The 132398-nt window shown below is 51.4% G+C and overlaps 5 protein-coding genes across 28 annotated transcripts; 4 read left to right on the top strand and 1 right to left on the bottom strand.

The window, feature by feature from the left end:
- Positions 1 to 19518: 19518 nt before the first annotated feature.
- CCDC9 (coiled-coil domain containing 9) lies at positions 19519 to 31579 on the top strand. Of its 6 annotated transcripts, none has more exons than XM_032613988.1 (15): positions 19519 to 19608; positions 21317 to 21390; positions 21545 to 21649; positions 23213 to 23314; positions 23494 to 23742; positions 25210 to 25293; positions 25382 to 25555; positions 26150 to 26331; positions 28003 to 28049; positions 28165 to 28297; positions 28726 to 28816; positions 28903 to 29320; positions 29658 to 29750; positions 30816 to 30865; positions 31426 to 31579. In XM_032613988.1, the coding sequence occupies exons 2-15, from the start codon at positions 21388 to 21390 to the stop codon at positions 31441 to 31443; spliced, it is 1749 nt and encodes a 582-aa protein (XP_032469879.1). In that variant the 5' UTR covers positions 19519 to 19608; positions 21317 to 21387; the 3' UTR covers positions 31444 to 31579. The 6 variants fall into 6 exon arrangements, with proteins under 6 accessions (XP_032469879.1, XP_032469882.1, XP_032469883.1 ...); XM_032613989.1 differs by lacking the exon at positions 19519 to 19608 and adding an exon at positions 20473 to 20642; XM_032613990.1 differs by lacking the exon at positions 19519 to 19608 and adding an exon at positions 20683 to 21057.
- A 44-nt stretch (positions 31580 to 31623) lies between these two features.
- Positions 31624 to 33260, top strand: INAFM1 (InaF motif containing 1). The gene has a single exon (XM_032613994.1). It carries the CDS (start codon positions 32484 to 32486, stop codon positions 33012 to 33014), a length of 531 nt encoding a protein of 176 aa, XP_032469885.1. The 5' UTR covers positions 31624 to 32483; the 3' UTR covers positions 33015 to 33260.
- Positions 33261 to 49649: 16389 nt separating this feature from the next.
- Positions 49650 to 75204, top strand: LOC116744381 (C5a anaphylatoxin chemotactic receptor 2-like). Of its 9 annotated transcripts, none has more exons than XM_032614005.1 (3): positions 49650 to 49802; positions 59047 to 59166; positions 73982 to 75204. In XM_032614005.1, exons 1-3 carry the CDS (start codon positions 49800 to 49802, stop codon positions 75008 to 75010), a joined length of 1152 nt encoding a protein of 383 aa, XP_032469896.1. In that variant the 5' UTR covers positions 49650 to 49799; the 3' UTR covers positions 75011 to 75204. The 9 variants fall into 9 exon arrangements, 7 of the variants coding, with proteins under 7 accessions (XP_032469896.1, XP_032469897.1, XP_032469903.1 ...); XR_004347030.1 differs by lacking the exon at positions 73982 to 75204 and adding an exon at positions 60847 to 61238 and having other exon boundaries at positions 49655 to 49802; positions 59047 to 60175; XR_004347031.1 differs by lacking the exon at positions 73982 to 75204 and adding an exon at positions 59994 to 61231 and having other exon boundaries at positions 49663 to 49802.
- Positions 75205 to 77634: 2430 nt separating this feature from the next.
- DHX34 (DExH-box helicase 34) lies at positions 77635 to 105341 on the top strand. Of its 3 annotated transcripts, none has more exons than XM_032614002.1 (17): positions 77638 to 77757; positions 80556 to 81538; positions 83955 to 84266; positions 85743 to 85997; positions 88904 to 89006; positions 89961 to 90178; positions 93639 to 93813; positions 95156 to 95349; positions 96065 to 96166; positions 97972 to 98214; positions 98475 to 98648; positions 99008 to 99125; positions 100332 to 100438; positions 102745 to 103026; positions 103815 to 103991; positions 104207 to 104345; positions 105076 to 105341. In XM_032614002.1, exons 2-17 carry the CDS (start codon positions 80834 to 80836, stop codon positions 105207 to 105209), a joined length of 3438 nt encoding a protein of 1145 aa, XP_032469893.1. In that variant the 5' UTR covers positions 77638 to 77757; positions 80556 to 80833; the 3' UTR covers positions 105210 to 105341. The 3 variants fall into 3 exon arrangements, with proteins under 3 accessions (XP_032469895.1, XP_032469893.1, XP_032469894.1); XM_032614003.1 differs by lacking the exon at positions 77638 to 77757 and adding an exon at positions 77808 to 79172; XM_032614004.1 differs by lacking the exons at positions 103815 to 103991; positions 104207 to 104345; positions 105076 to 105341 and having other exon boundaries at positions 77635 to 77757; positions 101466 to 102798.
- A 10471-nt stretch (positions 105342 to 115812) lies between these two features.
- On the bottom strand, positions 115813 to 129243 carry MEIS3 (Meis homeobox 3). 9 transcript variants are annotated; one of them, XM_032614018.1, is made up of 13 exons: positions 128140 to 128986; positions 126193 to 126374; positions 125813 to 125972; positions 125666 to 125716; positions 124366 to 124416; positions 124037 to 124135; positions 121105 to 121216; positions 120772 to 120920; positions 119769 to 119845; positions 119471 to 119529; positions 119281 to 119364; positions 118858 to 118927; positions 115813 to 116282 (listed from the first exon to the last, which is right to left on the bottom strand). In XM_032614018.1, exons 1-12 carry the CDS (start codon positions 128149 to 128151, stop codon positions 118878 to 118880), a joined length of 1086 nt encoding a protein of 361 aa, XP_032469909.1. In that variant the 5' UTR covers positions 128152 to 128986; the 3' UTR covers positions 115813 to 116282; positions 118858 to 118877. The 9 variants fall into 9 exon arrangements, 8 of the variants coding, with proteins under 8 accessions (XP_032469909.1, XP_032469907.1, XP_032469904.1 ...); XM_032614016.1 differs by having other exon boundaries at positions 119281 to 119367; positions 124013 to 124135; positions 128140 to 128985; XM_032614013.1 differs by having other exon boundaries at positions 119281 to 119367; positions 124013 to 124186; positions 128140 to 128984.
- Positions 129244 to 132398: the final 3155 nt, after the last annotated feature.

Here is a 132398-nt window from a genome sequence, read left to right as displayed (position 1 = left end):
CACAGACACAGATCAAGTCAGACATAAACTCCCCCCATCAACAGACAGTCACAAAGTCACACCTGTGACAGGTTCCTGCTAACTGGCCCACTGATGGGATACTCCAGAAGCGTGCACATCTGACCACACTCGCCACGAGTCTGGTGGGGGAACCAGGGCTATGAGAAAGCCCCGGGCACCTGGCACGGGACATGCCCGGGCAGTCCCTGCAGTGACTCTCACCCGGGTTTTCTGCCTTTCAGTTCCCTTTCCTTTCTCAGTTTCCCATTGTCACTCCTTCCCCCACTCTGATGTGGTCACTAGGTGGTGTCCTGCCCCCCCCACAAAGACTCTGGGGTTCTGTCTCCCCTGCACCTTCCATTTCCTCTATGTCACACCGCAAACCAAACTGTGTCATCACAGGGCAAGTGGCCTCTGAGTGCCCAGCTCTGGGCTAGCCGAGAAGGGGTGCCAGACCCCAGCAAAGGTGGGCATATCCAGGTTCTCAAATTTGGTTCCCTCCAGGGCCAGAGCTTTCGACTTCTCAAGAGCAGAAAATGCAGATCTCAAGGGTAATGTCCCTACTTTAAATATTGAGGACTAATTCAGCCTCCTTCTCTCCTTCCCTTTCCTTCCCTCATTCATTCATCTCCCCTTCCTTCCTTTCCTCCAGTGTTTTTTTTTAATCTTTTAAAATATTTATTTTAATTTTTTTGGCTGTGCTGCCCAGCTTGTAGGATCTTAGTTCCCTAACTAAGGGATTGAACCTGAGTCCTCGGCAGTGAAAGTGCAGAGCCCTAACCACTGGACCACTGGGGAATTCCCCGTCCGGTGTTTTTCAAACTGTGGGTCATGACCCACACGAGCAAACCATGGACTGTGAAATCACTTGTGTGGATCTTATTCTGTTTTATTGAAGTTTATTGAGATATATTTACATGCCATAAAATTCATTCTTTTTAGGTGTATAGTTTTGTGAGCTGGGACAAACGTACGCTACTGTACATCACCACAGTTGAGATTTGGACCATTTCTATCACCCCCTAAAACTTCCCTTGTGCCTCGTTATAGTCAGTCCCTTTTACCTGCAACTGTAGCAGCTCTTGACCAGACTTAAAAAAAAAAACAGAATATAATTTTAAAAAATTATGAAGTCAGAGGAAATATTGTTTCCTGAAAATTTTATGCATAGTGGATACATACCAAGCCACAAAGAAAATGGATGTATTGCTGACTGTAGGTTGAAGTTAACGGTGCTTGAGGGATGCTGCTTTAGACATTTATTAAATGAGATCATTCATGGAAGTCACTGAATACAGTGTCTTACACGTATAAGTGCCTAATAAATGTTGGCTACTATCACTAGTATAACTAATTATTGTCAGTGTTTGCTCTGTGCCTGGCAGCGATCATGTTGGGAGAGAGGCTCGCAGACCAGCCTGTACCCCTTACTCCCCTTACTCACTGATCAGTGCCCTAAAGCTGCCTAGTCTAGGACTGGGCACCAGGAGGCCAGATGTGCTGGAATGTTCTTCTGAGAAGAAAATGAGTGTGAAGGAATCTGGCTTGGTGGGTAGGAGTGGGAGAGGAGAGGGCCAAGAATCTACCAGGCCATAAGCATTGGCACCAGTCAAGATCCTCCCCACTGTGTAGTCCAGATCCTGTTCCAAATTCTGGCATCCTCTCACCCCCAGACCAGGGATCTCAAACTCAAGAGCCAATATGAAATAAATGAGAGAAGTGAGTCCAGTGTAAGACAACAGGGCATGGTGGGGACTGTGGCTAAGGAGAGAAAGTGTGTTTCTCCTAGAGACATACAAAGTCAAAATTAAAAACTATATTGGGACTGGCTGAAGGGCTGCCTTTTTGAGACCCCCTACCCTAGGGGCCCAAGGAAGGAGAAGCCCCAGCCTCTGTCTTCCAGACTAAATTCCCCTCCACACCTACACCAGCAGGTCTCCTGAGGGACCAAGGGACTCCCTCCTCTAAGTTCCTGGAGGAGCATTCTGGGCCTCCAACCCTGCCTCTGGTCTCTGTTCCCCTGGAAAGGGACCGAGAGGCTCTGAAGATCTGAGGGGCCAGCAATACCTCTGATAGAGGATTAGAAACAGAGGCGAATAGAGGTACAAACAGAGAAGGAGTCAGATGAGGGGAATGGAGGGAGTCAGAAAGAGAGAGGGAGAGACCAGATGGAGAGAAAATGAGAGGGGTCAGGGATGGAGGGATGGCTTGGCTGAGGTTGGAGGTTGTTTTTTTGGTTGTTTCTGTTTTTGTTGTTGTTTTGTTGTTGTTTGGGGCTGCTGGCATGCAGGATCTTAGTTCCCTGACCAGGGATTGAACCCCGGCCCCCTGCAGAGGAAGCACGAAGTCCTAACCACTGGACCGCCAGGGAAGCCCCTAGAGCAGTTTCTTAATCTCTTCTCTACTGACATTTGAGGCCGGATGATTCCTTGTTGTCCTGTGCTTTGTAGGATGTTCATTAGTCACCCTGACCTCTACCCACTAGATGCCAGTAGCAACCCCTCCCTCTGTGACAATCCAAAATGTCTCCAAACACTGCCAGATGTGCCCTGGGGGAGGCAAAATCAACCCAGGTTGAGAACCATTGGCTAAAAGAAATCCGTCAGGGTCACCATAACTGTGGCTCAACCCCCCCCCCCCCACCCAAAGGCTACACAAAAACTCACCCAAGAGCCGGAGCTCTGGGGACTTGAGGGCCTGACCTAGAATCCCCAGCTCGGCCACCTTCTGGCTGTGTGACATTGGGCAAGTTGTCACGTCTCTGTGCCTCAATTTCCTCACCTGTGAGTTGGGACAGCACAGGTCCCTACCTCATAGGATTGTGCAGAGTAAGAAGGTCAGTAAAAATCGGGCTTCCCTGGTGGCGCAGTGGTTGAGAGTCCGCCTGCCGATGCAGGGGACACGGGTTCGTGCCCCGGTCCGGGAAGATCCCACATGCCGCGGAGTGGCTGGGCCCGTGAGCCATGGCCGCTGAGCCTGCGCGTCCGGAGCCTGTGCTCCGCAACGGGAGAGGCCACAAGAGTGAGAGGCCCGCGTACTGCAAAAATAAATAAATAAATAAATTAAATAAAGCACTGGGGCCTCCGTGGGTCCTTAATACACGTTACCCATCATTACTACTACCAGTGTGGGGGGGCTATTGACTCTCTGAGAATCCAAACAAGGTCTTCAAGCTAAGACCCTCAGGTTGGGGCAGGGGTTTCAAACCGCGCCCGCAGGCCAGCCACTAAGGTGTTTCTCCAGGCCGGCACAGTTTCTCATTCTGAATTAATGCCTGTCAAAGGGACATTCAACACAGTGAAGAGATAGAGCCTCCAGACTTCGGAGCCAGGCTGCCTGGGTTCAAATGATGAACGCGAGGAAGTAGCTTCCTCTCTCTGAGCCTCAGTTTCCACACGTGTACAAAGGGGATCACCGTAGGACCCCCAAATGAAACGTGAAGATTAAATGAGTTCCTATTTGTAACGCACGTAGAAGAGTGCCCGGCAGCAGCTGGCTCCATGTGAAGTCCCGCTTAAAGAAAATAAATGTCCCAGCTAGTTTACTGCAGACCCATAACCTTCCCTAACATCTTGAATGCCGTTCCGGGGAAGTAGATTTCTCAGCACGGGAGAGGGAGTTGGGAAGGACTTAACTTTTCACTGCAGGCTCTGAGTCCTGGTTTTCCGCGGTGGGGAGGGGGCCTCCTGGGTCCCCTCAGTGCAGCCGGCCTCCCAGGCCCGGAGGCTGGACGGGAGCCTGGTGGGGGCTGGGCGGGGGCGCCGGTGTCTGCGGGGTCCGAGCGGCCGGCGCGTGTGAAGGTTACCGCTCCCTGGCGGGGCGGGGGCCGCGCGCTGTTGCTGGGGTCTGCGGGGCCTGCCTGCGCCCGCGCCCCCCCTCCTTCCCGGCCAGCCAGTGAGCGGTACCCGCCGCCGTTGCCAGGGGAAACTCGCCGCCCCGTTACCCAGCAACAAGCCTGGCCCAACCAGGCGCGAGGACCCCCCAGGCCCCGCCCGCCGCTGCCCACCGCGTGCCCAATGCCAGGCGGGCAGAGCCGGCCCGGCTCCCGGAGACGGCGAGCGCGCTCATTGGCCGCCGCAGCGCCCGCCCGCCCGCCCGGATCTGGGGGAGCCCTCGGCGCAGGGGGCGGGGAGCCGGGCCCCGGGGAGCTGCCAGGCTCACTGCCTGCAAGCCTGCGGCCGGCTGGGGTGAGGCCCGGACTGGGCACTGTCCCCCCTCCCCCGCCGCCCTCCTCCCCCGCCCCATACTCGCACTCTGGGGCGAGGATGGGCACTTGGGGTGGGCTGGAAAGAGAGGCTGCGCCTCCCATCCCTCCCCAGCAAGGTACGCTAGAGATGGCCTTGTGAAAACAGAGAGCAAGTGTTCCCCTCCCAGAAGGAGTCCTGGGCATCCTGACCTCGTGAAGACAGGGGCTGGTTGTCCACACAACACGCCCCCCACTACGCGCCCCAAACAGGATTCAGGCACCGTGACTTTTAAAAACAGGGGCTGAGGATCCCCCACCAGAAAAGGACTCAGGCGTCCTGAGCCCATAAAAATAGGGGTTCCCCCCTCCCCAAAGGACTCAGGGTGCCCTGTCCTGTGACAACAGAGATATGAACCACCTCCCCCAAGGGGAATGCTAGTTTCCCAGTCCCTGGAAAGAAGGGTTGAGGATGCCCCCAGAAGGGCACCCAAGCAGGTCTGATTCTGGGAAAGTTAGAACTAAGCACTCCACCCCCACAGGAAACAGGGGCTCAAGGCTTTGGGCCCCAAAGCATAATATGCCTCAGAGCCCCTGGGCATCCTGGTCCCTCACCATATTGATACTGGAAGACCCCACACATACACTAGTTACCAGACCCTCAGGTGTCCAGTTCATCCGGAGGACCACCTGCCCAGCCTTAAGGTGTAGGCTGCCAGCTCCCCTCCCCTCCGAGTCATTTCCCCCAGGGTCTAGCTTGTTGATCTCCCAGGAAGCAGGCATCTGAGCCCACAGCCATTCCCTCTCCTCCCTGGTACTCAACCTACACCCCTCCCCTTGACCACGCACATGGCAAGGACCCAGGAGTCTAAGCCCCCAGTGTCTCAGACCCCCCATCCAGACACCTGGCGAGGTGACCCAGCCCCTCACCGTGGTGCAGGGGGCCCATTCCCCGTCCTGGGGCCCTGGGATGCCCAAGACCCTAGATCTGGTAGATCCAGTCTCCCAGTGCCTTTAGTTGGCCACCAGGGATCCAGGACTGGGAGCCTCCAGCCTCAAGGGGTCCTGATGTGAGCGCCCAGGCCACTCCAGAGAGGCTCAGATTCCTCAGTCCCCACCCCCGGGAGACCCAGGCAGCGGAGCCCCCAGCTCCAGACCCTGGTTGAATCCAGGTGCGGCCTGCCCCTACCCTGATACCTGGGGGGGGGGGGGGGGGGCGGAGTCGAGGATTACTCAGCCTCCAGAATGAGGCGATGACATCATCCTTGGGGGGGTTTGACTAACGGCCGCGCTGGGGGGGGGGGGGCGGGGAAGTTTACCCGGTAACAGCGGCTGCCTCATGGCCCTGCCCCCCCCACCCCCCGGAAGGGCCGGGAGAGGGAGGCATAAGCACACACACACAAGCACACACACACACACACACGCCCACTCAGCATCCCCCCCTTCCCCCTGCAGCATCCCACATCACACACATCTTACTGGGGCAAGGGCAGGGATGAATGTGTGCGTGTTTGTGTGACTGTATGTGTGCTGGAGAGCTCTCTAAGTCTGCTGGGCCAGTGTGCTGTGTGTCAGGGGGTTGACTTATGAGAGTTGTGGTTGTGTCAGGGTGTGGTGTGTGGTTGTGTCAGTTGATTGTGTCAGTGGGATGATGTGTGTCAGCATTTGTCCCATGGGATGGCTGACTATGTGATTGTGTGTCAGTGTGCTAATGTATGATAGCTGGGCATGCTGTGTGTGAGTGTGATGGTGTATCTGTGTGTTAGTGTCCATGTGCTGTTTTGTGCAACGTGCTTGTGTGCATGGGTGAGATGATGTGTGTCCATGTGATTGTGTGACAGGGTTGGAATGATGTGTGTTAGCAGAAATGTTTGTGGACATGCTGTGTCTTACTGTTGTGTTAGTGTGGTTGTATGTATCACTGTAACACCGTGTGTCAATGTGGTTGTGTCACTATGATTGTGTCTGGACAATGCTGTGTATAGTGGGATTGTGTGTGTAAAACTGTCATTGTATCTCAAATGTTGTGTGTCTGTGTGTTACTGAGAGTATGTGCGTCTGTGCAGTGCTATGTGTCCTTGTGAGTGTGTGTGTCATTGTAATTGTGTGTCACTGTGATTGTGTTTGTCAGTGTGATGTTGTGTGTCCATGGGACTGTATGTTAATGAGATTGTATTTGTCTGTGCAATGTGTGTCACTGTGATTGAGTGAGCCATTGTTGTGATTGTGTGTCACCGTGATAGTGTGTGTGTCAGGACCAACTGGCTGTGGAATTATGAGGTGTCACTGATATTGTGTGTCTTAGGGATTAAGTCATGGAGATTGCATGGGTCTGGGCGACACTGGGTGTCATTGTGGTTGCGTGTTAGGGTAATGCTGTGTGTCATTGTGACTGTAGGTCTGGGCAGTGCTGTGTGTCCTGGAACAACGTCTGTGTCCCCGAGATTTTGTGTGTTTGTGTGATGCTGTGTGTCTCTGCGTGTTCCTGGGACTGCGTATGACACTGTGTGTGTCACTGTGATTGTGTGTGTGTGAGGTGATGCTGCGTGTCCCTGGGACAGTGTGTGTGAGCCACTGTGATTGTGTGGCAGCGTGCTTCGCTGGGTGTCGGGGGAAGGTGCATCTCCAGGCCTCCTGCCCGAGAACAGCGACGCTGCTCTCTGATTGGCTGCGGCCTCGCCAGTGAGAAGCTTCCGAATCCTGCGGTAACTTGGTAACTCGGTAACTCGGCCGCCGCCGCCGCCGCCGCCGCTGCTGGGATGCGGGGGGTGGGAGGAGAGGGGCCCCGCCCATATCCCACAGGGCCCGACCCTGCAGGCGACCCTAACCCCGTGTGCCCCTCCCGGATCCCCCTCACCCCACCGGCTCCCCAACCTCACTCCGTCTCTACATCCCTGACTCCTTCTCCCTCACCTCTGCCTCTCGGCTTCTGCTTCCCCATCTCTGCCACTCGCTAGCACTCTCTCTCCGCCTCTTACCCCTGTTTGTCTCTCCCTATCTCTGTGTCCCTGCGTTTCTCTTTCTCTCCCCCTCTTTTTTTTTTTTTTTTTTTTTTTTTTCGGTATATGGGCCTCTCGCTGTTGTGGCCTCTCCCGTTGCGGAGCACAGGCTCCGGATGCGCAGGCTCAGTGGCCATGGCTCACGGGCCCAGCCGCTCCGCGGCATGTGGGATCTTCCCGGATCGGGATACGAACCCGTGTCCCCTGCATCGGCAGGCGGACTCCCAACCACTGCGCCACCAGGGAAGCCCTCTCTCCCCATCTTTGTGTCTTTCTGCTTCTTGGCTCTGTCTCCCTCCCTTCCCCGTCCCCTCTCTCTCCCATTCCCACAGCCAGGCTCAGAATTCACTTTTCATTCCGCGGAGACAGCCAGGGGACCATTCGCTACTTCACCCTCACCCCTCCCCGCACGCCCAGGCTTCTGCCAGCAGGCCTCACGCAGGTCAGACTTCAGGAAGGACTTCCCGCCCTGGTTCAGCAGCGGAGTTTTATCGCTAGGGCCAGGCGGAGCCCCGGAGGCCCCGTGGCTTCCGGAGGCGCCCGGGCGGGATGAGCTCACTGCAAGTTGGCTTGGATTTCATCAGCTTCCTCTGCCGGAGTTGCCCCCGCTCCTCGTCCCGCGCGGGCCGTGCGGACGAATCCGCCGGGAGCCTGCTGCCGCCCAGTGGCTAAAGGAGGAAGCGCAGGCGCCGCGTAAAAATCCCACCTCTCCAGTTCACGATGTCACCAGCTCACGAGCGCTGCAAATATGAACCTATTTCACCCTCACGACAACCCCATGAGATAGAGATTATTTTAAATCCCATTTACAACTGGGAAACTGAGGTCAGAAACTTGAGGTCGGCCGTCTGAGGTCTCACTGCTGATGAATGGAGCCCTTTGGAGGCTGGAAGGTCTGGAAGGAAGTGAGCAAGGCGCGGGGGAGGTGAAGTCCGATACAGGATTAGATCGTGGTGAGGACTTTACTTTTTACTCTGAGTCAGGTGGGAGCCACTGGAGAGTTCTGAGCAGAAGAGGGGACGTGAGCTGACCTAGTTCTTAAGGCGCCCCCTGGCGGTCAAGTGGGAAACAGGTTGTGGACAGAGAGAGCTGCGAGCCCAGGGAGGAGATTTTTTTTTTTTTTTTTTTTTTTTGCGCTATGCGGGCCTCTCACTGTTTGCGGAGCACAGGCTCCGGACGCGCAGGCTCAGCAGCCATGGCTCACGGGCCAGCCACTCCGCGGCATGTGGGATCTTCCCGGACCGGGGCACGAACCCGTGTCCCCTGCATCGGCAGGCGGACTCTCAACCACTGCGCCACCAGGGAAGCCCCAGGGAGGAGATTTTAATAACATAGGTTGAGGTGCTGGAGACTGGACCAGAGTGGATACTGTGGGGTCAGGTTGAACGTGGAGCCGATGGGATTGGCTGAGGCATTGGGTGCAGATGTGTGGGAAAGAGAGGAGTTTAGGGGGTTCCCGTTTTGGCCTGAGCAGCTGGAAGGATAAAAGGGTCAGGGTGATAATGATAATAATAATAATGGCAATTCTCACATTCTGTGCACCTATGTGCCAAGCTCTGTGCCAACTCACTGCTTTACACACCTGACGTCGTTAAATCCTTAGGACCACCCTGAGAGGCCAGAGCTGGAGGTGGGTGATGTAGGATTCTGAATGTACTGAGATTTTATTTTGCAAGTAGAGTCTACATGATTTGCTCAGTAACTATGTGTGGCTTTGATGGATAATAACAATAATAACCTACAAATAGAGTGTGTGTCTGGCATGTTCTCCGTGCTTTAACTATATCATCTTATTTAATCTTCACAGCCTGCCATGATTAGCAGAATTTTACACAGGGGGAAACCGAGGCAAGAAAGATTAAGTCCCTTGCCTAAGTACAGTGCAATTAATAATTACAATAATTTATTATAGACGTGGTAGAATGGGCTCCAGGAGTCAGAAGGACCTCTCTGGGTTCAAATCCCGGCGGCTGGGTATGTATAGCTGATTCACTTTGTTTATGGAGCGGAAAACTAGCGCACCATTGTGAAGCAATTATACTCCAATAAAGATTAAAAAAAAAAAAATCCCGGCTGGACATGCTTGGACAGCTTACAGGGACGCTGGGCTTTGGTATCCCACTTTGTAAAATGGAGATTGCAAGAGTACAGTTGGCATTGGGCTTTTTTTTTTTTTTTTTTTTTTTGCGGTACGCGGGCCTCTCACTGTTGTGGCCTCTCCTGTTGCGGAGCACAGGCTCCGGACACGCAGGCTCAGCGGCCATGGCTTACGGGCCTAGCCGCTCCGCGGCATGTGGGATCTTCCCGGACGGGGCACGAACCCGTGTCCCCTGCATCGGCAGGCAGACTCTCAACCACTGCGCCACCAGGGAAGCCCGGCACTGGGCTTTTGTGATGAGTTCATGAAGAACAAAAGTGAACCCCAGAAGTAGAAAATGCTCTTTAAATGTTAGTACAGACTCTCTTTAAGGGCTGGGGCTACTGAGATAGGCAGGACCTGAACACAATCATGATAAAACAAATATTCAGTCAGTCACTTCAGAGGGCCTACAAGGTTTGAGTCTTGTGATGACTCCTCCAGGCAGGACCCTCTGATTGCCCCCCCTGTCTCCCCAGGCTCATAGGAGCTCATCTTGTCTGCACCTCAGCCTGCACTGCTTGTGTCAGGGAATGTGTCGCCATTTGCCTCCTATTGGGCCTGGCTGGGCCTGCCTCAGCCTCCCTTTCTGTCTTACAGCTGGGGGAATGGAGCCACCATATTCCCTTTCTCCACCTGGGAACATGCCTGTATTCACCTAGCTTGCCCCCATGTTTCACTTCGGTCTCTGCTGAAATGTCACCTCCTCAGAGAAGGCTTCTAGGACCACCTCTGTCCCCTCACTCTGCCTAATTTTGCTCCACAGCTCTCCTTTTATATATTCAATTTGTTTAGCTACTTACTGTCTGTTTCCTTTTGTTGAAAGTGAGCTCCATGGCGGCAGGGACATGCCTCCAGCATAGCTGTACCTTCTAATCCCCATTTCAGAGAGTGAAAAACCAGACCAAGTTTCTGCAAAGCAGGTTTCATGGTTCAAGGACTATTTGTTGAATGAATGCGTCTGGGGTCTAAAGCGGCAGGGAGTGCACTACACCGCCCCCTGGTGGCGAGTGGGAAACTCGCACCGCGAAAGTCGCCTGCACGGCTAGCAAATTTCGTACAGATTTTCAGGTAGCCCTATATTACCAATGTACTAATGCTAGAACTGAACTCCATTTCACATTAAACACAAAGTATTGTTTACGATTACTTTGTGAACTTCCAAATTTACTTTTAAAATACTTTAAAACGTTGTTTCAGCTGAGGCATAACTTCCATACTTTTGTAAGACCCAGAAATCCCAATTTAAAGCTCCATGTAATCACTGCTTACCTGGGCTGAGGGCGTGGGGCGGGGGGTGGTGGTCTAAGAAACAGACATTACAAGCTCCCTAGGACCTTCCCTCAGACCCCCTTCTAGTCACTATTCCCCTGGATAATCATTATCCTGGATGCTAACAGCAGAGATTAGTTTTGCCTTTTCTAGAACTTCATACAAATGGAACCATGCAGTATGTTGCTCCTTTGTGTCTGTTTGGCATTTGTCACTCAGCCCCATGTTTGTGAGATTCATCGTGTCTTTGTGCACAGTTAGAGACCGTCGTTCATTTTCATCTTTGTATAATTTTCCTTGATGTGAAGACACCACAGTATGACTATCCACTCTGCTGCTGAAAGGCATTTGACTTGTTTCTCCAGTTTGGGGTTGGATTAGTTTTGCTTAGAGCTGCCATAAGAAAGTAGCACACAGGGGCTTCCCTGGTGGCCAGTGGTTTGAGAATCTGCCTGCCAATGCAGGGGACACGGGTTTTGAGCCCTGGTCTGGGAAGATCCCACCATGCCGCGGAGCAGCCTGCCCTGTGAGGCCACAATTACTGAGCCTGCGTGTCTGGAGCCTGTGCTCTGCAACAAGAGAGGCTGCAGTAGTGAGAGGCCCGCACACACCACAACTAGAGAGAGCCCTCACACAGAAACGAAGAGCCAACACAGCCATAAATAAATAAATAAAAATTAAAAAAAAAAAAAGCCAAATCCCTTTAAAAAAAAAAGAAAGAAAGAAAGTAGCACATACTGGATGGCCTAAACAACAGATATTTATTTTCTCATAGTTTCTGGAGGCCAGAAGTCTTAGATCAAGGTATCGGTGGGGTTGGTTTTCTTCTGAGAACCTCTCTCATTGGCTTGTAGATGGCCACCTTCTCTCTGTGTCTTCCATGGTCTTCCCTCTGTGTGTGTGTGTCCTAATCTTTTCTTATAAGGACACCAGTCATCCTGGACTAGGGCCCATCCTAATGACCTCATTGTCACTTACAGAGTACAGGAACTTAGTTCCCAGACCAGGGATCGAACCCGTGCCCTCTACAGTAGAAGCATGGAGTCTTAACCACTGGACCCCCCAGGGAAGTTCCAAAGGGCCTATATCTAAATGAGGTCAACATTCTGGGGTCCTGGGGGGGCGGTTAGCACTTCAACATGTATTGATACATTTTTAGGGGCACACAAACCAGTCCCCGTAAGAGGGACTATTATGATAAATCTGCTATGAATGTTCTTATACATGGCATGTCTTTTGGGAACACGTGTATGCAACGCTGTTGGGTAAATCCCTTGGAGTGGATCTGCTCGCTCATAGGTTATGTGTGTGCGCTGTGGTTGTAGTAGAACTTGCCCCAGCGGTACGTCACAGTGATTGGAGCATTTTACCTGCTCCACTCCAGCAGGAGTTGGGAGTTCCAGTGCTCCAAGTCCTTGTCAGCATTTGACATTGTCGGGCCTTTTTAATCTGAGCCATTCTGTTGTTGGTAAACGCAAGGTATTATTTGCATAGTAAAGTAATATTTGCATGGTTTTTCATATAGCCTGAACTTCCCAGGGATGCAACTACTTCTTTCAAGGGAAAATTGTACCTTGTTTGTTTCAGAAATCTGTCCCCGGTTCATGTCACCACTGCAATCCCACTTCTGCTATCAAAGTCACATCAAAAGTGTCTCACCAAAAAAAAAAAAAAAGTGTCTCACCACAGCATCTTGTGTCAGGCTTGTTGTCCCAGCTGCTGCATCCAAAGCTGAGTTTACACACACACACACACACTTAGCCGTTTCTTAAAATCTCAAATATAGAAAGGTTGTTGACAATATTCCGCTGGTGATTTTTCAAATTCTTTTATACTCAAACCCACTCATTATAAGTAGGTGAAAGCATTTGGCTCTCTCTTTATGTTTTTCAGTGTAGTTGGACTAATGCATCTTTACATACTGATTTAACATAAATTACTTTCCTTTAATTTCTCCTTTATATTGCAGTTAGGTTATTAAATTGATTTGAAAAAAAATGATTATGTAGGGACTTCCCTGGTGGTCCCGTGGGTAAGACTCCACGCTCCCAATACAGGGGGCCCGGGTTTGATCCCTGGTCAGGGAACTAGATCCCACATGCCACAACTAAGAGTTCCCATGCTGCAACTAAAGATCCCACATGCTGCAACTAAAGATCCCATACGCTGCAAGCTAAGACCAGTGCAGCCAAATAAATAAATATTTAAATAAATATTTAAAAATGATTATGTAGGTAGGACACTCTTATCTATGCATCTCATTTCAGGAGAGGAAAAGGCGTGTTGTGAAAATAGTGTTTGTCCTAAAAGGTGTTTGGGATCCCCTGGGGTTGGGACGTGTTGGTCTAATTGGTTTGGGAGACTGAGAAGGCTCTGTGAGAACCAGGTTGCTTTGGTTATTCAACATGTATTGAGACCTACTGTGTTCGTGGCCCTGTGCTGGACAGTGCTGGGGACACAGCAGTAACAGAGACAACTCCAGCCCTTCCCCTACATGGCTCGGAGGCCAGTGGGGGATACAGAACTGTCCCTGGGACAGTGAGGACCCTGAATGGGCAGAGCTGGATGTGGGGATCCAGAGACAGCCTAGAGGGGCATCTGACCTGGCCTGAGGTCTAGGAGGGCTTCCTGGAGGAGGTGACATTTGAGCTGAGCCTGAAAGGATGAGGAAGACTTAACCAGAGGAAGAGGCTATGAAGGGTGTTCCAAGCAGGAGGAATGACTTATGCCAAGGCCCAGGTGAGGGAGAGCGTGTTGTTTTCAAGGAACTGAAAATATCGTTCAGTGTGGCTAGTGCAGGATTTCTCATTGTCAGCTCTGTTGACATTTGGGGCTGGATGAGTCTTTGCTGTGGGGGCTGTTCTGCAGATTCCTGGCCTCAACACAATAGATGCCAGTAGGACCCTTTCCCTAATCCACCCTAATCCAAGATAATCTCAGCTCGAGATCCTTGCTTTAACCACATTGGCAAAGACCCTCATTTCAAACAAGGTCACAGTTGGAGGTTCTAGTTGTGACAATCAAAAATGTCTCCAGGGACTTCCCTGGTGGCACAGGGGTTAAGAATCCGCCTGTCAATGAAGGGGACATGGATTCGAGCCCTGGTCCGGGAAGATGGCCCATGCCGCGGAGCAACTACGCCTGTGTGCCACAACTACTGGGCCTGCGAGCCACAACTACTGAGCCCACATGCCACAACTACTGAAACCCGCACACCTAGAGCCCATGCTCCGCAACAAGAGAAGACACCGCAACGAGAAGCCCACGCATCGCAATGAAGAGTAGCTCCCGCTCACCACAACTAGAGAAAGCCTGCGTGCAGCAACAAAGACCCAACGCAGCCAAAATTAAATAAATAAATAAAATATAAATAAATTTTTAAAAATATTTAAAAAAATGTCTCCAGACATTGCCAAATGTCTCCTGGGGGGGCAAACTCATCCCTGTTGAGAACTAGGGGCTGAGAATGGGCAGTGTGAGGAGGGGAGAAAGGGAAAGATGTGGCTGGAAGGGTCAGCAGAGGGATGGGCATCAGCTAGTCAGGGACACTTCCTGTCTGAGGGACACTATGGAGGACTGGGCCACGTGGAGGCTGGCAAGCCCTGGGGACTGGGTTCAATTTTTTTTTTAAGTACAATTAACTTTTTATTTATTTATTTTAAAATATTTATTTATTTGGTTGCACTGGGTCTTAGTTGTGGCAGGTGGGCTTCTTAGTTGTGGCATGCGAACTCTTAGTTGCGGCATGCATGTGGGATCTAGTTCCTTGACCAGGGATCAAACCTGGGCCCCCTGCATTGGGAGCGTGGAGCCTCATCCACTGTGCCACCAGGGAAGTCCCTGGGTTCAAACTGTGACCCTGCCGCTGTAGTGGTTGAATTGTGGCCCCCAAGATATGTCCACCCAAAACCTCAAAATGTGACCTTATTGGGAATAAGGTCTTTGCAGATGTAGTGTAAGTAAGGATCTCGAGTTGAGATCATTCTAGATTAGGGCGGGCCCTAAATCCAGTGACAGATGTCCTTATAAGAGACAGAAAAGGAGAAGACACAGAGTCACAGAGAGGAAGCCCTGGGGAAGGTTGAGGCAGAGGCTGGAGTGATGCATCTACAAGCCAAGGGATGCGAAGAGTTGCCAGCAGCCTCCAGAAGCTGGGAGAGAGGCAGGGCCTCCAGAAGGAACCAACCCAGCTGACACCTTGATTTCAGACTCCTGGCCTCCAGAAGTGTGAAAGAATACATTTCTGCTATTCTGAGTCACACAGTTTATGGTCATTTGTTATTGGACATCAACCCAGCCACTTAGCAGCTGTGACACCTTGCACAGAGAAGCCTCACTGAGCCTGTTTTTTCTCTCTGTAATGTGAGTATAAACAAAGGCACTTACGTTTTAGGACTGTGATGCAAATGAAAAAAGTGTCCCTTTAACCAATAAATTAGCAAACATTCATGTCATGTTCAGAGGCAATCAGCTGGTATTATGTGGTCAAGGGTCTTTCGAGTAACAGTAATATAATAGTGGCAGTTAAATGCACCTCCTGTGTCCCTGGCACTGTTTTAAGTGCCTCTTGCTGCTGTCAAACAACACACGTTTATTCTCCTACTGCTTTGGGAGTCAGAGGTGCAAAATCAATTTCACTGGGCCAAAATCAAGGTGGCAGCAGGACCACACTCCCTCGGGCGGCTTGAGGGGAAAATCAGTTTACTAACTTTTTCAAACTGCTTTTTCAGGGACTTCCCTGTTGGTCCAGTGCGTAGGACTCTGTGCTCCCAATGCAGGCGGCCCGGGTTCGATCCCTGGTCAGGGAACTAGATCCCGCATGCCATGCTGCAACTAAAGACCCGGCACAGCCTAAATAAATAAATAAAGATTAAAAAACAAAAACAGCAACCAAAATATATACATATACACAACTGAATCACTTTGCTGTACACATGAAACTGACACAACATTGTAAATCAACTATACTTCATTTAAAAAATTAAAAAAGGACTTCCCTGGTGGCGCAGTGGTTGAGAGTCCGCCTGCCGATGCAGGGGACACGGGTTCATACCCTGGTCCGGGAAGATCCCACATGCCTCGGAGCGGCTGGGCCCATGAGCCATGGCCGCTGAGCCTGCGCGTCCGGAGCCTGTGCTCCACAACGGGAGGGGCCACAACAGTGAAAGCCCCGCGTACCGCAAAATAAATAAATAAAAATTTAAAAAATTAAAAAAATAAAATGGGAGTGAGAATGATGAGCTGGCTGGGAGGGGCAAGGGCATCGGGACCACTGGAGCCTGAGCTCCAGGAAGGGGTCCCATCAGTAGTAGCTTAGCTGACCTTTGGGTTATTCTTGCTGGGCCTCTGCATTCTCCTTTGTAAAGTGGAGATGATAAGGAACTCCCTGAGTTGCTCAGAGAGTTCCGGTGAAAATGCTGAGTGCCCCAAGGAGGGATTCTCAAGGTCCAGCTCACTCTTCATCACACCTTCTGATCCCCAATAGACATACTGAAAAGTGTTCAGTTTCACTTTTTAATCAGAGAGCGGCAACTCAAACTACACTTGAGACACACCCTTTGGCCATCATATTGGCAAAGATCAAAGAATGAGAAACGCAATGTCAGCGAGGCTGCGGGGGAGCACGCACTCCTGTGCTGCCTGGGGAAGTGGAAGTGGGCACACCGTCTTTCCCGAGCTGCCACCATCAGAGGTGGCTTTCCTGCAAAATGGAGGAAGCCTAAGCTCTGGGCCCCTCATTTCCATGGCTTCGTCCAACACCCTGGGAGGTGCCCTTGCAATCTTGCACTCTTTTTTTTTTTTTTCCTGGGCTGCGCCAGCCGTGGCTTACAGAATCTTAGTTCCCCGACCAGGGATCGAACCAAGGCCCAGCAGTGAAAGCGCCAAGCCCTAACCACTGGACCGCCAGCAAATTCCCTACTCTTTTTCTTCAAGAGGGTTTCCAATTTGGTATAAACTTCAGGCTCTACGCATCCTGGGCCCGCCTCTGTTCTTTTTTTGTGTGTGTGGTACGCGGGCCTCTCACTATTGTGGCCTCTCCCGTCGCGGAGCACAGGCTCCAGACGCGCAGGCTCGGCGGCCATGGCTCACGGGCGCAGCCGCTTCGCGGCATGTGGGATCTTCCTGGACCGGGGCACGAACCCATGTCCCCTGCATCGGCAGGCGGACTGTCAACCACTGCGCCACCAGGGAAGCCCCTTTTTTTTTTTTTTTTTTTTTTTTTTTTTTTGGCCGCGTTGGGTCTTCGTTGCTGCGCGCAGGCCTTCTCTAGTTGCAGCGAGCAGGGGCTACTCTTCATTGCGGTGTGTGGGCTTCTCACTGTGGTGGCTTCTCTTGTTGTGGAGCACGTGCTCTAGAGCGCAGGGGCTTCAGTAGTTGCAGCACGTGGGCTCAGTAATTGCGGCACGTGGGCTCAGTAGATGTGGCACACAGGCTTAGTTGCTCCGAGGCGTGTGAAATCTTCCTGGACCAGGGATTGAACCCGTGTCCCCGGATTCTTAACCACTGCGCCACCAGGGAAGTCTCCTGGCTTCAGAGTGTTAATCATGACATTGTGAGTCCTTTTTTTTTTTTAAAGTCCATATGATTTAAATTTATTTATTTATTTATTTATGGCTGTGTTGGTTCTTCGTTTCTGTGCGAGGGCTTTCTCTAGTTGTGGCAAGCGGGGGCCACTCTTCATCGCAGTGCGCGGGCCTCTCACTATCACGGCCTCTCTTGTTGCGGAGCACAGGCTCCAGACGTGCAGGCTCAGTAACTGTGGCTCACGGGCCCAGTTGCTCCGCAGCATGTGGGATCTTCCCAGTCCAGGGCTTGAACCCGTGTCCCCTGCATTGGCAGGCAGATTCTCAACCACTGCGCCACTAGGGAAGCCCCTGTGAGTCCTTTTTGAGCAAGGTCACAGATCATATACTTGTAAAGATATGTGCCTATAGAAATTCAATGTGAGGACTTCCCTGGTGGTCCAGTGGTTAAGACTCCATGCTCCCAATGCAGGGGGCCCAAGTTCAATCCCTGGTCAGGGAACTATATCTCGCATGCCACAACTAAGAGCCTGCATGCCATAACTAAAGATCCTACACGTGGCAATGAAGATCCTGCATGCTGCAACTAAGACCTGGTGCAACTAACTAATTAACTAACTAAATAAATATTTTTTAGAAAAAGAAATTCAATACGGCATTGTTGGCAACCTCCCCAATTGGAAACAACTCGAAGGTCCACGAGACCAGTTGGGCCAAATTATGGCTCATCTCTGGGATGGAACATCACATGGCAGTTTAAAAGGTGGCCAACCATCCATTGTTAAGTTCAAGGTATAGAATTTCAGTGCACTACACATACTTTTTGTTTATAAAAAAGGAAGAAAATAGTAGTAATAAAGATTCACTCAGGGAATTCACCGGTGGTCCAGTGGTTAGGGCTCTGTGTTCTCACTGCCAAGGGCCTGGGCTCGATCCCTGGTCGGGGAACTAAAATCCCACAAGCCACACAGTGCGGCCAAAAAAAAAGTTTCACTAAACAAATAGGTTTTGAGAGCTTCTTATGTATAAGGTACAGTTGGAGGCACTGGGGACATAAAACAGACAATATAGTGGAGGAGACAGACAGTGAACAAGAGAAGTGAGTGAAACATGGTAGTTTAGAGGGTAAACAGTAACATGGGGGAATAAAATTGGAAGAGGAAAGGATGAGAGATTTCGAAATTGTCAATTGGGTGGTTTCAAGGAAGGCCCTGAAGTGGAAGTGACATTTGAATAAAGAGCTGAAGCGAGGGTGTCCTGAATTTGGCAGGTATTTGGGGAATTTTATATTTATTTATTTATTTATTTATTTCTGTGGCCGCACCACATGGCTTGTGGGATCTTAGTTCCCTGACCAGGGATTGAACCTGGACCCCAGCAGTGAAAGTGCCAAGTCCTAACCACTGGACTGCCAGGGAATTCCTGGGGAATTTTAAGAGAATTAAGTTGTATGTGTAGAGAAGGTCTCTGAAAGGCTGTTAACCGTAACCACATAAGGGGCAAAGTACTCCCCCTTTTCATGCTTTAAATCACAAAATGAAATTATCAGCAACCTCAGGGAATCTGGTCTGCCCTCTTATAAGTGTCATCACCTCCTGTAAGGGTGTTCCATAACATTTAGCATCACTTATAAAAACAGGTTAATTATGTCTAAGTTTTGATTAATGCACGTAACCCTCTGGACTCTGTAGCCAAATTCAGCAGGTCCCTTCTGAGCGTCTTTCAGTTCCTAGAATGCACCAAGCTCACTCACCACAGGGCCTTTGCACGGGCTGTGTGCCCTCTGCCTGGACAGCCACCCCCTCTCACCCACCCTCAGCCTCTCCCCAGTCCTTGTTGCAAGACATCGCCCACATTTCTGATTTCTGTTATTTCACGTGTACTTGAGCCTTCCCTCACGAGGACAGGGATAGGGTCTGCCTTTTCATCACCTTAACACGCTTCACCTCCCCACCCCCCAGCACACAGCCTGTCACTCAACTCTGATTTAGAGGACGAAGAAACGATTCTTTCCGTTGAAAATTTTAAGCTCCCACAACTAACTGTAAGGTTTCATTGGCAGGAGGGTGGGGCATCCCCCATCCACCCCCAGCACAAGCTGCCAGGTCAGGCTTCCAGGAGTCATTGCCCAGTGCCTGGCATCTATTTATTGGAACCAGAAAAGAGGAAAAGCAGATAGAGGCCAGAGAGAGAGGATGGTGTCTCCTTTCCGTGGAAGAAGGTAATTCAGGCATAAAGCAGTAACACAAGCTTCCAGAACACCTTTGAACCCTCTTGCGGACCGGCTCAACTCACCCCCTCCTTCACCCGGGGGTGGGGTGGGGGGCGCGGCGCCTTTAAGGCTCCCGGAAACGGCCGGCAAGACCGGAAGTGACCCGCTTTAGTGCACCTCTTCACGTGGTGCGGGGGGGAAGTGACGCGCGCGGCCCGGGAGCTGCGGACGCGGAGGCCGACGGAGCCGGAGTCACGGACGCCGCGGGGTCTCCGGGACAGGTGACCGGGGGAGGGGGCCGGGAGCGCGCCCGGAGAGGGCGGGGCCTGACGCCCCACGTACAGGGAGCGGGTGCGGGCACGGGCGGGGTAGCGAGCAGCCCGCGGGGGCGGGGTCAGAGTACTCTGCGGGGGGCGGGGACTGGACGCCCACATGGGAAGCTGGAGGGGTACTGGAGGGGCGGGACGTCGGTGGGTGGGCAGGGCCGGTGTGGGCCGGGCTGAGGGCGAGTCCGGAGCGTGGTTGGGCTGCTGGGGCGGGGCCGAAAAGTAGTGCTTGGGCTGGGAGCGGGGCCAAGTGTTACCCGGAGAGCTAGGGGCGGGGCCGGGACTCTGGCCGAAAACTCTGGGGGCGGGGCCAGAAAGTTTTGCCTGCCCTGGAAGTGGGTTCTTGAAGTCAGGGGCGGATCCAGGGGCTGACCCAGGGGCTGACCCGAGGGTGAGGGCGGGGCCAAAAGAGATGCCGGGGAGCTGGGGACGGGGCCAGAGTGCTGGCAGAGAATGCTGGGGGTGGAGCCAGAAAGTTTTGCGGGAGCCCGAGGCGCGGCCAGAGTGTGGTGAAGAAGCTAGCCGTTGATCCAGAACCTGGGGTGCCGGGGGGCGGGGTCAGATTTTGACTCGACTAGGCGGGGGCGGAGCCAGGGGCGTGACCAGAAGGTTGGAAGGGCGAATTGGAGGCGGGGCCAGGGTGTGGCTGGCGAGCCGGGGGCGGGGCCGGTGTAATAACGCGAGAAGGAGGGGCGGGTTTAGGCTGTTGCCTGGGGATCTAGAGGGCGGGGCCAGAGGATTGGCTGGGAAAGTCGGAAGCCGGGGGTGGGGGGATTAATGACGCGAGCATATGGGCGGGGCCATAGGTTTGGCGGGAAAGGCGGGGCCAGAAAGTTTGCCCTGGCCCGGGGCGGGCCTGTGGCGTTCTCTACCGGGTGGAGACTGAAGCTTTTACCTAGAAAGCCGCGGGCGGGCGGAGAAGTTTTGTCCGCGCTAGGGCGGGTACAGTTTCCCCTGGGACGTCAAGCCAGACCCAGGAAGTCTCTCCAGTGGGTACCGGGCCTGTTGGCGGAATCTTTGTGGGAGTGTGGGGAGGCAGCGGCACCTTTCTTAGGATGCTGCGGGTGGAGCTAGAACATTCCTGAGTGTAGGGGCAGCAAATAGGAGTGGGGTTCGAACTGTATTGACTGTGGGGTTATAAGACATTTGTGAAACTCCTGGGAAAGAGGCATATGTAGACTGCTAACGGGGATGTGGGCGGCACCGGAATGGGCACAGGGAGTTGGGCCTAGAACTTTCTTGTGCAGGTTGGGGCAGAGGCTCTACCTAAAGCTCTCCTGGGATGGAGGCCCAGGTTTAAACTCCCAGCACAGAGGTGTGGAGACTGACCTAGAATTTTCGTTTTGAAGGGAGCAGTATGGGATGTTTTCCTAAGTGGTGGGGCGGGACCAGAACTTTTCCAAGGTGGGTGTGATTACATTGTTTTTATGGGAAATGGGTGGGTCCAAAACGTTTCGGAGAGGACTGAGTCTAAACATTTCCAGGTAAGGGGCGGACTAGCACTTCAAGAAGGTGTGGGAGTGAGGGCTAACATTACCTTGGAGTGCAGGTGTTTGTGTGCGCGCGTGTAGTGTGTGCGTTAGAGGAGCCCCCGTCATGGGAGAGGAGGAGACAGATTGGGTAGAGTCATTGGCCTTAGTCCTTCTGTTCCCTCTGACCTCAGGAACCCCGAGTGCTGTGTCCAGATTCTGCAGGGAAGGTTTGCTGGGACCCTGGTCCCATCCTGCCAGCGGAATGGTGAGAAGGAAAGTGGGGTCTCTGGGATCTGAGCTTTGGGGCAGGGGCCTTGGGAGGAGGGGACCCAGGTTCCTGACTCTCAGACAGCAGATTGAATGGCACTGGGGTGGGTGTAGGTTTTCCTCACTGTCTCTGAACTGTCTACCCCTCTCAGTCGGCCACACTGGATCTGAAATCGAAGGAGGAGAAGGATGCTGAGCTAGATAAGAGGATCGAGGCTCTTCGGCGGAAGAATGAGGCCCTCATCCGGCGCTACCAGGTGCCCTAGCCCCGCCCTGGGAGACCCCATCCCCTCTCCTCCCCGCAGTGAGTTTCCCTCACCTCTCCCTTCCTTAAAACCTTTTCATGACTTTTCATCACTCTCGGGATAAAAGCCAAAGGCCTTAGCCTGGGATCCCTTCTTTCATTCCATCATTCATTCATTCATTTGTTCACAAGTATTCTCCAGTGTCTTCACTGCACCAGGCCCACTGCTGAGTGGTGCTGGGGAAGCAGCAGTGATGGAGATGGCCCTGGTCCCCGGGCCTCACAGGCCAGTAGGGATCCAGCTGTGGCTTCAGTCAGTGATGACAGAGTGGGCAAGGCTGGGATGGAGGAGTTCAGGGTTCTGTGGGAGCCCAGAGGGGGCTCTTCACCCAGGCGGGGGGATACTAAGGGGGCTTCCTGGAGGAGGGGATTCTGAGACCTAAAAGGTGAGTAGACCATTAGTCGAAAAGGAAAGCATAACACGTTTCGCACAGAGGGAACAGTTTGTGCAAAAACTTGGAGCTTAAAGTGGGAGGGTCAGTTGGGGGATATTGACCTGGAGTGATCAGCTGGGGCCAGGCCATACAGGGCCCAGAACACAAGCAGGCTAAGAGTTTGGACTTTTTCCTAAGGACACTGTGGAGCCCTGGAGGGCTCTGAGGGGGAGTGGGGCCAGGTCAGAATGCCTTTTTAGGAAGACTCCTCTGGCTTCTGTGTGGTGGGTGGAAGGAGGGGATACTGGAGACAAGGAGGAAGCTGGGGCAGGGACTCCAGTGGGGGATGTGGAGAAGAGGTGCCCGGCCTGGGACAGGGCTTTTGGGAGGGACTCAGTGACTGACGGGCCGTGGTGGAGTTAGAGAGGAGAGAGGGTCCAGGACGAGGCCCAGGCCCCTGTCACAGGTGACAGAGTAGGTGGTGGGGCTGTCCCTGAGATGGGATGAGGAGTGGGTTTCACTTATTCATTCTTCATGCGTTCGTTCATTTAAAACAAAAACAAAACCATACTGAGCCTCTGTTGTGTGCCAGGCAGTGTTCTAGGCTCGGGGTATACATCAGTGAACAAAACAGGCAGACGATTAGCAAAATACACATAACGCGGGGTAGTGATGGGTCAGGGAAGGCCTTCCTGAGAAGAGGACTTTTGAGCGGAGACCTGAAGGAGGTGAGGGACTGGAGGATCTCTGGGGGAAGAGTGTTCCCGTGGGAGGGAACAGCGGGTGAAAAAGACCCTGAGGCAGGTTTGAGCCTCGTAGGTTCCAGGAACAGTGAGGAAGTCAGAGTGAGGGGAGAGAGCCGGAGGTGAGTTCATGGTGGTAACGAGACCAGACTCTGTAGGGCCCTGTCGGCTGTGGGGAGGCCTTTGGCTCTGACTCAGAGATGGGTACACAGGAGGGTTCTGAGCAGGGGAACAGCCTGGTGGAGTTTGAGGGAAGATGCTGAAGTGACCAGCTTTCTTGCCTAGAGCTCCAGAGAGAGGTCTGGGCTGGGACAGACTTGGGAGAAGTTCAGGGGGCTGTGGGAATCCAGCTGGTACAGAGGACCCCTGACACTCCCTATCTCTGTTGTTTGCTCCTAGGAGATTGAGGAGGACCGTAAAAAAGCTGAACTCGAGGGAGTAGCGGTGACAGCTCCCCGGAAGGGCCGCTCAGTGGAGAAGGAGAATGTGACAATGGAAATGGTGAGCTCCACGCCGGGGTGGGGACTCGTGAGTACAGGGCGGGGGCGATTGAGAACTAAAGGCCTTCCCAGCTGCCCCAGACCTGTGGGAGCCTTGATCCTGGCAGCTGCCCTCTGGGCCTGGGATGTCCCCGTCTCCCTGCCCCAGTGACTGTACTTTCCCCCCTCCCCCCTTTCCAGGAGAAGAACCTGGGTCCCTCCCGGAGGTCTCCTGGGACCCCTCGGCCCCCAGGGGCCAGCAAGGGAGGCCGGATCCCCCCTCAGCATGGAGGCCGGGCAGGCATGGGCCGGGCATCCCGCAGCTGGGAAGACAGTCCCGGGGAGCAGCCTCGAGGAGGAGCTGGGGGCCGCGGCCGGAGGGGTCGGGCCAGGGGGTCCCCTCATCTCTCTGGAACTGGAGATGCCTCAACTGCCAACCGCAAATCCAAGGTGGGAGCCGAGCAGGGGCTGGAGTCCTCTGGCGAGGCTCCACGTTGTCCTGTTTCTGTTCCTGCTCTCAATGTCCTGTTTCTGTTCCTGCTCTCAAACTGATTGTCTCCTTCATCCATCTTTGTCTGCTTCTTTTTCGGCTCCTCTCTTCAGCTCTTTTTCATCTCTTCCCTCCCTCCCTCCCTCCCTCCCTCCCTCCTTCCCTCCTCCAGGCCAGTGCTTGTAGGTACTCTCCCTGTCTCTTTCTATCTCTCCTGTTTCGCTCTCTGTCTGCTGTGTGCTTGCCCACCTGCCTTTCCTTGCCCGTCTCTTTTTTCTCTTTCTGGTGCCGTCTGGTGGGTTCTGTCCAGTAGCGCACGCGCGCACGCTTTCTCTTGCATGTGTGCGTACGCACGTGCTCTCTGTCACTCCCTGGATTTGTTGGTGGGAAACAGTGATGTTCTTACTGTAACTGCTCCCAGTGCCCCACCACACAGGTTAGCAGAATGGGAGGCTGTCTGGCGTGGTGGCTGAGGGGTCAGCCTTCTTCTGTTAGTTCCCTGTCCTTGGGCAGCTCACTTCCCCTCTGAGAACTTCCTGGTTCTCACTCTTAAACGGGAATGAAAATCAGGTTTAAAGGTTATTGTAAGCATCGTGTGACATCAGACATTGAAACTCTCAGAGTAAGTGCTCAGTGAGTGTTACTTAAGGATGGTTATTACTTGTAGGTGCTAAGCTGTTGTAACTGAAAGACCCCAAAATGCCATGGCTTCAGTCAAATGGTTCATTTCTCTCTTGTATGCTGAGTCCTGGAAATGCCGCGTGCTCATCTAAAATTCTGTTACCTTGGAAGGAGAGGAGAATGGATTGTGGGGGTCACCTGGCCATGTGCCGAGTTATTACTGTGGCATTGTTACCGTGCCAGCCATAGTGTGCTGGGGTTCCCACCCCTCTCCCAGGTTCAGAGTTTTGCTAGAAAGATTCACAGCTAAGATTTATTACAGGGAAAGAATACAAAATAAAATCAGCAAAGGGAAAGAAGGGCCCATGGGCTGAAATCTGAAGGATACCAGGTGCCAGCTTCCAAGAGTCCTCGCCCAGTGGAGCCACATGGGCTGCACTTCATTCTTCCAGCATTGACAATACGTGTCAGAGGTCATCGACTGGGGACTCATTAGGGACCTAGTGCCCAGGCTTTTTATCCGGGGCTGGTCATGTAGGTGCCCTCTGCCTAGTACACGCACAAATTCCAGACCCAAGCGGAAAGCAGGCGGTCAGCACACGCTGTATTTGCACAAACAGTCGAGGTACGTTGAGCCCCTTTATCGGTTGACGGGGGACACACTGAGAGCCAATGCCCAGCTGCCAGCCAGGGGCTGCCATGCACGCAGGCCTAAGAAGAGAGCCTCAGAAGGTGACGGACGCTCGGGTTGAGTGGTTCTTTCTGACGCCCTGTGTCTCTCTTTGTCCCCTCCCTCCCCCACCAAGGAGTGGGAGGAGCGGCGCAAGCAGAACATTGAGAAGATGAATGAAGAGATGGAGAAGATTGCAGAGTACGAGCGCAACCAGCGGGTCAGTGCCTCGGGCGCCCCCTGGCGGTGGGGCGGAGCCGCCCGCCCCCGGGAGCCCACCAACACCCCCCACCTCCGTGTACCCGCAGGAAGGTGTGCTGGAGCCCAACCCAGTGCGGAACTTCCTGGACGACCCCCGGCGACGCAGCGGGCCCCTGGAGGAGCCTGAGCGGGACCGTCGGGAAGGCAGTCGCCGGCACGGGCGCAACTGGGGGGGCTCCGACTTCGAGCGGGTGCGTTGCGGCCTCGAGCAGGAGCGGCAGGTGCGTGCCGGCAGCCAGGGCTCCCAGGGCCACGACATTCCTTCCGGCAGCCAGTCTCTGGGTTCAGGGGTGGGGTGTGTGTGGAGGGCCGGATGCGGCGCAGGAGACACAGAGTAGGGAGAGGCCGCAGCCCTGCACTCAGGCTTCGCCCCGCCCCCCCCACCCCGCCCAGTGATTGTCGGTTCTTGAGCCAGCACCACACTGCTTTCCTTCTGAAGCTTTCTGTGTGTTTTGGCGATGTTTTCTCATTACTAACGTTAGTGATATTTACTGGGCGGGGCCAGGCACTGTTTTGGGTGCTGGGACTAAATCAGTGACCATGTAATAAGATGTCAGGTAATGGCAAATGTAGAGAAGAAAACTCCAGCCCAGCTGGGTCAGGGGACAGAGGAGAGAGGGATGCTACTAAGAGACAGAGACCTGGGATGGCCTCTCTGAGAAGGTGCCACATGGGCAGATGTGGCTTTGATCTTCTCCACGTGTGACCTGGAGCCGGTGGCTCTACCCCCTTCCCCCAGCTTAGAGGGCCTGGGGGAGGGGGTGTGGCAGGGGAGGGTTGTAGCTGGGTCCTGACTGCCTGTCTGCTGGGGGCAGGGCCGCCGGGCCGGCCTGGGTGGCGCTGGGGACATGACGCTCTCCATGACGGGCCGGGAGCGGTCCGAGTACCTGCGCTGGAAGCAGGAGCGGGAGAAGATCGACCAGGAGCGGCTGCAGCGGCACCGCAAGCCCACCGGCCAGTGGCGGAGGGAATGGGATGCTGAGAAGACTGATGGCATGTGAGTCTCTGCCCTGCCTGTTCTGTTTGGCTTCTCGACCTCGGCCCTGACTTCTGACTCCTTTGCCTGTCTCTGGTTTCTCACCCTGTGTATCAGTTAGCAGTTGCTAGGTGATGCTGCGTAACCACCACCAAATCTCAGGGACACATGAAAGCATTTCTTTCTCACGTGTTCACAGGTCTCCTGGGTTGGGCTGATCCAGGCTGGACTTGAAGCTGTGGGTCTACCTGGGTGTGCCTTCCCTTCGGGCTCCCTGGGGACGTGCTGGCCATGGCACTGGCAGATGTGCAGGCGGGAGAGTGGACACACTTCCATATTGTGTTAGCCAGCAGACCCTGCATTGCTGTGGCAGGAACTTAAACTCTGCCCACTCTAGTGGGTGGTACTGCAGTGGCTACATGGCCAAGGGCACAGATGTGAATTCTCACACAGGGAGGGCATGAAGAGTTACTTATAGTGATTACAGCTCTGCATCCTCTCTTCATCCCTCTAACCTGTTCCCCACCAACCCAAACTCCTTATCCCGGTGGCATTATTATCCTCAGGTCTGACTCTGTGCCCTTTCGGGTCCCAGGAAACATCCCGTTAGTCAAACTTAAAGCAAAGCCATCATCCACAGGAGCCCTGACTTCCATAGCGAAGACAGAGAGGTTCTGGAAGAGCCGCCCAACGGCAGTCTTACGGTCAACAGCTGTAGTTTTTACATCATCCTGTATCCTCTGCCGTGGCGCTGGCTGAAGAAAGAGGATCTTGTCTGTGTGCCTGGCGGTCAGAGCATTTATTTTTGGATTGTGAGCTAAGCCTGTGCCAGCGTGAGAAATGTTTTGCACAGATACTGTAGCTGATCTTTCTAAGGTGTAGACAGGTGGGGCTTTGGGGGAGATGTTCTCAGGGTTAACACTGAGAAAATAATTGTTTTCCTCTTACGTCCTCAAAGCAGCCGGCAGTAAGTCTCACTACTGCACATGTGCAGTGATTTCATGAGCAAACATTTATTGAGTCCCTCCTGTGTGTCTTGGAAGGTTCTAGGTGATGGGGATATAGCTGTGAGGAAAATGCTTCTGTCTTCATGGAACTTAGAGTCCAGTGGGAAAGATGGGCAATGAATAGAGCTCATGTCAGATGCTGAAGAATAATGAAGCAGAGTATGGAGAGGGTTGGAGGCTGCTGTTCTGGACTTAGATAATATATGTAATAATATGTGATTAGGAAGTTTAGGAAAGCCTCCAGACTGAGGGCTGAAGGAGGTTAGGGAGTGAGTCGCTGAGAGATCTGAGGAAGAGCAAAGGCCCTGAGGCAGGAGCTCCATGTGGTAGGAGAACTTGCTTAGCTGGGGAGGTGAGAAAGAGTGATAGGAAATGAGGCCGGACAGGGAGCTGGGGATCATGTACTTTCCAAATTTTTGTTCACGGGCGGGCAGGCTTTCAAATACTGAATTTTTTTCTTCTGTATTTGTCACTACGATGTCAAATTTGCCCCTTGTCTTTCACCTGGTCCTGTCCTCGTTTTAGTCAGTGACATTCCTCACCTCTGCCCGCTTCTGGTTGACCACCTTGCCGTCTATGATCTTGATTTCTGACCCTGGCCCCCATCTCTCCCCCTAATCTCTTCCCACCCTCCTGTTCTCCCTGTGCCCCCAGCTGCCTGCTCACCCCCTTTCTCTTTCCCCAGGTTCAAGGATGGCCCAGCCGTGGCCCTGGAACCATCCCACCGCTACGGTGAGTGGGAGTCCTTGGCTGGGGTGAGGCAGCTGGCTGGGCAGGGGCCAGGGGAGGGGTGGGCGTGGTTTGTGCCATGCCCTCCACCCCCAACTTCCCCTGGGTTTTGTTGCAGATGACCAGGCCTGGGCCCGGCCTCCCAAGCCCCCCACTTTCAGGGAATTCCTATCCCAGCACAAAACTGAGGTCAGCCGTAGAAAGAGGAAGAGCGGCCGACCTCAGGCCAAGGCAGCCCCCCGTGCCTACAGGTGGGGGCACCCCTTCCCCTTGCACATGCACAACCCCAGCGGGGCTGTGTGGCTCTACCCCTGCCCATTCTCTGGCTTGTGTGTGGGAGGGTGTGTCTTTCTGTCCTGTCTTGGCCCTGCCTGCCTCGGGCACTCGTCTCCCTGTGGGTCAGGAACTTGGTTTTGGGGGTGTTGGGGCCTGGCTCTCCACTTTGCCCTCATCTGTCCTCTCCTCCCCTCCCATCCGGGTCCTCTTCTGCCACTTGGCCCTCCTCCACCTGTCCATCCCTGACGGGCACGCCCACCATTTCCTCCTCCTGGGTGCTCCAGCGTGCCAGCTCCCCCCACCCAGCTGAATGTTGCAGCTCTGTCTCTGGGGGGTGGCGCTGGGGGTGGGGAGCCCTTCCTCTTTCCACCTGGGCTTCACCCCATTCCTCTGTTCCCTCCAGTGACCACGATGACCGCTGGGAGACGCAGGAGGCAGTGTCTGCAGCCCCTGAGCCCACCCAGCCCTCTACCCCTGAGGAGGCGCCCATGCAGGTAGGGTGGCGTGTCATCTCTGGCAGGTGGTGTGAGAATGCCCAGGGCCCACACCCTCTCCCCGACCTGCCGTGTGTTTCTCACAGCCGCCCGAGAGCCCGGCCCCTGCCCATCAGCCTCCCGAGGACGAGGACGAGGGTGAGGAGGGCGAGGGCCGGGAGGGCGAGGGTGACGACGGGGAGGCCGAGGAGTGGGAAGACATGAGTGAGGATGCGGAGGAGGAGGAGGAGGAGGTCGAGGAAGAAGAAGAGGCTGATGAGGAGGGAGAAGAACCAGCCCGGGACCACCGGCCCCACGAGCCTGAGCCCAGTGGGAGCCCCAGCGGGGAACGTGGCGACGAAGAGCCCGCCAGGCCGGAGGAGCCCCTGCCACTCCCCCAGGCCCCTGCCACGCCTTCCAGCCCCTTCTCGCCCACCGGGGGCCACCAGCCTGTGTCCGACTGGGGTGAAGAGATGGAGCTGAATTCTCCCCGGACCGCCCATCCGGCTGACGCCCTCTCTCCGGGTGAGGCCTGGCCTTTCGGAAATGCGTGAAGCTGGCTGCTTGTGTGTGTGCTTGAGGGGTACATGGGGGACCCTCAGGCTCAGCCCCAGGACCCCGTGTGTCCCACCGCCCTGGTGGCTAGGGAGGATGGGCCATGCCTGCCTCTGGAATGCCCACCCCCAGATCCTGCCCTACTGCGAGCTATTCAGAGTGTCCTCTCCAATAAAGAGTTCACTTTCTCCAATGACCCTCCCCACGTGTGTCCTTGAACCCCCTTCTCACTCCCCAAGGGCCTTCTGTCTTGGGTGGGGGGATACTTGGAGGGGAAGGGGCTTGACTGGGCCTCCTCCTCCTCCAGGAGGTGACCAGCCAGCCCCTGCCTCCTTGAAGAGTGGGCCCAGCCTCCCAAGAACCCAGAAAGCTGAAGAGGAGGGGTCTGAGACAGCTCCAGGTGGGGGAGCGGCTGTGTGGTGGCCTTCCTTCTGCTTCCTCTTGGGCTGAGGGGAAGAGGGTTTGGGGGGAGTAGAACGGGGTGGAGTGGGTCTCCACCATGGGTGTGGGGAGCAGCTGGACGGGGGCGGGGGTGAGGGGGGGTGGGATTACGCTGCTGGGAAAGGTGGGCGTGAAGGGGGTGGGGCTAAAGGAAGGACTTCCCCCCGGGCCGAGCCGCTAGGAATTGAGTGTGTATGGGGTTTGCGGGTGAGAAGGTGGAGCCAGGATGGGATTAGGATTTAGAGACCCATCCCAGGGGTTCTGGAAAGTAATCTAAAAATAAGGGGGTGGGCTAGGTTCAGGGGGAGGAGCTAAGGGCAGGGTTAGAAATTTAAGTAGGTCAAAAATAAGAATGGGGAGGGGCAGAGTAATAGATTTAGCTGTGGGCGGGATTAGAGTTTTGAGGTGTAAATTAGTAAATTGGGGTAAATTAGAATAGAAATAGGTAAAATAGTGGGGTAAAAAAATTGGGGTAAAATAGAATGTTGGGGCCAGCGGACCTGGAGCCAGAGGCCAACCCTGTCTCCACCTCCAGCACGTGGAAGCCAGATTGTGAACCACGGACCTCCCCCAGGAGTGGGATTAGGATTTCGGGGTAGAGCCAAGGAAGGTCTGGTTAGGACTCAGGAGGTGGGCAAGGGAAGTGAAGGGTAGGTCCTGTGGGGCAGGCGTGATAGAGGTTGGCTTAGGCCCGTGGTGGGGTGGGCCCGCGATCCGAGAGGACGGAGTTTATGGTGGTGGCTGAGGCCGGGGTGCCCAAGCGCTTTGCCTTTGGGTCACGTGACTGCGATCTCGTTATATCAGATTATGTATTCGATTGTAAACAGGGTACTGCTGGGGTGGGTGTTGCTGCGTGGGTCCACTCCGAGGATTAAAGGAGTCTGAGACTCGTAAACCGCTTAACGCGGGGTGGGCGGCAGCCAGGCTCAGTGGGGCAGAGGGGCGGGGCTAGAGCGTCCCGGGTCCGGCGGTAGGGGTGCAGGGGTTACTGCTGCCCTCCAGTGACCACCCCTTCTCTTTCCAGAGGCGGACCCTGAGGGCCAGGAGACGGCGGAGATCACCGACTTCCAGAGGGTGCGTTTCTGCAAAGTGGTGGCGGCCGCTTCGCCACCGGGGGCCGCCCGCTGACCGCGCCCGCTGACAGTGGCCTCTGCGCTCTGCACTAACCTGCTGCCTCGCTCCTCTGTCCTCTGCTTCCGCTACACTCCAGCCAGGAGAGGGTTAAATGTAAGGGGGGAGGAGCCAGGGATAGTGAACCGGGTTGGGCCAGGGCTGTAGTCCAGTCTCACAAATGGGGGGCGCTGTGGCACCGGGGTGGCTGAGACGCCCCCGAGTTACCGCCTTATGGAGGCCATGGGGGTCTAGGTGCCAGTTTCCGGGCCGTTTTCCGCCTCCAGGAGCTTACATCTGGGGCATGGCGAATAGCCGGTGACTCCTGAAGGACTTGATTTCCTCGGCCGCCAGCCCGGTCCCTATTAAACGCAGTGCTTCCGCTAACCTTTGAACTGTGTTGCTGGCGGGGGCAGGCTGGGTTGCTGACCTTGGCGGGCTTTTTCGTGGCCGAAGAGGCGGGAGGAAGGGGGTCTTTCTTCCTCCACCCCCCCTGAAACGTCTTCCCTCCCCCCCTCCCACAGGCCTCCCCGAACTCCTGAAGACGCTGCTGGGAGGGGACTGAAGCTTCCCCGCCTTGATGGGGAGGGGGAGGCAGGAGGGGCTTAGTCTGGATCTCCGGGCTGTGCTGTCTCGTCCCCGGAGCCCACTCTGGACCCCATGGTTTTAGAGGGGGAGAAATTGAGGGTGGTGGGGGAGGAGATGGGGAGGGGCGTGATTGGTGTGTGGGGCGGATCTGGAGCTTCGGGTTGTGAGCTTAGACCTCAGGACACAAAGTATGGAGGAGGCACGTCCCGTGAGGGGGCGTGGTTAGGGTGACTGGGTGGGGCCAGAATTCTGGTGTATGAGACGGAGGATGTTAGGATGTGGGATGGAACCACGAGAGCAGGTTTAGATGGGAATCCCTTATGCCGGTGTGGGGCGCAGACAGCGGCGGAGGGCGTGGTTTAGAATGGGGTGCGCAAACTAGTGGAGAAAGGAGGTGGAGCCTGGGCCGAAGATGGGTGAGGGTAAGGGGAGAAGAGGGTGGGATCGAAAGTTGGGGTAGAGTTTAGCTTGGAGAAACGCAAGTTACAACTGGGGCGGCACTGCGGCTAAGGAAGGGCGGGACTTAAAAGGCCTGAGCTTGGCAAGGGAGTGGTGGACCTAGATGCCTGGAAGGAGTCCGAGTTCCGAAAGGGGACAGGGTTAGGGCGCAGGGAGGAGGACAGAAAAGGGAGAGCGGAGCTAAGCGCCGGTAAAGGTATAACATCTGCCTGGCCAGCCTGGCGGGTGTCGGCTGAGCCGAGACTTAACGTTTGAGAAAAATCGAGGTATTGCGTGCTTGGGGCGGGCCCAGAGCCAGGTGGGGGCGGGGTCAGAACGCTGTGGTTAAGCCTTAGGTTGATGATGGTTGGCCGGAGGCTGAGGAGGGGGCGGGCTTACAACGTGGAGGGAGCCCACCCGCGCGGGGGCGTGACCACGCTGGCGTGGGCGGGGTTGGACGAGGGAGTGTTAGAGCGCAAAGGCGGTCCTCGGAGGGGGCGGTCCCAAGGGGCGGGTCCTGTGTGGGCTGTGGCGCTGGGCCGAGTGGGCTGCGGGGATGCGGGGCACGAGCTGCGTGGGTGGCGGCGGCGAGAGCCCGGGTGGCGCGGGGCTGAGCGAAGGCCCGCGGGGCCGCTGGCTGCGCCTGGCTCCTGTCTGCGCCTACTTTCTCTGCGTGTCGTTGGCTGCCGTGCTGCTCGCTGTCTATTACGGTCTCATCTGGGTTCCCACGCGGCCCCCTGCGGCCCCGGCCGGCCCGCCGCCCAGCGCGCAGTCCTCTCCCTGCGGCGCCCGCGCGGGTGCTCTCCCTGCCTCGGTGCCCGCCGCTGCCTCAGTCTCTTGTCTCCTGGGAGCCCCTGGCGGGCCGCGACCCCACCTCGAGCTGCCGCACAGCCGCCGCCGCCGCCGCCACAGCGACCCCAGCCGCCGCCCGAGCCGCCAGACGCCGGGGGAGACGCCGGAGGCCGCGGGGGGCGAGGACCCGGGTAACCCTCCTTTTCACCCAAGATGGACCGCCGGCCCTCGAGAGCCCGGCGTCCTCGCCGCGGATGCGCCGTTCCCGGATTGGGGTCTGGCTCCCTCTTCATGACATCGTGTAGCGTCTCCGGAGCCGTCATCCTGAAGAATGGGGGGCGAAGAGGGGCTGGCTCTGGGCCTCGCCCCTCGCAGCTTCTCCACCGTCAGGCCGGTCCTCCACCATCTGGCCGACCGCATACTGATATTTGCCTCCTGACCCTCCCTCTTTAGGATTCTGAGTACAGTCTTCAGCCCGCCCCCCTTCTCCCTGAATCTCCGTATCCATCTTCCACCTGCAATAAACTCAGACCCAGCTGCCTCGTGCTGTGTTTGTCGTGTTGTCTACAGAGGTGCCGCCCCTCTCAAGTTTGTGAGGGCAAGTCCTTCCTGGCATCTGATCTTCGTTTCTCTCCCTAGGTGGGCTGTGTGGGTTCTCCCCTTCCCTTGGGGGGCCCTTTTCTTCTTCCATTGGTATCATGTATTTTCTGGGTTGGGGTGAGAAGAGGCTTGTCGGCAACAGGGTAGTTGAAGGTCAGGCAGTGTGAAGGACTTCGCAGTTTTTTGCATGCTTGGGGCAGACGTCAAGTTCCTCTGGAGGGGAGCAAAGGGTCCGGCCTCCTGTTACAGCACAGGAGATGAGAGATGGGATGATCTCAGCAAGAGCTGGGTTTCTGGGAGCTGTGATTCGTATAATTATAATGTCGGCGACAGAGGCTAAGTCACCTGGAGATGTAAGGGTGCTGCTGGGAGAGAATGAGGCCTTCTTCCTGGGATCTGAGAGATGAGCATGGACAGGGGTGGTGGTAGAGCTTCTCTGCCCCTCTGGAAATCACAGAGGAAGTTATCAAAGCATGCTGCTGCCTTTGAAGATTAGTGCAACCTCTCTGGTCTGCAATGCTGCTTGCAAACCAAGGTAGAGAAACTCCAGTCCTGCTAAAAGAGTCAGAGGTGGTCGAGTCCATTTTCCCATCCCGACTACTAAGGCCTAGCTCTGGGCAGGGCGTTGGACCCTACAAGCAGGAAGTGGTTTCCTGTCCAACTACCTCCCTTGAACTGGAGACTTCCCCAGGATGGTGAAGCTGAGCCTCTTTCCTAGACTGGGACATCTGTGGATATGTACCTGGCTAGGAATGTCAGTCCGTTTACCTCCTCTGCTTCCTCTACCCCTCCAGCACCATTTCCCAGAGGGTGTCTCCAGAGTGAATGGAACTCAGGCAGCCAGCACCTTTTTCCAGTTAGCGTAGATGGTGGTTAGGGGCACTCACCTTGGGCCAAGACACCCAGTTTCAAATCCTAGCTCTTCCTGTCACTAGCTGTGTGACTTTGGGCCGGTAACTCAGCCTCTTTGGTCCTGTAAAATGAAGATGATCATAGTATTTATCTCATGAAGTTTTCTCTGCGGATTAAAGAAGCTGGTGACTTGAAGCCCACAGAACAGTATATGTTCTTTCTCTCCACCCACCTCTGTCCCTTGGGGTTTTAAAAACCACAGCTTGGATCTCAAGGAATATCCAGTCAGCCCAGAGCCCTGGACACCAGCCAATGGTGAGTTAGAGGGAGGGACTCCATCTCTGTTCCCACTGGCCCCCTTCTCTCTAGTTCTCAACTCACTTCTCCCAACCTGTTTTCCTGCTCTCTTGGTTTCTCGTCTGTGTGTCTCCCTCACCGCTGTCTCCTCTTCCCCTTTTCTCTCTGTCTCTCAATCTTTGTGTGTCTCTGTCTCTCTGTCTGATGTCTGTCAATATTATCTCTGTTTCTATCCCTGACTCTGTTCTGACTCGCTCGCCTCAGCTCTCTCTATTTCATCCCGCTTCCTCACTTTTCTCCCCCCCATCTTGATCCAACCCCCCCCTCTCATTTTTCCCCTAGTTCAGCCTCCCTCACTCCCCTGTCTCCTCACCCCCCTCTTTTGTGTGTTTCTCTTCCCTTCTCTCTTCCTGTTTTTCGCAGGCTCTCTTTTGGTCGCTGTCTCTTGATCTTTCATTTAACAAATATTTATGCAGCACTTACTATGTGCCAGGCCTTATTTTAAGCACTGGGGACACAGCAGGGAACAAAACAGGCAGAAATTTCTGCTCTCAATGGAGCTGACATATCAGTGAAGAGACAGACAAGAAATATAGATGAATAACTTAAGTATATGTTATTACTATCAGGTAGTAATAAGCACAAAGGAGAAAAATAATCAGGACATAGGGGATAGGGAGTGATGAAGTTGCTGGTTACTGGCTAGAAGCCTAAGAGAAGTGAGGGCAGGACATGCAGATCTTGGGAGAAGAGTGCTCCAGGAATCAGGAACAGCAAGTGCAAAGGCCCTGAGGCTGAAGGTGCTTGGCTTGTTCAAGGAACAGCAAAGAGGTCAGTGTGGCTGGAGCAGAGTGAATGAGAGGGAGGGCAGGAGAAGGTTGGGGGAGAGAGAATGGGGGTAATTTGTGCAGGGCCCCATGGGACAGGGTGAGGACTTTTACTTTGATTGAGGTGGGGAAGTGGGAGGCTTCTGAGCCTGACATAGGTGTTAACAGGACCCTCCGACTGCCACGTGGGGAATGAACTGCAGGGAACGGGGGTGCAAGCTGGGAGCCCAGTAGGGAGACTACAGCCGTGATTCAGGTGACGGATTATAGCGGCTAGACCAGGGTGGTGATGGAGAGGCAAGGAGAGGTGGGTGGTCAAATTTGTGTGTATGAAATACCCATGGCATATAAGTTACTATTTTAATCATTCTGAAGTGGACAGTCACCACCATCCATCAGTCTGACAGCTGTGAAAGGAGAGAGGGAAAGAAGGACTGGGTCAGAGGAGCCTTTGGCTGTACGTCTGTGGGGTGGGGGTGGGGTGTGTGTGTCTATGGGGCGGTCTTTGAGCAAAGGTTGCCCATCAGAGGACTCCTGGGTGGGGCTGCAGTGGGCTGGCACTAGTACCCACTGTGTTCTCTCATTGGGAGCTGCCCAAGGGAGGCGCGGCCTTGGCACCAATGAGGTGGGGCTGTCAGACAGCTGTACTGTCAGCAGCAGGATCTCTTAAAGGGAGATCTGAGCAGCGCCATTCCATGGCCACCACAGGGATCTGTTTCTAGTTCTTTCTGGCCTCATCCCCAAGCGGCTTCACCTGGTGCCCACAGATCCAGGAACCTGTGAGCTCCTCATTCCCATCCTAAAGAGAGAAGGAGGCCTAGTTCCCTACTGATGAGCCAAAAGGCTTGTCTTCAGTCTGATTGGATCAGCTTGGGTCACATGACAACCCCGGAACCAATGCCTGTGCCGGGAGGGTTAGACCAATCAGGACCTACTGCTGGATCTGGCCAAAGCCGGCAGACTTGACAAATCCTCAGCCAAACTGCAAGGACTGGGGCTACCAGGAGGGGGCGCTAAAGAGTCGCAGTGCTCCAGGATCCTGCCGTCCTCCCCCACGTCCAAGTTGAAGTCGAAAATTTACAACAATCAGAGCAGGAGTATGGGTAGATGACGTGTGAAAGGCCTGCCGATAGAATCCCCTATCCCTTATCCGTAATTCCGAATTCCAAAAAGCTCTGACAAACAAAAAAAGAGTTTCTTCAGGGGGTCATTTTGGCCCAGTCTCACATGGCGGCAAGTCAGCTAATATGCGTTCTTAACACTATTTATCTCCGTCGGTGTGAATTTTCACACATTTTGCTGCAAATATATTAACATGTCTGATGGAGCAGGGTCTGCTTCAATCCCCTGGGAGCGTTACATAATATATGGCATTCGCTCAGAATTACCTTTCTAAAATTGGAACAGTTCTGAGTTCTGAAACGCATCTGTCCCCAAAGACTTCAGCTAAGGGATTGTGGACCTCTAATTGGGCACGCTGCCAAACCTAGATTCATCTTAATTATTTGTTCAACATTTATTTAATGGCTTTGGGAAGAAACTCATTTTCCATTACGATCTTTTTTTAAAAATAGAGAATGACGTTCATTTACTAAATCCGTTTTGTTAACGATATGCTATTTTAGTGTGTGTGTGTGTCTGTGCATGGGAAAGTGTGTCTGTGTATGACTGTGTGAGTGTGTCCATGTGTGAAGCTGTGTCTGTATGTGTGTGAAAGTATTTCTGTGTGTGTACATATGGGGGTCTGTGGAGAGATGGTGCGTGTGAGTGTGTGTTTGATCTTGTCTGCGTGTCTGTGACTGTGTGTGTTTGTGAGCATCTAGTTATGTCTGTATGTAATTTTGTGTGTGTGCGTGTGACCGTGGATCTCCGTGTGAATGTCTGTGTGTATGTGTGTGAATGTGCAGGAGAGGAGACATGGTGCACGGTTTAAAGTTAATATGCTGAAATAAAATCCTCATTTCTCGCGACCATCTCTGCTTCTGTCTTAGAATTTCAGCGAACTCCACAAAATGACTCAAATTTTGCGCTGTCAAGCAATACCTTGTACTTCCACTAGAGGTCGCCTGTCCACCTGGACCAGAAGAAACTAATTCCTGGGAGTTTGTAGATCCTTGCAGAGAAGTGCCAGGGACAGCTAGCTCAGGCTTGCCTCAGCTGCACATAGAGCAGCAGTTCTCAAACTTACTGGTCTCAGGATTCTTTTACACCCTTAAAAATTCTTGAGAACCCAAAGAGTTTTTTTGTATGTGTGTTATATTTATCGATATTTAAGCATTAAGGGGCTTCCCTGGTGGTCCAGTGCGTAAGACTCTGCACTCCCAATGCAGGGGGCCAGGGTCCGATCCCTGGTCGGGGAACTAGAGCCTGCATGCGTGCTGCAACTAAAAGCCCGCATGCCTCAATGAAGATCCCGCATGTCGCAACTAAGACCTGACACAGCCTAAATAAATATTTTAAAAATATATATTTAAGTATTAAGATTGAGAAGTTAAAAATTATTTAGTAAGTCATTTAAAAATAACCATGATAAATCCATTGCGTTTCTGCAACGGTTGTATTGTGGTAAAATGTACATAACATAAAATTTACCATTTTAACCATTTTTAAGTATACAGTTGAGGGCTTCCCTGGTGGCACAGTGGTTAAGAATCCGCCTGCCAATGCAGGGGATATGGGTTCGAGTCCTGGTCCAGGAAGATCCCACATGCCCTGGAGCAACTAAGCCTGTGAGCCACAACTACTGAGCCCACATGCTGCAACTACTGAAGCCCGCGCGCCTAGAGCCCGTGCTCCACAACAAGAGAAACCACTGCAATGAGAAGCCCGCGCACCGCAATGAAGAGTAGCCCCCGCTCACTGCAACTAGAGAAAGCCCACATGCAGCAACGAAGACCCAACGCAACCAAAAATAAATAAATAAAATAAATAAATTTTTTTAAATGTATACAGTTCAGAGGCATTACGTAAATTCACATTGTTGTGCAAGCATTATGACCACTCATTTCCAGCATTTCTTTTTATCTTCCCAAACTGAAACTCTACTCACTAAACAATAATTCCTCATCACCCCCACACCAGGTAATCTCTATTCTACTTTAGGTCTCTATGAATTTGCCTATTCTATGTACCTCATGTAAATGGAATCATACAGCATCTGTGCTTTTGTGCCTGTCTCATTTCACTTAGCATCATGTTTTCAAAGTGTATTCATGTTGTAGCATGTGTCAGAATTTCCTTCCTTTTTAAGATTGAGTAATATTTCATTGCACACAGATACCCCATTTTGTTTATTCATGTGTTGATGGACATTTTGAAATATTGCATTTAAACATAAATAACATTTTAAATGAGAAATGCTATATTTTCCAAAATAAAAAAATTTAATGAGAAGAATGGCATTATTTTACATTTCTGAGAATAAGTAATGTCCAGTTCAAGAGAAGACAACTGGATTTTCAGAGTTGCTTTTTCGCTTGATCTGTTGCAATACCACAAGTCATCTGGCCTCTGGAAAATTCTGGGTGAAGTCCAGCCAAGTCATGGGAAATCCTGAGAGTGGGCTTTTCCAGCCTGTTAACCATCAACCGCACTACCCTGAAACTTATGTGGTTGTAAAACCGTCTTTAGCCTTCCATGTCATCTGCATTTAACATTCGGTCTGGGTACAATTACTTATGATTTTGCCAGTGTCATCTTGCTATGTGGTCCATGGATCACAAATAAAATAAAAATAATCTGGTGGTCATACAGTCACACTGCAACTATGTAATGATGATGAGTCTGTGGATATACTGCTGGTAATGTATCAATTCACTATAGTTGGGTAACAAACAATCAAAACCTGTGTGTGATGTACACATATTGTAACCAAAAGTGTGGTCCAGCTGCTCACAGCTCAAAAGCCAATAAAGAGGCAAGGTTGGTGGCAAGGAAAGTTTTCTTTACTTTGGTTGCCGGCAACCAGTGGTGGGGCGGGGAGGGTGGACACATGTTCAAAGGCTGACTTCCTCCCCCCGCCGCCCCGACAATCAGAGGGCAAGTGCTTTTATAGACGGAGGGAGGGGGCTCCATGCAGAAACAACACAATCAGCTCTGACAGTCGTCTTGAAATTGGTCATTGGTGGTCTGACCAGCATCATCTTGATTGTTAAGTACGGTTAATCTTCAGTGCCAGGGTCGGTTTGTTCCCATTTCCTTGAGGCCAGTTCTCAGAATTGTGGCAGCTTATGTCATGGCTACACTCTGTCATCATGTAGTTAACTTCTTCCACTGGCTGGGGTTTTCAGTATCAGACAGCTCACAGGATAGGCTCGGAACATTATCTATAGCCCTTGAGAAGGAACTAAAGGTCCTTGACTATGTTTAATGACTAAACTAGTATTATTATTTAGTCTTGTTGGACTGATTTCCTCTGTTTCTTCATTTTCTCACTTCTCCGATTAAAATTATTCCTTGGCTAACATTTTTCCACAGACGAAAGGCAGGTGGAGGACATGCAGAGGGGGAGGGACCTTAGGGTCTTGCTCCGTTTCAATATGAACATTTATTTAGCTCATGCTGAGAGTCACCTAGCTGACTGTGGCTGGATAGCTCTACTCATCTTGGCTGGGCCATCCCATATGTCTGAGGTCGTCTGGGGCATGATTTTTTTTTTTTTGGGGGGGGGCGTGATTGATTGGGGCTGGGCATGGCGGGCTGCCTCGCTGATCTTGACTGGGCTGCCTCAGGTGTTTGTGGATGGGCTGATCTTGGCTGGCCTTGGCTGGTGCATTCAATGCTTGGGACCAGCGGTCTATCCCAGGATGTCTCATGTTGATGGCAGAGGTGTGAACTTAACTATACAGGTACATGTCAAGCCTCTGTTTGTGTTCTATCATACTATTGGCCAAACAAGTCACATGGCCAAGCCCAATATAAAGGGATGGAAGTATTATACCTTCCTTCCAAGGAGATGAGGTGGATGGAGTGAAGACTTCTGAAGAGTAATCCAATCTGCTACAGGTGGTCATGTCCCAGCCTAGGCCACCATGGCGGGGGGGAGGAGGGGGGTGGGGAAAGGGCCTGGACGTTGTGTTCAAACCTGAACCTGAGAACCAAAGTATGAGCATCCAGTAAGGGCGATACGAATGGCATGGATATTAATATTTTGCCTCAGAGTGGTTAAATAGTAATTTGCAGAGCAGTGAGTGTGTGTGTTGGGGGGATGAGTGGGTGGGAAGATGAAAATCCAGGCCATCTGACTCTGAACTGTTTCATTTCACTGTTTATTTTGCTTCTTAGCCCAAACCATATGGAGAGCCCACGTGCAGACACTCTGGTTTAAAATCCTGGCTGTGCTCCCACTTGACAGCCAGAATCAACTGTCAGTCATGTGAGTAAGCCCCCTGGGACATCCAGCCAGCCAAGCCTTCAGACGAGTACAGCCCCAGCCAGCATCCGACTGGCCAAGGGAAAATTAAAAATATGGTCAAGCGTGGACTAGTTCTTAGAATTTGCAGGCTGAAGTGGTACATATTCCTTCTTCTCATGTTTCACTGGGCAGGGAAAGTCACACGGCCCCGCCAAACCTCCAATAGGTGGAACCCTACCATGTGCCCAGGAGAGCCACAGTATTTGAGACCGTCTCTAAGGACTGTCACAAATGGGTTGTTTCCTGCTCTGAAACACGAGTCCCACATTCTGCAGATCCTCTGTGAAAGACACCATTTTTGACTAGAAATTGGGCTTGCTTTCTCTTTATAACAGAATAGAATCACCATTGCCCACTAGTGTCACAAGTAAAAAGTGGCCACAAATCTCCCCACTTACGCCCTTTGCATTTGACTTTGTAGCTCCTCCTTTCAAGGGGTAACATCAGTTTCCCCACTCCTTGAATTTGGGCTAGCCTTGACCAATAGAATGTGGCAGATGTGATGTTGTGTTAGTTCTGAGTCTAGGTCTTGAGAGTCTTTGTGTCTTCCGTTTCCTTCCTTGGAAAGTTTCCACTGCCATGGGAATAAGCCTGGGCTAACCTGCTGGAGGATGAGAGCCTGCACCAAGAAGACCACAGGCACCCATCCAACTCCCGGAAACAGGGCCACCTACCCAACCCACAGCTGACTTCAGATGCATGGGTTAGGTCATCCAAGACCAAAAGAACCATTCAGCTGACCCATGGATCTATGAGCAACAAGAAAAGTTATTGTTTTAAACCATTAATATTGGGAGATATTTGTTACATAGCTGTCTTTGTCCATTTGGGCTTCTGTAACAAATTACCATAGACTGGGTGGCTTAAACAACAAATATTTATTTCTTATAGTTCTGGAAGCTGGGAAGTCCAGGTTCAAGATGCCAACAGATTCTGTGTCTGGTGAGAGATCACTCCCTGGTTTGTAGACAGTTGCCTTCTTGCTGTGTCCTCACATGGCAGAAAGAGTCAGAGAGCTCTCTGGGGTCTCTTTTATAAAGGCACTAATCCTATTCATGAGAGCTCCACTCTCATCACCTAATCACCCCAAAGGCCCTACCTCCTAATTCCATCACATTCGGGATTATGTTTCAACATACGAATTTTGGAGGGGACAAAAACATTCAGTCTGTAACAAGAGCCGTAGTTCACTGATACACCACGGGTTCTTCATTTCTTCTCTTAGTGTGACAATAAAGGTCTTGGAACATTTTAACACTTTGTCAGCCAGTCCTCTTTCAGAGCATTGCTCAGAGGATGAGAAATCTTTTTGTTGTCTGTCCCCACTGCCCAGGAAGCCTGGGGCTCAGGACTGTGGATGATTTCCACTTTCTGGCAGAGGATGGGAGCAATGATGGTAAACACCTAGGAAGTGCTTGGCACTGAGTTGGATAGGGAACAAGGAGAGAGTGTTTCTTGTTATCTATTCTGTTTTCTGATGTCCTAAAATTCCCACTTTACTGTGATAAAAATAATCAAAGTGTGGTTTTCGTCAAGAGAGAAGAGGCAGCTCTAATTCTGGCTGTCAAATTGATAGACAGAAACAGCAGATGTTGTAAGGAAATGGAGAAGAGGGAGAGACAGGAAAAATGAGACAAGGAAAGACCTGGGAGATGGATAATATGTGGGTTTGGGAAATGGAAATGGAGATTGAGATAGAGACCAAACGGAGATGAAGTCGCTGGAATTCTGAGAGGTGTAAACTGAGAAACACCTAGACAGGTGTGTTGGGGGTCTCCAAGACTACTCTCAGGTTTAGAGACTTACTAGAAGGGCTCGCAGAACTCAGAGAGGCTGTCATAATCATGTTTATGGTATATTACAGTAAAAGCCTAGAGATTAAAATCGGCAAAGGTAAAAGGTGCACAGGGCAGAATCCAGGAGAGACCAGGCACAAGCTTCCAGTGGTCTCTCCCAGTGGAGTCATAGGACAGTACCTATTTCTTTCCAGTACGTCATGTGATGACACACATGGAGTACTACCAATCAGGTAGCTCACCTGAGCCTCCGTGTCCAGGGTTTTCATTGGGGGTCAGTCACATAGGCATGAAGAACCCAGGGACCATTATTCTGTCTACCACACTGTACAATGGAAAGTTAGAAAGAAAAAGATATAAACTCCTGGTACCTGCAATGACATGATGAAACTCCAGAGCATTTTACTGAGTGAAAGAAGCCGGGTCAAAAAAAAAAAAATCTTCATACTGTACGTTTCCATCAGTATGAAGTTCTAGAAAATATAAAGTAATGTATAGTGACAGGAAGATCAGTGGTTTCCTGAAAATGAAAGTGGAGGGAGCGAGAGATAGATTACAAAAAGCCACAGAGAAATTTCTGGGTATTATGGAAATGTTAGTTAAATTGATTGTAGTGATGGTGTCACATACATATTTCTTTTTAAAAATAATTTCTTTATTTAATTTATTTATTTTTGGCGGCATTGTGTCTTTGTTGCTGCGTGCGGGCTTTCTCTAGTTGCGGTGAGTGGGCGCTACTCTTCATTGCGGTGCGCAGGCTTCTCGTTGCAGTGGCTTCTTTTGTTGCGGAGCACGGGCTCTAGGTTCGTGGGCTCGGTAGTTGTGGTGCACGGGCTTTGTTGCCCCGCGGCATGTGGGATCTTCCTGGACCAGGGCTCGAACCTATGTCCCCTGCGTTGGCAGGTGAATTCATAACCACTGCGCCACCAGGGAAGCCCCAGCACTTTGTATCTTAATCTGTTCAGCTTATTGTGAAATGCTTAGAACAGCCCCTGGTACCAGGCAATGGCTTGATGAGCGTTGGCTATTACTATTATTATTATTGCTGGTGGTGGTGTTTTCCGCCAGCGTTTGACAGGCCCTCTCCTTGATGCATCCTTCAGAGTTTTCCTCCCAGTCTCCCCGTGGTGCTTACTGCCACCTCCTGTGTCTCAAATTCCACAGTGCCGAAAGTTCTGGTGAGCCCGTCTAGCCAGGATCAGAAGCCTGTGTGGACCTGCTGCTGTTAATTCACATCCTGCCTCAGAAGCCACTGTGCCCACAGCTGAGAGCTTTGGCATGGATTGCTAACATCTGAATGGCTCTGGGCTTCCTGTGGCTGCTGGCAGGCTGGTGGCTGACCACAGCTATACCTCCTTGGGGTGTGGTGGCTGCAGCCCCCTACTCAGTCCTGCCCCTCCACATGGGGTCAGCTCTGAATTATCCTAGGGACTTGAGGTCACAAAACCACGAGTCTATATGCCACTTGGTCACAATCCTTTTCTGCTTTCCCTTTCCGTTGTGTAAATTTTAAGCCTCTCGGGGCTACTTTAAAAAAAAAACAACCTGGGACTTCCCTGGTGGTCCAGTGGGTAAGACTCCGTGCTCGCAACGCAGGGGGCCTGGGGTTCGATCCCTGATCGGGGAACTAGATCTCGCACGCGTGCTGCAAACTAAGAGTTCTCATGCCGTAACTAAGACCCGGCGCAGCCAAAATAATAAATGTTAAAAGAAAAAACCTTTCATTGAAATATAAGACACAGACAGAAAAGTTCACAAAACTTTTCTGTCTTCTTAAAGGGGCAGCTTAAGGAATTTTCACAGTTGAATGTCTCTGTGGGACCAACAACCTGATCAAGAAAAAGAATGTTTCTAGCCCCCAGATTCCTCTCTGCTCCAGTGCCCCTTACCATTTCTACCCCTCGAAAATAACCTCTATCCTGGATTATGACACCAAAGCCTGGTTTTGTCTGCTGTTGACCTCATGTAAACAGAATTATACAGTATGTACACATCAGTGTCTGGCTTCTTTCATGCAACAGAATCACTCTGAGATTCAGCCATGTTGTTTGTTGCATGTATTAGTTTTCTACTTTTCTTTTCTTTTCTTTTCTTTTGGCCACCCTGTGTGGCATGCAGGATCTTAGTTCCCTGACCAGGGATCGAATCCGCACGCCCTGCATTGGGAGCATGAAGTCTTAACCACTGGAATGCCAGGGAAGTCCCCTAGTTTTGTTTTATTTTTATTTATTTTTTTTTTGCGGTACGCGGGCCTCTCACTGCCGTGGCCTCTCCCGTTGCGGAGCACAGGCTCCGGACGCGCAGGCTCAGCGGCCATGGCTCACGGGCCCAGCCGCTCCGCGGCATGTGAGATCTTCCCGGACCGGGGCACGAACCCGTGTCCCCTGCATCGGCAGGCGGACTCCCAACCACTGCGCCACCAGGGAAGCCCTTTTCCTAGGTTTTTTAAATATTAGTTTTTGTATTCTTCTCTGCTGCTATATAGTATTCCGTTGTATGAATGTACAATGTATTTATCCATTCTACAGCTGATTGGATACTTTTAGATTGGATTCCAGTTGTTGGTTATTATGAATAAAGCTTCTATGAACACTCTAGTACATTATTTTGCTGGACACATGTTGGGTTCTCTATCAGGTAAATACCTAGTAGTGGGATTGCTGGGTCATAGGTTAGGTGTGTATTTAGTTTCAGTAGATGCCATGTTTCTTAAATTAAAGCAGCCCTTCCTGATGCTGATCTGACTTCTGTCCTCTGGATGTATTTTCCCATTTGCCCACTGGAATAGAGTTTTAACAGGACACAGGAACATCCAGCTCAAGACCAGGTTTTTCAGCCTCCCTTGCAGTGGTCAGGTGACCATGTTTCAGGCAATGGGCTGTGAATGGGAGGCCAAGGGTACCACTTCTGAGTCTCATCCTTAGAAGGTTTGGGCATCTGTGCCCCATCCTCTTTTTTCCCTTCCTGCTCAGATGAGGTGAGAGCCAGCACAGCCACCTTAGACCCCACAGTGGAAGCCATGAGTTACACTGGTTTGTGAGAGAGAAATGAACTTAAGGGGAATAGTCAGAGATGGGTCCCCTGGTCAAATTGTGTGTGTGCCCTGGCATGAAGCGCTGTCTGGAAAGGGCACCTCTTTATACTTCACAAAGGTTTTGGCTGGGCTAATGGTGGCTCCAGAAGAGCGCTATCCTATAGAAATATATATTTTAAATTTATTTATTTTATTTATTTATTTTTGGCTGTGTTGGGTCTTCGTTGCTGTGCTTCAGCTTTCTGTACTTGCGGCGAGCGGGGGCTACTCTTCGTTGCGGTGCGCGGGCTTCTCATGGCAGTGGCTTCTCTTTGTTGCAGAGCACGGGTTCTACGCGTGCAGGCTTCAGTAGTTGTGGTGCGCGGGCTCAGTAGTCGTGGCTCACGGTCTCTAGAGTGCAGGCTCAGTAGATGTGGCGCACGGGCTTAGGTGATCCGCGGCATGTGGGATCTTCCTGGACTAGGGATCGAACCCATTTCCCCTTCATTGGCAGGCGGATTCTTAACCACTGCGCCACCAGGGAAGTCCCTATCCTATAGAAATATAACGTAAGCCATAAATGCAAGCCTCATAGGTAATGTTAATTTTTCAAGTGGCTGTGTTAGAAAAGAAACAAATGAAATAATAACATTTAATAATATAATTGTACTTTAGATTAATATCAACAATATAAACATATATTAATATATTATAGTCATAGTAAGATGTTAATATTATGTAGTTATATTGTAACATATAATGATGTTTTAAAATTTTTTTAATTATTTAAAAAATTTTTATTGGGGCTTCCCTGGTGGCGCAGTGGTTGAGAGTCCGCCTGACGATGCAGGGGACACGGGTTCGTGCCTCGGTCCGGGAAGATCCCACATGCTGTGGAGCGGCTGGCCCGTGAGCCATGGCCGCTGACCCTGCACGTCCGGAGCCTGTGCTCCGCAACGGGAGAGGCCACAGCAGTGAGAGGTCTGCGTACCGCAAAAAAAAAAAAAAAAAAAGATATTGGAGTGTAGTTGATTTACAATGTTGTGTTAGTTTCAGGTGTACAGCAAAGTGAATCAGTTATACATATACATCTATCCACTATTTTTTAGATTCTTTTCCCATATAGGTCATTACAGAGTACTGAGTAGAGTTCCCTGTGCTGTACAGTAAGTTCCCATTAGTTATCTATTTTATATAATGATCTTTAATATGTAACAATAACAATAATATATAGTTGACCCTTGAACAACATGGCTTTGAACTGGGCAGATCCACTTACATGCAGGTTTTTTCCCAATAGATATAGTACCTGTACTTTCATTTTACAGATTTTTAAATTAACTAAGTGTGTGGAAAAGTTTGTGTTCGATTAGAGATCACAATATGTGGAATCAAAAGAACTAGAGTTTGAGTCCTGATTCTATCCAAACTGTTTCCACTTCCTGCCCTTGGGTGAGTCATTTATCAATTCCTTTTTGTTTTTGAGGCAGAGAGAGCAGTACTAGGATTTTCGACCACATGGGGGTCAGTGCCCCTAACCTCCTCGGGCGTCAACTGTAATTAATAATATATTATACTTAACACAATTTCTCCAAAATTTTATTATTTGAACATGTAATACAATATAAAAATTGTTGAGATGTTTTACAATCTTTTTTTTTTTTTCCAGTAAGTCTTGGAAATCTGGTGTGTGTGTTATACTCAGGGAGGGCACATCTCAAGTTGGACTCACCACATTTCAGTTACTCAGTAGCTGCATGTGGCTGGTGCTGCTGTATTGAGCCGCCCAGGTCGGGTCTTGAGGAAGAGGATGAAGAGACACCAGCATAAATGTTGCTAATACTGAGAACGATGTATGTACCCCCTCTGCCCTGCAAGTCCATTTCTAGAGAGTTATCTGCAATGAGTCCTCGTACACAGGCACCAGGATGTATGTGCAAGGGTGCTTATTGTGATATGGACAAAAATATTGGAAACAACCTAAAGTTCCACCAACATGGAAGTGATCAAATAAACAGGTTTCAAACTAACAGTGGACTTACAATGCTGTTACAAAAACACGAGGTGCTTAAATGTACTTACAAAAACATTGTTCTGAAAAAATAGTGAGAAAAACACATTACTGGAACAATTGATGAAATGTGAATGAAGATGGTGCCTTATATAAGGTGTTGTATCACATTTCCTTTCTGCTTTTACTATCCCAGCCACTTCCCTTTAAATTTGAAATTACATCAACATAAAAAGTTATAAGAATTATTCTGAGAGGCAGTTCATAACTTCGCTAAAGGTCCAGGGCATAGAAAATGTTAAGAACTCAAGATTTGAAGGCAATGCACAACTTTGGTCCAAAAATCTTAAAAAAATCAAGCGGGTGTGACCTTGCCTCCTGAGTCTCCCACAGCTCAGGGACCCTCTTTTTTAATTTTTTTAATTAATTAAGTTTTGGCTGCATTGGGTCTTCGTTGCTGCGTCCCGGTTTTCTCTACTTGGGGGTGAGCAGGGGCTATTCTTTGTTGTGGTTCGTGGGCTTCTCGTTGCGGTGGCTTATCTTTGTTGCGAAGCACAGGCTCTAGGCGCGTGGGCTCAGTAGTTGTGGCGCTCAGGCTTAGTCACTCCGCGGCATGTGGGATCTTCCCGGACCACGGCTGGAACCTGTGTGCCCTGCATTGGCAGGCGGATTCTTAACCACTGCGCTACCAGGGAAGTGCCTCAGACGCCCTCTTGAGGTCAGGGTTGGTATAACAACCACGCATTCCTACCAGCACCAAATCGCCACAACTAGACCTTCAAAATCCTCCCCGAGTCACGTCCACAACACATGGCTTCATTTAGTAGAACAGAAACTTGCCGAACATCGTGCACTCACATATCCATTCCCAAACACAAACACCACATTTGTAAAAGTCTGGGTGAATACACTCCAAACTGCTAATAGGAGTTTCAGAAGGTCAGCAGTCAGGGGATTTTTCAATGCTTTTTTTGGGGGGTGGGGATGAGGAGGGCATTTCTGGATTGTTCAAATGTTTACAAGGTGCATGGATCATCTTTGCAATAAAAAGAAAGCTAGATCTTCACAAACTGAAGCTTGCTGGAGAAAAATACTATTTGTGGAGGAATGATGTGGGTGGTCTACAGGAGAGTTACAGACAAGCATGGGAAAAATGAACCTGTTTCTGCACCTGTCGTAATAATCATGCTCATTGTGGTAGACTGAAGAATGGTTCCCAGTGATGTCTGCATCCTAATTCCTGGAACCCAGGGCGTGACTTTATATAGGAAAAAGGACTTTGCAGGTAAATTAAGGATCTTGAAATGGGAGATTATCCTGGATTATCTAGGGGGTCCTTAAATGTAATCACAAGGGTCCTTAAATGAGGGAGGCAGAGGGAGATTTGAGACACACAGTAGGAGGGAAGGAGATGTGACCGTAGAGGCAGAGATTGGAGTGATGTGGCCACAAGCCAAGGAATGCTGGCGGAGACCAGAACTGGAAGAGGCAGGAACAGATTCTGCTCTGGAGCCTATAGAGGAAGTGTGGCCTTGGCGACCTTTTGACTTCGGATTTCTGGCCTCTAGAACTGTGAAAGGATACATTTTTGTTGTTTTAAGCTACTCAGTTTATGGCGATTTGTTACAGCAGCAATAAGAAACTAAATCAGGTAGAATCCTTCCCTGCCCCAGACTCCAGCGTGTTTCCACAAGAACCCAGAATGGGGCTGGAAAGGATGGTGGTGGCTCTGGGTGTGTGTGTGCCAACTTCAAAACTCTAGGGAGGAAGATGGAACAGTCCCCAAGTGCTGGGTCACCTTCACAGACCTGCTTTGCCTCTCTGGGCCTCAATGGAACCTGGTTGGGAGGCTGGGTCTCACAATCCCTGTTTCCCAGGTTTAAGCCAGTTGGACCCCTGAGATTTTCCACTGCTACCTGGGGCCATAGAAGGAAAGGGGGATGTCATCTCAAATGGGGCAAACCAAGGCCTGGAGAGGGGCTGAGCGTAGATGGGGTGGGGGGTCTCTTTCCTCTGGCTTCCTCCCTCCTGGGACCTGGAACTTCCTCAGGTTTCAGAGCCCCTGCCTCCTTCCTGTGGCTGGGAGGAGGTGATCAGTTCTCTCTGGGTGTGTGCCCCGCGGAAGGAGCCCTAGACCAATGAGAACTCCAGAGGGGAAAGATGGGTCATTTCCTCTCCGCCTCTCTGCAGACTCACTTGGGACTTTAAAAACCACAGCCCTCAGGCAGGAGGGAACCTTTGATTAGCGGAGAACCTGGGAGAAACCCGAATATGGTGAGTCTTGGCGGGGGGAGTGGGGGGAAGACACCCTCTACCTGTGCGCTCTCCCTTCTGGGCTCCGTCTGCTCGCCCCACTCACCCCTTCTTGCTACCTCTCCCCCTTTCCTTCCCCCTCCTCCTGGTCCTGGATCTCCAGCCCCCAGCCCCCGCCTTCTCCCCTCTCCCTCATCTCAGACTCTCCCACTCCAGGTCTGGGAGGCAGCTAAAGAGTTAGATTGTCAAGGGATTATAGGGCCCACAATTAGCTTCGAATTTTTCTTTTTCTTTTTCTTTCTGTTAAATAGCTCCAAATCCCTAAAGGGTATTCCGTGAAACTCCCTTCCCTCCCCAGAGCTTCAGATTCATTGTAGCTTCCCCCAGAGGCAACGGTGGGCACCGGTTTGTGGTGGATCCTTCTGGAAACAGTCTACAGGTGCTCCAGGGCAGCGTAGGGAACAAAGTAAGGAGTAGTTTGACACGAGGGTCATACTGAAATGGGGTTCAAACCCTGCCTTTCCTGTGTAATAGCCGACGAGACCCGTCTTTCTGAACCTCCTTCTCTTTACCGCGAAGATGGGGATAGTAACCCTGCAGAGAGGAATCTACATCATAGGGTCGTGGAGAGAATTAAATGAGATAATACACAGAAAGCTCTTACAGCAGTGCCTGGCATACAGTTGGCCCTCAATGCTTGTGACGTGTCTATCCTTTCTCCCCCACCCACCCTATAAAGGGAAGTCTCTCTTTTTTTTTTTTTTTTAAAGGGCTTCAAATGCTTGGCTTTTTAAAAGTAATTAACTTATTTATTTATTTTTGGCTGTGTTGGGTCTTCATTTCCGTGCGAGGGCTTTCTCTAGTTGTGGCAAGCGGGGGCCACTCTTCACGGCGGTGCGCGGGCCTCTCACTATCTCGGCCTCTCTTGTTGCGGAGCACAGGCTCCAGACGCGCAGGCTCAGTAGTTGTGGCTCACGGGCCTAGTTGCTCTGCGGCATGTGGGATCTTCCCAAACCAGGGCTCGAACCCGTGTCCCCAGCATTAGCAGGCAGATTCTCAACCACTGCGCCACCAGGGAAGCCCAAGGGAAGTCTCTTTTACACATTATCCTACGTCTTTTTTTTTTTCCTTTCATGAATAACGTATTATATTATTGCCCAGCATTTATTGAGCACCTACTGCATGCCAGGCACTGTGCTAGGCACTTGACATTTATGAATTTTGACTTAAACCATCTGTGAGGAAGGTATCATCCCCATGTATTTCAGGGAAATTGCCTCTTTCCTTTTATCAGCTGTGTGATATGCCAGTGGGAGTTTTCATCTCTTATCAAAGGAGATTTAGGCTGTCCAATACTTTGTCTTTAAAACCAAAATTAGGGAATTCCCTGGTGGTCCAGTGGTTAAAACTCGGTGCTTTCACTGACGAGGGCTGGTGTTAGATCCCTGGTCAGGGAGCTAAGATCCCACAAACTGCGTGGCAAAACCAAACCAAACCAAACCAAAACAAAACCCAAATTACATCTTTGGACCCACATCTGGGTTTCCAGAACTGCAAATGCTGAATCCAAGGCATGGGCAATTTTTACTTTAACAGATATTGACAAAATTTGTACCAATTTACATTCCTCATCTACAGAGCATGAGAGTATCTACTTGTCTAGAGTCCCATCTGCATAGTTATATGGAACTTTTTTATTTTTGCCAACCTGAAAGGCAGTTCATTGCATCCTCAAAGGATCTGAAGGCTTGTCTTTTTCTCGTGGTTTTTAAAATGCAAGGGCTTATGTTTCTTCGTGCTCAGGGATGTTGAGTCACAAAGATTGCAAACTCAACAAGGTAAATCTCAGTCGAGATGCTCACCTCCACCCTTGTATCCCATGTCTCAGAGGATGCTATAATGGTTTCAAGTGGTTCTGTGGGTGGATTGTTTAAAGACGTGTGTCCATGTAGGAACAGGGAGAGGGATATTCCGGAAAAAAAAGCAAACTGTGCCTTCTTCATATTTACTAGCTCTGACAGCATTCCTAAGTGAGTCTGTTGTTTCCACTGTAATGGAGGGGACAGTTGGCAGGACTTTCCTGCTGTGAGGATGGCGAGACTGAAGCCCAGTGAGGGAGGGAAGGGGCTGGGGCAGAGTTTACCACCCAGCAGCTGATGACTGTAGCCATGTCATGCCTCCTTTTTTTAAAAAAAAAAATTTATTTATTTTTTATTTATTTAGCTGTGCTGGGTCTTAGTTGTATCATGCATGCGGGATCTAGTTCCTTGACCGGGGATTGAACCCAGGCACCTGCATTGGGAGCGCGGAGTCTTAACCACGGAACCACCAGGGAAGTCCCCTGTCATGCCTCTTAAGTCTTTCCACTTTTCTTCCTCCCCTGGGCATCACCCCCATCCAAGCCACCATCTTCGCTGGCCTGGGTCCCTGCCCCTGCCTCCTCTCTGGTCCTCTTGCCTCTAGTCTTACCTCCTCACAGCAGCCAGAGGGATCTTTCTAAAGAGAAACTCTCATCTAGTCCCTCCTCAGCTCCAAGACCATCCATGGTTCCCCATTATCCCAGGATAAAATGCATATCCTTTAACATGGCATCTGTGGCTCCGCCAACCTCGTCTTGGCTACCTGCCAACCACACTGACGTTCGTTCATTTTTCTGGTGTGTGGACGCTCCTCCCTGTTACCTTGTGGCCTTTTGCCTTGAATGCATGCCCCTCACTCCCAATACACTTGAGATCTGGTAGCCTCTCAGAGAGGGTTCTGGAGTTGGACTCTCAGAAGTTCTCTCCTACCTCTGCCACTTGCTAACTGCGAGGACTAGGAAAGGTCTCTTAAGCTCTCTGTAGCCTCAGTTTTCTCATCTGTAAAATGGGTGTTGCAATGGCAACAATGCTCATAGGGTTGTCCTGTGGATTAAATGAGATGATACAAAGGACTTCCCTGGCGGTCCAGTGGTTAAGACTCCACGCTTCCACTGCAAGGTGCGCAGGTTCGATTCCTAGTTGGGGAACTAAGAACCCGCATGCCACATGGCCTAAATAAATAAATAAATAAATAAATAAATAAGCGAGCTGATATGTGAAAAGGACTTAGAACAGAGCTTGGCAATTCTGAGTTCTTTTCTCCTAAGCATCTTCTTCACCCTGTTCTCCTCCTATTCATTCATGACTCCTCACTGCCACCACCCTAGTGCAAGCCACCGTCATCCCTCACCGCAGCTAGACAATCCCAACCTCCTCTTCTTAGCTTCTGATCAGGAGCCATTTCTCCACACAACAGACAAGGGCTCTTGAAATGAGCCTGTGAACTTAGGAACAATAAGAGTACCCTGCCCTAGGGGTTGTTGTGGCATAAATACTGTGCTTAGGGAATTGACGAACTAACACCTGGGAAGCACGGAGAACAGCGCCCGGCACATAGGAATCACTTAGGAGCCCCAGACCTGTGCTGTCCAAGACGGTAGTCACCAGCCACATGTGGCTGGTCATTTAATTAAAATGACAGAAAAGTAAAAGTTCAGTTCCCAGACACATCTGCCACATTTCATGCACTCAACAGCCACAGGTGACTGGTGGCTACCATCTTGGAAGGTGCACATCTGGAATATTTCCATCAGTACGGAAAATTCTGTTGAACGGTGCTGTGGTTTTATTTCACCAAGACCCTTCTCCTGGTCCCACACCAGGCTGGATTCTCCACTGAACACACTCAGTTACCATCCCTGGGGATTAATTTCTCTCTCCCAGTAGACCATAACCTCTCCAAGGGCAGGTGCCAGGTATGTCAGGAACAAATCCCCTAGCCTGTTAATATTTGTGCAATGAAGAAATATTATTAGAATCTTTCCTAGACTCCTAGAATGGTAGAACCATGAATTCTTTTGTATAGTCTATATAACATCCATTTTGGGGGGAAAGGACGGTGCATTCACTGGTATGGCTCTACATATAAGAAGAACAAAAGCATATACGGTAAAATCTTCCTTCCAATGCTTGCCTCCAACCCACTACTTCCCCTCCCCAGGGGGAGCCACTGTTACAGATTTCCTCTGTCTGCTTCTGGAACTAGTCTGTACATACACAAGCAAACACACACACACATACACACACAGAGAGATAGAATGATAGAGACAGAGGGGAGGGAGCAGGGGGGAGGGAAGGGAGAGAGAGAGAAAAACTGAGAGAGTGAGAGAGAGAGAGAGATTCCTCTTTCGTAGGTAGTGTGCTTCATACACTGTTCAGTTCTTACTTTTTCTATTTCACCATAGATCTTGGAGCTCTTTCCACACACATCCTTACGTAAACTTCCTCATTCTTTCGGCGGTTGCATAGTACTATTTTGCCTGGATTTGCCGTCATTCATTTAGTCAGTCCCCTCTTGCTGGACGCTTCAGCTATTTCTAGTCTTTGTAATTATGCTGCAATGGTAAATCTTTGCAAGCCTTTTTTATCCGGAGCATCCTAGAAATCACAAAGGGTTAGAGTTAGCATCTTTTTTCTGCACTCGTGAAGTCAGTGAGAGGAAGGGGCCTCGTGAGTTCATTCCAGAAAAGGAACTTTGTCAGCTGATGAGAGGGGGTAACGGTGAGCGTGAGAGCAGGGGGTGGGGAGGCTCCCCGTTTTGAGGTCTGGCTTATTCTGCAGCTAAGCATGGCCGAGAGCTTGTGAAACGAGCAGGGACAAAAGTTAGCTTCATGTATCATGTCTGAGGTGGACATTTAAAATATTTAACATCCTGCTAAGGGGCAGAGCCCCCCCTGAGCAGGGTCTGGGGCCTCTTACCATGCCCGGCATTAACCCTTTAGTGATCCGAACATGGGAACTGGGGGTGGGGGTCCCAAAGTAGAAAAATGGGAGTCCAGGGTTCTGGGAGTGGGGATGGTACAGGTGGGTGGCTCAGGGCAGGGGCTCGTTATCAATGGAAACAATTCAACAATTTTAACTTTTTTGAAACATTTTCACACTTATAGAAAAATTACAAGAATAATACAAAGAACTTCCATATACTCTTTATCCAGATTCTCCAAGTTTGCTTTGTCTATCTATCATCTATCTATCATCTATCTATCTATCTATCTATCTATCTATCTGTCTATCTATCTATCATCTACTGTCTTTTTTTCCTGAACCAGTTGAAAGTAAGTTGCAGGCATCGTGTCCTTTGCCCCCCCAATGTCTCGGTGTCTCCTTCTCAAGAACAAGGACATTCATTTACACGAGCACAGCATGATCAATGTCAAGAAATTTACTGTTTGGTGAGATACTATTATCTATATGCAAATGGTCCAATGCTAGATCATATTCAGACTTGCTCAATTGTCCAAATAATGCCCTTTAGAGTGAATTTGTTTTTCCTGCTCCAGACTCTGGTCCAGGATGTCACATGACATTGGGTTGTCCTGGGTCTTTCGTCCCCATTCATTTCTTGTCTTTCTGACACTGGTATTTTAATTTTAATTGAGTATAATTCACGTAACATACAATTCACCATTTTATTTATTTATTTATTTATATTAATTTTTATCGGAGTATGGTTGCTTTGCAATGTTGTGTTAGCCTCTACTGCACAACGAAATGAATCAGCCATACACACTAATTCACCATTTTAAAGTGTACCATTCAGTGACATTTAGTACATTCAAGATGTTGTCCCATCACTATCTTTATCTATTTCCAGAACCTTTTAACCACCCTCAAAAGAAACCCTGTACCCATTAAGCATTCCCTCCCTGATTCCCTTTCCCCAGTCCCTGGCAATGACTAGCACGTTCCCCATCTCTATGGATTTGCCTATTCTGGACACCTCATGTAAGTGGAAGCATACGATATGTGACCTTTTGCGTCTGACTTCTTTCACTCACCATAATGTTTACAAGCTTCATCCACGTTGTAGCTTGCATCAATACTTCATCCCTTTTTATGGCTAAATAATATTCCACGGCATGGGTATAGCATACCCTGTTCATCCACTCATCAGCTGACACTGACATTTTCCCTCTGAATAATTTAATCACTGCTATGGCTCTACCAGCAAGTACCCTGGACCATCAGCCCGATTGACCCAGTTGACCTTAGGGTAACATAAAGGAACTGGAAATAAAAAACAGTTGTTCAAAAAAAACAAAAAAAAACAAACAAAAAAACAGTTGTTCAGAGAAAGATCTGAGTTCTTCAGTAATTGTAAGGTCGATAAATAATAAGAGCATTGCCATTTCTCCTCTCCCTATAGGGTACCAGGCATTTTGCCAAGTGCTTAAACATTTTTCATCTTATTTAATCCACGAGCTGGGTGTTTAGTGGGTATCAACCTCAGCCTGCAAATTTAGGTGCCCTAAAAATCCAGCTCTTATTATTATTTTTTATTTATTTATCTTTTTTGCGGTACGCGGGCCTCTCACTGTTGTGGCCTCTCCCGTTGCGGAGCACAGGCTCCGGATGCGCAGGCTCAGCGGCCGTGGCTCACAGGCCCAGCCGCTCCGCGGTATGTGGGATTTCCCCGGCCCGGGGCACAAACCCGTGTCCCCTGCATCGGCAAGCAGACTCTCAACCACTGCGCCACCAGGGAAGCCCTATCCGGTCCATCTTTAAATCTCCCAGGTTGTCTCTAAAATATCTTCTTTCCCATATGATTATTCCAATTGGATCCAACCAAGGTCTCCATTTTGCCTTTGCTTGATATGCTTCTTAAACCTCTTTTAATCCATGACACTTCCCATTCCTTCCCCTGCCCCCTTCTTTTAATCTTTTGGCCGCGCTGCACGACATGTAGGATCTTAGTTCCCCAACCAGGGATTGAACCTGTGCTCCCTGCATTGGCAGCACTGAGTCTTAGCCACTGGACCGCCGGGGAAGTCCCTCCCCTTCCGTTTTAAAAACGTCATTTATTTGTGAGAGTAACAAGACCATTTGATCTGTAGCGTTTCCTGAATTGCGATGGGGCTGATTTTGATCCTGTGGTGTGAGTTATCGTGTTCCTCTTTCCTCTGCTTTTCCTGTAAACTGGCAGTTTTAGATCTAGAATCTTGATTAGATTGACCTTCTTTTTTTTTTTTTTTTTTTTGCAAAAATTACTTCATAGGTGGTGCCGTATCCTTCCTACTGCATCACATCAGATAGAGCAAATGTCTACTTGTCTGTCTTCTCAAGGTGCTGAGGCTGAATGGAGGGTTTGCGGTGCCAGCTCAACCTATTTATTATAAAGTTCCTGTCTGTTTTTCACCTGGTGGTTTTATTAGGTGTTGTTGATTGTCATCCAGATCCATGTTTCCTTAAGTCTATCATTCCTTCTGCAAGTAATATTTTTAGATTCTTCTCTAAAGAAGGCCCTCCCTGGGCTTCCCTGGTGGCACAGTGGTTGAGAGTCCGCCTGCCAATGCAGGGGACACTGGTTCGTGCCCCGGTCTGGGAAGATCCCACATGCCGCGGAGCAGCTAGGCCCGTGAGCCATGGCAGCTGAGCCTGCGCGTCCGGAGTCTGTGCTCCGCAACGGGAGAGGCCACAGCAGTGAGAGGCCCGCGTACTGAAAAAAATTAAAAAATAAATAAATAAATAAATAAATAAATAAAAAAAAAAGAAGGCCCTCCCACATTGACTCTTTATTTCCCTGAAATATACTCTGTACAGAAATGGCAGGATAAGTGCTTGACTCATTCCCTTTCCAGAATAAAAATATGACCAATGGGTTTATTTGCTTTTATTACCATTATGAACTCGTAGATCTTTATTATTAGTGTTTTATTGCATCACAGTTATTATTTATTATTATTGTTATTATTATATACTCAAATTGTGCCATCTTTTGACTAGTGGGAGCTTTTTCAGGCTGTCTCTTTGATATGTCCCTCTCATTATTGAACATTTTTTCTTACTTTCTAGTGTGAGATGTTCTGGGCTCATCTTGTATATTTTCTGTCCCAGAACAGGAATCAGCCTTTCTCCAAGGAGCCCTGGTTCCTTTGAATGCCAGGTGGTAATTAAAGACCATAATCTGTGCACTAAGATACCCTTTGTTCTTGAACTCATATCCTTCTCTATTCCTTTCATCCCTTCTGCCCTGCCTCTAGCAAGTTGCATGTCTATTTGGATCCTAGTGTCGTGCTGAGCCACCCTGGTACCCAGGGCAGAAGGACACATGTGTGCCCCTATCTACACTTAGGAAAATATCCTTCCATAGTTTGAACCAAGTAGAAAAAGTAAATAAAGCTTTACCAACCCCCTTCCCAAAACAACCCCTCCTAAAACCCCATGACTATACATAAAGCCCCACATTGCTTGAATGTTTGCATGCCATTGTCAGCCTGCAAAACCCCGCCCAGCTGAGAATGAAAACTGTGGGCTGGTTCCTCTTGCATAATAATGCAGGGCCATAAAACAAACAACTGCAGCAGGTTGCCTTCATTTAAAATTAGAATTTTTTTGCACTGTGTTTTTTTTCTGGGGGTCGGGGGGGGGGGTGGTGCATTCATCTTGATTCTTTAAAATATTTCATTAAGATATTGTATATCTTCACTTTGCTGTACACCTGAAACTAACACAACATTGTTAAATCACCTATACTCCAATGAAAATTTGAAAAATAAGTAAATGAAAAATAAAACTTAGGGAATAGCTCAGGACTTGGGCTATCAGTTTTGGATTTATGTTCGTATGATTATTAGCTTATTCTCCTGTAAGTATTAAAGTGCAGAATTAACTTAAAAAAAAGATATTATGTATCTTGATGACTGATGCTCCCTGTCTACCCCTGATGCCTGAGTTCATGAGGCCCTGTTGAAACACTGCTGACTCTGGGTAGCTCCCAGGCAGAGCGCAGAGCTGCCTCAGTGGGTGGGAGGCAGCAAAAGGGGGTGATACTGCTGGTGGTGGTGTTGGTGGGGGAACTACCTGCTCAGTAATATCATCTCAGTGTGTTGGTGACATTAAAGATGTCTAACAAGCAGTGTGTCATGGGTACTGGCCAGAGTGGATAGTGACCACAGTATTGTAGCAGGCCTAGGCTTTAACCATTCAGTTGATAGACTCTGAGGAAGTCCAGGGACTTCAGGGGGAGGTGGCAGGATGGCACGGAGACCCATTAACATGGAAGGGTTTTCAGCATTTTAATAAGTGGTATGACACCCCAGCTGGCTCCCAGCCCCCAGCATCCCCATTTCCTCGGGAGAAACCTAAGACTTAAAGAAGTGGAGTGATGGGCTTTGAGTAGCTCTGATGGGCCCGCCTGCCACCTGTCTGCAGACTTATACCATCCCTGCTTCTCTGATTCCACCCAGGACTCCATGACTAATAGCACCTCTGATTACTACGATTATAGCAACTGGACCGACCCCAACATATCGATGGATGACTCTTCCCAAAGTCGCAGGCTGCATATTCCAGATGTGATCGCCCTGGTAATCTTTGCAGTCGTCTTCCTGGTGGGAGTGCCAGGCAACGCCCTGGTGGTCTGTGTGACGGGGTCCGAGGTTAAGCGAACCATCAATGCCATCTGGTTTTTCAACCTGGCAGTGGCTGACCTCCTCTCCTGTCTGGCGCTGCCTGTCTTGTTTGCATCCATTGTCCTGCACAACCATTGGTCCTTCGGTGATGCTGCCTGTGGAATTCTGCCTTCTCTTATCCTGCTCAACATGTATGCTAGCATCCTGCTTCTGGCCACCATCAGCGCCGACCGCTTCCTGCTGGTGTTTAATCCCATCTGGTGCCAGAACTATCGAGGGGCCCGCATGGCCTGGGCGGCCTGCGGTGTGGCCTGGGCCTTGGCTTTGCTGCTGACCATACCTTCCTTTATGTATCGTAAGGTCCATGTGGAATACTTCCCACCCAAGATAACGTGTGTGCTTGACTATGGTAAGGACGGTTCAGGTATAGAGAGGGCCGTGGCCATCATCCGGCTGGTCATGGGCTTCCTGGGGCCGCTGGTCACACTTATAGTCTGTTACACCTTCCTTCTGATCCGGGCTTGGAGCCGCAGTGCCACCCGTTCCACCAAGACTCTCAAGGTGGTGGTGGCAGTGGTGATCAGCTTTTTTGTCTTTTGGCTGCCCTACCAGGTGACAGGGACGATGATGTTTTTTTCCCACAAGACAAACTTAAAATCCGTGTCCAGTTTGGATGCCCTGTGTGTCTCCGTAGCTTACATCAACTGCTGTATTAACCCCATCATCTACGTGGTCGCTGCCCAGGGCTTTCATACCCGGTTCCTCAAGTCCCTCCCCTCCAGGATCCGGGGTGTGTTGGCCGAAGAGTCCGTGGGCAGGGACAGCAAGTCCAACACGTGCTCCACGGTGGACACCCCGGCCCTGAAGAGCCAGGAGGTGTAAGGGGAGGCCTCTCTGGCCACCATCTTTCCGGCGCTCCACCAAACTTCCGGTCCATTCACTTTGCTTATTGGATCTTGGCGAGGTGGGTGGTGGTTGAGTGAATTCGCCTTCGTTCCTTCCATCGTTCCCAGACTTGTCCTTCCTCTTCCAGGCGAACGCTTCTCATCACTCCTCATTTCCAAGATTAGCACATCCTTCTAGGGACCCCCAACCTTTCTTTCCATCCAAGGACTTTGGAAAACAAACAGCAACCAATGTACCTGGAGTCCTTCCATAGAACAACACGTTCGTGTGCAGAGAGTGTGAATACGTTAGACACGTAGAACCCAGACAAACAGAAACATTCAAACCTTGAAAAAAAGAGTTCTATATTTATTTTATGGAGAGTTGGCAAAAAAAGAAAAATGTAACTGGCATCTCAGAAGTTATTCTTGTTTAGTACAAAGCAAAAGTCCAGGGACCTATCTCAGCTTTTAGAATTGAGTTGATTTAAAGAAAAACAGTAAGTTAGTATGTTACGTCACTGGGTTAAAAAAAAAAGTACTAAATAAAAAGATGTTATATAGTTATGGCAAAAAGCAAGCAGTGAGGAAGACACCTAGGGTTGGGAAACATTGGTTGGGCCCCTCCAGGGAATGGGGTCCCAGGGGAATTTGCTCTCTTACATTGTCAACTGCTGTTTTGTTTGCGCTGAAAAAGAAATTAAACATTTTATTTTGACCTCATTTAAATTCTCATGCCGTTGGGTTGTAGGTAGTAAAACGGAGTGACCCTGGGTACCTTTGACCTGTTTCCTGCAACAGGCACATCTTGCAAAATGACATTACGATATCACAACCAAGATGACGTGAATACGGTCGAGGCGCAGGTCATTTTCATCACTGCCAGGATCCCTCGTGACACCCCTTTCTAGCCACTCTCACTGCCTTCTACCCTCCCTAGCCTCGTCCCGAACCCCTGGCAACCACGAATCCTCTCTCCATCTCTGTGATTTGGTCCTTTCAAGAATGTTATATCAATAGACTCGTACATATATAACATACAAAGCATGTAGCCTTTGGACTTTCAAAAAAGCTAGTACACACCAGTTGAAAAATGAAAATAAAAAATAATAAATGTTGAAATATTGTGTTGTTTATAACTGACTTGGAAATATTCCTGCTTAGTGTTTTTTGTGTGTGTCTGTGTGTGTGTCCACATTGGCTAGAAATATTGTACAGACCAACAGAAATATGATGTGAGCCACGTAAGTAGTTTAAAACTTTTTACTAGCCACGTTAAAAATTTAAATGAAAAGGGTGAAATAATAGTAATATATTTAATAATGTAATGCAATTATATGTTATATTAACAACAGTGATATGAATGCTATATTATAATAATTTATTATATACTATATGATTATATGTTACATGAATATCTATGTAGTATATAATATTATATAATTTTGTTTATAATTATATAATATATAAATATGTAATATAACAAAATATATAACATATATCAATACTATATTAATGTATATATGTATGAATATATTATAGTAATATTAGTGCTATTTATATATTTATATATTACTATATAGAGAGATATCTAATATAAATTGATAAAATAATAATATAATCAATAATATATTTTGCTTAACTCAATATATTGAAAATATTTTTATTTTGACATGTAATCAGTGTGAAAAATTATTATGAGGTCTTTTACATTCTTTTTTTAATTGAAGTATAGTTAATTTACAATGTTATGTTAGTTTCAAGTGAACAGCAAAGGGTTACAGTTATACATATGTTTTTTTTCAGATTCTTTTCCATTATAGGTTATTACAAGATACTGAGTATAGTTCCCTCCTGTGCTCTACAGCAGGTCCTTGTTGTTTATCTATTTTATGTATAGTAGTGTGTGTATGTTAATCCCAAACTCCTAATTTATCTATCCCCTCACCCCGCTATCTCCTCTGGTAACCATAAGTTTGCTTTCTACGTCTGTGAGTATTTCTGTTTTGTAAATAAGTTCATTTGTATCATTTTTTTTAGATTCCACATATAAGTGACATCATATGGTATTTGTCTTTCTCTGACTTACTTCACTTAGTATGATAATCTCTAGGTCCATCCATGTTGCTGCAAATGGCATCATTTCATTCTTTTTGATGGCTGAGTAATATTCTATTGTATATATGTCCCACAACTTCTTCATCCATTCATCTGTCAATGGACATTTAGGTGGCTTCCATGTCTTGGCTATTGTCAATAGTGCTGTTATGAACATTGGGGTGCATGTGTCTTTTCTAATTAGAGTTCTCTGTGGATATATGCCCAGGAGTGGGATTGCCGGGTCATATGGTAACCCTATTTTGAGTTTTTTAAAGGAACCTCCATATTGTTCTCCATAGCGGCTGCTACATTTTACATTTTTTTTTTTTTTTTGGTACTGTCTTCAAAATCCTGGGTGTGTTACAGTCACAGCATATCTCCATTCAGACCGGCACATTACAAGTGCCCAGGGAGCCACACAGAGCTGGTGGTCCCTGAATCCGACGACCACATAGATATCGACTTCCTCCTATTTTCAAGAGCTGGCTGGGTCCAGGGAACAGCCTCCAGCATGGGGCGCTGGGCTGGGATTTTGCCTAATTCTGATGGGAAACATAGCTGAATCCTGCTACTACAGTGTTCTCATGTCTGCCTTGGGGACAACTTTTATTTAAAGATGCTGTCTGAGCACCTAGAGTGACAGGTGCTCTGCAGGACTTCCAGAAGAGGTTGTGTGTGGTTTTTGATAGTAAATGTTGGTACCTGTGCAGACCCTCTAGCAGCAAGATCGTTGGGGGAAGACCTGAGCCCCAGCTACCTTCAGGTCTGATAACCTCTGTAAAGATGCTGGCGATCCTTTCTACCTGGTCAGCCCACATCCTTCCTTCCACCCTCCTCCCAGCTGCTTGGGCCTCCTCCCTGGCTGGTTCCAGGCCGGCTGATTATCCTCTCTCTCAGTGTGATCCTTCCCTGCCTCCTCTGCAGACTTTCTTCCTCTGCCCTGAAATGTTGGCTTTCTAGAGTTCTCTTGAACAGGCTTCCTACTTTTGTGACTTCACCCAATACTTTCAGTTCTCTCTCTCTCTTCAGGGTGTGGACTCTGTACCTACTTTGCCCAAAATGATCTCAGCATCTTCTCCCAAACCTCCCCCTCCCTTTGCATTCCCCAACCCAGGGGGTGCCCTACCGTCCATATAGTCACCCAAGCCTGCACTTGGGACCCATGCTGGACGCCACCATCTTCCCACCCCATGCCTTTCATGGTCCAAGCCCTCCATCCCCTCCCACTTGGATCCTTGCTCCTTCTCCTGCCTGGTCTCCCAGCTGCTTGGTCTGTTTTTAAAAGACCACCCCTATTGCTATTCTACCTTCCTTCAGGGTGCAGCCTCCTCCAGGAAGTCCTCCCTGACTTCCCACCCCTATGCTCCATCTCTGTTCCTGGCCATCCTCTGGCTTTCCTGGTTTGGGCAGTGGGCTGCAGGCAGTGGGGTCTTTCCTTCATGCTGATTTGGAAAGAAGATGCTTCCCAGAAGCTGGGTCCCACAGTGGTCTTCTAGAAACTCTTGGAGGCCAACATGTGGGATCCAGGTGTCTTCTTCAAGGCATCCTCAGCCTGGTGTTGATCAGTGCTGCCCAGGAAGGAAGTGGGTTGAAGGGCCAGGCAATTGTGAAATCTGGAGCCTGGGAAATCTGCTAGGTCAACAAGTTCTAAAGAGGAAGTGGTAGGGAAAGGAAGGGAATGATGGATTTGGCTGAGTTGGCGGTGTTCCTACCTCTGCACCGCCCCCCCACCAAGTCCCCTGTCACGGCCCCACCTGTTGCTCAGATCTGGCTCCCCAAGGCCTGGTGGGTCAGAGACTCCCGCCCTGCATCTGTGCCATGTGACCTTCCCAAGCACCCCATCTCCAACCTCCAGGATGGTATTACTCCAAATTCTTGTTGTCTGATAGGAATATAATGCAAACCACATGCATGATTTTACATTTTTCAGCAGATAAGCAAGAGACAAGCAAAGAGAAATAAAAAGAATCAGGTAAAATGAATTTTGGTGCTATATTTTACTGAACCAAATATATTTCAAGCACTGTCATTTCAATATGTGATTGTTATAAAAAGTTATTGAGAGATTTTGCATTCTTTTTTTTTTTCATGCCAAGTCTTCAAAATCTGGTGTGTATCACAGCATCTTTCATCTCAGATCCAGCTCATTTTTTCCTCTGGTTCTTATGCAATATATTCTTTTAACTCTCTAATTATAATTTATTAATTATAATAAATCTTTTTTCTTTACCTCTTTGCACTATTTCTGTTTTCACACAGTTGTTTGGTTGTCTTGTTTATTTTCATCTCTGCTTTCAACTTAACATTTTTCTTCCTGTGTCCGCTTATCTATTTTTTTTTAATTTAATTTAATTTATTTTTTTATACATCAGGTTCTTATTAGTTATCCATTTTATACATATTAGTGTATACGTGTCAATCCCAATCTCCCAATTCATCCCACCCCCACCCGTCACTTTCCCCGCTTGGTGTCCATACGTTTGTTCTCTACGTCTGTGTCTCAATTTCCGCCCTGCAAACCAGTTCATCTGTACCATTTTTCTAGGTTCCACATATACGCGTTAATATACGATGTTTGTTTTTCTATTTCTGACTTACTTCACTCTGTATGATAGTCTCTAGATCCATCCACGTATCTACAAATGACCCAATTTCTTTCCTTTTTATGGCTGAGTAGTATTCCATTGTGTATATGTACCACATCTTCTTTATCCATTCGTCTGTCGATGGGCATTTAGGTTGCTTCCATGACCTGGCTATTGTAAATAGTGCTGCAGTGAACATTGGGGTGCATGTGTCTTTTTGAATTATAGTTTTCTCTGGGTACATGCCCAGTAGTGGGATTGCTGGGTCATATGGTGATTCTATTTTTAGTTTTTTAAAGAACCTCCATACTGTTCTCCATAGTGGCTGTATCAATTTATATTCCCACCAACAGTGCAAGAGGGTTCCCATTTCTCCACACCTGCTCCAGCATTTGTTGTTCGTAGATTTTCTGATGATGCCCATTCTAACTGGTGTGAGGTGATACCTAATTGTAGTTTGATTTGCATTTCTCTAATAATTAGTGATGTTGAGCAGCTTTTCATGTGCTTCTTGGCCATCTGTATGTCTTCTTTGGAGAAATGTCTATTTAGGTCTTCTGCCCACTTTTTGATTGGGTTGTTTGTTTTTTTAATATTGAGCTGCATGAGTGATCCAGCTCATTCTAAATGCTCAGTAGCCTCGTGTGGCCAGTGGCTACCATATTGGACAGCTCAGGGCTAGAATATCTTGATTAACGTTCAGATCATCTACAAAATTGTAACATCTAACAGCTGGAGTTTTATTATACTTCTAACACTCAAAGATTCTGGTGTGACATTCTAGAATCCTGGGATTCAAATAGTCTGTGGCTAATGTTGTAGGATCCCTTGGGTCAAATCACCTATGATTCCCACTTTCTGAAAATCTGTGATGCCAACAATTCAGCCTTCAGAGTCTTTGAACTAGATCAGGCGTTAGCAAACTCCAGCCTGTGGGCCAAATCCAGCCCACTGCTTGTTTTTGTGAATAAAGTTTTATTGGAACACAGCCATGCCGTTCAATCTGTGGCCGCTTTCATTCTAGCAGAGAGATGAATGACCTCTTGACCAGTAAAAACTAAAACATTTACTCTCAGTTCTCTCACCGAAAAAGTTTACTCTTGATCTAGATATTCAAAGATTCTAAGATGGATGGTGATTTTACAGATGCTAATTTGTTGTACTTTACACAAGTTACAGGCACTCTTTTTTATGCATCAGATATCACGTAATAGTACGTATTGTTCAAAAGAGACTGGTTTCCCCATCTTGGCCACTCACTCTCTGGGCTTCTAGAATTCCATTAGGCTGCACTCCATGAAATTACCGGGCTTCATCCTGTTTTAGGGTGAGGGGGTATAACAGTTTATTTATTGCTTAAAAAAACTTGTAAGATACACATAACATAAAACTCACCATTAGTAGCATTTAGTATATCCACAGTGTTGTACATCTGTCACCACTATGTAACTAGTTCCAGAATATTTTCATCACCCCAAAATAAAGACCCCATTCCCATTAAGCAGTTACTTCCCATTCACGTCCTCCCTTCCCCTCAGGCCCTGGCCATCATTAATCTCTTTTCTGTTGCCACGATTTGCCAGACTTCAACCTATTTTGACCCACCAAACTGGCAATATCATATGGGTCAATTTAATAACCTTCTAAGGATGTCCTCATTGTAAGTTTCTCCATTGTTGAGGGGCTGGTACTCAGTATCTCTCAGGGTGTCTGTAAAACGAATCCCGCTCCCCAAAAAGCCCCTCACTTTTTTTTTTTTTTTTTTTTTTTGCGGTACGCGGGCCTCTCACTGCTGTGGCCCCTCCCGCTGCGGAGCACAGGCTCCGGACGCGCAGGCTCAGCGGCCATGGCTCACGGGTCCAGCCGCTCCGTGGCATGTGGGATCTTCCCGGACCGGGGCACGAACCCGCGTCCCCTGCATCGGCAGGCGGACTCCCAACCACTGCGCCACCAGGGAAGCCCCCCCTCACTTTTTATAACAGCTGTGTCCCTGTCCCCGTTCACAGCATTCCTCAGATCCCCAGGTAAGATCCCCCAGCTCCAGAGACACCAGAAAGCCTTAGCTTCCCAGAATCTGAGAAACATATGCCCGAGACTCAGTGACCGAGGAGTTTAAGATCAAGTGATCTGAGAAACACACCCCTGTAAACTCAAGATCAGAGAAGGTCTGGGACTTCCCTGGCGGTCCAGTGGTTAAGACTTCGCCTTCCAGTGCAGGGGGTGCAGGTTCGATCCCTGGACGGGGAGCTAAGATCCCACATGGCTTGCAGCCAAAAAACCAAAACATAAAACAGAAGCGATATTGTAACAAATTCTATAAAGACTTTAAAAATGGTCCAGATCAAAAAGATCAGAGAAAGTTTGAGCTGATAAAAGACAGTGCTTCAGTCAACACCGGCCCCCCGCCCCCGCCAATGCCTCCCCACCCAATGCTTCTCCCATGTTAGTTTCTCTTTCTGACTAGGGTGGGTTCCCACAGGGGCCTGGGGCTGGTGGGATGTGGGGATGAGGAGGCCCCCCCCCCGAGAACATGGTGGAAGGGGGTGGTCTGGGGCCAGTCTCAGCCAAGACTGGGTCACGCAGAGACACCCCAGCCCACGCTGCGAGTTCTAGTCTCTTGGCACAAAAATAACTTCCTTTACCAACATGAGTTTATTCTCCAAACAACAACAAAAGAAATGATAAATAGGGCTTCCCTGGCGGTGCAGTGTTTAAGAATCCTCCTGCCAATGCAGGGGATGCGGGTTCGAGCCCTGGTCCGGGAAGATCCCACATGCTGCGGAGCAGCTAAGCCTGTGTGCCACAACTACTGAGCCTGCGCTCTAGAGCCCGTGAGCCACAACTACTGAAGCCCGCGTGCCACAACTAGTGAAGCCCGCGTGCCTAGAGCCCGTGCTCTGCAGCAAGAGAAGCCACCACAATGAGAAGCCCACGTACCACAATGAAGAGTAGCTCCCACTCGCCGCAACTAGAGAAAAGTCCACGCACAGCAACAAAGACCCAACGAAGGCAAAAATAAATAAATAAAGTTAAAAAAATAAAAGAAATGTATAAATGTGCCCCCTCAACCTCTAAAGCATACACACACAGTGGCGCAAACACCGAAAACCGCTGAATAAAGGGTTCCGAAGTTGGAATAAATAGGGTCACTTCCTCTTGCTAAGTCTGTCTTCCTAAAATGTAAGTTTAAAAAAATTGATAGCATATGCTTTTTATTACTGCTAATTTAACAAACATGTACACAGCATCTCCTGTGTGCCAGGTGCTGTTGTGTGTATCTTACTTTATTATTTTTAAAGGTGATTTTCCTTCTTTTTTTAAAATTTATTTTATTTTATTTATTTTTATTTTTGGCTGCGTTGGATCTTCATTGCTGCATGCGGGCTTTCTCTAGTTGCGGTGAGTGGGGGCTACTCTTGGTTGCGGTGTGCGGGTTTCTCGTTGCGGTGGCTTCTCTTGTTGTGGAGCACGGGCTCCAGGCGAGTGGGCTTCAGTAGTTGTGGCACGCAGGTTCAGTAGTTGTGGCGCATGGGCTTAGTTACTCTGCAGCATGTGGGATCTTCCGGACCAGGGCTCGAACCCGTGTCCCCTGCATTGGCAGGCGGATTCTTAACCACTGCGCCACCAGGGAAGCCCTGTTGTGTGTATTTTAAATCTCTTTATCCATTTAATGCCCGTAGCTAAAACGTCCATTTCACAGATGAGGAAGTTGAGGCTCAGAAGGGTTGAGGCCCAGAAACTCATCAGTGGGAAACCTGGAATATGTATCTTATCTCTGTGGCTCTCAAGTCCATGTTCTCAGCCTCCGTGCTATGCTTGGAAGGAGGTTAGGAACCACTATGCTCAAAATCTTCACATTTTATTTATTATTATTATTTAAAAAATTTTTGGCCGCACCGCGCAGCTTGCAGGATCTTAGTTCCCTGAGCCGGGATCGAACCCACGCCCTCAGCAGTGAAAAGCGCAGAGTCCTAACCACTGGACCACCAGGGAATTGCCCAAATCTTCCCATTTTTAAAGAGGGAAAACAGAGTCTCCACAGAACCGATAGGACTTGTTTGTGTTTTGTCTGCCTCTGAAGCCTTAGGCCCTATGCTGGGCACGCTTGGCCTTTTGGTGGAGGCTGTGACTCTGAGCTGTCTCTCTCAGAACATGTGAGGTGGGAGGAATATTGATCTGTCTTCAGGGCTCTGCAGAGGGCAGAAAGGAGGGGCTGGGTGCACAGTTGGAGTCTGGGGCGGGGATGGGGGTAGCAGACAGTGGGGACTTGGTGAGGAAGACCTCAGAGGGCCCTGCAGGGACAGTGAGTCTAGGCCAAGAACCCCAGGCCTTGAAGGTCACACCACATTGTAGATCTGGCTTCCAGGAAGCTGGTGACATTGAGATTGTTGTCGTTGACACTGGGTCAACCCTCCACCCACCCGAGCCCGCTCCAGTCTTGCCTGCTGCCCAGTAATTTTGGGATGTGTGAGTCATGGGAAGAATCCAGGACAAACATACCCTGGGAGTAGGAAAAGGCCATTCCCGTTTTTTGCTGCTTAAGAGCATTGGCTGGGACCTGTGAGGTGACGGTGCCCAGTGGAGTCCCCTAGGAGCCCTGGCAAACGGGACCAGCTTGCAGGGATCCACTTACTTCCAGACTCGGGGGAGAGACTTCAGACTTCCCAGGTCCTGCTGTGGGCCTGGATCGTGCTCCCAAGTGGTGTTTGGCCAAACTGGGGACCATTCCTCAAGAGATGGTAAGGATGGAGGGAAGGAGGGAGGGAATGATGGCGTATGCGGGGGGCATTTCCCAATCCTGGCCTTTTATTTTTATTTAAAAAATTTTTCATTTATTCATTTTTCAATCCTGGCCTTTTAGACTCATTATTTTAGAATCTGGGAATCAGAACTAGAGTTTCAGGAGTGGAATCTTATTGCCATCACACTGGAATCCACATCAGAATCCCAGACTCTTGGAATTTACTTGGGCAGTACAACAGGAAAAGCCTTTGTCAAATGGTCCCGTCCATGGCCACACTCAGGTGTGTAGGAAAACAGCCCTTCCCAAACCTGCAGCTTCTGGGGAATCCACCAAACACGCCCTTTGACTCAGCGATTCCCCTTCTTAAGAAAGATCCTTTAACTTCATTTTCACATAGAACACACACACAGAAAAGTATGCACACGAGACTTGAGCAGTTCTGTGTATCTCCACAAGCTGAGGACACCCAGGGAACCAGCATCCCGGTTAAAAATAGCCCGAGCCCCAGCCCCAGAGTTCCCTCCGCCTGCCCTCACTCCCCATCCCCATCGAATTCTTTTGCCCATTTTTGAACTTGAGGAGAAAGGGATCATTCAGTAAATTCTCCTGTGCGTTTGCCTTTCTGTCCTCAACATCGTTTTTGTGAAGTCCCTCCGCATTCTCGCATGTGATTTGTTCATTCTCACTGTTGTAGAATATTCCGCGATAGGTTTATTCATTCTCCCGTGAGTGAATATTTGGATGGTGTCCCATCTTGGGCCACTGGGAACATTCTGGTACATGTCTTTTGGTGAGCCCATGCTTCGCTGGGAAGGGGAAAGTTTTCACATATTTGGCTTTAGTAGATGCTCCCCACGGTTTCCCAGGGCAGAAGTTCCAGCCAGACTGGCTGATACACAAACACACGTGTGCTAAGAACATGCACAAGGGCCCTTGTGATCGCAAGGAACTGAAAGAAATCTAAGTGACCCCTTTGCTTCTCTGTGCCTCAGTTTCCCTCTTCATTCTTTTTTTTTTTTTTTTTGCGGTACGCGGGCCTCTCACTGTTGTGGCCTCTCCCGTTGCGGAGCACGGGCTCCGGACGCGCAGGCTCAGCGGCCATGGCTCACGGGCCCAGCCGCGCCGCGGCATGTGGGATCTTCCCGGACCGGGGCACGAGCCCGCGTCCCCTGCATCGGCAGGCGGACTCTCAACCACTGCGCCACCAGGGAAGCCCCTAATGACAATATCTTTATTGCTAATTTTCTGGCTGTAAAACGAACGCATTGTTTAAAAATATTAGAAGTTTAGTTACGTACTTTTCTCACAAAATAGTATTTCGTGAATGTATTTTCACGGTAATACATACATCATTACATACTGCGTTAAAAATAAAAATAAAATGATGGTATTTTATAGCTTCTTCCATTAAAGGCAAAGCTAACTCGTTTTTTCTTCCTTTCTTCCTTCCTTCCTCCCTCCCTCCCTCCCTTTCCTTCTTTTTTCTGTTGAAGTGTAGTTAACTTACAACGTCGTTTTAGTTTCAAGTGTACAGCAAAGCGAGTCAGTTATACATACATATATATATATTCTTTTTAGATTCTCCCTCTTCATTCTTTTACTCAACAAATAAATATCAACTAAGCACCTCCTGTGTGTCACATGTTACTCCAGGTGCCGGGGACACAGCAGAGCCCGAAGCAGGGAACAGGTGACGCTTTGGAAAATGAGCATAATGATTGTACTTACCTTATAGGGTTGTTCTAAGGGGAATGCCTGGTACATAATAGAAGCTTGATAAATGTCATCTATTATTTGAATGCTTATAAAATAATAATCATGGTAATTGTTTTATCTATAGACGTACATATAGAAATATAATTTATTTGGTGTATAAAATAATAAGAAGATAATAATGCTACCCATGATGATACTTAAATGTCCTTTAGTCTGAGGCTAGTTAATAAGCACAAAACGCCCAGCCCGTGGATTGATTTTGAAGTTATTGTGAAGAAAGGAGTTGGGGTGTCCGGATGGGGAAACAGATCTAAGACATTAAATTGAAAAGATTAAGAGACGGCACAGGGGCTTCCCTGGTGGCACAGTGGTTGAGAGTCCGCCTGCCTATGAAGGGAACACAGGTTCGTGCCCCGGTCTAGGAGGGTCCCGCGTGCTGCGGAGCGGCTGGGCCCGTGAGCCATGGCCGCTGAGCCTACGCATCCGGAGCCTGTGCTCCGCAACGGGAGAGGCCACAGCAGTGAGAGGCCTGCATACCGCAAAAAAAAAAAAAAAAAAGAGACGGCACAGGGGGTGTTGAACTTTCCCCGACTGAAGTGCTTACACACAAAAAACTCAGATTTGAACCGGATAGAGCTGGAAAGGGCGGGGTCTCAGGGTGGAGGGAGAGGGTGTGTGTGTCTCTGTACTGGTGGCTAACACACGTCTGATGCTCACAATGGACTGGGCGCCGTGCTCAGCTCTTCACGCCTATTAACTTGAATTCTCGTAACACCCTCCAAGGTGAGTATATTATTCTCATTTTGCAAATGAGGAAGCTGAGGCACAGAGAGGTTCAGTGGCTTGCCCAAGGCCACACAGTTGATGAGGGTTTGAATTTTTAAAACCTGCACACGTTTTACTTTAGTGATGAAAATAATATCAAAGCGGAGTGCCAAATTCCAAACACACACACACACACACACACACACACACACACAATGACTTGGCCCCTTAGCATCTGCTTGGCAGGGAGGAGTGCTGCAACTTCCTCTCTGCCCTTCCTGTTGTATCAACTCCAGCTGGCACTCTGGGCAGCGCCAGTCAGCCCCAAAGAATCAGCAGAGAGCTGCAGGGTCAGGTTACTATGACATCATGGGGATATCACATGGACCGGTCTACCATCTACCAAGTCCTTACTCTGTGCTACGTGCTTTATACATATTAACTCTTCAAGGCCTCCCCAAACTGGTGAGGTAGGCTCACCTCCGTAACTCACTTCTCAGATGAGGAAACCTAGAGAGAGAAAGCCAACCGAAACTGCTCACCCAGAGTCACAGAGCCCAGTTCTGCTTAGGGTCACTGGCTGTCCTGCCTTCCGACTCTCCCAAACCTCAGATTTTTGGATGGTGATGTTCTAGGGCCCAGAGTTCCAGAGTGGGACTAACACAGCTTGAAACTCAGGTCTGTTACTTGCTTAGCTGAGTCATCCTCGGTAAGTTCCTTAATTTCTCTGTGCCTCAGTTTTCTCATCTGCAGAATGGGTATAACAATGGTAGGAAAATTAGAGGTTTGTAATAAGGACTAAACGATGTAACATTTAAAGGGGCTTGGCGCAAGGCCTGGCACATAACACAAAGTCTCAATAGACGGTGGCTTATAGTAATAATAATAATAACAGTAGTAATAGTTATGATTATCATTCCTAGGATAGACAATGTCACTTCTCTGCTCAGCACTCTCCCATGGCTCCCATCTCACGCAGAATAAAAGGTAAAGAACTTACAATATCTATGTGGCCGCTGATATGTCTCTGTTTTTACCTCCCATCTACTCCACACTGGTGCCCTTGCTCTTCCTTGAGCATGACCATCATGTGCCCACCTCAGGGCTTTTGCACTGGCTGTTCCCTCTGCTCCGGGAAGATCCCATATGCCGCGGAGCGGCTGGGCCTGTGAGCCATGGCCGCTGAGCCTGCGCCTCCGGCGCCTGTGCTCCGCAACGGGAGAGGCCACAACAGTGAGAGGCCCGCGTACCGGAAAAAAAAAAAAAAAAAAAAAAAAAAAAGATGACAACATTGCTTCAGAGGTACATTTTTGTTGCACCAAGATTCGAAAATCCAGATGAAGGAGAACCGAGACAAACACTTTTGCTGTGAAGACATACTAACCTTTTCCCATCTTGATGGATATTCAGATTCCGATAGTTTAGATTCTAGAATTCCAGGTTACTAACGGGCTAGTGTTCTAACATTTTGATGCTCTAGAACTTCACTGTCCAATAAGGTAGCCATTAGCCACGTGTAGCTATTTAAATCGATTAAAATTAAATAAGATTGAAAATTCAGTTTCTTAGTCACACTGGCTGCCATTTTGAATACTCGGTAGCCACATGTGGCTGACAGTTACTGCATTGGTCAGTAGATACGGAACGTTGTAATATTCTAGAATTCCAAGATGCTAATAAGCTGGGGTTTTAACACTGTAATATTCTAGAATTCCAGGATGCTAAGAAGTTGGGCTTCTAACACTGGAATATTTTAGAATTCCAAGATTCTAATGCGCTGGAGTTCTAATGTTGTTCTATTCTGGTTTCCAAGATGCTCATGGGCTGGGACCCCAGCCCAAGTCCCAGCCCATGAGCATCTTGGAATTCCAAGGATCTAGGATCCAGGATCGAGACGCTAGGATCCTAGCATCTAGGATTCCAAGGGCCTGAGAGTTTTTATCTCTGAGGTTTCATGCCATTTCTCGCCTGTCCAGGTGTCTGGGGTTTGGATGGAGAACTCTTCTCTCGGCTACGAGTATGGGGATTACGGCGAGATTCCAGATCTCCCTGTGGACTGTGTTGATGGCACCTGCGTCTCCATCGAACCCCTCCACGTGGCCCCACTCCTGCTGTATGCCGCCGTCTTCCTGGTGGGGTTGCCAGGCAATGCCGTGGTGGCCTGGGTGACCTGGAAAGAGGCCCGCCGGAGGGTCGGTGCCACCTGGTTCCTCCACCTGGCCATGGCGGACCTACTCTGCTGCTTGTCTCTCCCCATCCTAGCGGTGTCCGTCGCCCACGGGGGCCGTTGGCTGTATGGGGCCGTGGGCTGCCGGGCCCTGCCCGCCGTCATCCTGCTGTCCATGTACGCCAGCGTCCTCCTCCTGGCCACTCTAAGCGCTGACCTTTGCCTGCTGACCTTCGGTCCCAGCTGGTGGGGTGCAGCTGGGAGGGCATGCAGGGTGCAGGTAGCCTGTGGGGCATCCTGGACACTGGCCTTGCTGCTCACTGTGCCCTCAGCCATCTACCGCCGGCTGCATCAGGAGTATTTCCCACACCGGCTGGAGTGCGTGGTAGACTATGGTGGCTCGACCGTGGCCAAGAACTCAGTGACTGCCACCCGGTTTATTTTCGGCTTCCTGGGGCCACTGGTGGTCGTGGCCAGCTGCCATGGTGCCCTCCTGTGCGGTGCCACCCGACGCCGCTGGCCACTGGGCATGGCCGTTGTGGTAGGGTTTTTTGTCTGCTGGTCCCCCTACCACACGCTGGGGCTGGTACTCACTTTGGCTGCCCCACACTCCGTGCTCTTGGCCCGGGCCCTGCGGGCTGAACCCTTGGTCGTGGGCCTGGCCCTTGCTCACAGCTGTCTCAATCCCATGCTTTTCCTGTATTTCGGGCGGTCTCAACTCCGAAAGTCTCTGCCAGCTTCTTGTCGCTGGGCCCTGAAGGAGTCACAGAGCAATGATGAAAGTGTGGTCAGCAAGAAATCCACTGGCCAAGACCTGGTCTCAGAGATGGAAGTGTAAGCTAGAGGGAAATTGGTTTGTATCCTCCTATCCCACTTTACAAGACTGGCTTTGGGCATAGCTGGATCCAGGGGCTTAATGATATTGTCGTTTATTCCTTGATTCATTCAACAAATATTCATTATGCCCCCTGCTATGTGCAGTGCAGATATAGGACATTTCCATCATTGCAGGAAATTCTATGGGACAGGGCTGCTCTAGAATATCACCTGTTCAGATCTTTTTTTTTTTTTTTTTTTTTTTTGCAGTACGTGGCCGTCTCACTGTTGTGGCCTCTCCCGCTGCGGAGCACAGGCTCCGGACGCGCAGGCTCAGCGGCCATGGCTCACGGGCCCAGCCGCTCCGCGGCACGTGGGATCCTCCCGGACCGGGGCACGAACCCGCGTCCCCTGCATCGGCAGGTGGACTCTCAACCACTGCGCCACCAGGGAAGCCCACCTGTTCAGATCTTTTAAATCACATAGCAGTGACACCTTCATGTAGAGTCATTACTCCAGGATAGCACTTTACACATAGTTTCTACTTTAAGGTAATTCTTACAACAACCCAGGCAGGCAGGGGGAGATGCTTCTTTTCATAAGCTGAGGCCCAGGGAGAAGAGGTCATTTGCCCAAGATCACACAGCAAGCAAGTTACAGAGTTGAGATTTGACCCCATGTTTACTTGACTCCAGTGCCCATGCTCTTGATCACCAAACTTTTCCTTCGTTGCCTTGTTCAAATAATAGTTCCTCCAGGAAGCTCTCCCTGATTCATTCCCCTCCCAGGGAGGAAGTAGTGTTCTGTTCTCCAAGTTTCTGGAACAAAAATTCCCAGCTAAACTGTAAATTTCTTAAGGACAACATCTGGACCAATTTAATTTCTGTCTCTCCTCCACCTACCCCAAGCCTTAAAAAGAGACAAACTAGTTTGTGATTTTCTTCCTGATTTCATATTTGTTTACTTCTTGCCATTTTCCTTTTTTTTTTTTCAAAAATTGTAGTTCTCTTTTGTACATTTTAAGCAGATGTTAGTCAGTTTCTTCCTCTTCTTCTTTTGATAATGACACAAGAATTGGCCTACGTTCAAACTGTTTCCCAAGGGTTTGATAGTTACATGCAACTTCCCACTTGACATCTCAACTCAATGTACAATAAATTACTCAATATGCTCAAAATGGAACTTTGGATTTTCTCTCTCGGCCATCCTCCTGCATCTTCCCCATCTCAGTTGATGGCAACTCCATATTTCCAGGAGCTCAGGCCAAGAACTTTGGGGTCATCCTTGCCGTCTCTCTCTCACATTCCATGGCCAATCTGGCAGCCAATCCTGCAGATTCTATCTTAAAATATCCATCTTCTCTGCTAACGTCCTGGTCCAGCCACCTATTGCTTCCTCTCTGGTCCCCTTTTCTCATCTTGATTCACTATAGTCTGTTCCCCACATGGGAGCCAGAGGATTCTGTTAAAATCTAAGTCACATGGAACTCTGCCCATGGAGCCCATCTCACTCAGACTGGAAGCCAAAGTCCTCACTTTGGTGTGTATGATCTATCCTCTTCCTCTCTCCCTACTATTTCCCGATCCTTCATCCAGTCACACAAACCTGCTTGCTGGCCCTTGAACCCTCCAAGTTTGTGGTCATCTCAGTCTTGGCCTCTGGGGCTTCCTCTACTTAGAACGTCCCCGCCCAGGGATCCGCATGGCTTGCAGCCCCACTATTTTCAGCTCTCTGCTCAAATGCTACTTTCTGGGAGATGTCTTCTGTGACTGTCACTGGGCCAAAGAGCAACACTCCTTGCCCCTTCCCTGCTTTGTTTTTCTCCATAGAGTATGCAGTTCTTCTTGACAGTCTATTTTAATCTATGTGTCTGTCTCGCCCACCAAACTATGAGCTCCTTTGTTTTGTTCATTTCTGTATCCTCAGTGCCTAGAACTGATTCCAGAAATGAAGGCTGTACCTCCTTAACTGCAAAGGTATCCAAAGGTACGAGGAGAATGACAGGAAGGATATAAAAATAAAAATGAAAGATCTAACATTTATGAAGCACCTATATGTACAGTAGTGAAAAAAGTTTATGTACCTTATGTATACTTTTGCATTTATTTTTCCCAACAACCTTGAAAAGTAGGTATTATCCTCGTGTTATAAATAGGGAAACAGGCTCAGGGCTGCAATGACTGGCCCATCTAGGACTAAAGAGGACTGACTTTTCTCGTTCATTTAGTCATTCATTCAACAAACACTTAACGGCTATCTAATCCCTGTGGTCGTCGCTGGAAAACATAGGACGTCTAAGACAGAAAGCTGGGAAGTTGAGTTGTATTATTCATTAGTGAGTTGATAGGGTGAATTATACATTGATAGAATTATGTATTAATAATTATGAATCATAATAAATAAATAACGGGGCTGTTTTAATAGTGTCTGGGCTCCGGCCAGCTTCCTAGTTCGGCTAAAACCCCAGCGTCCGGGCGATCCCCAGATGCAAGCTCTAGCGCAACGTAGAGCAAGTCTCCACCGTCACGCCCCCACCGAACCCCTAGAGGGCGCAGCGTCACCCGAGGCTCCGCCCTAAGTGAGGCGGGGCCTGAGCGTGCTGTACGCAGGCGCAGAGTGAGTCTTGGGCGCTCGCAGCTGCTCACTGGTTCCAGTCTGCAGTGGGGCGGGGCTGGGCTGTGAGGATGGCGTGCGCAGGCGCAGGACCGGTTTCGGGAGCGTGAGGGACCCTGCGGACCGGAAGTTGAGGCGTTCGCGGCGGTGAACGAGGTGAGGGGGCGGGGCGGCTGCGCAGGGTGGTGGCGGCGGCGGCCGGAGTCCGATCGGGTCCGGGAACATCTTGGGAGCGAGCTGAGGGGGGAGGGAAATCCCGAGATGAGGCGGTGTGTTGGAGGAGGCCGAGCAGCCGGGAGACACAGACCGAGGTGGAGCCTGAGCGTTCCTGAGAGAACCTGAGGATCAGAGAGCCTGAAAGAAATGGAGGCATGGAAAGAAGCTTCGAGAAACTGAGGGACCGAGAGACAGGGAGGTTGAGAGAGGAGGGAACCCGAAAACTGGAGAGATCGAGGGCAAGAGGCTGATGGGTCCTACCGAGAGAGACTTAGAGGGAGTACGAGAGAAATGCGATCGCACCGGGAACTTGGGAAATGGAGGGAAACGTAGAAAGATGAGAGTGGAAACTAAGGTTGCGAGAAAAGTGTGTATGATGTATATGTATGCATATAAATATATATGAGTGATTTAGAATAGTACCTGATACATGCGTCAGCCCTAAGTAAATGTTAGCTATTGTTAAAGCTTCAGACAACTGAGTGACAAAATTTTAGGGAGAAATGGAGAGAGATGAGAGAGTCACGATGGAGGAAGAGAGTGATGGAGAGAGACGAAAACGGAGAGTCGGGAAAAAAAAATTCAAACAGAAAATGAGACAGTCAGATGGAAAACTGAAGTAGAGTGGCGTCGAATGGAGAAAGACAGCTGGAGAGAAAATCAGATAATGCTGGGAGAGCATTAGATAAATGAAAAGAGATGGGACCAGGCAAGGAAAGGGAAGAGAGATGGGGGTGGTGAGCAGGATGGACCAAAAAAGACAAGAGACCTGAAGATGGAGAGCCAGACAGGAGAGAAATAGGGAAGCGGAGAAAACCTCTAAAAGCCTTAAGCCTAGGAAATACAGGCCAAGAGACCAAGAGATGGTCCGAGACACAGTTACAGAGAAACTAGTAGATCCAGGAAGTCGAAAAGGTAGTCTTAAGAGAATGGATTCCTTGAGAGTCATGAGGGTGCTCTCATTCCGGCCCACATGCAAGGACAGGCAGTTAGCAGTCTGGGAGGAATGCTCTCCTCCATTTAATTGTCCTTGTCTTCTTCTGAGAAACACTGGCTCAGCATCACAGCAGTCTTTCAAGGCCTTTTCCTTCCCTTCTAGAACAGGAATTCCCTCTGAAGGTGCTGTGGCATCACGCAGCCCAGGTGTTTACCAGGAAGTGATGTGCACTCCCCACACATCCCCACACATGTATACTGCTCCTGTGGGAAACAGCTCTGCCAGTTCGCAAGTTCTTCAGCTGAAACCCTCACCTGGCTCTAATAACTCCCAGGGTTGGTCTGGGTCCCTCTGAGGCTACAGAGATGGAAGCTCTGAACTCTTCTGTGGTGGCCCTCAGAGACTGCAGGCAGAGTAGGTGAGAGCATTGCTAATGAACCAAGGTGAATTGTGGCCATTTGAGTGTGATTTTTTTTCCAGGTTATACGCCTGTGGTTTCTCTCACTGGACTTGTATACCAGTTACCCATTTAGCTTCTCTGTGCCAGGCTAGGTGATAAACGTTGCAATGTTTTGAGATGGGTATTGTCCCCATTTTATAGATGAAGAAAACCTCAAAGGGTTTAATTTGCCAGTGGTCACACATCTGATAAAGCTGCGATTCAAACCCAGATCTGTTTGACCATGAAGTCTTTACCGTGGAAGTCTCGGGATCCCTTTAAGATCATAAACTCTTTGAAGAATCTGAGTGATGGGCTTCCCTCCGGAAAATTGCACGTACGCGGGGATGTGCTTTGTTAGTTAGGACTTAACGCAGCTAAGAGTCAGAAACCAAACCTTAAGAAAAAGACATTTTCTCGTGTAGCCATGAAGTGGAGGGTTGGCGGGAACTAAGCCTCAGGCATTGAATGATGTTGCCAAGCTTCTCCCCGTCCCTCTTCCACTTCTCTCCTTGTAGTTGCTCGGTGACCATCCTTGTGTGTGCCTCACTGTGCCCACGTGCAGCCTTTTCTGTAGGATAGATTTCTAGGAAAGAGCTACTACAAACAACTCCCTGTTTATATTGTCCTTGCTTAGCCACAGTAAATAAGCTTTTGTCTCCTAATAACATAGTGTAAATTCCAGGGAAAGGCCCTGATTGGCCCTCCTCGGGCCAATGTGTCCGCTCTTCAGACCAGTCACTGGTCAAAGGGGGAGTAGGGTACTGTGATTGGCCAGGCCTTTGTCACTTGCCCAACCAGTAGGAATTCTCTTCACTTAAAAGCAGTGGGAACCATGTGGATTCCAGGAAGGGCTGCTCTCCAAAGGAAAGTGCATTCGTTTTTCTGAAAAAAAAAAAAAAAAAAAAAAAAAAGAAAGAAAAAGAAGTGCCGGGCAGGCAAAAACAAAACATGCATAATGCAACACTTGCAAAACTGTGCACTTGATTTCGAAGGGTTCCCAGGAGCCCTGAAACTCAGTGGACCACAACTCTCTCATGTTATCACCTCTCAGGACCACGTTCTGCTGTTGACTGGCCACATGGCCTACATTTCTTCAGGTCAAACATTCCCTCCTCCGGGGATCCTTCCCTGACTCCCAAGCACAGTCAAGGGAGGCTCCCGCAACCCCCTGGGCTTCCTTTATCACAGCCTCCATCTCGGGATTGTCAGAGTCTGGTGAAATGACCACCTGTGGGTACTCAGCGTGGTCCTATTCATTGCTGTCCCTCCCCCCAGTCCAGTGCTTGCAAAACAGCAGGCTCTCAGTAAATGTTTCTAAAAATGAATGAATGTCTTCTGTTCTCTCCCGCAAACATTCAGGGCCCGAAATCCTAGCATGAACTTGTGTCCATCCCAGAGATCACCACAGGAGTCATGAGGTGCCCTGTGTGTCACCAGCTTGACCCAGGCCACAGGCCATTTACTCTGCCGGCACCTGCCGTGATCCTATCCCACCCCTGAGGAGGAAATCAGCTTTTTGAAGACAAAGTGCTTCCTTACTGCAGGCACTGGCCTCTCACTGCAGGAGGTGGGGAATATCTGGTCTAGGTGATCACAACTGAGGCCAGTTTTGTGACAACACTGGGATTAGCCACAGCATGCCGCCTCCCAGAACAAGGGAGGGCAGGGGTCCCCGAGACCGACCCCCGGCTCCCAGTCAGGAAGAGGACCCGGAGAAATGGGACTGGAATTGTCCAGAGACACGTCGCCTCTTCGAGGACGCCTTCTTCGGTGATGAGGATTATATCCGGCAGGGTTCTGAGGAGTGCCAGAAGTTCTGGACCTTCTTTGAACGCTTGCAGAGATTCCAGAATCTCAAGACCACCAGGAAGGAGGAGAAAGACTCTAGGCGTCCCAAGCACAGCATCCCGGCACTGGCCGACCTACCTCGCGCTTACGACCCACGCTACCGCATCAACCTCTCCGTCCTTGGCCCCGACACTCGGCGCTCTCGGGGGCTAGGCAGGCGCCTGGCCCCGGAGAGAGTGTCTGAGTTCCGCCAAGCCCTGTTGCACTACCTGGACTTTGGCCAGAAGCAGGCGTTTGGGCGGCTGGCCAAACTGCAGCGTGAGCGCTTGGCACTGCCCATCGCCCAGTATGGGGATCGCATCCTGCAGACGCTGAAGGAGCACCAGGTGGTGGTGGTGGCAGGTGACACGGGCTGCGGCAAGTCCACTCAGGTGCCCCAGTATCTGCTGGCGGCTGGCTTCAGTCACGTGGCATGCACGCAGCCCCGGCGAATCGCCTGCATCTCCCTGGCGAAGCGGGTTGGCTTTGAGAGCCTCAGTCAGTATGGCTCACAGGTGAGTGGGACAGAACAGGTTTCCAGTTTTTCCCAGTGACCTCGCGGAATAAGCTGGTTGTCCTATGGCAGTATCGTTACGAAAACACTTACCCTTTGACCCAGCGATGATTCTTGTAGAAGTTTATCTATCGATTGGCCTGGAGATGGTCCAAATGACAAAGGCACTAACATTACCCAATATAGCACCTTAACAGTCAAAAATCGGAAATGCCTCCGTGGTTATCAGTCTTTTTCTAGGCAGTCACAAAAAAAGAATGAGGATGCTTCCTACTAATGAGTTCTAGGGTTCTAATCCTGGCTCGACCACTTAAAAATTTTTGTTTTTGAAGTTATCATACTCTCAACACAGAAGAATGCACGTATCATACGTATATAACTCTGTGAATTTTCATAAGTTGACTGCATTTGTGTAACTAGCATTCAGGTAAAAAAGTCAAACTTACCAGCACCCCAGAAACCTCCTCGTTTCGCCTCCCAGTTACTGCCTTGAGGCCTCAAGAGTCATCACTATTCTTAGGGATAGATCGTCATTTTAGTGCTAGATTATCAGACCTGCGTTAGTGATAGAATATCACAGATTATTTTCTCCTCTTTTTGTTACTTTTTTGAAAATTTATTTATTTATTTATTTGTTTGCTTTGGCTGTGCCGGGTCTTAGTTGCGGCACGCGGGATCTTTTAGTTGCAGCATGCGGACTTCTTAGTCACAGCAAGCATGCGGGATCTAGTTCCCCGACCAGGGATTGCACCGGGGCCCCCTGCATTGGGAGAGCAGAGTCTTACCCACTGGACCACGAGGGAAGTCCCTCTTTTTCTTACTTTTTATAAATGGAATCAAAAAGTATGTTCTCTTGCTCACTATTGCCGGTTATGGCCTCTGTTGCTCAATGTTAGTTTTGTGAGACTCACCTATAGTATCATCATGTAGATGTACACCATTCCTTCACACTGTTGTATGGTATTCCATTGTGAAGACACCACAGATATTGGTTCCTTTTATTGTTGACGGGCATTGCGGAGAGTTCTAGTTTTAGGCTCTTGTGAGTGGTACCACTACGAACATTCTATAACATGCCTTTTGGTGTGTTTTGGTACATATTTCTGTTGGGTATATATCTAATAAGGGTAGGATCACTGGGTCATACCAATACTTGTTATGGTTAATCATTTTCATTGTAGATTTTCCAGTGGGTCTGTAGTGATACCACATTTTAATTTGCATTGTGAGTTTTGTTTTGTTTTGGCTGTGTTGGGTAGTAGTTGTGGCATGCAGGATCTTTGTTGAGGCATGCAGGATCTTTCCTTGTGGCGCGCGGGCTTCTCTCTAGTTGTGGCATGCAGGTTTTTCTCTCTCTAGTTGTGGCGAGAGGGCTTAGTTGCCCTGCGGCATGTGGGATCTTAGTTACCCAACCAGGGATCGAACCCGTGTCCCCTGCATTGGAAGGCGGATTCTTTACCCCTGGACCACCAGGGAAGTCCCTGCATTGTGAGTTTTAATTTGTGTTTCCTTGATGACTAAGGACGTTGAGTGCCTTTTCATGTATGTATTAGCCATTTGGAGATCCTCTTTTGTGAAGTGTCTGTTCAAGTCTTTTTCCCATTTCGCTTTTGTGTTTTCTGTGCTTTTGTTCTTGATTTATATGTCTTTATAGCATCTGGATATGAGGCCTTTGTAGGATTTATGTATTGTAAATCTTGTCTTCTATTCTGTGAGTTTCCTTTCATTTTCTGAATGGTGTCTTTTGATGATGGTGTCTTTTCATTTAAATATAATACAGTCTGTCATTTTCTTTTTATGGTTGCCACCCTTTGGGTTCTGTGTAAGGAATTTTTGCATACTTTAAGGTCATGAAGATGTTCTGTTTTTTTCTAAAAACCTTTACATTTAGGACTGTAATTCATCTGAAATCTATGTGTGAGGTAGGGGTTAAGATACATTTCCTCTCAATAACACTTTTTAGCAATTTTACTTTGGATGACTCGTGTCAGTTTCTCCATTTCTGAGGTGAGGGTAATACTAGTGCTTATATTGTGTGGTAGTTGTGAGGATGAAGTGAGTTGATATACATAAAGATTTAAAGTAGTTCCTGGTACATAGAAAGGACTCAAAGAAGGGTTAAGCATTACTGTTATGATTAATTAGTATCATACATCAGGCTCTGTGCCAAGTACTTTATATGCATTGGCACATGTAATTCTCACAGCATCTAGGAGGAAAAAATACGCATCTGTGGGATGGAGTTGCCCAAGTCAACAGCACTAAGTGGCAGAGGTGGCGTTTGAACCCAAGCCTGTTGGACTCCAGAGTCTGATGTGGGACATTTGCTCAGATTTTCAATTTGGGGAGGGCGAGGGGCTGTGGCCCAGGCCCAGGTCCTCTCCTGACCACACGTTCCCACTGCCCCCCACTCCCAGGTCGGCTACCAGATCCGTTTTGAGAGCACACGCTCGGCGGCCACCAAGATTGTGTTCCTGACAGTGGGGCTGCTCCTGAGGCAAATCCAGCGGGAGCCCCGCCTGACGCAGTACCAGGTCCTGATCGTGGATGAAGTCCACGAGCGGCACCTCCACAACGACTTCCTCCTGGGTATCCTCCGGCGCCTGCTGCCCCAGCGACCTGACCTCAAGGTCATCCTCATGTCAGCCACCATCAACATCTCGCTCTTTTCCAGCTACTTCGGCGGTGCCCCCGTGGTACAGGTTCCTGGGAGGCTCTTCCCCATCACGGTCAGTGCCCGCCTCGCCCCTCCCCAGACTTCCCACCTGGTCTCTGGCCACCCTGGACATGTCCCTTCTCTTCTCTTTTTCTCTGTTTCCCATCTCTTTGATGAATGATGTTCTCTCTCTCTCTCTTTTTTAAAGTTGCTGTTTTTGGAGCATTTACAGGGTGCTGGATAGAGTGCTAAGTGCTTGTTAGAGGAGACCCCAAAATTTAAAGGCTCAAGTAACATAGAAATAAATTTTTCTTATATAACCCAAGCCAGCCAGGTGTGGCTGGTCCAGGCTGATGGGCAGCTCTGTTCTACGTGGTCACTCAGGGACCCAGGCTCCCCTTTTCTCATTGCTCTACCATCTCACAGGGCAGGGTTTCTAGACTCAGCGCTTTTGACATTTGGGTCTGGGTAATTCTTGGCTGCCCTGTACATCACAGGGTGTTTAGCAGTATCTCAGAAGTGGCAGAGCCAGGACTTGAATCCCACTCACAGCCAGACATGTCCCTGTGCTCGATAGCTTCTGTTTGCCCTTCCAGATCTCCTTGTCCCTTCCCCACCTTCCTGTCTTCCCTGGGAGGCACAAACGGACCCCTTTCCCCTCTGCCTTCTGGTTGGCCAGTGGGAAAAGGAGAGTCAGCCCCTCCCCTGAGGTCTCCAGTGAACTGTGACCCTCACCCGAAGTCACAGCTCCTTTTCGAGATGTCTCTCCACACAGCTCTCTCCTTTATGGTTTTTTTTTGTTTTTTTTAGTATTTTTTTGTGGTACACGGGCCTCTCACTGTTGCGACCTCTCCCGTTGCGGAGCACAGGCTCCGGACGCACAGGCTCAGCGGCCATGGCTCACGGGCCCAGCCGCTCCGCGGCATGTGGGATCCTCCCGGACCGAGGCACAAACCTGTGTCCCCTGCATCGGCAGGCGGACTCCCAACCACTGCGCCACCAGGGAAGCCCTCCTTTATGGTTTTGATAACCACTACTTCCTCTTGTTTTGGGGCCTAAGAATTGATAAGAGCTCTGAGGTTCCTAGCCCCAGGAGATGCACTGTCCCTTGTGGTTTCTGGGTCTAAATGCCCATCAGTCTGTCTTCTAAGTAGCCATTAGAAGCAGTGAGGTTGCTTTCAGAGAAGTGATTTCTAGAGTTTTAATCCCAACTCCACCCCTTAAAATTTTGTTCCTGTTGGAGTTATACTCCAGATACAAAAGAGTACCCATATCACAAGTGTACAGCTCAATTAATTCTCACAAATTAAATACCTGTATAGAGCCAGCACCCAGATTAAAAAACATGAACATTACCAGCACCCCAGAAACCTTCCAGTTACCTTGATACTTTGACCTTTTATTACATCCTCCTCAGATACCGTCTTTGAGTGTGCTGTCTGCTGCCTGACTGATCTGTGTCTTCTCTGTCAGCCTGTGGCCTCCTCGCCCCATTGCTTGGGAGCTGGAGTGACAAGGTATGCTCCTGCCTGGGGCTGTCTCCTCACAGGTCGTGTACCAGCCGCAGGAGGCCGAGCCGACAGCATCCAAGTCGGAGAAGCTGGACCCGCGGCCCTTCCTCAGGGTGCTGGAGGCCATTGACAATAAGTACCCACCCGAGGAGCGGGGTGACCTCTTGGTCTTCCTCAGTGGCATGGCGGAGATCAGCGCCGTGCTCGAGGCCGCCCAGACCTACGCCAGCCACACCCAGCGCTGGGCGGTGCTGCCGCTGCACAGTGCCCTCTCTGTGGCCGACCAGGACAAGGTGGCGCATGCAGCCAGGCCACGTGGGGCAGATGGGGGTCTGGGGGGGGTTGAGGGCAGCTAATGCAGGACAGATGTGACCCCACAAGCCAGGGCTGTGGGCTGCAGAGGGGCTGCTCCCATCTTTGAGTTCCTGATGAGGTGGGAGGCATTGGAGCTGAGCTTTGGAGGACAAGGAGGGTTTTTTTCTTTTTTCTTTGCGGTACGCGGGCCTCTCACTGTTGTGGCCTCTCCCGTCGCGGAGCACAGGCTCCGGATGCGCAGGCTTAGCGGCCATGGCTCACGGGCCCAGCTGCTCCGCGGCATGTGGGATCTTCCCGGACCGGGGCACGAACCCGTGTCCCCTGCATCGGCAGGCGGACTCTCAACCACTGTGCCACCAGGGAAGCCCCAGACAAGGAGGGTTTTGAGTAGGAGAAGAGGGAGGAAGGCAGTCCAGGTGGCGGGAACCAGCTTGAGCAAAGGCCTGGAGATGGGAACCTGTGAGTGGGGTGTGGGGAAAGGTGAAAAGACTGCCTGGTTGGAATGGAAGGGTGCTGGGAGAGAGGCCTTTGGGTCACTGTCTTAGTTATTGATTGCCATATAACAAATTACCCCCAAACCTAGCAGCATGTTTATTGTTACATGCATTATCTCACATAGTTTCTGTAGATCAGAAATCTGGGAGGAGCTTAGCTGGATGGTTCTGGCTCAGGGTCTCTCATGAGGTTGCAGTCAGATGTCAGCTGGGGATGCTCTCATCTGAAGGGTTGACTGGGGCTGGAAGATTATCTTCTCAGGTGGAGCTGGCTGTTGGCTGGGGGCCTCTCTAGGGGGCTGTTTGAGTGTCCTCACAGTATGGTGGCTGGCTCTTCCCAAGAGACCAAAGTAGAAGCCACAGCATCTTTTATGACCTAGCTTTGGAAATCACAAACGATCATTTCTACAGTATCTCTTAGTTTTTTGTTTTTTTTTTAATTTCCAGATAGTAGATAGTTTTATTTTACTTACTTATTTTTAAATTTATCTATTTATTTATTTATTTTTGGCTGCATTGGGTCTTCATTGCTGCGCATGGGCTTTCTCTAGCTGTGGCGAGTGGGGGCTACTGTTCGTTGCGGTGTGTGGGCTTCTCATTGTGGTGGCTTCTCTTGTTGTGGAGCATGGGCTGTAGGCACGTGGGCTTCAGTAGTTGTGGCTCGCAGACTCTAGAGCACAGGCTCAGTAGTTGTGGCGCACGGGCTTAGTTGCTTCACGGCATGTGGGATCTTCCTGGACCAGGGCTCGAACCCATGTCCCCTGCATTGGCAGGTGGTTTCTTAACCACTGCGCCACCAGGGAAGCCCTATCCCTTAGTTTTTAACCCGGTCTGCCCTGTTCAGGGGGAAGGTACTGGGTGAGGGTGTGAATCCCAGGAGTTGAGACTCCCCCAGGCCGTGCTGGAGGCTGACTACCATAGTCACCTCCGGAAGAATCCCTTCAGGTCAGACTTGGTTGTTTAGTGATTAAAGAAACAAGCTTTGAGCACCTTCTTAGTGCTCCCCTTGCTCCAAGGGCCCTCTTTGGGATACAGTGGGAGCTGAGATATGGTTCTTCCCCTCAAGCTGCTGGTCCGCTGAGCGGGGATAGACAAGTAATTGACAATCCCACAAGTGGTAGAGGAGAACTCTGGATACTCTGAGAGCAGAGTCTTGGTGGATTCAGGAAAGGCTTCCTGGAGGAAGGGACTCTGTACGTGGAGACCTGAGAAAGCCCCATTGTAGGAAGGGGGCGAGGAGAAGCGTGTCCCAGCTGAAGCGTGTGCAGCACTGGTTTTGTGCTGGGCAGAGTCCTGAGCTCTGTGCACTCCTTGTCTCTAAGCTTCACAGCCGCCCTGTGCGCCATGTCCTGTTGTCCCCATTCAGTAGATACAGAAACTGAGACGTAGGCACTTATGCAAAGTCACGTAATTGGCAGAGCCAGGCTGTAGAGCTTCGTAATTTGGTACCAGTGCCCATACTCTTAACCAGAGGTTGGCAGACTTTCTGTGAAGAGGGCAAATTTTTAGTGTTTATGGGCTCTATGGGCTCTGTCGTAACTACTCTACTATTACAGGTAGCAAGCAGCTGTAGACTGACCTGGTGAGGCGGTGTTCCGTTAAAACTCGATTTACAAAAACGGGTGGATTTGGCCTGCAGGCGGCAGTTGCTGACAGCCACTCTTAACCACTGTGCTTGGCTGTCTCTTGGGTCCATGAGAAGGGCTTGTGCAAAGGGCCTGGGGTGAGAGAAAGATGGGACAGCTGGGAAACTGCACTCAAAGTGGCTGGGTCCAGATTGTGAAGGGGAAGTCAGGAGAGATGGGACTGGAGAGGTGGGCAGGGTTAGACCACCAGGGACCTTGAAGACCCATTGTGGTGGTGGGCTTTGTCCTGAGGGCACTGGAGGGGTCATGGGAAGGTTCTGAGCAAGGTGGCGGGCAGTGCCAGTTTGTGCTTTAGCAGATCCCTCTGCTGCACGTGAAGGCTGGATGGGAGGGGATGAGACTAGAGACCAGGGAGGAAGCTGGAGCGGGATTGGGGTGGGAGAGGAGGGGCGTGGAGCAGGGCAGGCCTGGGCTGTGGGTTTGGGGAGGAGGGAGTGAATTCATGAGCTGTTCAAGATGATCTGGTGTGGTGGGGTGGGTGAGAAGGGAGGGAACACCCAGGACAGCCCAGGTTCTGGTCCCGGTGATGCAGTAGATGAGGAGCCATCTCTAAGATGGGGGCCCGAGTAGGGAAGGGTTCAGTAGAAGGTGCTGAGGCTGTTTTAGACATATGACTGTGAGGTGCCCATGGGACATCCAGGAGGCCACTGGACACATGGGTTAGTGAGTGCCGAGTTAGTTGTGCAAAGGGCCTGGGGTGAGAGAAAGACAAGGCACTGACGCCGCCTCTTCACTATACCCCAGGTGTTCGACGTGGCCCCACCTGGAGTCCGGAAGTGCATCCTCTCCACCAACATCGCTGAAACCTCAGTCACCATTGATGGGATCCGCTTTGTCGTAGATTCTGGTAAGCGCTGCCCCCCAGCTACCTCAAGGATCTGGTGAGAAGTGTGGGGTTTGGAGCTGTGCACATGTAGTGAGGGAACTCTGGACCACAGCAGGGAGGAGGTAGTGTTAGGGCTGTGTAGCAGTGGCAGCATCTTAATCCTGCCCAGGCCTTCCTAGCTTGCTCCTGCCTCAGGGCCTTTGCACTTACCGTCGTCTCTGCAGAGAGCTCTCTCTCCCCAGATTTTTACACGGCTCACTCCCTCACCTTATGTCAGGACCTGCGCAAATGTCTCCCCATTAGAGAAGCCCACTTGTTCACTTTATCTAAGTGATCTCCTTTCACTGTCACTTCCCTTATGAGGCTTTATTTTTCTTCATAGTACGGGCATTATATTTTATATATCTTGATCTATCTATTGTCTGTCTTCCCAACTAGACTGTTCTCTGGAAAGTCAGCATAGCCTAGTGGCGAGGAGACACTGGCGCCAGCCTGCAGGTACACTGCCGGCTGTGTGACTCTCAGTGCGTCTGTTTGCTCCTTTGTAAAATGGCAGTCATAACAGCACCTCCCTCGGGTGTTGAGGATTAAAGACGTTAATACATTTGGGGGCTGAGGCTGGAACCTGGCACAGGGTGAATGCTCAGTAAATGTCAGCAGTTATCTTATTGTATTGAATCTGATGCCACTGACGATAAAAGATTCCATAAGTTTATGTTGGATGACTGAACCTCTGAGTAAGAAAAGGCTTGAGAAAATAAATGGGAAGATAAGTGAATGAGGAAACTAAAGAATACATTAACAAAATGGTAGGGTGGGGCCAAGAGTAAGCTCTCAGTTAGTGTTACTGGAACAAAGGAGTAAGTGAGGGTGTCAGTGAGTGAACGGCTGGGTAGAGGGCCAGGCGCATGGAGGGCCCACGTGGCTCCTGCACACACATTCCCTTCCCTCCCTGCTACCCTCCTGCCCACCCAGGGAAGGTGAAGGAGATGAGCTATGACCCGCAGGCCAAACTGCAGCGGCTGCAGGAGTTCTGGATCAGTCAGGCCAGCGCTGAGCAGCGTAAGGGCCGGGCGGGCCGCACGGGCCCTGGTGTCTGCTTCCGCCTCTATGCCGAATCGGACTACGATGCCTTCGCCCCCTACCCTGTCCCGGAGATTCAGAGGGTCGCCCTGGATGCACTGGTGCTGCAGGTGAGGCAGGGGCTGGTAGGGGACTGCATCCTGAGTGCTGGTGCCAGAGAGGAACCCAGGAGGCATTTAGACATGGTTTCAGGGTCAGGAAGGGCAGGGCTGGCCAGGCCACTGAGTGGAACTCATTCCTTCCAAATGTCAGATCCCGTATTGAGGGGAGAACTGTTCCCCCAAATCCACAGGGTCATGGGAAGAACCTTGTGACTCAGTCACAATGCTTTCAGCTGTAACAGAAAACCCATCAAGAAGTGGCTTTTAAAACCGGGGTTTTGGGCTTCCCTGGTGGCACAGTGGTTAAGAATCTGCCTGCCAATGCAGGAGACATGGGTTCGAGCCCTGGTCCGGGAAGATCCCATGTACGGTGGAGCAACTAAGCCCGTGAGCCACAACTATTGAGCCCGTATGCCACAACTACTGAAGCTTGTGCCCCTAGAGCCTGTGCTCTGCAACAAGAGAAGCCACTGCAGTGAGAAGCCCTCACACCACAACGAAGAGTAGCCCCCACTCGCTGCAACTAGAGAAGAGCCCACGCACAGCAATGAAGACCCAACACAGCCAAAAATAAATAAATTTATTAAAACAAAAACAAACAAAAAAAAAACGGGGTTTCTCAGTACATTTTATGTCATGGCTTAGATGTCATTTGCTTAGATTAGGCTGCTGTGACAAATAGACCCACTCACATAACAGCCAACACAGCAGGACGTTAGTCCTTGGGTTGGTGGGCAGTTTCCTTTATTCAGAGACCTGGGCCTTCTTCCTCTCATGGCTCCATCATCTCCCTGGGGCGTCTTCATCATGTGTGTCAGCCAGCGATGGGGAGAGAGCGTGGGACTTAACGTTTGGGAGGGTGTGAGGGCCAGGTCCACAAGCAGTGTACTTCCCTTCCACTCACCCTGGTGAGAGCTCGGTTCTGTGGCCACTCCTCACTGCAGGGCAGGCTGGGAAGTGTAGTCTCTGTGCTCAGGAAGAAGCAGGAATTGAAAATGGGGAACAGCAGGTGGCATCTGCCTCAGGCTCACACGTGCCCAGGTGAGAGAGAGGCGTGAACCAGCCCCCTTTCCTATGGGCGACGCACACTCATTGTTTCTATTCATTTGATTTCCTTTTAAAAAAATGCCAGTTGTGACCCCTGTCGTGGAGTTCCTGACTCACATGACCTGCTGTTTGAAAAATGCTGACTTGAACAATAGAAAACGTACCGTTTCACGTAACAGGAAACCTTGAGATAGGGAAATTCCAGGCTTGGTTATTTATTTATTTATCTATCTATATCTATCTATATATTTTTTTTTCGTTGTGCCAGGTCTTAGTTGCAGCACTTGGGATGTTTTTTTAGTTGCGGCATGCAAGATCTAGTTCCCCGACCAGGGATTGAACCCGGACCCCCTGCACTGGGAGCGTGGAGTCTTACCCACTAGACCACCAGGGAAGTCCCCAGGCTTGGTTATTAAATAGAATGGTGATGTCATAAAGGAACAGGGTTTTTTTTTTTTTTTTAAATTATTTATTTATTTATGGCTGTGTTGGGTCTTCGTTTCTGTGCGAGGGCTTTCTCCAGCTGTGGCAGGCGGGGGCCACTCCTCATCGCGGTGCGCGGGCCTCTCACCATCGCGGCCTCTCCCGCTGCGGAGCACAGGCTCCAGACGCGCGGGCTCAGCAGTTGTGGCTCACGGGCCCAGTTGCTCCGCGGCATGTGGGATCCTCCCAGACCGGGGCTCGAACCCGTGTCCCCTGCATTGGCAGGCAGACTCTCAACCACTGTGCCACCAGGGAAGCCCGGAACAGGGTTTTTTTCTAGCTTTCCAGCCTCAGCTTATCAGCAGCTGTCCTAATAACGATGATGATGATAAAAAGCACTTACCTCGTACTTCCTGTGTGCTAGCTCTGTTCTAGGTGCCTGAGTTATGTATATAAGTTTTGCTCCTCACACAATCTCTGTAGTAGGTAAACTTATTGCAATTTATGGATGAGAAACAGGATGCAGAGAGGTTAAGTAGCTTGATCCATGTGGTATGGCTGGCAAGTGGCAGAGCCCGGATTCCATCTGAGGCTGTCAGGCTCCAGAGTGTGCCTCATGAATGCCACCTGGCTCTGGTAGCCATGGGCAGCACCTCCTCCTCCTTCACTATCTGGCTGCAGAGGCGATGAACTGCCCCTCTTTGTGGGTCTCATTTTTTTTTTTTTTTTTTTGGCCGTGCCGAGCAGCTTCCAGGATCTTAGTTCCCCAAGCAGGGATTGAAGCCAGGCCCACGGCAGTGAAAGTGCAGAGTCCCAACCACTGGACCGCCAGGGACTTCCCAGTTTGTGGGTCTCATTTTTAAGGCCGTGGGAACCTTTTCCAGAAGCCCCCTGGCTGGTCTCCCATCCTGTCTTGTCAGCAGAACTAGGTCACGTGTCCACCCTGTGACCTGTAATTGTCCGGGGTGGCGGGGTGGCACTGCCCGACTGGATCGGAGCAGTGATTCGCAGTCTCAGCTACACTTTGGAATCGTGAGAGTGCTTAGAAAAACAAAAACCAGCCGTGCCCTACCCCTCACCCAGAGCTTCTCATTTAAAGGTCTTTTAATGAGTATTAGTGATCTCCCAGACAACACCATAGCTTAGTGAGCAGGGAGGAAGGTGGTACCACTGGCTGCTGGGCGGATGCCAGAACTTCTGGTGCCCTCCAGATCAGGCCCAGGAGAGCAGGTCACCTTACCCAGAGACTTTGGCAGATCCCCTAGTCTCTCTGAGCCTTGTTCTCACTCTCTCATGGTCATGGGAGCCGCCATGCCAGCCCTTCCTTCATCCACTCACCAGAGAGGTGCCGCTTCCCTATGCCATGCCAGGCCTGGTGATGATACATGTTTCACTGCTTTCTCCCCGTGACCTGCTACCCCTCTGGGCCTTTGAATCAGTCGGGATGCTTTGGTCAAAAGTGAGAGAAACCCAACTCAAACTGTTGTTAGCAGAAAAGGGGCTTTTATGGATTTGTGTGTCCATGTTGGGGGGAGGTCTAGCTTAGCAAAAATTAAGGATTTCTCCATCTGCTGTGAATGGGCTAATTTCCAGGCAGTGGAAAAACTAACCACAACAGCTCTGGGCTTCCATCCTGGCTTCTCACAACCAGAGAGGATGCTGGAGCTTCTCTCTCTCAGCTCCAGTCTGCAAAGTCCCAGGGAAGGATTCTGAATGGCCCAGCTCAGGTCATGTGCTCATTCCTTAGTCAGTCGCTCTGACCAGGGGCTGAGAAACCTCAACTGGTCCAGCTTAGATCGTCTGCTCGCTCCGTGGCCAGGGTGTGGAGAAGAGCGGCTAGGCAGACAGACAGATAATGGCCCTCCTTCCCTGCTTCGGTACAATGAACCTTGACGTTGGGCATTTTAAAGTATCACAAGTTTGTTATCCCTGAGTCCCCCAGTGTTCCACAGTGGCTCATGTGTTCCCCATTCCTGACAGGGTTTGGTTCTCATTCCAGATGAAGGGCATGAGTGTGGGGGACCCCCGAACCTTTCCCTTCATCGAGCCCCCCCCACCAACCAGCTTGGAAACGGCCATCCTCTACCTCCGGGACCAGGGGGCCCTGGACAGCTCAGAGGCCCTCACCCCCATTGGGTCCCTGCTGGCCCAGCTGCCTGTGGACGTCGTGATTGGTGAGGACCCCCCTTGGGGTGATCACATAGGGTCCTGGGAATGGGTGTGGGACACCGCTTGCTCTGAGTGCCCCGGGGTCAAGTCTGGTCCTTCTCTGGGCCCTGTCCATTCATTCTCAGGTCCTCTGTGTCAGGTCCTGTTCTAGCGCCAGGGATATAGCAGTAAACAAAACAGACATTTCCCTCCTCTGCACAGCCTGTCCCCAGCTCCACGTGGTACCCCCTCTATTGTGGTTGGATGTCGAAACCTCCTGCCTCTTCCTCTTGCCCATCCTGAGTCATCCCTGCCCCTGCCGAGGAACTCGCTGACCGAGCCATATTTATCTTGCCCAATTCTCCTGACTTGAGACATTCTGTGTCTACCAACAATCCACGGCCCAGAGAATATTGCTAGCTGAGTTCTACCATCTGGGGCACCACTTCCCAGGCATAATTCTCAGGGGAGCTTTCTGCCTGCGTCAATATCGTTAAAGTCCCCATCATTGCGACACGCTAGAGCGTCAGTACGGGCAGCAGCCTGGATACCACCAACCCTGAGGGCCACCCACAGCTATGGAAATGGTTATTTTTGTTTATTTGAGAAGGAAACAGGGCTAGTGCAAGGAGAATCAGATCTGAGAAGAAAGAGAACAGTCTGTGAGCATTTGCTTTGCGTCAGTGGAAGACTTTGTGGCCCTTATTTCATCTTCACCTGGTGAGGGGAGGGCCTCTGGGCGCTCCTGTTGTACAGTTGAGGAAAACGAGGCTCAGAGAAAGGCTGTCACTCGCTCGCCAGGGAGGCCCCCCATCAGCCGGGCTGGCACCATGGGTCCCCAGGCCCTGCGGAGCAGGCGACACAGATGATGCAGTGCTGGGCAGTTCTGGGCCCCGGTGGCTCAGTTACCGTTCTTCCTCTGTGCCAGGTGGAGCTCCCTGTGCTTCCCAGGTGAAACACAGTTCATCCTCACAGCAGGTAGATGCTGCAGTTAACCCATTTCACAGATGGGGAAACAGAGGCACAGAGAGGAGGAGGGACTTGCCTGAGGTGACGGAGCTAAGGGGTTCTGGGACAGCCTTGTTTTACTGCCCTACTTTATCTTATGAGGCTACGTGTGTAACAGGAACTTTCTGGAAAGGTAGGCAAGGGGAACAGTGAGGGTGAGTCAGATGTGTGACATGCAGGCCACTGACCTTGGGGCAGGTGGAAACAGTCTTCCATCACATTGGGATCCGATTCTGGGTTTGATTCTGTCCCTCTGGCTCCCGAGGCCCTTTGTGGGTGAGGCGGAGGGTGGGTGGGGGCCCCAGAGGGCTGGGGACGCCGTCAGGCGCCCAGGAGGCTCAGCGCCGCGTCTGCCCCCAGGGAAGATGCTGATCCTGGGCTCCATGTTCCACCTGGCGGAGCCTGTGCTCACCATCGCCGCCGCCCTCAGTGTCCAGTCGCCCTTCACCCGCGGCGCCCAGAGCAACCCAGAGTGTGTGGCGGCGCGGCGACCCCTGGAGAGTGACCAGGGTGACCCCTTCACGCTCTTCAACGTCTTCAACACCTGGGTGCAGGTGAGGTTGACAGCAGGGTGCCCCCGTCTGGCTGTCGTTCTGCACGGGGCCAGAGCCTCCCTGAGGCTGTGGCTCCTCCTTGTGCCCCCACCGCCACCCCAGGGACGACCACTGAGCCCTCCGCAGGCCGGGCCTGTCTGGGGAGGACCCTGACTCCACCATTCATGGGACCAGCATGTGCAGAGGCCCCCGCCTGAGGGGGAGCCTGAGGTTTCTAAAGCACTGACGAAAGCCAGTGCCATCTGGAGAAAGTTTAGATGCCTTAGGCTGGGGGCTATATCTTGAGCACACGTTCCCTGACTGGGCCGGGTCCTGTTCTGGGCAGTGCTGGGGACCCAGTGGTGACTAAAACTACCTGGCCCGGCCCTCCTGGGGCTCCCAGCTCAGTGCAGGAGAGAGACTGTCCCTGGACAGTGACCAGCCAGCATGGGCTGTGATGGGGAGTCCAAAGGGGCTGGGAGAGCCCAGGGAGAGTGTCTGACCCCATGTGGTGTCTGGGAGGGCTTCCTGTAGGAGGGGGCAGTGGGGCTGAGACCTGGAAGAAGGAGGAGAGCAGGTGGTGGGTGCTGAGGGAGGGCCGGCAGGCCTGCCTGCCATCCTCCCAGAGGCTGGTGTTTGGGCTCACACTGGGTTCGTCTGGGCAGTGGGTCGGCACTCCCATCCCTCCTCCCAGCTGGCCAGGCCCTGACCCTCTGGTGGCCGGACCTCCACCCAGGTGAAATCTGAACGGAGCAGAAACTCTCGCAGGTGGTGCCGCCACCGGGGCATAGAGGAGCATCGGCTGTATGAGATGGCCAACCTGCGGCGCCAGTTCAAGGTGAGGCCCGGGAGGAGGGGTGAGGGCCGGCCTGCCCAGGCAGACAGGGCCAGGAACAGACCTGGCGAGTGGGGGGGGGGGGGCGCTGGAGTGGGGTGTGCATGACACCTTCTGCGGCACGGCTTCCCATCCTATGACAGTCATCAGAGTCCCACCCTACACCCGCCTCCCCTACCGTCACATCACCAGGTGTGGAGTGCGGCCCCGGCAAAGGAGTAGAGATCCAGGAGGGTTTCCTGGAGGGGTGGACAGGGTCACAAGTCGCATCCTCACGAAAAGCCGCCTTCTCTGGAGTGGGGGAGCCGAGCTGGCCGAGTGCCAGCAGGCCGCACGGGGCACCAGATTTGGAGCCGGACATACCAGCAGTGAATCTGAGCTCTGCCGCTTGCTAGCAGTGCAACCCTGGGCGAGTTACTGGGCCTCTCGGGGCCTCAGCTTCTCACTCTGAAAATGGGGAGGCCAAAAATAGCCCCTGCCTCCCAGCGTTCCCATGAAGATTAAATGAGTTAATACACCTAGAGCATTTAGAAGGGCCCGACACACAGGTGTTCCCATACAAGTGTTTGCAGTTTTCATCGTCGTCATGAGGATGTGGTTCGGGCTTCCCTGGTGGCGCAGTGGTTGAGAGTCCGCCTGCCGATGCAGGGGACACGGGTTCGTGCCCCGGTCCGGGGAGATCCCACGTGCCGCGGAGCGGCTGGGCCCGTGAGCCATGGCCGCTGAGCCTGCGCGTCCGGAGCCTGTGCTCCGCAACGGGAGAGGCCACAACAGTGAGAGGCACGCGTACTGCAAAAAAAAAAAAAGATGTGGTTCCACAGCTTGCTTGTGTTGTTAATATTCCACGGGCCTCTTTCCATTCGAGCACAAAAAGATCCAGTGCCGAGTACTTCTCTGCGGTCGTGTAGCGTGCCACGGAACGAAAATAAAAGAGCCCCTGGTGTAACCGTTCCTCTCGGCTGCAGGAGGGCAGATTGCAGCCCAGAATGGACGGTCAGCGCCAAGGCCTCCCACGCAATCACAGGGGGCTCCACGTTGGGGACCACCAACATCCCAGCCGTTCTCGGCATCTCTCAACATGTCTGACTTTCTAAAGAGCGACGGTTCAACCTTTGTTGAGCCCCAGATGCTGAGAAACTAATGAAAAGTGTGGGTCCTTTTCTCTCTCTCACTCTGAGTCACATATGATATCCTATCTCTCCTCGTTGGTCGGGGCTCGATGAGAAACAGAAGGTCCAATGCAGTAGGTCCCTGGGAGGCTGTCTCCAAAGGCGTGGGCAGTAGGCCTCTAACGTGCATTGGAATCACAGGGAGGGCCCGCGCTGCCCACGTTCCCGAGATTCTGCTTCAGTCATTCTGGGATGGGGCCCAGGTCTTGGCATTTCTGAGCGTACCCGGAGCCTGGTGACGACTGTGTGCAGAGGAGGCCCCGGGGAGGACCCTGGGTGGTGGTCGCCCGGCCTCCTCTCCTCCCTCCTGGCGGCTGACCCAGGTGCTCCATTGGCCGATGACAGAGACGGCTCTTTCCTGGAGCGGTCGTGTGCCCGGCACCGCGCAAAGAGTTGTTCTCATACAGCCCCTTTCAGCCCTAGCAGGGAGGCCCCAGGAAGGTCCCTGTTCTTCATTTGAGGAAGAGTGTGGCTCTAAGGGTGAGGTCTTGCGCCACCCGCAGCAGGCCCCAGACCGGAGCACGCTTGGCCTGCCCCGTGTCCCTCACTCGGGCCCACGCCTGGCCTGCCCCGTGTCCCTCACTCGGGCCCATGCTTGGCCTGCCCCGTGTCCCTCACTCGGGCCCCACCCACCCCCAGGAGCTGCTGGAAGACCACGGGCTGCTGGCCAGGGCCCAGGCCTCGAAGCCGGGGGACAGCTACAGTCGGCTACGGCAGCGTCGGGAGCGCCAGGCGCTCTACCAGCTGAAGCGCCAGCATGAGGAGGGCCAGGGACGCAGGCGCAAGGTGCTGCGGCTCCAGGAGGACCAGGATGGCTGCTCCAGCGATGAGGATCGGGGCGGCACAGCCTCCCAGGGGGCCGGCGACAACGTGGACATCCAGGTGAGGCGCCGTGGGGCTGACTGGTGCCTGGGATGGCTGGGGATGGAGTTGATCAGAGCAGGGATGTGGGCTGCCCTGGGGGTCTTATGGGACATGGCCTTGCTCTGGGGTCCGAGAAGACACAGCCCTGCCCTCATTCAGTAGGCAGGTTTCCATGGACAGGAGTCTACAGAAACCCTTGGATCCACAGATTCCAGTACAAGCCCCTGGGGTAGTGGGGAGGGCCCTCAAGAACCCACCTTCCCCCGTGTTGCCACCAGGATGTGAAGTTTAAGCTCCGGCACAACCTGGAACAGCTGCAGGCGGCCGCCAGCTCAGCCCAGGCCCTGACTCGGGACCAGATGGCCCTGCTCAAGCTGGTGCTGGGCCGGGGCCTCTACCCCCAGCTTGCCATCCCGGACCCGTTAAACAGCGGCCGCAAGGACTCGGACCAGGTGGGTCTCCTTCCCTCTCCCCGTCCCTGTGTGTGTTTTGTCGTCTGTCACCCCTTCCCAGCACCTGCTCTGTGCTGGGGATACAGCAGTGACTGAAACAGCCCTGGCCATGCCCTTGTGGGGCTGCAGTCTAGTGGCGGGGGTGGGGGATAGACTCGTTCCCAGACAGATGACCAGAGTGGTTGGGGTCGGGATGGGGACCCAGGGGCTGAGGGGGACCTGACCAGCCTGGGAGGAGGTCAGGGAGGGCTTCCTGGAGGAGGAGCCTTCGGAGTTGAGATGAGGAGGAGGGAACCTGGCAGCGGGAAGAGCAAGTCTGAGGGCCTCTGTTACCCAGCGCCCGCCTTCGGCTTCTCCAGATCTTCCACACCGAGACCAAGCAGGGCGCCGTGCTGCACCCCACCTGCATCTTCGCCAACAGCCCCGAGGTACTGCACACGCAGGAGCAGGAGGCCAGGGGCGGCGATGGGAGCCGAGGTACCGTGAGCCCAGGCGGGGGTTGGGGGAAGCCCTCCATCGGGGACGTGAGGGGCAGGACAGTGACCTCAGGGTGCCGCTCGCCGTCTGGGGTTACCCCCTCGCTCCTCCCCACACTCTGCCTTCGCTGGGGCTTCTGACGTGGGACCTGCAGGTCCCAAGAGCCAGACCTGGCTGGGTGGCCTTGGCAAGTGCACCCCTTGCTGAGCCTCGCCCTCCCCATGAGGTGCTGGCTGCCCCGAGCCCCGAGCCCGTCCCAAGGCCTGAGGTTTTAGCAATTAGAGCAGCGCCTGCCAGGAGACCCGTCCCGGGAGCCCCGTGAACTTCAGGGCTTGGTCCTGCCTGGGGGGCTCCCCCAGCCCCAGCGTTCAGGCAGTTGGATTCGGTCTTCCTTCTAGTGGGATCCAGGACACAAAAGTCACTCCAGCTGAGGCTGCACTCAGGCCAGGCCAGTCCCACCAGGGTGCCCTTCCCCAGGTGCAGGCCCTGCCCTCAGGAGCGGGCTTCACGTCTGCAACGTGAAGGTCTAGTTGTGTGCTCTGCCTGAGTGCTGAAACACTCATCCTTGTTTGTACAGAAAGTAACACACTGCGCTAAAATGGTAAACAGCAATCTCCAAAGGTAAGGTTTATGGTTTTAAATACCAAAGATAGAATTTGAAGTTTTCTCTCTAATCTTTAAGGGCTGTAAGTTCCAAGTGAATTTGCCCTCTTCCTATTACATTGTTTTGCTCCTTTTTGGAAACATTTTGTAAGTTCCAGGCATTCCGCAAGTAGAGAGTGTGTGAGGAACCCTCCGTGTTCTTGCCTAGCTGTAGCTGTCACCATTTTTCCATCCTTGTTTATTCTGTCCCCTTGATTTTTTTTTTTTTTTCTCTTTGCTGGAGCATGTTAAAGCAGGTCCCGGACATCTTACCAGTTAGTAATAATAATAAAAATCATATTCATAAGGATTGTTTTTTTGCACCACCACAATGCTGTCATCACCCTTAACAAAATTAACAATAGTTCTTAGTGTCACTGCGTAGCCAAAACCACATCCAGCCCGGCAGAGTATTTAAGGATAAGCCACAGGCGTTTTACCGTGACACACGCGAGCATATCCTTTGTGTGGACGTGTGAACGGCCCGGGTGGGACAGGCAGCCACTGGGGGATGACGGGTGTGGGGTGTGGCGGGGAGCTGAGCTGTCCCCTCGACCCTTCCAGATGACAAGGACAAGATGAGCAGCAAGCACCAGCTCCTCACCTTCGTCTCCCTGCTGGAGACCAACAAACCGTACCTGGTGAACTGTGTCCGCATCCCCGCTCTGCAGGTGGGTCCTTGCCCCAGCCTCCCTGCCTCCCAACTCCCCGTGCCATGGCTGTGTCCCAGGGCAGGGGGCCCCAGGTGGGCCTGGAGGAGCTGCCTTCCCCCCGGCTGGCTGCTGTCATTCATTACTCGCTGAGTGCCTGCCGGGTGCCAGGACCTGTGGAAGGTGCACAAGGCAAGACCCGGTTCCTGCTCTCCAGGAGCTCACAACTAGCGGTGGGGAGGGCGGGCAGTAGCACTAAACGCAGTGCAGCACTAACTGATAGGGTAGAGGGCGATAAGCGTTCGGGGAAAATAAAAAGAACGGGTGAGGGGATTGGGGAGGGGTGGGTTGGGGGGCAGGGGAGGGGACAGTTTCTAGTATAGAATTAGGCGTGGGCCTTATTGAGAAGGTGCAGTCAAGTAAAGACCTGAGGGAGGGAGGAAGCCATAGGGATCTCTGTGGGAAGAGTGTCCTGGGCAGAGCGAAGAGCAAGTACAAAGGCCCTGAGGTACCACGTGCCTGGTGTGGACAGGGAACAGCTGGAACAGAGTCAGTGAGGGGGAGCATGGCTGGAGAAGAGGTCAGGGAGGCAGGTGAGACTGGATCCTCCTCCCCACCACCACCAGAGGGTTCTGAGCAGAGCCGGGACAGGGTCTGACACGGGGCAGAGTCCAGGAGCCCAGCAAGGAGGCGACTGAGGCCGTGGGGCAGAAGCGATGGTGCTGGAGGCTGAGAATGTGCTCAGATTGCAGATATACGTGCGTATATGTGTCTGCAGCCAGGAAGGGGGGTTCCTGACAGCAGTAGCTGCCACACCTGTGTGCCCACTGTGGCCACCCTGCGGTTCCAGGCCTGGCCACAATTCTCACTTTACAGGGGAGAAGATGGGGCTGGGTGCAGGGGGCAGTGAGGAGGAGGGCGTGTCCCTTGACTAAGCCACACAGTGAGCAAGTGGCTGAGCCTGAACTCAGGGTCACAGGCCACACCTAAGGCCTCCCCCCATCAGGTGGGTGTCCCCGTTACCCCGGCCCCCTCGCTTCCGTCCCAGGGAACATAGAGGGAAGAGAGAATCCCTTCCTAGAGCCCTGGGAGATGTCGTTGACGCTGATTTCCGCTGGCGCCAAGAACGCGAACTCTGATCTGCTCCGTTGTGTCTTCGTTCACACGTGTACTGAGTGACCACCTGGCACCAGCCGCTAAGTACTCTTCCGGCCGCTGGGAATGCAGTCGTGATGAGAATGGACAAGATTCCCTGTGTTCGCGGGGCTCACGTATAAGTGGGGGAGGCAGATGGTAAAGAGAGGCACACATGTAAGAGACCACACCCGATGCTGTACCAGTGCCGGAGGAGGAATGAAGTGGGGTGAGGGCCGGAGTCCTGGTGGTCAGCAGGACCTCGGGACAGAAACACGGCTTTGCTGGCTGAGACGCTGCCTGATGGTCAATCCCCCCCGCCCTGCCCCTGCCCCGTAGTTTCTGACGATGGAGACTTTCAAACACGCACGAAAGTAGAACAGCACACTGGACTCTCATGTTCTATCACCAGCCCCACAGACCCCTGGCCCGCGGCGAGTCCTGCCCTGCCCGCTCACCCCCGCCCCATCCCACAGAATTTTCCCCAGTGTGTTATCTTGACAGTTTTCGAAGAGAAAAGTTGAAAGAAGTGTAGAGTGAACACTCAGTATTCCCACTCCCCAGTCCTGCAGCTAACATTCAGTCTTTATCACCTCTCCACTCGTCGATCTATTTTAACAGGTGGACTTTCCTTTGAATTTCTTGATGCATTTTAAAGTAAGTTGCTGACATTAGCACCCTTCACCTGTAAGCACTTCAGCATGCTTCCTGTTAACTAACATTCAGTGTTTGTTTATATATTTTGAGGATAAAAGGTATAGAGGGTGACCCATACACATATTAAGCACGCCATTTGACAAGTGTTGACAAAGACACACACGTGTAGCCCCAACCCTAAGAAGACAGAGACGGCCACTGGCCTCCAGCACAGGTGATGACTCCCCCGCCCCTGACTTCTTGGAACCTGCTCTGTATTTTACTCTTTGGTCTTCGTTAGTCTCTTTCCCCGAGTAGAATTTCAGCTCCGTGGGGCGAGGACTGAGTCCGTCTTGTTCACGTTGTGTCTCTGGCACCCGGAAGAGTGTCTGGCACAGAGTAGGCGTGTGGTCAGTGTTTGTTGCAGGGCTGGGTGGACGTCTGGATGGGTGGGTGGGTGAGTGGGGGCTGGGCAGGAGCCCAGCCAGGCGAGGGCCTCTCTACGATGGCATCCTGCCCCTCCCGCCACTGCCTGTCCCCTGCCCCTTCTCTTCCAGTCCCTCCTGCTGTTCAGCCGGTCCCTGGACACCAATGGTGACTGTTGCCGTCTGGTGGCCGATGGCTGGCTGGAGCTCCAGCTTGTGGACAGTGAGAGTGCCGTCCGGCTCCTGGCGGCTTCCCTGCGGCTCCGGGCCCACTGGGAAAGCGCCCTGGACCAGCAGCTGGCCCACCAGGCCCGGTGGCGGCTGGAGGACAAAGACGACGAGGAGACGGCCCCGGTCAACCGCAAGGAGGTGGCAGCCCTGAGCAGGGAGCTGCTGCAGTTCACGGCGTCCAAGGTACCCGCCTCCTGGGCACCTGCACCCCCTTGGCCAGAGGGGCCATCAGCCATAGGGATGAGATCTCTGGAAGGCCTGGCTTCCAGCTCATCAATATGCACACATTTGGGGGTTTTCAAACCAGAGAGGTTGATGACAAGCCCAGCATCACACAGCTGGTAAGGGGGGAGCCAGGGTTTGACCCCAGGAGCCATGCCATTAACCCCTGCGGCCCTCATTCAACAGATGTTTGTGAATACACGCTGCATGTGTGGTGCAGGTTACCCCTCGTTAGCAGTTAAGGGCGTGCAGGGTATGAGAGGGAAGCTGTAAGGTATCTGTCTATTCGTGGAAGACAGACGGGAAGAATTCGGACGGAGCAGATTTGAAGCTGACCCCCCACCTCTTTAAGTGGCGGGGGGTTGAGAATTGCTCCTGAGTCTACTGCTATTACACGCGGATGGGGTGCGACCCCGTGGACCAGGGAAAGGGGAACAGGCTGACGTGCTGGAGGAGAAGGGGCAAGGCGGCCAGACTTGAAGGTCAGACTTAAGGTCTGGATGTGTTCCCAGCAGTCATAAGGAGAGAAGGGCTCTGGGGAAGGCAGGTGAGATGGGGGATGGGGCGTCAGGGAATGTTCTAGACAAGCCTGTGGTCATGAGTATCTGAAACCGTGTTGTGATTGGCTTAAGCAATTAGCCCCCATAACTGAGAAGCCCAGGGGTGGACTTTCGGCACGGCTGGATCCAGGTGCTCCGATCATGTCTGCCTGAGTCTCTCTCCCCTATTTCCTGTCTCTCTTTGTTCAGGTTTCCTACAGCCTCCGGCGGCTTACAGGGCTGGAAATCCAGAACCTCTATGTGGGACCCCAGACCATCACTGCTGCCCCCAGCCTCCCTGGCCTCTTTGGCTGCTCTACCCCCTCCCCCCACCCCACCAAAGGGGGCTATGCAGTCACTGACTTCCTCACCTACAGCTGCCTCACGGTGAGCACAGACCCCACCTTGGCCCTTCATCCTCCTGCCCCTGAAAATGCAACGTCAGTGATTCCCCCCACCCTCTGCCCCCAACCGCACTCCAGCTTAGTCCAGGGATGCAGTTTCAGAAAGGGGCCTGCCAGCCCCGAGGGGTTCTGGGAAGGTCCCAGGCTGGCGGCGGGGTGCGGGGGGGAGCCAGGCCTGACACAGCCTGCCTGTCGCAGAGCGACGCGGACCTGTACAGCGACTGTCTCCGCACCTTCTGGACCTGCCCCCACTGTGACCTGCACATGCCCTTCACGCCCTTGGAGCGCATCGCCCACGAGAGCACCTGCCCCGAGGCCCCACAGGACGGTCCCCCAGGTGAGGCTGGGGCAGTGGCGGCTGGGGCGCCTGTGTTTGCCCAGCTGTCCGTCCAGCTTGTGGTTGTTGACTGTGCGTCTGGGCACTTGCTCGACACTCTGGGGACTCACGACCTCAGCCGTTTGCCCTGGCTGGGGCCACGTGCGGACTCTGTCACAGGGACCCAGAGCCCGGGACCAGGAGGCCCTGCAGCCATCGCATTCTCAGGTCGTGGTGTCTGTCTCTCTTTGGTCTCTGTGTCTCCGCCTGTCCGGTCGGCCTCTGTGTTCCTGTCTGTTTCTCTGTCTCTCTCTTGCCGTGTCTCTTGTTCTTTCCTCTGTCCCACAGCTCTCTCTGCCTTGGCCACGTCCATCCTGTTGTCAGCCGGGGGACGCTGCAGTGGGCAGACCCGGGCACAGAGTCTTCTGCGGTGCCCCATGCGCCACCCGCTGGTGCTTGCTGGGGAGATGGCTGTAGGGCCACGTGGTCCCACCCCAGGGCTCTGTTTGTCTCTTTCAGTCTCTGTGTCTCTGCTTGTGTCTTTCTCTGTGTCCCTTTCACCCCCTGGGACACAGAGTAAAGACTCGCCTCTGTGTGTGTATTGATCAAGGAGGGCTTCCTGGAGGACACAGAGCTGGAGTCCCCAGAGGCCAGGAGAGAGCCTAACCCCGCCAGGTTTCTGGGATTTGGGTGGGGGTGAGAGCATGCAATGGAGCGTCCCCCTCACAGCCTCCCATCTCCTCTCCCTTAGGGGCTGAGGAGGCTGCCGCCGAGCCCCTCCGGAAGGCATCTGCCCTGCAGAGGCCCTACCACTGCGAGGCCTGCCAGAAGGACTTTCTGTTCACACCCACGGAGGTGCTGCGGCACAGGAGGCAGCATGTGTGAGCCCAGCCAGTCCTGGGCCAGGGCCAGGGCCAGGGCTCCCGCCCAAGCCCCAGCCTAGACGCGGAGCTGTGGTCTGGGCCCAGCCCCGCTGGGAGGGAGCATAACTATGTGAATAAAGTCTCACCGATGGAACTTCCCTGGTGGCGCAGTGGTTGAGAGTCCGCCTGCCGATGCAGGGGACACGGCTTCGTGCCCCGGTCCGGGAAGATCCCACGTGCCGCGGAGTGGCTGAGCCCGTGAGCCATGGCCGCTGAGCCTGCGCGTCCGGAGCCTGTGCTCCGCAACGGGAGGGGCCCCAACAGTGAGAGGCCCGCGTACCGCAAAAAAAAAAAAAAAAGAATCCGCCTGCCGATGCAGGGGACACAGGTTCGTGCCCCAGTCCGGGAAGATCCCGCATGCCGCAGAGCAGCTAAGCCCGTGCAGCACAACTGCTGAGCCTGCGCTCTAGAGCCTGCGAGCCACAACTACTGAGCCTGCGAGCCACAACTGCTGAGCCTGCGCTCGGGAGCCCGCAAGCCACAACTACTGAAGCTCACACACCTAGAGCCCGAGCTCCGCAACAAGAGAAGCCACCGCAATGAGAAACTCGCACACCACAATGAAGAGTAGCCCCCGCTCCCCGCAACTAGAGGAAGCCCATGCGCAGCAAGGAAGACCCAATGCAGCAAAAAAAAAAAAAAAGTCTCACCGATGGGCTCAGATCTTTAAGCCTGCTCCTGCCCATCCAGAAAGTAGCAGCTTCCTCTTGTTGGTCCTCCTCATGGTCTGGCTCTCATCCCTCCTGCTGCAGCAGGCCATCTGAGATGTTTTGGGGTAGATCCGGGGAGCTAAGGCTGAGCAGGGACCTCAGATTCCAGGTACAGGATCTGATCGCCCCTGGCGACTGCTGATCTCCTGAGTCTGTACTCGCGGCCTCTGCTTTCCCTTGAACCTGAGAGACGCTGCATTGGCCCATGTACATGTGCCGCTTTGAGAGTTGGACGGGGTGGGTTCAGTGTTCCTGTGGACCCACAGGCTGCCTGTTCACCAGGGTCGTTCTGCTGCGGGGTCCATGGGCAGTCCTCAGCCGTCCCCTCTGGACTCCCTGGCCACGTCTCCCCTACAGACATGAAAAAGATAGGGAACGCTGTGAACGATGATAATGCCAATGAATTCCATGACTCAGTTGAAATCTGGGTGACAACAGGATGGACGTGGCCAAGGCAGAGACAGCTGCGGGATAGAGGAAAGAACAAGAGACAAGGGACACAGCAAGAGAGAAACAGAGAAAGGCACAGACTACCAAAGCTCAGTCAAGAAGAAACTGCACAGTGCTATGGACTTATTAGGAAATGTAATTCTTAGTTCCAAACACAGAGGACAGGCTAGGGTGGGTTCACTGGTGACCTCCAGCAGACGGGGAAGGAGCTCAACAACGGCTCATTCACAGTGTGGAAGGCGACACCTCTGGGCCAGCATTGCCCTAATGCAAAACTTGACTCAGACGACACACAGACACAAAACTCCTTCCTAAAAGTTTAGCGACTCATATTCAGCAACATATGAAAAGAACAGTAGTACGTCATGGCCAAGGGGCATTTATCCTAGGAATACAAAGTAGGTTTAACATTCGAACGTCAATCAGTGTGATTCACCGTATTAAAAACAGAAAATGCGTTTGACAGATTTTAACACCACCTTGTGGCCTTGGGTAAACCCCCTTGACCTCTCTGCTCCAACATTTCTTTTCCCTGACAAATGAATACAGCTAAACTATTTCCCCCAGAGGTTTCATTTTGATATAGAAATCTGGGGTTTAACTTTATTTAATAATAAAATAAATATAAAAATAAGATAGAAATACAAATATAAAAATAAAATGTAAAATAAATTACTAAACAAAGTCAATAAAATAATAAAGATTATTTAAAAGTACAAGTAATAAAATGGTAATTGAACTTCATCAAAATTAATCTGTTTTGCAAAAGATACTAAGAAAAAGAACAATAAAAAAAAAGAATGGGGCTTCCCTGGTGGCGCAGTGGTTGGGAGTCCGCCTGCCGATGCAGGGGACGCGGGTTCGTGCCCCGGTCCGGGAGGATCCCACATGCCGCAGAGCGACTGGGCCCGTGGGCCATGGCCGCTGGGCCTGCGCGTCCGGAGCCTGGGAGAGGCCACAACAGTGAGAGGCCCGCGTACAGAAAAAAAAAAAAAAAAAAAAAAAAAAAAGAATGAAAATGAAAAGGCAAGTATAGACTTGGAGAAAATATTCACTATATATGTATATTTAACAAATACATATATAATAACTACATGTTACAAATATATAAACTATACAAAGACTTCTTTCAAATCAATGACAACTGCTTTATAAGAGGCAAAATACTGAATATAAACTACAAAAAGTAGATAAACGGTTAATAAGCCCATGAAAAAATACTGTCATGGAGATGCAATTAAAGCTGCAATAAATATCATTAGATATTTATAAATATATATAAATATCATTAGAATGGCTAACAAACAATACTGACAATACTAATTCAATGTGTGGCACAGTCAGAGCTCACGTGTTGCTGGTGGGAGCATTCATCGGTAAAACGACTCTGGAAAAAAATTCAAAGAATCTGCTAAAATCGAACCTGGGCACGTTCTGTGACCTGGCAGTTCCGCTCGTGGACAGACACTCCACAGAAATGCACGTGTGTCCACCAAAAGCCAGGGTGTGTTAGCAGCATTATTCGTAACTGGAACCCAGCCAAATGCCCATTGACAGAAGAATAGTTAAATAATTGTGATGAATTCATGCAGTAGAAGGACTAAACCGCAGCTCCGGCAACAGAATGGGGGTGGGGGCAGCATCAGCTGGGCTGCAGGGGGCCGCTCAGGGTTTGTTTCTTGGTCTAGACGCTGGTGGCGCAGGTATGTTTCATTTTCTGGGAAAACTCACCAAACTAATGATTTGTGCACTTTTCTGTATATTAAGCTTCAAGAGAAAGTTTTAAAAGGTTGTTGAATGAGTGCCTACCCGCTTTGTATTTAGAAAGATCCTGCTAAATTGAAGTTGTACAAATTCCCCTCAAGGAAGATGAAAGCGCCCGTTTCGCCGACAGCCTTGCCAGCAGTGAGCATCATCTTTTTAACCTGGGTCAATCTGATGGGTGAAAAATAATGTCATAATGAGGGTTATTTAAGGCAGTTCAGAACAGCAAAGGCACAGCCCCACCTGGAATTTTTGTGCATGTATTGGAACAGACATGTTTCCCCAGGTAATTAATGGATAGTAAGAGCTTCTGGAACTGTTAAGGGCCATAGAATTCACCCCTGAGGGGCTGTGGCCTCTGGGCCCTCAATTATGACAGATGCCCTGATGGCTGTCTCTGGGCATTTAAAGTTTCCTCCCTTCTTCCACTTATTTCTCTGTTTTTAATACCTTTAGTTGGGAAGTCATTTTCAGGGGCCATAACAGAAAAGGGATAGAGATTTGACAACCAAAAAATGGAAATATTTTGAGAGGGTAGAGTCACCATAAAGCCAAAAGACATGCAGCAAACTGGGAGAAGTGTTTGTAATATCTGTGATGAAGTTTAAGATCCAAAATATATAAAGAGCTGCTACAAACCAATAAGAAAATGATAAAGAGCCTAGGAAGGACACAGTCAAAAGATTTGAACCCACACAGAAGACAAAATAGAAATTACCTAGAATAATATGCAAAGATGCTCGGACTCACTGGCAATCAGGGGAAATGTAAATCAGTACAGCCTGTTTGGAAAGACATTTGGGAGAATCTATCAAATGACCTGTGAAAAATGCCGCTTCCCCTGGACCAGTGATTCCACCTTCAGGAATTTATCCTACAGATACACATATGTCTGGAAATGACGTGTGTAAGGATATTCACACCACCTTTGTAGGAGCAAAATATGGGAAACAGCGTAAACATCTCTCCATATGGATCTGCTTAAATAAAACCCATCCATATAATGGACCACTTATGCAGCCATGCCAAACAACGAGCAGGCTCTGTATTGATACAAACAATATTTCCAAATTTTACTAAGTGAAAAAAAGCAAGTTGCAGAACCATGTGTGATATCCCAATTTAAAAAAAATTGACGTTTCCATATGCTCACGTAATTGAATAGAATTACACACCAGATACAATAGATACCCAGGAAACTTGAATGATGGTCATCTCTGTGGAGGGAAGGGCAGGGGATAGGAGGGGTGGGGACAGAAGACAGGAAAGGGTGATTTTTCTTTTTAAATCAAGATTATTGAGGTCTAGTTTACATACAATAAAATGTCAATACATTTTGGCAAACACACCTGTGTAACCACCATCTCAATCAAGACATTTTCTTTCTTTTTTTAATTTCATTTTTTAAAAATATTTATATTGGAGTATAGTTGATTTACAATGTTGTGTTAGTTTCAGGTGTACGGCAAAGTGATTTAATTATATATATATATCCATTCTTTTTCAGATTCTTTTCCCATACAGGTTATTACAGAGAATTAAGTAGAGTTCCCTGTGCTATACAGTAGGTCCTTGTTGGTTATCGTTTTATATGTAGTAGTGTGTATATATTAATCCCAACCTCCTAATTTATCCCTACCCCCCTCCCCTTTCTCCTTTGGTAACCGTAAGTTTGTTCTAGGTCTGTGAGTCTGTTTTGGCACAGAACATTTTCAACACTCCAGAAAGTTTCATGGTTCCCCGCTCTTCGGGTCAATGCCCTACCCCAGCCTCAGCCCCAGGCAATCACTGATCTGCTCTCTGTCACCATTTATTAGATTTCTCTTTTCTAGAATTTCACATAAATGGAATCATGCAGCATGTCCTTTTTGTGATAATCCAGTGTCTGAATATTCTACAGTCTCTTCATTCTCTAGATGTTTGGGTTGTTTCCAGTGGGGAGCTATTTGTGAAATAAAGTTGCTGTGAACATTCATGTATAAGGTTTTATGTGGATATGTTTTCAATTCTCTTGGGTAAATACCTAGGAGCAGAATTGCTGCCTTAGGTAGGTGTATGTTTATGTTTAAAAGAAACTGCTAAACAGTTTTCCAAAGTGGTTCATCCACTTTACCTTCCCGCTCGCAATTCGAAGGTTCCGGTAGATCCACTTTGTGGTTTTTAATTTGCATTTCCCTGATGACTAATGAACTCGGACATCTTTTCATGTTCTTATTGGCTATTTGGATGGTCTCTTTTGTGAAGCGTCCATTTAAGTGTTTGATCTATTTTCTGTTGAGTTGTCTTTTTCTTCCTGGTTTGTAGGAGTTCTTTATATATTCTGCATACAAATGCTTGTTGAATGTCTGTACTACCAGTATCTTATTTGTGGCTTGCCTTCCTATTTTCATGATGTCTGCTGACGAACAGGAGTTATTCATCTTATACTTCAGTTTGTCCAGTTTTTCTGTACAATTAGTGTTTTTGTGTCCTGTTAAAGATATCTGACAACTATTTATTGAGCACATACTATGTCCCGGGCACGACTGCTCTAGGCACTGGGGATGGAAAGTCCAAACTTCACTTCTAGGAAGCTTTCCTCCTACCACTTGCACACGTGCAGACCGCATGTGGATATTCTGTGCTTCTGTTTGCTACAGCTAGTACCGTTTCTGCAGTACAGTTAGCAGAGGGGGATTTACGGTGATGATAGTGCCACCGGGGTTCAGGACCCTCACCTGTTCAGGCCTTTTACAAGACCCTGCACCTGATGTGTTGGCAGTTCTATAGTTTTTCCAAAAGAGGGCCTCTCGAATTGTATGAGCCTCAGGCCCCACAAAACCTGGATCCACCCAATTATATCAGAAAATTGGAAGCCACAAAGACACTCATCAATTGGGTGATGGCTGAATAAGTTATGCCTCGGAGCTCTCCTTGGCTGTAGAAAAAGCAAGCTCTCCACGCAGCATAGAATCATGGTTAAGGGCATGGATTCAGGAGCCAGACAGCCTGGATTCAAATCCCAGCTCTGCTACATACTCATTGTGCAGCCTTGGGCAGGTTACCCAATCTCTCTGGGTGTCTGTTGCTCCATCTGCAAAATGGAGGGTAATGAGAGTTATCTATCTTGCTGGGTTGTTTCAAAGATTGACTCCATATATGTAAAGTGCTTAGAACGGTGCCTGGCACATAGTAGGCATTACTTGAGTGTTTGCAACTACACCATGAGCTGTGGGGGTGAGCACAGTGATATCTTGAGATACCATGTAGAAATTTGATGGCACTCTCATCTCTAAAAAGTCTGGCCTTGGACTTCCCTGGTGGTGCAGTGGTTAAGAATCTGCCTGCCAATGCAGGGGACACGAGTTCGAGCCCTGGTGCGGGAAGATCCCACGTGCCGTGGAACAACTAAGCCCGTGCACCACAACTACTGAGCCCGCGCGCCTAGAGCCCGTGCTCTGCAACAAGAGAAGCCACCGCAATGAGAAGCTGGCGCACCACAACGAAGAGTTGCCCCCGCTCGCAGCGACTAGAGAAAAGCCCGTGCGCAGCAACGAAGACCCAACGCAGCCAAAAATAAATAAATTTATTTTACAAAATAAAAAATAAAAAGTGTGGCCCTGTTTCCTAATATTCTTTCCCCATGTCCCTGCCTTGGCCTGTCACCCCTGAAACCCACAAGGGAAGCCTTCCTTGTCTCTCCCAGCTTTTGGTGCTTTGCTGGCGAACTTTGGCATTTCTTGGCTTGTAGATACATCACTGCAGTCCTCCGTCTTCACATGGCTGTCTTTTCCTTCTGGCATGTCTGGGCATGTCCAAATGTTCCCTTTTTATAAAGAACATTTTTATAAGGAACATGTTTACAGTCATATTGGATTAGGGCCCACCCGATGACCTCATCTGAACTTGACCATCTGCTAAGACCCAAATGAGGTCACATTCACAGGTCCTGGAGTTTGGACTTCAGTATATCTCTTTGGGGGACAGAATTCCACTCATAACACCCCTCCTTTATTCCACCCTCCATGTGGCAGCCCGAGGGGCAAAGCACAAACCGACTCTGTCCTTTCTCTGCTCAAAGTTCTTCCAAGATAATGGGATATTATCAGCCCTAAAAAGAAATGAAGCACTGCCATGACACGGATGAACCTTGAAAATATTATGCTGAGTGAAAGAAGGCAGACACAAAAGACCTCGTATTGTATAATTCCGTGTATAAGAAACGTCCAGAACAGGCAAATCCACACACAGAGCCAGAAAGTGGATTGGTGGTTGCCTGGGGTTTGGGGTTGGGGAGGGGGAATCGGGAGTGACTTTTGGGTGTGATGGAAATGTTCTAGAACCGATTGTGGTGATGGATGCACAACTCCGTGAAGATAAGAAAGTCATTGAACGACACACTTTAAATTGGTGACTTTTATGGTATTTGAATTATATCGCAATAAAACTGCTATCAAACAACTTCCCTGGCTCCCCAGCGCCCTCTGGAGGGATCCCGGCCTCATTGCCCGGCCCCACGTTCTGATGCATCCGCGCGGGATGACCCCACACTGTTGTGGACACGTAACACAAGAGGCTGCAAAGCCACACACAGAAGACACTGCCATGGACACATATAAGGAGGCCCCCAGTTATAAAGACTCACTTTGCCACACGATCCCACCTAGACACACCCCCAGACCGTACCAGGTGGCCCAGTGGTCTCGCCCACCATCCCAGCCAGACACCAAGGTGGTGTCTATCAGGGATTCTGTCAGCTGTTGAGTATGTTTATCCCAATCGGGCATTCCAGAATTGGGGAAGTTATCACAGGATGGATTCGAGGATGCCCTGGGCCCATGGTGAGACGGACCTGAGTGGAAAAAAAAACATTAGTCATCTGATCTCCATGAGCACCCCGTCTGACTGGTTGGCCACATTGAAGTTTGGGGTCTTTGGGAATCAGCATGAGTTCAGAGCCGGTGTCTGGCAGTCCCCGAAAGGTCTGATTATTTCCTTTTTCCCAGTGCGCAGTGACCCTGGTCAAAGGCTGTAAGTCCCTTTGGGGAAGACCCGTAGAAAGATTAACTGTGAATTTCGGGCAGTGTACTGGGGTCCTTCCTCGAGGGGATCCGGCCTCCCCTCTTTCAAGGGGCCTTGGGTCTGTAACCTGGCTCAAGTCTGGGGATTGATGGAGGGCCCGCGACTCTCTGGTTTTAGGATTCAGGTTAGACTTTTGTTCACTAGACCCAGAACTCTTCCGTGTATGCAGACCAAGCCAGAACTTAGTGGAGAGGACATCTATTTCCCTCCTAGGAGCGCCATGATCAACTCCCAGCGCCATGGTCTCTTCTGATTGTTGTTTGCGGGGCTGTCCTTTGTGGTGGCCACGCCCACCGCGTGGTGGTGGCCACGCCCACCTGGCCTTTGGCGGCTCAGTGCCGCGTCTTAGCCCCTGCCGTCCCCGGATCGGATGATCCCACTGCACTTGTTTCCCAGTTCAGGGGCGGCCACCGTGAGGTCTGGTCTGCAGAGAAGAGCGGCCGTGGAGACACAACCAGGCTTTGGACATACGCAAGGTGGTCCCCAGTTATAAAGACCCACTGTCTTGTAGTCATGGACACGCACTCACACGGAGACATACAACCTATGAGGCACAGCGTGACAGCCGCAGCCCTTCCTCAGTGACATACGTCCCATTCAGTAGTAGGCTCGGCGGCGAACACACTCCTGGAGGCGGCCGCTACACCGATGCCCCTCCCCACAATGGCACGTCGACCCCAGATCCTAAGTCCACGGCCTCAGCCGTCATGCAATTGTCACACACACGCACATGCACCAACCCCGGTGACCACCCGGCCCTGCCATCCAGCCCCACATGGGCCACCCTGCAGACCCACCAGAGTCCCCGCCTCTCTGCCCCTTCCACTCAGCAACACCCACCCCCTGCACAGGCGGCCTCAAAACTCCAGGTTCAGCTGGTTCCTCACCCCAGGAAGTGAGGGAGGTATTTTTAGTTACAATTAACCTCCCGCCCAGTTGCCCTCCTCCCCCGTGGCACAGCCAATTGATTTAATTAGAGAGGATTAAATGAGAGGTATTTTCAACCAGGTGGGGGAGGGGGAGAGGAGACCTTCCCCTCCCCCACTTGCCAGTGTCCCTTTGCCAGCCAGGCCAGGTTGCAGGAATACAAAGCCCTCCCCTTGATGTAGACCTCAGGCCTTGGCCCAGCCCTGCCCCCTCCCCCATAACCCTCCCCCACCCGCCTTTAAAAGTGGGGAGAAGAGGTGTTGGAAGTCCTTGCTGTATAGCCCTCATCCATCCCATTCAGTCCCGGGCAGTTTGGGGAGAGACAAACTGTAACCATAGTCACCAAAACAATTTGTAACTCAGAAAACAATCGGTGATATAGGCCCTTTAGAAACCATAGACTCTTAGAATTCTATTTTTAAAAATGAGGGGTCGTGAGGCAAGTGGTTAGCTCACAGCCTGCCGGGGTTCTAATGGGAACACCCTCTCTACAGCTCTGTGACCCCGGGCGAACGATTTCACTTCTCTGGACCTCAGTTTCCTGATCTGGGAAATGTGGCCAGTGATCATACCTCCTCCTGAGGCTTAGTGGTAAGCGTTTACCAGATTGATAGGTATAAACCTCCTGGAACAGAGCCTGGCACAGCACGAACTAGAGAAAGGGTAAATAAATGTGTAAAAGAGGCACCTGTACTCCCATCCCTACCCTGCTCTGCTTTTTATGACACTGTCAGCTTCTAACAGACTAAATGATGTGCTCATTTATTTGGCCCATCGTGGGTCTTCCCCACTAGGACGTCAGCTCCCCCAGGGCAGGGTCTTGGGTTTGTTCACTCAAGTGCAGGGACGAGCAGAGGGTGCGTGTCCAGGGCACACCCGTGGCCAGGAGGAATGAATGACGAGGTGAAGGCGGCTGAGTCTCAGAACTATGGAATTTCTTCCTCCCTTCTCCACCTGTTTCCCAGGCACCTGCTGGGTAAAGGGTGCTTGCTGTCTGAGGCCCCAGGTCACCACAGTGACAGACAGAGAGACAAACTCCTACCTTCTGAAAGTGCTGAGGTTCCAGCCAATAATGAATAGGCAAATAAGTGATGGAAAGAATTCCAGGGAGGGGGTGATGGGGGACAGGGAATGAGGTGAGAGAGAGTGGTGGACAGAGCGGGGTGCTTTGGTTTGGCTGTTCCTGTGTCTTTGCAGAGGTGATCTCTGAGCCAGGAAGGTGTCCCAGGCAAAGGGAACAGCCAGGACAGACACCCCGAAGGGGGACTGAGCTGGTCATTTTCTACAAACAAGGTCAGCCTGCTGGGGTATGTTACCATGTAGCCCAGTCACTCCTGTTGTCCCCACTGCCTGCCAGCAGAGCCCCCTTGCTGACCTGTGGCTGGCCACAGATACACAAGAGAGCCCTTTTGAAGCCACAAGAACTGCCCAGCTCAGCCTACTACATCAACCTGTAGATTAATGTGCTAAAAATTAATTGGCCTTTTGAACCATGAAGCTTTGGTATGGTTTGTTACACAGCAATAGCTAACCGATACATACAGAGGGCCTGAGGAGAGAGCAGGATAAAAAGCATCAATTATTATCAGTGATTCATGAGCTTCAAACTGATGAGAATTTGAATCATGGAAGAGACCCACGAACTCAGATTGGTGGCCTTTTGTTTTTAAGACTTTATGCTTAAAAAAAAAAAGGTAGAAGACAACACAAGAGGGGAGTGGGGGAGGGGGAAAGAGGGTGGGCTGGGAGGATGAAGGGAACCTCTCTAAATGTCGGATCTGGGTGACCCTCCTTCCCTGATGGCCCCAGCCCACCCCCAATCCCTTCTCTGTCCTAGGGGTGGGGGGGTACCCAGCCGCCATCTTCTGAACACCCAGGCCCAGGATCTCAGCTCAGGTTCCAGGCAGAGGTGAGGGCAGAAGTGGGGCACAGGGCCTGGAGGCCTTGTCTTTGTCCTTGAGAGACCCTCGAGTGGGTGCTCAGGCCCCTCATGTCCCGGCAGGGCCCCAGGGAGGTAGGCATTGAGTTGGGGGGGCCATAGGAGGTGGGGTCCTGAAGCCAGAGGGCCAGGCGTTGACCAGAAGCAGGTATGAACCTGGCAGTCACAGTCCAGAGGTTGGGGTCTGTGGAAAGGAGAGGAGAGGCCAAGTCAGGAGGTGGAGAGGGCGTTTGGACCTACATCAGGCCTTCTGCGCTGTCCCCACCAGCCCCACAGTGAGAGGGACACAGAGAGACAGAGACAGAGGCAGAGAATCAGAACAGAAATGAAGGGAAAGAGACAGAGATGAAGAAAAGACAAGGAGACAGTCAAGACAAAGAAAGAGATAAAGATAAGGAGGGCTTCCCTGGTGGCGCAGTGTTTAAGAATCCACCTACCAATGCAGGAGATACGGGTTCGAGCCCTAGTCCGGGAAGATCCCACATACCGCGGAGCAACTAAGCCCGTGTGCCACAACTACTGAGCCTGTGCTCTAGAGCCCGTGAGCCACAACTGCTGAGCCCTCATGTCACAACTACTGAAGCCTGCGCACCTAGAGCCTGTGCTCTGCAACGAGAAGCCACCACAATGAGAAGCCCATGCACCGCAACGAAGAGTAGCCCCCACTCGCTGCAACTAGAGAAAGTCAGTGTGCAGCAACAAAGACCCAACGTAGCCAAAAATAAATAAATTAAAAAAAAAAAAGATAAGGCGAGAGGGACAGACAGAGCAGGATAGAGAAGAGACATGGAGATAATCAGAGATGGAGATGTGGAAAGAGAAAGAATGAGAGAGACAGAAATAAAGGGAGAGACAAAGAGGAAAAGGCAGGGATTGGGAGAGACAGAAAAGAGTGGGGAGAAAAGGCAGCTTGCTTGGGGAGCAGGATAAGAAGCTCCCTCCATCACTCTTGGTCCCAGAGGTCCCCTGACTCTGGACCAGGGCTCACCTGTCTGCAGTTGGTCAGGGCAGAGCTGAGACCCCCATGGACATGCCGGGCACTGAACAAACCTCTCCTCCTAGGCTCAGGCCTCCAGTGCTCTCCAAGCCTAAGCCCTTGCAGGTCTCCACTCTCATATCCCAGCCTTTCTGTGGGCCTTGATTTCATTACTCACCCATTTGACACACCAGCCTCAGCCCAGCCCAGTCCCTTTGTATGTACGTGTGTGTGTAGTGAGGGGCTGTCTCATAGCCTTTGCATATACTGTTCCTTCCTCTCCTGTCTCACTCCTCTTATTCTCCTGGTCTCAGCTCCAAAGTGCCCTCCTCCAGGAACCCCCCAGCCTAGGCCCGATGCCCCCTCTGGGTTCTTCCAGTTCTTGGGTTCCCTCCTCCCAGCCCTGCCTACTGTAGGTCATTACTGTCTGGGGACAGATCTGTCTCCCCCACTGGACTGTGAGCCTCATGGGCACAAGGCTGGGCTGTCATGGTCACTGCTGTGTCCCCATCACCACCCAGCACAGGGCTGGGCACACAGTTGCTCAGGGAATGTGTATGGAATGAATGAATGGATGCCAAACCAAGGAGTTTGGACCTCATCCAATGGGCACTAGGGAGACACAGAAGGGTTTTAATCCAAGGAGAGTCAAGATCTGATCTGTGGGGCTTCCCTGGTGGCGCAGTGGTTGAGAGTCCGCCTGCCAATGCAGGGGACACGGGTTCGTGCCCCGGTCTGGGAAGATCCCACATGCCGCAGAGTGGCTGGGCCTGTGAGCCACGGCCGCTGCTTTGGAAACTCCAGGCAGCCTCTCAACCCTGGGCGTTTGCACATGCTGTTCCCTCTGCTTTTCTAAGCTGAGTGAACCTGCACAAGTGAACTCTTCTCTCCGAGCCTCAGTTTTCTTATCTGTAAAATGAAAATAATAATAGCTTCTCTCTTTGGGGGTTATGGTAAAGACTGAGAAGATACTCTAGACTTAAGACTTGGGAGAGTAAAAGAATGCACCCCGCTACCTTGCCCCCAACCTTCTGCCCAGTGGTCTCCTATTCATCCTTCAATGCCCTACCCAGAAGCCACTTCTTCTATAAAGTCTTCCCTGATATCTCAGAGATAGCTGATGATAGCTGTGTTTTATTGTTTGAACTGTTGGACTAGATTGCCATTGGTTTCTAATGTCCACTTCCTCATGAGCCTAGAATCTTCTCAAGAGCTGGACCCTACCTAAGGCATGTCAATATATGTTTGGAAATGTATGTAATATGTGGATGGGTGGATGAGTGGGTGGGTAGGTAGGTGCGTGAATGCATGGGTAAGTTGACAAGTGGGTGGACATGTGGGTGGGTGGATCAATGTGGAGGTGGGTGAATGAGTGGGTAGATGTATCTTCTGATGGATGAAGGGTGGTGGATACATACATGGATGGATCCATGGGTAGGCAGGTAGGCAGGTAGGTGGATGAATGCATGAATAAGAGGGTGGATGTGTGGGTGGATGGATCAGTTTGGAGGTGGATGGATGAGTGGATAGGTGGGTGGATAGATGAATGAATGAGTGGATGAATGTATGTTTGGATGGATGAGGGGGTTGGTGGATGATTGATGGATGGATGAATATATGTATGGGTGAATTGATGGATGGATGGATGAATCGGAGAACCCTCAGTTCAGAGACGCAGGCTGACCCTGCTCTGGGTGGGTTCACTGTTGGAGTCTGGAGGTCTTACGAGGGGCTGAGAATAGCACAATCTCCAACCTAGTGCCCCTAGACCTAGGACACTCACATTTCTCCTGACTCCAGCCTCTATAAATAATGCCACTCTCCTTCCAAGTTCAAACTCATCCCCATTGATCCTGGAAGACAAAAGAGGAGTGTTAGTGGTCTTCACCAGACACCCCCATATGCCCCACTCCCCCTTCCTTCCCCAGGGGACTCCTCTATCAGGACAAACTGAGTCATCCTTTAAGAGGGTGCTGGTCCTTTAAGGAAAAGTGGAGCTTTCCAATGGGTGGTTGAAGCCTGGAAGAAGCAAACTCTGGGAGGAAAGGTGGGGACCAGGAAATCTGCATTTGCATCTTCGACTCCCCTCTTAAGCAAATGAAGCAAAGGTATTTTTCAAGAACTTAATCCCAGAAGGTGGGGCACATTGCTTGGAGGAGGGGCCTGGAGTGCTGGGGGTGTGGCTTAGTTAGGGGGCGGGGCTTACCTGGGGGCCTGACAGTCACTTGTGGCTGAGTCTCCGTGTAGGCCCCCACGGGCTGGCCCTCTGGGCTGAAGGCTGCACCCTGCCCTGCTAGGGGAGTTGACGGGTGCAGGCTGAGCCCCAGGATGCCCGGTTCAGGCTTTGATACTCCCCCGGGAACACTAGGCCCTCTCTTCCCACCTTCTCCCTGTACCTGTGCGGTTGGATTGATCGATCATTGGTTGCACGATGCGTCTCCGGGCATTAATGAACCTGGGAGGGGGCCATGGAAACGGAGGAGGGTGCAAAGAGGGAGTAGAAGAGAGGCAGAAATGAATACACAGGGACAGAGAGAGAGCAGGCAAGAGAGGACGGATACAGGGGCGGCAAAGCAGAGGCAGGACGAAGAGAGGCTCCGAGGGGCTTTGGGGCCTCCTTCAGCACCGCGGACAGCGCCCGGCCTCCCACCCCGGGCTGGCCCACGGACCGCCCAGGCCTCCGGTGTCACTCACCAGTTGTTGACTTGTAGGATGGTGAGCCCCGTGTCCTGGGACAGCTGTTTCTTCTGCTCCTCTGAGGGGTACGGGTGCTGTGGCCACCAGCAAGAGTCACCCTGCTTGCCTGGTTGCCCTCTGATCCACCAGGCCTGGCCTGCCCAGGTCCCAGGGAGTTGGTGAGCCCAGGCTGAGGCAAGGCCGGGAGAGCCGGCGGCGTGTCTGAGCTTCTCCGTGTTCCCCGGGGCCCAATGGAGGGAGGCAGAGCCAAGCTTCGGGCAATTACACCGGTGGGTGTCCCCCAACCTCTTCCAGCAATTAGAAGCTAATTGGCCAGCTCTCATCAGGGAGGTGGAGCTGGGGGAGGGGGGAACTGGGGGAACTCCACCGCCCTGGGGAAAGGAGGCAAAGCCCAGCACCAGCCCTCTCTGAGTCCGCTAGGTCCTTGTGCATGTCTCTCCCGGTCGCAATCTCTATCTTTCTCTGTGTCTGTCTGTCTGTCTCTCCCCCAATGTGACTCAGTCTCCCCCTGTGTCTCTCTTGCTCTGACTCAATGCTCTCCATCTCTATCTTTGTTTCGGCCTCTCCCTGTCTGTCCTCCTGTCTCCCTGAGGCAGGGTGGTTTGCTGATTAAGGCCAGACTGCCTGCATTTGAACCCACTTCTGGCTGTGAGACCTCTGGGCCTCAGTCTCCTCAACTGAGAAATGGAGCTAACAACATCGCTGTCTTCATGGGGTATGTTTGGCTGGATGGTGGATGACTGATGGGTGGGTGACTGGATGGGAGGGTCGGGGGGAGAGGACTGAATGAGTCCAGAGGCCTTAGTGGCACCTGGCACACAGGTAGTGCTCATGGATGTTTGCTCTTGTCAATCCCCATCTGCTTGAGAGTTTCCCTCAATATTTCCCTGCTGCCTCAGTCTCCCGTCTCTGGGTCTCTCTCCAGGCCTCAGTTTCTGTGTAGCCATCCTTCTCCATCTCTCTCTCTGCCCACCCCGCACCAGGGCCCCAAGGCTCTCACCGAGAGGTGCTGGAACAACCAGGCTCTCATGATGTTGGTGGCCACCTTGGGGAAGATCCCTCTCTTCTTGTTCTGCCGGCGCTCGTGGTCCAGCTCTTCGTCCTCTCCCCCAGAAGTGGGAGAGGCCACATTTGTGTCTAGTCCATCTCCTGAGCAGGGAGAGGCATGCTGTGCTGGGGACGGGAAAGGTGGGGGACCAGAGGGACCCAGAACTCTCCCCCAAGGCACCACTCCACACCCCAGTCATCCTTGCCCCTCCGGAAGTCCTACCTGCTATCTAACTTCAATCCTCAGACTGACTCCCACCTTCCCTCCACCTCTCAAGCTTCTCACCTTGGTCACTGGAGTTGTCACCACTCTGGGAGGCCAGGCCCCCGCTGGATGGACCCGGGGTCCCCAAATGTACAGACCCGCTGTCTTCATGGTCTCTAATCCATGTAGTATTCTGGAAAATAACAGATGGAAGTCAGTGCCAAGGCTTGGGGTATAATATACTACAGTGGCTAAGACCACGGGCTCTGGAGCTAGGAGTCCTGAGTGTGAAGACTGAGTCTGCCTCTTTCCTGGCTGTGTGTGACCTTGGGCAAGTCACGTCACCTCTCTGTGCCTCAGTTTCCTCAACTGCAAAAATGGAGGACAACCATCCCCACCCCCCTCACAGAGTGTGGTAAGGATTCAGTGAGTTAATTTACGTAAAGGCACACCGCAATCACTCAAGAAAGATGAGCTTGTACAGATCTCTGGCACCTGATCAGAAATCCCAGGAAGCCAACGCTCTTTCAAAATTCAAAACTTTTCATATCTTTAGGCAGTGCACACACCATGTATCTCCTAACACCTCCACAGTGTCTGGGGCATAACCTCGTCATCAAACTCATGAACATTTCTGCAGCAAAATGGATGAACATTTAACTAAGTGGAATAAATAAAGGCTATAAATAGCCTCTCAGTTCAGGTCAGATTTTGCTGCCAAATAAATCTGCACTAAACTTATGGGGAAAAAAAACACCAACTTCTAGTTTTCAGAGATTTGGTGGTCTCCAGATTGCAGATCAGGGAGTCGGGGGTTGTCTTTTCTTTATCCAGAGTCCTACACACTTTGAGGAACTTGACAATGTGTTGAATTCACCCCCTGCCCCAGCTCTGTGTCCCAGGAGGCCTACCCACCTGTATAGATACATCATTTCTTGGCCACTTGGTTTAAGGTTCTTCAGTTGTTGGGAGGCAGACTGGGTGGAAGTGGGGATGGCAACAGCCGCCTGCTGTCGCTGAGCCCTGGGGTACACCCCTGCCCCTGGTGAATGTCCTAGACCCTGCCCTCTGCTTTGTAATTAGTCCCTCACCCCTGCAAATGGATGCATCATTTGTGTCCTTCCAGGGCTCAGCCTGAGACACGGCACCTTAGAGAAGCTTTCTGCGGGCTCAGAACATCTGTGTGGAGTTTGGGGGCTTTGGGGATGGGTTGTGTGCAAACGACAGAATCATCAGGTCTGAAGGCTTTTGCGCATTGCTGGAATTGTCACCCTGCCCTTCTGGCACTGGATCTGATCGGATGAGCGTCCGTGTCAGTGTACCTGAAGCTGTCCTGAGACCGTCATGCAGCATGCCAGTGTGAACGTGCTGACGTCCGTGCCCGGCAAGGCAAGGTTGTCCCCGGAGAAGAGGTGTCAGGTGGGCAGAGCTAAGACACGCAGCCGTATTTGAGCGTGCTTGTGTCACTCTCTCAACAGGCCAGGTGGCTACACCTGGCAAATGCAAGGCTACATTTCTTTTTCTAAGCTTGTGGCTGTAGTTCTAGGGGTTGGTGTCCTATGTGGGAGAGAGTGTGTGGTTATCCTGAGTCCTGCATGAGTGGGCAGGCAGCTCCGTGACTCTTTGGCGGGGGATGATGGCCAGAGGAGTGTGTTGGCAGCTGTGTGAGGATATAGAATGTGGCTCTGCCTCCAAGGGAGCTGTAACTGACCGGCACACGCACGTGGTGTGCTACTGAGCTGGTGCATAATACGGGTTGTGGGGCAGAGGGTCCTTGAGGCTCGTCTGTGACTGCTGCGTGTGCATGCTCCAGTCTGCATAGTTGTGGTATGGCCACGTGCCTGTATTTGGGTGTAGGTGTCATGTTGTATAATTGTCGCATTGACAGTGTGACCGCCTCGTGGGTTTGGGCCTCACTGGGATCCGCACGGCTGTTGTGTGATTGTTACCTGGGTGCCTAAGTCTATGAAACTACAGTCTGACTGATCCTGAGACTGAATGAATCTGGGGCCACGTGGCCATTGAGTGGCAAGGTGTGTGCCCACACCTACAGTAGTCCAACTGTTAAGAGGTTAGGGTAGGACTTCCCTGGTGGCGCAGTGGTTAAGAATCTGCCTGCCAATGCAGGGGACACGGGTTCAAGCCCTGGTCCGGGAAGATCCCACATGCCGTGGAGCAACTAAGCCCGTGCGCCACAACTACTGAGCCTGCGCTCTAGAGCCCACGAGCCACAACTACTGAAGCCCACGCGCCTAGAGCCCGTGCTCCGCAACAAGAGAAGCCACTGCAGTGAGAAGCCCATGCACTGCAAGGAAGAGTAGCCCCCGCTCGCCGCAACTAGAGAAAGCCTGCATGCAGCAACGAAGACCCAATGCAGCCAAAAATAAAGAAATAAATTTATAAAAAAGAAAAAGAGGTTAGGGTAGCGTGTGTGTGTGTGTGTGTGTGTGTGTGTGTGTGTGTGTGTGTGTGTGCAGGCACTGTGGTTGCTCTGGGTCTAAGTGTGGCTGTAGCTGAGTTTATGTCGTAGGATCTGGGGCCATTCGGCTCCATCTCCAGCTGGATGGCTGTTACGTTGTTGACGTGTGTGTACTGCACACACACACACACACACACACACACACACACTCTCTAGAACGGCAGTGTCTCAGTCAGGCTGTGTGATCTATGATGCTATTATGCTGTCGGGCTGTGAGTGTTTAAGTATGTGGCATATGCTATCACCTGACTGTGAGTGTAATGGGTTTTGTGGCTGTTTGTGAACCTGTGTGGGTGTAGCCAAGTCTATGTGTGGCATCTGCAGCTGTTGGGGTGTGTATGCGTCCTGTCATGCAGCTGTATTGCAGTCTGTGTGGCTGTTGCATAGTTGGTGCCTGTCCTGTGGTCAGGCCATGTCTGACTGTGGCTGTCTAAGGCTGTGTGGTGTGTTGTGTGTGCCCTGATACTGGAACCCAGCTCTCTGGGCATGCCTTTGGTTTCAGGGCAATACCTGTCGCCCCATCCTGGGGCCCACCTGATCTGGGAGGCTCGGGCAGGAGGCCGGGTAGTCGTCGAGATCCTCCCTGCAGCCGCCGTCCCGATCCTCGATGACCAGGTCGATGGGCATCTTTCCCTTGAGGCAGGTGATGTAGCGGTGACAGAAGTTGTCGCACAGGTCGTGGACCTGAGGGGGCACCGGGGTACTGGGGGGGCCACCCGGGGGCCAGGGCTGGGGTGTATAGGGATGGGGGTGGCCTTCTGCTCCAACTCTGGTGGGGAGAGAGCCTGAAGGAGGGGTGGAGGGGGAAAGAAGGGAAGGGATGGGGGCAAGTGAGGGCGTGAGGGGAAGTGAGGAGCACTCACCTTCTCCAGCTCCAGCAGGTGGAAACGGAGCACTTGAATGGCTTGTATCATCTGAAAACAGAGACACAAGAGGGGAGGGAGAGAGGGAGCGAGGGAGCGAGACAGAGAAGAAGGAAGAGGAGAAGGTGAAAAAAGAGAAGAAGGAGGAGGAGGAGGAGAAGAGGAAGAAGAAGGAGAAGGAGAAGAAGGAGAAGGAGAAGGAGAAGAAGGAGAAGGAGAAGGAGGAGGAAAAGGAGGAGAAGAAGAAGGAGGAGGAGGAGGAGGAGGAGGAGGAGGAGGAGAAGGAGGAGGAGAAGGAGAAGGAGGAGGAGGAGAAGAAGGAGGAGGAGGAGAAGGAGGAGGAGGAAAAGGAGGAGAAGGAGGAGGAGGAGGAGAAGGAGATGAAGGGGAGGAGGAAGAAGAAGAGAGAGAAACAGAAAAAGTGCATTGGATGACAAACAGAAAAAAGAGTGCAAAGAGAGACAAAGACAAAACGACAGGGGCAGAGAGAAATAGAGAACAGAGATGGAGATCCAGAATTAAGGAACAAGGGAGTGTGAGATTGAGATCAGAGACAAAGAAAGAGAAGCAAGAGGTGCAAGAGACAGAAGAGGACCCATCACAAGAAGAGTGAGCTAAGGTATGCTCTAATAATAGCACCACATCCTTTGCCTGCTTGCCCTTGGATCCATTTCCCACCCTTCACCTGAAAACTACATTTCCCAGAGTCCTTTGCCAAAGGGTTCAGCCAATAGGAAGCTCTGGTGGGAGCTGGAAAGCAAAAGGAAGGGACAAGTCGGGGTATTTCTCCCTCTCTCTCCCTCTCCTCCTCCTCTTCCCTTTCTCCCTCTTCTCTCTCCTCTCCTCTCTCCTTTACAGCTAACTGCTTTTATTCATTTTGATGTGAGCCCTGTTCTGACTGATAGAACAGCAAACACTTAATGAGTCCCCATTCAGTGCCAGGCATTGTGCTACATGCTTGACTCTCTTTAACTCATTATACACTCGCAACAGCCCTACAAGCTAGAAATTATTACTAGCTACACTTTACAGATGAGGAAAACGGGGCCCAGGGAGATGGAACTACTTGCCCTGGTTCTTAGAACTAGTAAGTATAGAGCTGGGATTCGAACTCAGGCCATCGAGTCCCTGTTCTCAAACTCTAGGCTACACTGCATTGCAAATGGGCAACAATTATCACTATTTGAGGACGTGGGCCAGGCGGTCTCCTCTTTGCTCCCACAACCAATCCCAGGGCTATGGAGTGTGGAACAGGAGACCCCCTTGGAGGAGGAGGAGTTGGGGAGGGCCCAGGTCTCACCAGATTGTCCAGCTCCGGGTTGGAGGAGAAGAGAGGCCTCTCGGAGCGGACCTGGGAGAAAGAGAGAGGCCAGGGAGGGCACATCCTGTCTCCTGCCCACCCCACTTCACTGTTTCTCCTGGCGCACAGCGGATGGTGGGTGCCCACCTGCTTGGCAAAGGCTGCGATGTCCTCATTGAAGGAATCGGAGGAGCATACGTCACTGCCTGGGGGTGTGCCCAGCCCAGTCCCAGCCCCATCACGGGGAGAACACGTGGCCAATTCACATTTCTCAAAGACCAGGGCCAGCAGCGGGAAGAGCGGGTGTCTGGGGAAAGCAGGGGGTGAGAGTTCACAAGGGGAGGGCAGGGGGGCTGGGAAGTATGGCGCAACCGGGAGGTGGAGAGGAGACCCAGAGGGAAGAGGTGGAGAGACAAAGACAGAGTGAGACCGAGTCAGAGAAGAGAAACATATCCAGAGAGACAAAGAAACAGGGCGGGGGGCACATCCCGAGACCCCATGGAGCCCTCAGCCTTGTCCCCACTCACCCGTAGATCTCATCCTTCTCCCTCCTCAGGCCATCACTATCCAAGCCCAGGGGCGGGGGCTGGGGAGGCCGGTGGGGGCCGTAGGGCCCGGGGGCTCTCGGTGCCGAGGGCACTGCCTCCGAGAAGCCAGCCAGGGCTGCAGTGCTGTCCACGATGCCGGGGTAGTGGGGCAGCTCATCGTACTGGGTGGGGGGAGGTGAGAGGGGAAGAGCCCCAGGGACGTGTCAGCACCAACAAGAAACCTCCCTACCCTCGCACCCAGGAAATGCCCCCTCCTTGCCCCAGTCACCTGCCCTACTGTCCCCAAGTGTCCCAGCCTTGCTCCCTTAGGCCCCCGATGTCCCATGGAGCTGTCTGGGTGGGACTGAAGGCCCTGTCCTCAAGCCTTCCCTTGGACCCGTGGACTGTGAAAAATGTCCCGTCAGAGATTCCCAGTGTGTGGGCAGGAGGGTCCAGGGGAGAGAGACTGACCCAGGTCTTGGATCTGAGGGTCAGGGTTGCGGGGGGTCAGGGATTGGCTGGCTGGCAACTGCTAGCTTCTCACAGAGAGTTAGGGGGAGAGAGATGTGAGAGAAGAGAGAGACTGGGAGGCAGATGCAAGAGAAAGACAGAGGGAAGGAGAGATTAGAGGGAGAGAGAGAGAGGGAGGGAGAGAAATGGTGAGAGAGACAAAAAAGGTGGAGAAAGAGACAAGAGATAAAGAGAGATGTAGAGTCAGAGGGAAGAGAAGAGAGGGAGAGAGATACACACAGGGAGAAGATACAGGAGAAACAGGCAAAGGGAGACAGGGGGCAGAGAGAGAGAGAGAGAGGCAGAGACAGAGAGACAGAGAAGGGGAGAGAGAGGAGGGGAGAGAAATCGATTCTCGCTCATGGGCACTGCCCATCAAAGCAGTGCATTGTTTGTACACAAATGTACGCATACAGTCTCCCCCGCTTCAATTTCACTTCCCAGATGAATATGCACGTCTGAGTGCATCTTGTCACACTCCACTCCCCCTGTGGGCCCACCACACGCGCGCACACACACACAGCCAAAAGCCAGGCGCAGGAATGAATGAGTGGGTGAATGAATCAACGCATGAGACATTTAGCACAGTGCCTGGCGTACATTCAATAAACACTTGTTGAACCAAAGTATAACCCGGCTCAACCACGCAAACGCACTTGTGCCAACAGCCCCAAAGAGAAATCACGCGTGAGATTTCTGTGTCCTGTCATCACAGAAGCACACGCACCGGTGAAGCCAGGGGACCTTTAAGTCACCCACGTCCAATCCTTTCCTCGGAGATGAAGAAAATGAGGTTCAAAGAGGCAAAGGGACTGGAGAGGGGGAGGTACCAGTGTTCCTGCCATAGCGGGTGTGCGCACGGAGGGCTCTGAGTGTGTGTGTGTGTCTTTCCTTTTCTCCTAACTTCTCCTGAGCACTGAAGTTAAATCCAACTGCCCCCCCCCACTGCATTGCACATCTCAGGATGTCCTCGAATCCTGCGGTATTCCTGCCCCCCTCCACCCCCAAAGGTGCCTGCTCACCTCTTCGCCTGTCTCTCCAACCCCAGGACAGCGGAAGAGAATCCCTTGGCCCTGCCTGGTGAGACCCACCTCTCCCAGCACTGTCCCCACGCCTAACCCTTTGGAGGACATGAAACAAAAGTAGACCAGGGAGAAGGATGGGAGAGGGACGAAAAAGAAGGGGGTGGGTAGGATAAAGGGCCTGAGATGGAGGGGAGACCAGGGGCAGAGAGGGGAGACTGAGGGGCAGAGAGAGGGGAGACCCGGGGTTAGGAAGAGGGGAGGAGATTCAGGGGCAGCGAGAGGGGAGGCAGAGAAAGAGATGGTGGAGAGAGCGGGATGGGCTGATGGGGGCCAGAGCTCCCCAGGGAGGAGATGGAAGGATGGGGGATGCGACCACCGGCCGGGGCACAGGATCGTCCGCCCTCAGACCTACCCTCCGGGCCATGGGCTGATGCCGGCGGCAGCTCCCGGGTCTCTCCAGGGCCTGGCCGGCGGGGAGGGCGCAGCCAGGGGCAGCGGCCCCAGATGGCCCGAGGGGCCGACGCCAGGGGGTGGGGCAGGAGGCTGGGTGCCCGGCCCCCCCACCCCCACCGCCGTCAGCGGCAGGCGCCGGGCCGTACGGAGACTCCGAGCATGGACCCCCAGCCTCCTGCCCCCGCGGGGGTCACAGCTAGGGGCTCCTGCCAGCGAGGGCAGGGGCGAGAAGGCGGGGGAGGGCCGCCCGAGGCCCCCTCCCCGGGGCCCCCAGTCCCTCCCCCGGGTCCTGGGAGGATGGAACCAGCCCGAGATCCACAGACCGAGAGGCGGGGGAGAGGGGGGCGCGAGGGGGCCCGGCCCGGGGGACGGGCGGCGGGCGGCGGCTCCCAGCGCGGTGCGGGGTCCCGGCGTTGGCGGGCCGGAGGGATGCTGGCGGCTCCGTCTCTCCCCCTCTCCTCCTCTCCCCCTCTCCCGGTCTCTCCCTCTCTCTGTGGTCACATCCGGAAGTTCCACAGCGGAGATGCTTAACCCACTGTCCGCCGGCGGCTCAGCCGCTGGAGGGGCGGGGCGGGGCGGGGCGGGGCGGGAGCGTCCGGAGCCCCTCCCCTCCCGTCGCCTTCCCCCCTCCCGGGGGGTGCGGCCGCTCTCCGGGGCGGTTTTTTGTTTGGGAGTCTCGCAGCGTCTGGTCTGCCTCGGTCCCCACCCCTCCTGCCTTCCTCTCTCCACGTCGCGCGCTCTCCTCCCACCGCGCTCGGGTCTTCTCCGCCTGTCCCCCTCCCGGCCGCCCCAGGTCCCTGTCTCTCTCTCTCTCCCCCCTTTCCTCCTCCTTTCCACCCGACCCCGTCTCTCTCTTTCTCCATCTCCCTGCTTCCCTTTTTTCGCTAGGTCTTCGAGTCTCTCTCTCTCTCCATTTCTTTCTCTCTTTTTCTCTCTGTCTCTGTGTCTGTGTCTCTCTCCCATTCTCTGCTCCCCACAGCTCTAACCCCTCTCCTGGCCGCCCACGCTCCCACTCAGGCCCTCTGATCAGTGCCTCTCCACCTCCTCCTTCCCCTGTTCTCTCTCTCTCTCTCTCTCTCTCTCTCTCTCTGACTGGGAGACAGCTCAGAGGAGAACCAGAGGCTGGAAGTAACCAAACCCTATGATGTACTTTCTCTTCCTTCTCCAGCCCCGCCCCCCCCCCCCCCCCCCCGCAACTTCCCACCCCGGGAGACAGGGACACTTGTGCGCTTGCCTGAAGCCATCTGTGTGTGTGTGTGTGTCCCCAGCTGTGTCTGTCTGTGTGTCTGGTTGTTGGATCATGCCTGGTGTGGGTGTGTTGTTTCTGTTTCTGAATATAGTGGGTGTGTAAGTGGTGTGTGTGCGCACGCATGCGCGTACATGCCTGGAAATACCACTCTGCCCCTCTGCCAATGTTTCACCTTTGCCTTTTGGAAGTTTCTTAGCCTGAAACGCCCTCAACAGCTCTCAGGGAGTTTGTGATGGCATCTCCAAAATTGAGGGTAAACGATGTGCCTGGTTACACATCTGCTGGAGAGCAGGTTCACAGCTTTGACCTGATTCCCGGAGGAGCCTGGGACCCAGGCAGCCTTTGAAACTGGTGTTCTAATGAAAGAAAGATTTCTGCAACTAAAGTGTATTGAGTGCCTACTGTGTGTTGGGTGACGTTCTGGAGATGTAGCAGGGAACAAAAGACAACCGTTCCTGGTCTCCTGGTGCTCACATGCTACTGGGGATGGTGTGGGGGAGAGAGATTTGTCCGGTAAATAAATGTGTAAGTATAAAATCATGCCTGGAGGTGATAAGTGCTCTGAGACGAAGCAGAATAAGCACAGGGGGATGACAAAAGCTGGACAGGGCAAGTTCTCAGAGGAGGTGACATCTGAGCAGAGACCAGAAGGAGGGGAGGGAGGGAGCCACATGGATGTCTGGGGAAGATCATTCCAGGCAGAGGAGTGGCAGGTGCAAAGGCCCTGGGGCAGGAATGTTTTGGAGGCCAGCAAGGGCAGGAGAGGGCATGGGGCTGGGGGGAGGGAGGTTGATACCCCTGGGATTCCTTCTCTCACTGGCTTTTCTACAGTAGTGTCTTTAGCCTCTGGTGGCCGCAGATTCCTGAGGGGATGTATAAGTGAGTATCAAGAGGCCTGTGAACTCCCTCAGGTTGCCTGGCAAATTATGGTCTTGGTGCTTATGTGTTTTTTTTAGGGAGATGGCCCATAGTTTTCATCCTATGATCAAAAAGGATACTTGACCCCCCAAAAGTTACAAACCATCACCCCAGAATAAGAGCTCCAGAGAGAAATGAGACAGAGATCCAGAGAGAAAGGGACAGAAATTGGAGGAGGGGACAAAGACCCAGAGAAAGGAGGGCAGAGGTGGGAGGGGGAGACAGAGGAGAGAGAGAGAGAGAGAGAGAGAGAGAGAGAGAGAGAGAGAGGCAGACAGACAGACGGAGAAGGGGGTGGAGAGGGCTTGCAGAGAAGGGGGTTGAGAGGGCAGGCTGCAAGCCGTACACCCACCCCTGCTGGGCTCTCTAAGGATCTGTTTATGACCCTCATAAACAGCTCCACCTCTGCCACACCCTGCTGCTCTTACCTCCTCCCAGCTTGTGGACATTAAGCCAAACCACCCAGGCCAGGGAAGCGGGTGAGAGAGCTGGAGCTACAGCATGACGGACTGAGGTTAGGACAGCTGCAGCACTTCCCAGAGGGAGAGGGCAAGTTGGAGGGCTCTGGCTGAGGGCGAGGATGATGGCCCTGGTCCCCCTCAGGCCTGGGGAAGGCCGTTCCTCGTCCACCCAGGATTCAGCGTCACCTCCAGCCCACACCCCCATCTCTGTCTCTCCCTGGATCGCTTTCTCGCCGGTCCTCACTCTCTCTGTCTCATCCAGGATCTCCATCCCTGTCTTTCTCTGTGTCCCTCTTGTCCTCTGACCCCCCCTCGGCACACCACCAACCTTCTTTCCTGGCTATGCCTGGGTCTCCTCCAGGAATCTGGGGTCCAGACCCACCTCAGACCAATTCTTCCTTCCTTAAGCCTCAATCTCCCCATCAGCTGGATGAGCCTTGGGCTTGAGGGGTGAGGAGTGATGGCGAAATAGTTAAACTGGTAGGTGCCAGGACTCTGGGCACCTTGTCTGAGTCCGGTGTCCTCAAGCCAAAGGGTGCTCCCCCTGAAACTTTCCCACGCACTGTCCCTCGGGTGACGCTGGCCCTTTAAGGCAGGCAGAGGGGCAGGGGAGAGCCTTTAATCACTGCCACACACACCCCGCCCCCCAGATAGGGGTTTTGGGGTTTTGGAGCAGAAAAGTTATTTAAATAACTTTTTAATTAAAGATGCAAAGCTTTTCTGGGTGCACCACCTCCGCTCCCCCTACTGCTCCCAGCCGAGGCTTAAGGTGCGGGAGCCAGGGGTCTGGGCCCCCAGCCTCTCTTTGGGTCTTGGGGGATGTGTGTTGAGGTCCCCTGGCCCAAGCTGATTCTGAAAACAAGGAGGGTGGCCTGATCTGATGGGGGGGGGGCGGGGGGCGGTAAGTGGATGGAGGGGAGAAACCAGCTGTGTCTTAACTGGGTGGCGGCCTTGGTGAAGCCAATGGGGGCAGGGCGGCTGGGGAAAGGCAGAAACAGTGGCGCAAAGAGGGAAAGAAGGAAAGGGGGTCAGACTGAGGCCCAGAGCGAGCTGGACAGAGGAGGGGGTCGGGGGGAGAGGGAGGGAGAGATAGAGGCAGAGAAGACAGGAGACAGAGACCAGAGTTACTCCTTGCATCACTCAGCCCCCAAACAAGGAGGAGGGGCTTGAACTCTTGGGCTTAAATCTTTTTAATTAAAGAGAAGGGCAAGGGGAAAGTAGGAGTGTCTGTGAGAGAACCTGCTGGGGAAGGCAAGATACTGGAGGGAGGAGGCAGGAAGCTGTTTTTCTCACTCCTGCTGCCTCCATTCTGTCTGACACACACACAGACACACCCTGGCCCGTCTCTCTCAGACCTCAGGCCTCCTCTGCAGAGCTGGTTTCCCCCAGCGTGGCCACCAACCTCTCAGTGGCTGGGCGGGACCCTGTTGCTCTCTTCGGTCCCCCCACCGGAGCACGGGCCACGGGGGCTGTGCCCACCAGGCAGCGGCGACCCCCAGGGAACCCCAGTGGTCCCCAGGGTCTGCGCTCCGAGGCTGTGGGAGCCGAGGGAGTGAGCGAGGACCAGCTCAGGGCCCCCCATCTTCCCTC

This window comes from Phocoena sinus, chromosome 19 (genome assembly GCF_008692025.1).
Source record: "Phocoena sinus isolate mPhoSin1 chromosome 19, mPhoSin1.pri, whole genome shotgun sequence".
Classification (NCBI taxonomy): domain Eukaryota; kingdom Metazoa; phylum Chordata; class Mammalia; order Artiodactyla; family Phocoenidae; genus Phocoena; species Phocoena sinus.
This window is presented reverse-complemented; position numbering and strand designations above follow the sequence as displayed.

What these genes read in the sequence shown, in the direction of transcription:
- CCDC9 (XM_032613988.1), top strand. An exon ending in CCCTCATCCGGCGCTACCAG is followed by an intron (nt 21,650 to 23,212) that starts GTGCCCTAGCCC and finishes GTTTGCTCCTAG; the next exon opens with GAGATTGAGGAGGACCGTAA. An exon ending in CTGCCAACCGCAAATCCAAG is followed by an intron (nt 23,743 to 25,209) that starts GTGGGAGCCGAG and finishes TCCCCCACCAAG; the next exon opens with GAGTGGGAGGAGCGGCGCAA.
- INAFM1 (XM_032613994.1), top strand. Translation starts at nt 32,484, where the DNA reads ATGCGGGGCACGAGCTGCGTGGGTGGCGGCGGCGAGAGCCCGGGTGGC.
- LOC116744381 (XM_032614005.1), top strand. An exon ending in TTCCAGATGTGATCGCCCTG is followed by an intron (nt 59,167 to 73,981) that starts GTAATCTTTGCA and finishes TCGCCTGTCCAG; the next exon opens with GTGTCTGGGGTTTGGATGGA.
- DHX34 (XM_032614002.1), top strand. Translation starts at nt 80,834, where the DNA reads ATGCCGCCTCCCAGAACAAGGGAGGGCAGGGGTCCCCGAGACCGACCC. An exon ending in GCGACAACGTGGACATCCAG is followed by an intron (nt 98,215 to 98,474) that starts GTGAGGCGCCGT and finishes TGTTGCCACCAG; the next exon opens with GATGTGAAGTTTAAGCTCCG. An exon ending in TCCGCATCCCCGCTCTGCAG is followed by an intron (nt 100,439 to 102,744) that starts GTGGGTCCTTGC and finishes CTTCTCTTCCAG; the next exon opens with TCCCTCCTGCTGTTCAGCCG.
- MEIS3 (XM_032614013.1), bottom strand. An exon ending in TCGCAGCCTTTGCCAAGCAG is followed by an intron (nt 125,717 to 125,812) that starts GTGGGCACCCAC and finishes TCTTTCTCCCAG; the next exon opens with GTCCGCTCCGAGAGGCCTCT. An exon ending in GGTTGTTCCAGCACCTCTCG is followed by an intron (nt 119,846 to 120,771) that starts GTGAGAGCCTTG and finishes TGGTGGCCACAG; the next exon opens with CACCCGTACCCCTCAGAGGA.